This window comes from Struthio camelus, chromosome 15 (assembly GCF_040807025.1).
Source record: "Struthio camelus isolate bStrCam1 chromosome 15, bStrCam1.hap1, whole genome shotgun sequence".
In the NCBI taxonomy this organism is placed as follows: domain Eukaryota; kingdom Metazoa; phylum Chordata; class Aves; order Struthioniformes; family Struthionidae; genus Struthio; species Struthio camelus.
Genome location: NC_090956.1, coordinates 20167327 through 20308067, shown reverse-complemented (window position 1 = coordinate 20308067; position 140741 = coordinate 20167327). Strand labels below are relative to the sequence as shown.

General features: G+C 46.9%; 4 protein-coding genes and 2 long non-coding RNA genes across 22 annotated transcripts; 5 read left to right on the top strand and 1 right to left on the bottom strand.

Moving 5' to 3' along the window:
- The first annotated feature begins 26967 nt into the window (after positions 1–26967).
- TBC1D24 (TBC1 domain family member 24) lies at positions 26968–59028 on the top strand. Of its 7 annotated transcripts, none has more exons than XM_068909145.1 (9): positions 26978–27118; positions 31348–31416; positions 41322–42356; positions 44653–44670; positions 49163–49321; positions 50307–50370; positions 52200–52295; positions 52739–52973; positions 54297–59028. In XM_068909145.1, exons 3-9 carry the CDS (start codon positions 41398–41400, stop codon positions 54449–54451), a joined length of 1686 nt encoding a protein of 561 aa, XP_068765246.1. In that variant the 5' UTR covers positions 26978–27118; positions 31348–31416; positions 41322–41397; the 3' UTR covers positions 54452–59028. The 7 variants fall into 7 exon arrangements, with proteins under 7 accessions (XP_068765250.1, XP_068765248.1, XP_068765249.1 ...); XM_068909146.1 differs by lacking the exon at positions 26978–27118 and adding an exon at positions 27525–27853; XM_068909147.1 differs by lacking the exon at positions 31348–31416 and having other exon boundaries at positions 26969–27118.
- A 7302-nt stretch (positions 59029–66330) lies between these two features.
- LOC138061122 (uncharacterized) lies at positions 66331–85487 on the bottom strand. Of its 2 annotated transcripts, none has more exons than XR_011134767.1 (3): positions 84369–85487; positions 74339–83825; positions 66331–66991 (listed from the first exon to the last, which is right to left on the bottom strand). It is a non-coding gene; the product is annotated as an uncharacterized lncRNA (long non-coding RNA). The 2 variants fall into 2 exon arrangements; XR_011134768.1 differs by lacking the exon at positions 66331–66991 and adding an exon at positions 69244–69451 and having other exon boundaries at positions 74406–83825.
- Positions 85488–85607: 120 nt separating this feature from the next.
- ATP6V0C (ATPase H+ transporting V0 subunit c) lies at positions 85608–99384 on the top strand. The gene is made up of 3 exons (XM_068909151.1): positions 85608–86346; positions 97035–97218; positions 98551–99384. Exons 1-3 carry the CDS (start codon positions 86271–86273, stop codon positions 98753–98755), a joined length of 465 nt encoding a protein of 154 aa, XP_068765252.1. The 5' UTR covers positions 85608–86270; the 3' UTR covers positions 98756–99384.
- Positions 99385–99456: 72 nt separating this feature from the next.
- On the top strand, positions 99457–106533 carry LOC104142250 (uncharacterized). The gene is made up of 2 exons (XR_693678.2): positions 99457–102594; positions 106239–106533. It is a non-coding gene; the product is annotated as an uncharacterized lncRNA (long non-coding RNA).
- A 3031-nt stretch (positions 106534–109564) lies between these two features.
- On the top strand, positions 109565–120055 carry AMDHD2 (amidohydrolase domain containing 2). 10 transcript variants are annotated; one of them, XM_068909136.1, is made up of 14 exons: positions 109665–109706; positions 110105–110239; positions 110354–110513; positions 110610–110716; positions 111430–111566; positions 112382–112521; positions 113059–113113; positions 113937–114149; positions 115443–115531; positions 115878–116022; positions 116298–116405; positions 117134–117202; positions 117839–117940; positions 118365–120055. In XM_068909136.1, the coding sequence occupies exons 4-14, from the start codon at positions 110634–110636 to the stop codon at positions 118451–118453; spliced, it is 1230 nt and encodes a 409-aa protein (XP_068765237.1). In that variant the 5' UTR covers positions 109665–109706; positions 110105–110239; positions 110354–110513; positions 110610–110633; the 3' UTR covers positions 118454–120055. The 10 variants fall into 10 exon arrangements, with proteins under 10 accessions (XP_068765243.1, XP_068765235.1, XP_068765241.1 ...); XM_068909140.1 differs by lacking the exon at positions 110354–110513 and having other exon boundaries at positions 109636–109706; positions 110105–110195; XM_068909137.1 differs by lacking the exon at positions 110105–110239 and having other exon boundaries at positions 109654–109706.
- A 1557-nt stretch (positions 120056–121612) lies between these two features.
- C15H8orf33 (chromosome 15 C8orf33 homolog) lies at positions 121613–134862 on the top strand. The gene is made up of 7 exons (XM_068909133.1): positions 121613–121868; positions 122793–122938; positions 131061–131198; positions 131391–132118; positions 133012–133102; positions 133235–133381; positions 133526–134862. The coding sequence occupies exons 2-7, from the start codon at positions 122839–122841 to the stop codon at positions 133720–133722; spliced, it is 1401 nt and encodes a 466-aa protein (XP_068765234.1). The 5' UTR covers positions 121613–121868; positions 122793–122838; the 3' UTR covers positions 133723–134862.
- The last annotated feature ends 5879 nt before the right edge of the window (positions 134863–140741 follow it).

Below are 140741 nucleotides of genomic sequence, written 5' to 3'. Positions count from 1 at the left end.
TGAGAAATGGAGATGAGAGCCCACTGCCACCAACATGACAGCAGAGGCCAAACGACCGCATGAATTTTGAGATCCTCAGGTGGATAGCCCTAGAGACAGGACACAATCCTGCCAGCTCTTCCCTCCCTGGGATCCAAGCCTTCCCCTAATCTGACAGGTCCCAGCTCTTTTTCTCACTTCTCCCAGCACAAGAGTCCTCAGAAATGGTCAGGGCCATCTAGTTTGGAGGGAAACTATAGCCAAAAGCCTCAGGCGGGCCAAGAGGATGCTGAAGCATTTCAGATCATAGGGGCAGATCAGCAGGACCTGGCAGGCAATGAGACAAGAGGACAATACAACGGCTTGTCTGTGCTCCCAGCTCCCATTCCCTCCTGCCCTGCCCCATGCCACAGTAGGGTATTCAGGAATTAATTGATATAATTAAAATGTGACATGACTGCCATGGCCTCTGAACACAGTGGCAGTGGGCCAGGGTCTGAGGGTGGAGGAGGAACCCCTCACGTGCTATTCTCCATATAGAAAAAAGGCAGGTCTTGGGCAGATCCAAGGCATGACATTTTTATAAAGAAACTTTCAGAGAAGCATAACTGTGCTGGTATTACTGAGATCAGTAGCTGCAGGACAATATTTATTACAGGAAAACTGCTGCATCCCTGTCCTACCACAGCAGCACCTCTAGCAGGTGGGAAGGAGGGAGTATTCCTGGGCCAAACATATACACTGAAAGAGGTGTCAGAGCAAAGCAGCAACCCAGTCTGGGTCTCAACTTTGGGGGGTGGTTGCTACCTCTCTGCTTTGAGTTTGCACTGCATCTGCCTGAGCGCAGACAGGACAAGACTTTTGCATGGCACTAGTGGCAGCTGCCAGATCAGGATCCGCCTCATGTTATTCCAAAATGTGCACTACATGGGCAGAGCTAAGGGGATAGGAGGACATCCTTGGCATTCCTCCCCACTTCACCTGCCCCAGCTCTTAGGCGCAGCACAATTCAAGTAATGACAGAAATAACAATATCCTGACACAGAGAGCAAACGGGGAGCTGGCCTTGATTTCTGACCACTTGCCGGGTGGGAATAATTTTCCCGCTGGAGTTTCTGTGTAAGAGGGGTTCCCGAGACCTCAGCTAACCACAGCACGCCAGCTGGATCCTTCCCCAGCCTTGCAAAGTTAGAAGCAAACCACACGGTGCTTTCAGCAGTTGAGGGACAATGGAGTGCAGCAGCTGGGGCTGCGAAGGATCCCACGCTGGGCTTTGCGGCAAGCTGGTGACAGGGGACGCCTTCTTGTTAATGAGGTGCAGAACAGGATGCAGACATCCACCTCCTCCCCAAGAGAGCTGACTCTGGAGCTGCCCAAGCCGCTTTCTCTGGGTATATTAGTAGCAGCAGGCTAACCCATGGCAATCCTCTGCAATTCCTGAGCTGTTTCCAGAGGTCCGTCCCAGGAACTTAGCATCTGCAGGTGGTGAGGCTTTGATCAGGGCATCTAGGGGCTTCCAGAAGCTTCTTTCCCCAGTATAATTAGCTCAAAAGCCCTGGCTGGCCCAGCAGTGCTGATTCCGGTCTTCCTCTGACAAAGGAGGTCTTCAGTAAGGTGGGAGAGTGGCACCCAGGGGCCAGCAGGAGAGGAGGGGCGTCCTTGCAGACCGGGTGACACAAACAGAAGTGGACACTCATTGCAATGGAGCAATCAAGCCTCATCCCACCTGGCTGCCTCTGAGCACTGAGCGTATCAGTGCCTGCCAGAGGGGAAAACAACATGGAAGATGAGGTGCTGGGCCAAGGAGACCCTGGTTTGGAGAGGGCCTTACATGTTGTGAAGGATGTGCCAGTCAGAGGGGAGCTTGTTCTCCAGCTCACACCAGCATCTGCCTGGAAGGGATGGGGGGCAGGAGGAACTCTCTTGAGTCCTAGCCACAGCCTACTTCACTTGGGCAACTGGTCCTTCTTCTGCCCCTAGAAAGCTCCCAGGCAAATCTGGTCTCTGGCAGCTAATCTGCTGCTGTCTCCCATCCCCTGCTGCTGCCAGCAGTGCTGGCAGTGCCAGAGGACCAACTGGTTCAGAAGGCTCCAACTCCAGCCATGGAGAAGACTGAGCCCATCACCAGTCTTTTGTCCCAAACAGAGTGCTCGACTTCTCAGCTGTACAACCCCCTGCGACGCTGGCCCTGTCTCAACGTCTGTCTTGGCTGCACAAATCCCAGTGGTTGAAACTGAGAGGAAATGGCAGATAAATACTAGTTTTTCTGCCTACTGTAATCTGGGTCTGCTTACAATAGGACAGAGGAGCCCTATCTTTGTCCCTATAGCACACTGGCAGCATCGGACCTGGACCTCCATCCTCCCTCTCCTCGTGCTGCAGGGTCTCCTCCATTCACCCTCCTTGGCACTGAGCAGCCACAACAACCTGCCCTCCCAGCCAAGAGGGAAGACAAATCTGTGCTGTGGAGGGAGCATGAGATGAAACAGCCCTGGTGTACACATCTGATCAGGATGAGGAGCTCTCCATCCCAGCACTGCCACACAGCCTGTGGCCTCAGGCAATGAACTACACTTCGGTTTGCTCTGGAAAATGGAGATGACTACACATCCTCTCCTCCAAGAAGGACTGCAGGGCCAAGTGCTCACAATCTCCTGGGCAGAAACATGCCATTAGAAAGGTTATCATTATCCCCACTCCAGGGCTGCTTTGCCAGTCAGGTAGTAAATCCACCATGAGCACCTGGATGCTTCAAGAAGGATCTCAGACTACACAGGGCAGCCAAACAGCTGGAGCCATTTGGCCCACAGGGCTGCAGATGAGCCAGGAGAAGAGCACATCTGGGGACCCCTCCTGGCCCTTTGTCCTGAGCAGCAGGAGCTGCCAGGCCAGATTTCCATCGCCACTCCCTCAGCATGGCTCAGGGAGGGAAAGCAGACGTAATATCAACCTCTGGACCAGTTGCTGGAAACCCAAACAGAGCAAGCTGATTGCATTGCGGAGAGGGCTCTCCCCATTCCTCCTTTCCAAACCCAGGGGACGTTTCTCCTCCAAGCCACTGCCAAAGCCGTGCACCAGCTCCTCCGCCTGCAGAAACCACAGTTCCCATGGCTTGTATGCTCCATCCCCTTGCAGTTGCTCGCCAGACACTGCGGCTTGGCCCATGCTCCGTGGACTCTGCTGCGAGCACGCCTGTGGCCCAGAGTAAACAAACAGCCTTTCCATCGGGGCTGTTGCCTCTTGCCACCGCAGCTGCCTCGGCTGGCCCCAGCTGATCCTGCAGCAAGGCTGAGATGTTTAGCAAAGTCCACCCCTGTGGTCGCTGTGGCTCAGCTGGCGGAGTTGCCTGCCATCACGGCTGGCGGAGCACAGCATTGAAACAACAAACAAACAAAAAACATGCACAGCTTGGCTAGGTCTGAACATTGGAAACAGAGATAAGCTGCTCCCAAAGCCTAATCCCAGGGAAGTGCTGGAACAGGGAGGAGAAGGCTGCTGTGCACTGGCTAGGGAGAAGATGGCCCAGGAAATGCCAGGTCCTACCTTTCAGCACTCAGCTCCACTGAGAGGGAGAATCAGGGAGGCCCTGAGGAGACCCCAGCTGCCACAGTGAGGCTCAAGAAGGAGGGTCACGTCTCTGAGAGGTTTTCCTGGGCAGGGGACCATGGCAGGGCACCATGGCAGGATGCCTGCCACCTGGCCCCAAGATCCCAAGGAACTCCTCATGCTGCTGGCATGGGGCTTTGCCATGGCGTCAGATTCCCACCTCAGTGGCTTCATTTTCACTTAGGGTGAAGTTTGACCCTGAAGTTTACATGGCTTGAAGTCACCTGGGTTTAGGTATCTTGTTTTACTCCTCAGCAGGGTGGGCTGAGGGCACCGTCTCTGGCTTCAGTTTGCTGGACCTCATTGCCTGCACCTTGGCTGCGCTGCCCCAGTGCACCCAAAAGCCGCCTCTGTGGGTAGTACAGCTGCCAGCACCAGCCTGCAAGCAGGAGCACTCGTGGGCTGGACACACTTCATCCTGCCAGCTCTGCAGTGCAGCACCAGCTCGGGCTGTGGGATGGAGGCAAGGCTGGGCTGGGGAGAGCAGCACCATTTCCTAGCACTGCACCGAACTTTGCCAGAGGCCATGAGACCAAGCACACACAGTAACAATGTCTAAATGAAGGGCAGTAAATCATTAAGCTGTCGTGGCTGCATTGTGCTAGGTCCTGTGCTGGAAGCCTCCAGGTACCTTAGACTCACCTAAAATGCAAAATGGCTGGAGTAAGGGTCTCCACACACCCAGCTCATTGACCCCTTCACGCCTCAAACACATTCATGCGACATGTTGGCAGGAGCAGCAGCCTTGTTATTTGGGATTATTATTATATTTTTCTAAACAATCGTTCTTGCCAGTGCAGTTTGGAGCAGAGCTTCTTTTTTGTGAAACTGGTATAGGGCTATTTCTGCAGCCTTGCTTCTCTGGAAATTGCTGAAGCAGGCAAGAGAATAGTTCTTGGTCCTTTTGAAAGCATCCGACCTCCCTGGAGGAGCTGGCTGAGTTAGTGGTTTGAGCAGGAGAAGACTTGTGCTTTATTCCCAGCTCTGCCACTGACTCACTGGGTGGCTTTGAGTGAATCACTTCCCTCCATTTCTGTTTTTAACTGGGAAGTGCCAGCAGGGACAGTAACTGCTCCCCAGATGCTGGGCAGATGTACCTGGCTGTGTGCAGAGCCCTCTGCACTCCACAGGCAGCAAGGGCTTAACACCTTGGAGAAGGGCATTTTTCAGCTTCATCAGGACCAGCTTCTGCCAGGTCATCCATGTTAACAGGCAAAAGCTAGAGCTAGTTAAAACCCCAAGCTGTATGCCAGCTTGTATGAAGTACAGCCTGCTGTAGGCAGAGCGGGAACAACACTGCAGATATCACAAGGATGGTTTCTTTCCTCTCTCCCAAGTGTACCATGCTGAGCACCACTCCCTGCTGCCCTCTCCAAGGCCTTGGATCCCATCTTTGCCTCAGGCAGCCTCACATGCTCTATCAGTCCAAGGCGTATCTGGCTCCCAGGTCCCCTTCCCCAGCACCATCTGCTTGGCTTGAAAGATCTGGGTTAGACAGAGCAGTGGTGTCCCCAGGGTTTCAGACACTGGGAAAAAAGAGGCTTGGTGCTAGAAAGAAAACATTACATGTTCTGGACCATCACAATAAGTGCTGTCAATGCTGTGCAAGCGCTGCACCTTGTAGGCTTGCCTTAGTACAGATACATGCTGGTCAGGGGGGTCTGCACCTGCAGGCATGTGGGACAAGGGTATTGCTCCTGTGCCCATCATGGCACTGTGCTGGGCAATTGCAGCATCCAGCATTTGGGGTGGTGATCATCAGATTCCTAGAACAGCTTCTAAAAAGGTGGCTTCTAAGATGTTATGAGGGGATGAAGTGAAGGTAAGAAATGTAGAGACTGGTGGGGGTTGTTGTGAATGGGTGTCCCAGGCCAGATGTGCAAGGTAGGTCATGGGAAGTGGAATGGGCAGAATTAAGGTTGTTTGGAGGAACTGAAGCTCAAGAGCACAAAGGTCAGCCTATGAACAAGCATCTCCCCTGATTACATTGGCTAAGTTTCCATCCAGGGAACACTACCCAGGAAGATAATGTTCTCCACATTTTACCAAAAGGAAAATTAGGGTAGAAAGACGTTAAGGACCATGGCTGAGTAACCTAGGGATGGCAGCAACAGTGAGAGCCAAGAGAGTGAGCATAGAGCACTGTGCCCTGCCCAGCACCTCCATCACACACAGCCTCCCAGGGAGATCGTTTGCCAGGCACCAAGCAAGCAAATCAGTGCTGTTCCTCTCTAGAGGGGATGTGGGTGTCCAAGAATGGGGCCCAGGAACAAACCATGTGTGTGCCCCCTCCGTGGCTCAGGACGTACAGCCACAGAGAGAGAGAAGAAAGAGAAAAAATACAGGCATCAGCATACAGGCATCTACCATGGGCTGCATGTGTAATGTGGCTACCAGGGTCAGAGCAGAGGAACAGAGAGGTGCCGGAGCACAAGGAGGGCTTTGACAAAGGGGAACATGTGGAAGTCCGCAGTGGGCAGTCTTGTCCCCAGGGCTGGGGAGGCTTGAGATTAACTACTCTGCTTTTTGTCACGGATGGTGGTGTGGCCTTAGATACATCAGTCCCAGCCCCAGTGCCCATAGGGGCTTTCCTCAGGATGCCCCCAGGGATGCTCCAGCAGATTGTGTCAGCCGAGAGGACGAGGTCTCTGCTGGTGTGTCAGCAGGCACCTCCTGGCACTGCTGGATCACAGCAGAGCTAAGAGAAGGCACACAGAGAGGCAAGAAGAGCCTCACAGAGCCGTGCCAGCCAGGCCTGTCATGCTCCACAGCCCTCCCCCTGCTACCTCCACCAGATATGCTCAGAAAGCCCCTGACAGCTTGCTTCCCTCCATTTTCCAGCTTGCTCGAGGCAAGGCAGGGCTGCATGTAGTTTGGGCAGGCAGCTGCCCAGCTACCTGCAGCCGGCTCTGGGCAGGGAAAGAGCACCCTCTGCTGCTGCTCTGGCAGGTGCTGCTGCAAAGCCAGCACCCAGCTCCCAGCCTGGAAAATTAGAGAAACTCTAAGGCCCTGGCTTGTCACTGGTTTAATAGGCACGGTGAAAGGAAGTTTATAAATCCGGTTTGCTTCTCTAGATGGATTTGTGTTTGGCATCTCTTTCAACAACGGCAATGAAAACAGACTTTGATATCATATGCTATCACTTTTCTAATAAAAACAGACCACAGTTGCCAAATATATCTGAGCATCTTAAAGTGCTCTTTGAATTAAGGAGACATTGCCAAATTTAAAATATATGTTCTTTGTTTAGAAATTAAACTGCATAATTAGATGCAAGGATACCAGTAGAAAAGAAGGATGCAGACATAAGCACACCCCTGCATGTTCCTATATACAGCTCTGTGTGTACACAGCTGCTTTGTACATATGTGTCTGGCTTCTACTTCACTTCTTCAGAGGTTGCATCTCTGGGACACCCATCACATCAGGCTCAGCTGCAGAGATGGACCTCCTGGAGCCTGCTCCTTTGCATACACCTGCCTGGGAGAGCCAGACTCTCACAGAAACTGGGAAAGCAGCATTGCAGGAATTAGCAGGCAGCCCGGCAGACTCCCAGCCAGCCAGCACAATCTGCAGCTGGCTGTGCATGGAGCAGCACTTCTTGCAAGGAGCCAACTCCTCGCTGCTGCTCTCCCATGGCTGCGATGCCTTCCCGGCTGGTCCCACCTGCAATAACAGCTGGTGGGTGAGATCACCTCGGGGATCAACTGGTCACTGAGTTGGGTCACACCATTGAGCTGAGACCCCTCAGGTTTGAATCACAGGGGATCTGTGCTAGGGTGGGAGCCAGTGGCTTTCCAGCCCTGCAGTGTTGCCTTCAGAGGGGCTCTCAGCAAGGACACTGCAGGCAGCCTCGAGCCCCCTGCAGCACTTAGCGGGGCTGTGGCAAGATGCATGTAAATGACATGCATCATGCCTCAGGCTGGTCTAGCCTTCACCAGCAGCCTGGTCCAGCATCCCCAGGGGACATTTGTTCAGAGTATGGGAGCCCTGCTTTTGAGGGGGTACAGGGAACCAGCAGCTGGCATGGTTACAAAGCCTCTCCCTGCAGATCTCTGCCTCTGGATCACTGGCCAATGCCAGGTAACAATAAAAGGAGTTATTGAAAAAGCAGCTAGCGAAAGGGTAAGTCTGATTGTTCTCGTCCCTGTCTGCCTAAACCTCTCCGCATATCTTAATGCTGTATTGACACACTCCCCAAGGCTTTGAAAGGCTCCCGCTTCCCCAAAAGTCAGCAGCTCAGGCAGTTACTTCAAAGAGTCCCATCCTCTACTTAACATTCAGGAAGATGCAGAGGGCACAGCTGCCACCTTTGCTGGCCAGGTCCCCTGGGGAGATAGGACCCTGCGGAGATCCCAGCTGGCTCCTAACAATCCTAGGGCTCCTAACCTCAGGTCTTCAGAACAGGGCCTAAAACTGGGAGAGGTGAATCACCCCCTTCCTTCCCCCAAAAAAGCAAAACTGGTCAGGAATTTTCTGTCATTGCCATTTTCCTAAAGAAAAATTCATTTGTGTCCAGCTTCAGTTCTCAGCTCTGTGACCTTTAAGATTGACTTTCTGCTGGGAAAGCAGGAAACAAACAGATTTGTTTGGTTCAGTTTGATCTGACTTGAAATATTTTTAGTTGTGGTCCTGATCCAAAGTGTTTCATCTTAGATCAGTTCCACATTAATCTGTAACTCCATGGCAGGCTGCATTGCCAGCCGGGGTTGTGGCTGAGATACTGCTCTCTCCTGGGGCCCTGCTCCTAAGCCAGAGTGGATCTCTGTGGCTGCCCTGACTAACCCTGGCCAGGTATATTGTGACGGTTGTGAATAGCTAGCTCAGCAGAAGCATTTTTCAGCAGTTGTAAGTCCCTGACTCTGAATCCAAGTTTATGCTAGCCTTCTTCATTGGTGCTCCCTGAGTCGCTCAGAGCACGCATCTTTGCACTGGGTGAGGATTTGGCCTGCAAAGCATATGGATTAGCCAGGCCTTAGCAGCTCAGCAGGAGGCTCCTCTAGAGGCTCACCATCTTCCCTGCAAGCTGCAGCAAGAGCAGGACACAAAGTTGATCTGTATTTGCTTTGCCATGCCCTACAACCATCCCATTTCTTTCCAGCCTTTGTCACCATCACTGGTAAACCCTGTCTTCTCACCACTGTGCCCCTGCCGGGCTCATAGTGCTGTATGTGAGAATGGTGGGACCCCAAGCCCTGCACAGAGAGATAAAAAGCTTTTGCTGATTCTTGCTGCTGGGCTGGTCTCATTAATGTAAGTCAGTTAATGTATCAGGGCACGGATATGTGGGGGAGGAGGCTGGAGCTGGCTGTAGTAAACCGAGGGCATCCTGTCGGGGGTGGCAGTGAACAGGAGGCTGCAGACAATCAGAGGCTCTGCGTGCTTGTCCCACACTAGTTCCCCCGGGGAAGCCTGGCTCCAGGCAAATGCATTCCCAGTGCAAGAGGTGTCCATGGAGCTGTGGACCTGCATGGGGGCATGCATACAGAGACTTGTGTCTGAGAAGAGCAGAGCTGCTGTGACTGGGGGAACAAACACGGGCAGGCAGAGAGCTCTGCCAGGAAGGCAGAGGCAGGTCCTGACGTAGCATGAACCCAGGGCGCCACATGGGTTTGCACCACCTCCCTGCTTAGTTTTGCAAGAGCTGAGATACTGACAGAGATATACTGAGAGGTCAGGGGAACGCCGCCCACGCTGTTAGTACGGCGGGATGCAGTTCATATTTCTAATCATCCACACACTACTCCCGACAGAGTGCTGCCACCATCTGTGGCTCAGCAGCTCCCAGCCCAGGGGGCAGATGAGCCCCAGTGAACACAAAGTGGACTGTGTAAATAGTCCCTGCTACCTGGCAGTAGTGCTGGCAGGAGGTGGGCTGTGCCCAAGTGTCTGAATTCAGCAAGACCAGACAGCACAGAAGGAAGGATGCTCTCCACAGAGGGGCAGTTAGGTAAAACCCTGTTCTCAGAGAAAAGTTCACTTCTAATCCCTGCACTTAACAATCAGCTTGTGCAAGGTTAGGCCAGTGGGATCACAAATGCACTTCAGCCTCGCAGTGAGCACAGGCCCAGGGTGTCTTTGGTAAATCCTTTTAGGTGCTGATCAGCCGTGTTAGGTACCTAAATTTCCATGTAGCCCAGTGCTGCATAATTCATTGTGCCAGCTGGACTCTCTCCTTCTCAGGACATTGATCCCCTTCACACCAAGCAGCCCAAGAAAAGGATTAGCTCGAATTGCAGCTCCCAGTGGAGTTCCCAGCTTTCATCAGCCCCAGACCAGTCCTGGCTCCTTGTACATTGATCTATATTTCCATACAGCCCCCAAGTCCAACCCCCTTGCTTTTGAAATGGATGGCATCCTATTGCTGGCAGTGCTCTGACAGGCCGTGCCAGCACTATATGGTTTGTCTGTCACCCTGCTGGCCCAGTTTCTGACCTGCTCCCAAGGGACTAATGAACACTTCATCACAGGCTGGCACAGGGGAGTTCCAGCTAATCCAACAAAGGGAGCTTCCAGACAACTGAAAAGCTGTATGGGGACATTTCTGTGACTTCTGGCTCTCACCGGCCCAACCACACACCATGTTCTGATGTGTTTAATCACTACAGCATTTGGCAACAGTGACAAGAAAAAGGGTCACCCCACTGGCAGCCACACATGCTTCTAGCATCAGGACCACTGGCCCTGTGACTCTCCCCGGCATACAGCAGACAGGGCTTCTCTTTCAATAGGCCACTAAACTCACCCCAAAGGGCTTTGGAATAATGCATTACATCCTCCTGCACTGGGTCATGTCCCAGTGATCATGTCACAGCAGCAGGGTCTTGCTAGTTATCCATCAGCAGGGCCTGGACTGCTCCCCTCCAGACCTGGAAAATTTTTACTACTTGAATTAAAGGACCAGACCAGCAAGCATGGAAACAGTAGCAGACTTAAACATTTATGGACATGTCTCTCAGCTGCATGCAGACAGCCTCAGGCTCTCTAGGCATGCTTTGAGCTGACTAGATGGGAACGACCTCCAGCCTAGAAGACCTACAGCTATGTTAATGTGGCATTTTGCCTGAGCTAATACATCCAGCAGCTCAGCGATGACCCACAAACTCAGCTGGGTTGTAGCCACACTTCAACTGACTCATATCTGAGAAGGCATCTGAACTGTGCTGTCCCTTTCTTCTGGCTCGGTGTCTCCTCAGGCTCAAGCAGAAAGGGTGTGCAGAAGACAAGGACGTAGTCCTTGCCTTTGGCAGGATACGCATTGGGGTATGTGTATGCACAGAGAGCCGGTCTGCAGTGTGGGCAGCTCCACAGATGTCTCTGGCCTACATGCAAGCAGCTTGCCGTGGCTCTGCCCTGGAACTGTGAGGGAGGATCTGAGCATCATGCTACTCACACCTCCTTGCCACTTGCCACAGAATTTTGTCCAGACATCAAGACTTTCAAGCCAGCCTCAGTGGCTTTATTTAGAGAGTAGGAAGAGACGTCCCAGTGAACCTCTGCCCCATCAGTTACAGTCTTTTCCCCCTATCTCTTGCACAGCAACTGCAGGTGATCTAGGAGCCAGCTAAATGCTGCAACAGTGAGCAAACTGAGCCTTACACAGTCTTAAACTGAGTACAAGTCAAGAAGGTGACCTTGGGTGGAGCCATAGAGGAGCAAAGGTCCCAATGAGTACCATGAACCTCTTTGGACCAGCACAGCCTGGAGCCTTCACCTGGGGCAGTGGCTTTCAGAGGGAAGCTGTGTTTCCTCCAGCAATACCTGTGAGTTACCTCAGCATCTTCATTTCCCACCATCCAGCAAAATGGTTTTATAACCAGATAGTTCTTGGCCGTGGGAGGCAGGTGTAAATATAGCTCCCAGGAAGGACTTTCATGTTGGTGATACAGAAAAGTCTGAGAGAGTCTTGGCATTGGGCTGCCTGGCTGAGATAACGTGCACATGCTACCATCTCAAGCAAAGCGAGGCTCCCTGGAACAGCATTATGAAGGCAAACCTGGATACTTGAGATTTTGCTTCATGGCCCCTGTACACATATTTACTGCCCTGTTTGTTTCTGAATCGTCCCTGCTCTCTAGGACCAGCTTATCCACTGGAGCACAAGACACACTGGTACAAAACTCATTTTACTTCTCCTCTTTGACTTGCAATACTTAAAACTGCCAACCACACACTCCACACTGCTCCACACCTGTGGAGCACCACATCACAGCTGCAGAAACCACTCACCATCCCACCCCACTCTGTACATCCTTCCCTCTGGAGGGGCTGATCTTAATTAGGAGGAGATAGACCAACATGGAAAAAGCACATGGCTCTAGTGCAAGGCTGTTCTGGCATGTTCACAAGCAACTGCATTACTGCTGCTTCACAGGTTATTGCTGGCTGCACCTTATGGGTGCTGCTAGCAGTAGCAAATGCAAGGAGAGTTGCAGTTCTGAGCTGACGCCAGAAATAGCTACATGACTGCAGTTCATGGAGCCTTTGTGCAGGCATACTTGTGCAAGGAACCATACAAGGAACCAGCCAGAGACCCAAATGAAGATTCTCTTACCTTATGCCTCAGTTTCCTTCTCTGTGCATGCCTTAGGAGAGTCCTCTGAGATGCAGGTGCAGGGGTATCTGCAGTCCAGGCCAGCTGCTGTAAATGAGCATCTGTTGGCTTTTTCCAGTGGCTCAGAACTATTTATACCAACAAAAGATCCCATGTAAGAACCAGGATGCATTGTTCTCATTACTTCTACAAGCTATCTCATAGGGAATGATGGAGTTGGCCGTTTTAGCCTGGTTTCCAACGGAAATGAGACTTAAGCAACCACGCTGTTTGTGTCTGTTTGTCCATCCTCCCCCTTCCACCCTCCAACAGCCTGTGAACCCACTGGCTAGTTTCACCCAAGTCCAGCAGAGGGGTCGAGGATGTAAAGGTCTGACCAGATTTGTGAAATAGGGGTCTTCTCTCCTACCAACTGCATGGGATGATCCCACGCAGAAAGCTGCAGTGTAAGCTCAACTTCAATTAGACAACAGAAAATAGACCTAGTTCAGAGAACTTCCAAATACCCTCTTCACAATGAAGCTTCAGGTAGGACTTGCACCTTCCAGAACACCAGAGGATCCACCCCAGGAGAGCAGGTTGCCTCAGGTCTGCTGCTCAGAGACTTGCTGCCTCTGGTTTTGCAATGAGGCTGCCACCATCAAGAAGCACAGAGGTTAACACTGAGAAATAGAATGATCAAGAGCATCAATACCTGGTGGAGAGAAGCAGCCTCCTATCTGGGGAGACTAGCACCCAACAAAGCCAAGCAGAATCAGCCAAGCCTAGGTCCCAGAACAGCAAAAAGTACCATGATTTTCTCATCTTTTAGGGCAGTTTTCAAAGATAACACTGTCTTTTTTCCAAACTTCATTAAACACTCAGAACAAAATCCAGGGGAAACAACTGGTGTCAGTCACTGATGCATACACTACAGTGCTTAAGTTGTTCATAGGAAGAAGCACAAAAATAGTACAAGTTCACTGTTTATCTAGCTCTAGCCAAGGGCAAAGTCAGCAAACAGCTTTGGGATCTCTCAGAAGGCACAAAGCCGACAACCCCAGCCTGCCATAAATGGACACTGGATACATTGACTTTGGCAGCGCTGACTGCTACATGCTGTCATGTCAATAAACATCCCAATATATGTCAATAAACACCCAATATCAAAGGGTGGTGAATGGTCTTGTGATGTCGAGAACAGTGTTTGCTATGAAGAGACAAGGGAGAAAGAAAAATCAGTCTTATAACACTTCACCCTATGATATGCCCATGAATAAGGAGAAGTAGGAAGACTGATAGGGGAGGTTGTCCCAGATACTGCCCAGAAGATACCGTATTGCTATGCAGCAACGTACAGTTAATGAGAAGGTGATGGTGATGATGTGCTCCTACCACCCTTCCTGCTGCTTTGCTGTGTACTTCCAAAAACATTCCCACCTTGCCACATAGTGTGGACATTTCCACACTATCCCAAAACATCATGTTTCTATCCCAAAACATCATGTTTTCCAATCCCATGAACATTGTGGTGGCCTCTCTGTACTCATTTCAGTATGTCAATGTCTATTTTGTACTGGGAAGCCCAAAACTGGATGCAGTATTTCAGATGGACTCACAAGTGCAATAGAGTGGGAAGGATCCCTCCCTTGCCCTCCCTGCCCTGCTGGCTGCACTCTTGCCCATACAGCCTCAGATGGCATTGGTGTTTGCTGCCAGGATACACTGCTGACTTCTGTTCAAAGGACTCCCCAGGTCCTTTCCTGCAAAGCTGCTCTCCAGCTGGTTGATCCCCAGCCTGTTCTGCTGCAGGGGGTTAGTTCTTCCCAGGACAGGACTTTGTACATGCCATTGTTGAATTTCATGAGTTTCTGAGAGGGACCTCAACAGGCTGGAAAATGGGCTGATGGGAAATTCATTAATAAAGACATTAAACAGTATTGGTCCCATTGTCAAAAAAGCATTGACTATCTCAGCCTTTTCCATGTCCTTTGTCTCTAGGTCTCCTGCCCCATGAGCAGTGGGCCCACATTTTCCTTCACCTTCATTTTGCTGCTGATATACTTACAGAGGCCCTTGGTACCCTCCACATCAACTAACCCCACTCTGCTGAGCTTTGGCTTTCCTAACTCCATCCCTGCAAGCTCAGGCAATGCCTCTGTGTCCCCCACAGTAGCCTGTCCCTACTTCCACCTTCTGTTCAGGAGTTCCCTCTCAGATTCCTCCCCAAAACATTGCTCTTACAACAAGGAAGCTGATCTCTGTCCAAGATGCTGCTATTTCAGTGGATTCAGGATGAAAAGGAAGGCAAAACTGTAGTCCAGTCTAGGTGGGGGAATCATGGGCGAAATTCCACCCTTCGCAAAACAGCTAAGCTGTACAAATGGTACTTAACCATTTTAAGAGCAACAATGCCCCCTGCCTGTCTCCTTCCCAAGGCTGTCTTTGTATTCCTTTGAGTTTTCCTCCCTCAAAACCGTTGATTTAGGTCTGTCTCCACTCTCCTGCCACACCTAAGACACCAAGCTCCAGGTTTAGATGAGATGGGACTTTCAGGCCTGGATTCTGCTTCAACATGGTGTAGAGCAAAGGTGGCCTCACTGAAGTCATTGAAGTCCTTCTGCTGTGCAGCTAGAATCAGGGCTCAGAAATGGACAAACTAGGCCACTTTCACAGACTCACATCCTCAGGAGCATTCAGGAACACAGCTCCTTCTGTTTTTTGTTTTAATAAACCACCGTGATAACTTCATCTTGCATCTCTTTTAACTCCTTCACCTCTGCCAACCTCCCATCGTGCCAGAGAGAGGATACTACCCAGATCTTTCCACTGACCTGACCAGGGTGCTCAGTGTCTTTTGGTTCTGAGCTAAAGAATAGCACCTTGTCTTGACTCACTTCTTTCTTCAAGTGGAGAGAACAAGCAAAGACTGAGGAGAGGCATGTCATAGTGTCAAAGGAGGCCTGTTAGGCTGAAAAGGGGACAGAAGTTTATGGAGAGAGGTCATGTGCAGTGAGCTATAAGCTGGGTCCCCAGGGGAGCAGGTGCTGGTTGCCTGAGTACTCATGGCCATGAAAAGGGCTAGGAGAGCTTTTCCCCGGGGGAAGGCTCTCATGACTCCAGGGAGCAGGGCAGGAGAGCTGTCAAAATGACTTTGCAGAGAAACAAGAGGCTGGGGTAGGATCACAGGCATCCCTGAACCAGAGTAAACTAGGAACTGGGAACCTCAAACAAGGGGCCAAGAAGCACAGCATGGGAAGAATTTGGGGGCGATGAGTCACAGACTGAGTTCAAACACAAGAACAGGCTATCACGCGGTAACCCAGTTACTGCATGTCAGCACTATAGTCCATGTGCATTCGCTTAGTCCGTGCAAATAAAGTCATTTCAGCTAGCTTAGTGCAGTTCCCTTACGTTGGCTAACTCAAAATGACTCGCATGCACCATGGATTAAGGATGTGCACACAGATGCCTCCCACTGTCAGCTGATGCACAGCAGCATATTCCTCTGTGATAACTTGTCCAGTCCATCCAAGCCTTCAACTTCAATAAAGCTTGATTATTGGGAAGGGGAAACACCCTTTCATTGTAATGAAAAGCACTCAGAGCTGTGGCAAGGTAGCTGAGGAGGTCACAGAAAGCAGGCTGCCCGTGGGATTACGTTAAACCATGCTGAGGACCCATCGCAGACCACCGCTGCCTTCCATCTTGGGTGTGCTTTCTCCAGGACTACAGCCTCCCATGTTCCTCTCCTAGGCTTGAGCCTTTTGGGTTTGGAGATGGCTGCCTGACAGGACTGCCTTGTTAGGAGGTTTCGCAACATGCTCCCTGTGACTGTGTTAAGCAGCCTGCATCATCTGTTTTGACTTTGCTAGATTTGTCTGTGTTCAATATATTTCTCGCAAGGGTCCCAGTTCAGTCTTCATTGACGTCAATGGGAGTCAGTCCATTCCCTTCAGTGAGAGCGAGGGCTGTCCCTTGGTGCTTGTATCTATCTCAGCTGTTTCATTTCAATGCCCAGCCCCATACACCATCCTACTTCAAACACTACCTTTCCTGTCCTTTCAATGTGGTTTGTGGTTCTAATTTTTCTCTCCTTGCCTACTAACAGATCCCACCCTGGACTCAGTCCTTGTTCTCCCTGATATGGTACCACTCTCATTTGTTTGGCATTATTCGTCTTGATTTTCTGAGCACCTTCAGCATCTTATTTACTCAGATTGACCCTTACCAAAGTTTCTGTGACTTAAACATAGAGAAAAGAACAAAATTTTGTTGGTTGGCCTTTCCACCTGGGAGATATCCTTCTAAAGCAAGTCATCCTCCTTGACAGTAAAGAAAGCTTTTACTCTAGTTAATTTTATTTCTGCCTTAGCCCCTCAGTGAGCAATTCTCATCCTAACTTAGATCTCTGTGTGAGTAATTATCAAAGGGAAGGCTGGACAGTCACGAGGAGAATAAGCATCTGGTTTCAACACCCCACTTTTAGGGATTCCCACTGAGATTTCAGATAAGCCGTTGAAATTCTTTGATCCTTCCTGTAAAACTGGGAATCGTGCTCCCCTCTCTCCAGGAGTTTTTGAGCAGCTCATATATGATATCCACACAGTACTTCTGAGACCACTATTAACATCTCATGTGGTGAACTTTGCACCCCCAAGCCTTTGTGGGTTAGCACTATAGCTGCTTCTAAAACACTTCAAAACTGGACTAAGATGCAAGATATTAGCTGATCACCCACAAGATGAACCTTTCATCACTTCTGGGGGCTGCCAGAGAAGAGGCAGGAGAAGCACGCTATGCATGCATTCTTCTAAGCCCTTTCCTAGAACTCCAGCAATGCTGGAGAGAGGATCCTGCCCTAGACAGCTCTATAGTGTGACCCAATACAGCCTGGCTGACGTTCCCACATTAATCTTGGAGCCAAACTGTCTGTCTGATTTACATTATCCTAAAGAAGATCTTGAGTTAATGGCACTAAAATTCTACAGAGAAGACCCAGCTCATAGAAGAGGGAAAAAGACAAGGAATGAAGGAACGACTGGAACTCTTCTCCTTCCACATTCCATCTGGGATTGGCTGGAGCTGGCTCTAATTATGCTGATGGAGCCCGACCCTGCTTGTACTTCTGAGGCTGCCACAATATCTCCCAGTGCCAGAGATACACTCTCAGGCAAAGCAGGAAGCAGATGGGCTAAATGCAGCTTTTCCGCCTCCCTGTAGCAGGCACAATTTGAAAGAAGGGGATCAGTTTTATCAATAACAGCTATTCTGCTGTAAGGGGGGAAGACTTCCTGTGAGCTTCAGCCATGAGAAGGGAATGGGCAAAGCGTTCAAATAGCAGTCAGCCACAGTTCCAGGGGAACAGTTTCAAGATGTGGCTCTATCTCAGTGATATGCAATCATGGAGCATTCAGACCAAGGAACAACCCCATATCCTGTAGGATTTAGAAATGAGAAGAAGAAAGACAATGCTTCAAAGCTGATGGTGTACAGGGTACACCTGCAGATGATCTCCCCGAGGAATTGTAGAGCCCCATTAACTCTGCTGCAGGGAAGGCTGTTCTGATTAAAGCACTGACACACAACGTCCAGCTCACAGGCACGGTCACAGGGAATGAAATGTCAAAGCCAAGACCAGCAAGGATTATGCTCTCCTAGTGCTTCACCTGCACGGTACTGTCACCAGAGATAAGCAGAAAATGGAGACATGCAGTGACACTGCTGTTAGACTAGAGAGTAACTAAGGATGTGATGAAGTGGGAGGAGGAGGGATGGAAAAGGTGAACAAGGGCTGTCAGAGCCTAACTCAGGTGGGAGCTGGGCAGAAACAGCACTGTATCTACTATTTATGAGGAGCAAAGTGTTACAGAGCACAGCTGGGCCTGGACTACCTTCACCAACACCACAGCCTGCCAAGCTCCTAATAAAACCCAACACAGGTTGACTTGGGTTCTCCTTGTCCTCCAGAGCAGCAGCTCCCCCATCCCCACCTGGGGCCCACATGCACTGTGAAGCAAGCACTTCCCCTGCATCTCACAGTGCCCAAGGCCTTCAGTGTTTCCCTGTTCATTCCCATAGCTCAGCTGAGAGGTCCAGGAGCAGGTCCATGCCCTCACCACTTAACCTGCCCTCCCCAGCCCCACCTCCTCACACATGCCTCCCTACTCTGAGCAGGAGATGGAGTACGCCCACGGTCTGTTGTTGTTGGTTTTGGCTCGGCAGTAGCCGGCTGCTTCCAGCAAGAGTGGTATGAATAATTGCCCAATTAACTGGAGGAACTTCCAGATGTGTGTTTGCTTTCATACCCATCCAGGCCCCCTCCATCCCACGTGCCTAACGCCACAGAGAGCAGGGGGAAAGGGGGGAGCCAAGGCTCTGCTAGCTAGCACAGCAGCATGGGACAGGCTAGCCTGCTGCCAGGCTTAGCTTCCCCCCCATCCCCACCTCCCTCCTCCTCTTTAAATGGGGAAATGGTCTTTTTAATGACCCTAGGGAGAAGGAAATTTGCCCTGCCTACCAGAGCATGGTTATGCATGCCAAAAGCCGAGCAAGCAGAGAAGAAAGCTGATCCCATGTTATGATTTTTATCAGGTGCACACACAGTGAACCTTTTTAAGGTACGTATTTTGTAGTCTTTTTTCCCCCCTTTTCCCATTCATTTTGCACTAAGCAGAGGTTTAAGTATCACCCAAAGTACTTTCACCCTGCAGGATGCACTGAAGCATTTCAGGACTGTGGTTCTACTCTGTTGTCAGTGGGATCCAGTGCTAGGATTGCCACGTAAGCACTTCACCCTTTCTGAAAAAAGGGGTTCTCTCTCAGGGGTCTGGATGAAGATTTGACCTGGGCATGGGATGTCTGGAACTCAGCCAACAGAATAAGGCCCAACGTTGGCTCAGATCCTACAGATGATGTGAGCTTCCCATCATCCCTTGCTCACACAAAACATGTAAGAGGTGGATTTCATCTCCTCTATCTTTAGCTGCATGAAAGATCAGCACCACGTCTAACATGATTATCTAAGCTCTAGTAAGTAGAAACAGAAGTAGCTCCAAAGTGACCTGTTTCATCCTAGGTGTCTAAGACAAATGAGCTGATTCACCCTCGGGAGGCTTCAGTCTCTCTCCACTGCATAGCACAGATGGAGCTTAAAGGACAAAATTGCACCAGCTGGCAAACTTCTGGACAGCTACCACTTGCGGAAATGACTGCCACCCAAAATATGTGCTCTGCCCAGCCATGGCATGAGTCAGGCAACTGCAGCTCAAGGCATTCTCCCAGACCAAAATCTCAGCCTTGGGACCCTTCAGAGTGGATGGCCAGAAATTATGTCAGCTAGGGGTGATAACTCTATTTGGAGCGGACATCAGCTTTGCACTGTGGGCAGCATATGGACTCCTTACATCACAGGACTCCTGAGGCCTTATCTTGCAAAGCTGTGATGGCTATCAGCAGACAGTGCCTGAGACTTAAGCACCTACACTACCAAAACTAGAACATGCACTTTAACACCAGCACATGCATGCATGCATGGGCACTGTTGAAGAAGGTGGCTCATAAGACCTACTTTTCTGCCAGCAGCTGGTAAAGAATGGACTTGAAAAAAGAGGACAAACTCCCATGTGATCCTTCTGCATTGTGTACAGAGCACCTGGCTCACTCCAGACCAAGCAAATCCTCTCTCTAACTAACCACATTCAAAGAAAACGTGCCCCCAGAGCTGGCAAAATGATTTCCACAATGCTCTGCTTCCCGCATGCTTTGAATCAGGTCAGTTGGACAGGGTAGACAGCCAAACTCCAATACTTTTAAATGATGAATGATAACATATTCTTGAGAGATGCTCAACAGCCAGTATTAACTTTTCAGTAATCAGCAAACAGTCCAGTGGTTGCAAACACATTTCCATATTGAATTTCCATACCACACATCTCAAAATTGAGATGTAAAGTCTCATTTCTCACAGGTCTCTTTTCTACCACTGGAAAAATTTCTGCGGCTAGGAATGACTTTTCCCTTGCCCCCTAGATTGCTGTTCAAATCAAGGCCACCTACAGGAAAGAAGATTCACTTGTCCCTTTCTTTCCATACTATATTTCCAGATGCGATGAACTGAGTGATCTAGATGTTTGCTTCAGGGTATGAACCTGGTTGCTACAAAGCAGGTGACCTGCTGCAACGTGTTCCTTTCAGAGGAGGCATTCATGGTTCGTGGCCCTGTCTATTGCACATCTGGCAGCTTGAGCAGTACTGTATTTGTCTTTCCAGGAGAAGACAGGGCATTGGAGCCCAGGAAGTAGGAGGTGCCATACATATTAGGAAGATGAGGCAGGCCAGGGCTGAGATCCTGGTCAGAGGGGTGAGACTGTACAGGACCAAAGGAGGTAAAACCTGGGGAACGGAATAAACTCTCAAGGCAGGACAAACCTGTGTTTCTTTCTAAGGACAGTAAAGCCTTACATCTGTCCTGCACCTTTTATCTCAGCCTGCTCTGATAGATATGGGGCAGGGGCACTGAGCCTGACCGCCCACAGTGTTGCTGTCAGAGGGCAGAGAAAGCTTTTGGGCTGTGCAGTATTTTGCAAGGGGGGAACAACCAGTTTCCCCTCTGCAGTCATCTCCCTCCCCACCACCCCACAGGGCTCTAAGTGGGCCATAAATGTTTTCAGCATGGCTCTTTACCAAGCATGCACCATAAATTACAGTCCCGTGCCGATAATAAGTCAGGTAATAGCGCCACTTTTTTGTCCTGCCAACTGCACAAAAGGTGGCAGAGGGGAGGGAGGAAGGTGGGGGGAGATGCCTATTAGCACTAGGCTGGATTTTACATGGATGGAAATTGTTTGTTCAGCTGGAAGTGAGAACGGTCCTTAACCCAAGAATATGTGCTAATGAAAACAGAGTGTGCAGAAGGGGTGGGGGGAACCAGCACAGAGTGGCAATTCACGCTCAGGCACAGGTGCGAGGGCTACAAGGGACCAGGCCTGGGTTAGAGCACCCACCAAGCCTGCTTTTGCTCTGGCTTCCTTTCACACCTTTTGGAAACACTAATTGCAGATTCTGCTTTGCTGTAGGGGAGAATGCAGACAGGTATGAGAGCACATAGTGCCATTGGCTTTGGTGCAAAGTCCACTTGCCAGGCAGAGCTAGGAACCTGCTCTGACAAGTGGACTTTGCACCAAGATCGGTGGACTGGGTGCCATTTGACTGGGGAAGCAGGGAATCCACTCCAGCTGTAGGCTGCTGGGGCACTTCACCTTCTTCTAATTCTTCACTAGAGTGAGTTCAGCCTATTCTCAAGTCTCCAGAAAGCAAAACAATGAGATCACAGCCTGGTTTTGCACTTGCTTGCCCAACTGCCTCCACTGTGAACTCTGCAGGCCCCTCCCTCACTGCTCCCACTCCATCACGCAGTGTGGTAAAGGTACCCTAGACCTAGAGTGCAGGTTAGCCAGCCGCACAGGCAGAGGCACCCTACAGCTCTGCTGGGGATATAAATGCCAGAAGAACAAAGTCTCAGTTTGCCTGGTGAAAGTCAGCAAGTCCCCTGAGAAGCAGTGCTGCATTTGGGATGGTGCAGAGGAGTACAGGGTTAAGGAAGGGACCAAGACAACATCAAAGACAGTGCAGGGAATAAATCAAGTAATATTTATTTATTCATCCAGGTCTGTAGAATGTGCCTGCTTATACATCCCCAGCTTTTTCAATATACCAGCACATCAGAATAAACCAAACTCCCTCAAAATCACCCGGCCAGGAAAAGCTTGAGAAAGTAGACAAGCTATCTCTGAGACCCTGAAGGTCAGCAAGCAGGCATTCCACAGATGGAGCCAAATTCCCCAAAGATGAGATCCCTCCGCAATGAATTCTCTTCCTCCATATCCCTCAGGAGGTGCGAACTAGTCAGATGGATCTCTGTGGACCTGATCCTACAAACGTTATATGCAACAGCAATATTGCAATAGCAATACCTGCAGTCAAAGTGAGATGCTTAGAGGCAATCATTGCACATTTCGGAATGCCTGATGTAATATGCTGAGAGCATACTACACATACAGCTATGTCTTGGCCCTCTCATGAAGGGGAATTAGAGCTATCCAGAAGGGAAGCTGCTAAACTCCTAACAAATCTCCTGTGCATGCCAAGAGGATCACCCAGTATCAAAAGCTAACCCTTCCCATGGAGCTCCCACAGTATAAAAAGATAACCACCTACCCTTCAGGAGGGAAGGCAGGAAGCAGCATAGCTGAGGAGAAGGAAGGCACAAAGAAACAGGGAAAGTCAGCTACAATCTGTTCAACTGACCAGAAAACAGTGTCCACAGAGCACTTGCTGGGGCCCTCAGAGAAATGGGTGGCTGCTTTTCTGATAGTGCCCCTTGACTTCTCATTGAAACATCCACCAGCACTCTCCCAATTTGGGCACGTTAAAAGCATCACTCTCACTGCCAGGAAGAACATCAGCAGCTCACCCAGGGAGAGGGAGCCAGGTCTGGCTGTTGCAAACGGAAGAGAAGGTGATTCGCACAGTAAGTTTCCCATTAAGATAGCAGCGTGTGATAGGAAAAAATTTTAATTATTCCATGGCAATTCCCGGTTTTACCCACAGGAGGTCACCCTTTGCCAGGCTTATCAGCCTTCAACACAACCAGCTCCGGTGCAAGCAGCATTGCAGTGGGAAAAGCATAGCCATAGTTTTTCTAGCCCAGCTCAGGGTTTGGCTTAAGCACCTTCTGCACACCCTGGCCTTCCCTGTTGATGCTCTGTCCACTTTCCTACCCACCCGAAGAGCGCTAGCCTCCTCTTCAAAGCTGTTGTATACCCATACAGTTTTCCTCTGTGAAAGCCTGTTCAGCCACTCCTTGCTTTCTTTTCCTTTCTTGCTTTGATTTCCTTTCTCATTCCAGCTTTTCGGTCCCTGCATTGCCCCCACCAAATAGACTCTATTACCTCCACTGCCTAGACCATAACTCTACCTTGGTTTCATAAGAAAATGAGACATGTATATGCACTGGAGGAATTTCTGTTACAATATGTTTCAGGAAAATGAATGGCCAGGAATAGTGTCCCCATACAGAGAAAAGGTTCAGTGTAAGCTCACCCGTTACTAGTCTTTAAAAAATACACCATTACCAAGAGACAAGCCCATAGGAAATGAGGCTTTACTGGACATCATACTTGTGAAACTTATTTCATGTCACGTAAAAGTTCTCCAACACTGAGATAAGTTGTTGATTGCCAGCCCTATAGACAAAATCCTTTATTTATCCCTTAGAAATCCTTTGAATGCTCATTGCCCTCATTGCCTACAGGGTCACCAGGTCTTACTCTTGACTTTGAGTTCCTACAGAGTTCAGTAGTTAGAGCCTGAGCATTCCTTTCTGTAAAACCACCAGGAATGAACACCCTTCTCCCGGAACAAGAGTAGATGCCCTCAAACATGTGTCACTCACACCCCACTATCTGCCACTTCTTCAACTTCTACCAGCCCCCAGGCTGCTCTTTCCTTTCATCTTGTCTTTACATATTTCTCCTTACAAGAGTCTCTGTCTCAGTCTGAAAGATCTCCGTGGACTGACCTTACCTTTGTGCAGGACTCTCTCTCCTTGAATACTATCACCTATGGCACCTGGATTACTGGGATGGTAAAACCTATCAGGCAATGGAGAGACTGAACTGTCACCATTATTCTCCTAAATTATCTCCCGATAACATATCACTGAGCGTCAGTACAGGAAATTGGAGAGAGCCTTCAATTACTTCTACTTTCTGAGCACAATGATTTGATTAAAAGGTACATTCAGTTTGAATCATGTTTCACTCTTCACCAAAGAAATCCCTAAATTCCAGTCCATTTCCCTGTGCCTTGGCTTGCTTCTCTAAATTCTGTCAATCCCAAACTTTATTTACACCATGTGCACACCTTTTCTCTAACTCAGTTTCCCCTGTGAAACATGAGGATACCAGCACTGCCTTACCTCAGAGGGGTGCCATGAGCCTAAATACACACAGACTACAAAGGATCAAAATGCTACAGTGAAAGAATGCTAAAAACACTGAAAACGGCTGGAAGCTTTTCATCCCCTTACAAATCATATGGCATTTTATCTACATATCTCTGCTTTCACACCTCTCCATATACTTTCACCCTCTTCTAAACCTGCCTTCCTTGCTAACTCTTTAACTTCACTTGGTGTAGGACACACAATTATTTCCATATAAGTGCCCTCTAAGACCCCTCAGACCTGAATACAAGTGAAGGTCAAATTATATACTTGTTGTTGCATTTGCTTTGTCACAGAACTTCTGTTTGGATAAATGAATGATTTCTCAGTATAGCTTCTGGAAATGGCTCTATCATGTGCTTCAGAATGACGTGAGGTCATTACCCTCCACAGCAGCTTTCTGCCAGTCACAAGGAAGCCCGGAAGTGGTAATTAACAGGTCTACCTTCAGCCAACGATGAGCTTAGTCATTCTTTGAAAACACCAGGATTGTCACTATCTTCTAAAGCACTAGCCACTGTCAGCACCCTGTCACCACAATGCCTGGGACCCTATCAATCATTTCCTCCTGCTAGGAAGGATAGCATATCTTCTATCTTACTTCTGTTTAGCACCCAGTAGCTTTAAGATATATATGAGAAGGAACCCTCACTTCAGACACCCACCTTCCCCTTTAAAATCCAACTACAATAACAGTTTTTGTGTTTTATGTACTTTTGTGTGTTATGTTTCACTATCATGTCTTCTACTTTCTTTGTGGTCCTTTGTGGTTTCTTTTAGATTGTAAACGCTCTGGGAAAGGGATTTGTTATCTGTTTGGCAAGAGCCTGCATTACCAAGTTGTGTACATTTACAACGCCATATAAAAGATTACTACTTTATTGGTCACTTAAGCATTCCTAGTTAATAATCTTTAATGTGGCAGTTATTTATGTAGTCGTAAACAGAACACTGCTGCCAAGTCAAGTCAAATAAACACTATGGAAGTCCTTCATATTTAAAATGAACTTATTTCTGTTCCAGCCATTTCAGGCTTTGTAGAAAAACAATCACACTGTTATTGAGCACTAAACTACTCAGATCTAACCCTAAAGCAATGTTTATAACTAATATTTGCACTGAATTTTCCATCTGAAGACACCAAGGTTGGTAAATAGCGCTCTCTCCAGCGTGCAGATGAGGAAGAAAAGGTAAGGAACTCAGGTTGGTCTAAAGCACAGCTGCATGTAGAATCACAAGCTCAAGCCTAGTGCCTTGGCAACCTGACTTGATTTCGTTGGCTTTACCCAAAAGTCTGCAAACGCCTGCCGGCCCTACCTGCCTGCAGTACCAGCATCACCCCTCACAACCGCTCCTCACAGCTCCTCATCACTGTCACCCCCCACAACCACCTCTCCCTGCGATCCCTCTCAGCCACAGCTCCCTCACAGCAACCCCTCGCCACCACCCCAGCACCCCTCACAGCCTCCCCTCACTAACACTGCCTGTCCAACAACCCCCACAGCTTCCCCTCCTCACACCCCTCTCAGCCTCCTGACACCCCTTTCCCACACGCACCCCTCACAGCTCCCCTCACTCACGCCCCACACACACAACCCCCAGCTCCCCTCGCTCACGCCCCACACACGCCCCTCACAGCTCCCCTCGCTCACACCCCACACACACCCTCAGCTCACACCCCACACACACAACCCCCAGCTCCCCTCGCTCACGCCCCACACACACCCCTCATGGCTCCCCTCGCTCACGCCCCACACACACACCCCCTCACAGCTCCCCTTGCTCACGCCCCACACACACCCCCTCACGGCTCCCCTCACTCACGCCCCACACACACCCCTCACGGCTCCCCTCGCTCACGCCCCACACACACCCCTCATGGCTCCCCTCGCTCACGCCCCACACACACCCCCTCACGGCTCCCCTCACTCACGCCCCACACACACCCCTCACGGCTCCCCTCGCTCACACCCCACACACACCCCCTCACGGCTCCCCTCACTCACGCCCCACACACACCCCTCACGGCTCCCCTCGCTCACACCCCACACACACCCCCTCACGGCTCCCCTTGCTCACGCCCCACACACACCCCTCACGGCTCCCCTCGCTCACGCCCCACACACACCCCTCATGGCTCCCCTCACTCACGCCCCACACACACCCCTCACGGCTCCCCTCACTCACGCCCCACACACACCCCCTCACGGCTCCCCTCGCTCACGCCCCACACACACCCCCTCACGGCTCCCTTGCTCACGCCCCACACACACCCCTCACAGCTCCCCTCGCTCACGCCCCATACACCCCCTCACGGCTCCCCTCGCTCACGCCCCATACACCCCCTCACGGCTCCCCTCGCTCACGCCCCACACACACCCCCTGACAGCTCCCCTCGCTCACACCCCATACACCCCCTCACGGCTCCCCTCGCTCACATCCCACACACACCCTCAGCTCACACCCCACACACACACCCCCCAGCTCCCCTCACTCACGCCCCACACACACCCCCTCACGGCTCCCCTCGCTCACGCCCCACACACCCCTCACAGCCTCCCCGACGCCCCTCTCAGCTCTCCTCACTAACACCCTCTCTCACACCCCTCACGGCTCCCGTCACAGCTCCCCTCACTGCCTTGGCCGAACTGTCCCCGACACATCGCCCCCAGCCACGACGTCTACCAGGCCCCCGAGCTCTACAGCACACAGCCGTACCCCAGCCCACCCTACAGCCCCACGCAGACCCAAAGCAAGGCAGAAAGACCAGGAGCACGCCCACGCCCCAGTCTGCCACGGCAAGCGCGGCGCGTGCGCACGGCGCTCCCGCCGCCGCTGAGCCAGTTTGCGCAGGCGCACAGTCCAGTCGGTCTCTGGCGCTCTCTTTCTTCCCCTATCCTGCCCGCGGTTGGGGCGCGAGCCGGTGGGCGGCGCGCGTGCGCGGGAGCGCGCGGGCCTGACAGGAGCCGCGGTGCCTCGGCGAGAGGTGGCGGGTAAGGGCGGTGGTCCGGAGGCTTCGGGAGAGCGCGGTCCCGGCAGGGTGGGGGGGTGGGGCGGGCTCGCCTCCGCCGGCACCGAGAGCGGCCGAGGGTCGCGGCCGGGCGCCTCAACTGGGGGCGGCGGCCGCCCGGCCCCGCGGCGCTCCCCGGGCGGGCAGCCAGGCGCCGGCGGTGCGCGGCCGCGGCGGGCCGGAGGGGGCTCCGGGCGGGCGGCTCTGCTGGGGCCGCGGCCCCGAGCTGCTCTCGCCGTCGTCTGCTGCCGCTTGCCCGGCTCTTGTGAGGCCGCGGAGCACTCCGGACCGCTCCGCCTTTGCCGAAGCGAGCGGGTGCTGTTCCTGCTGTCAGCGTCCTTCCCCTAGGGTGATGCCGCTCTCGGTGCAGGCGAATGAGCGGTTTCGTTCTTAGCAGATACAGCTCTTGCAGCACGTAATCAGCTCGCGCGTTGCTATCAAAGTTGTGTTAGCGGAACAGCATGGTTCTGAGAATTTGCCTGTGCTCTAGTCATTAACAGAGCGCTTCAGCGAGTCATAATATACTGCTGTTACTTCTGTCCTACAAGTACTTATTTACCCAGTGGTATCTTAAAAGTATTGTGCATGTATCAGGCTGAAAGAGTTAGCTCCTGGTTAATACCTGAACTGCGCTAATATGATGGTGATGCTTACTATCCGTTTCCGACAAAATACCCATAGTTGCATCAGTGTGACACTGGCCTACGTTAGAGCTACGGTAAGACAGTTGGGATTAGATCCCTAGCTTGCTTTTCTGGGTGCTTTAATGCCCACCATAAATTACAGGTGGCAAACTGTGTGGTTCTTCTGTGTCTAAAAGGGAATTGTTCCATAATGATTATATTCCTCACTCGTATTAGCCATCAGGTTTGTTGAAAAGCTGACTTTAGGAGACTTTAAATTTAGCCTTTTAATTTGTTCTAATGTGTCTGGACTTCAGAAGGTATTTAAATGGCCTGTAGGGGCTTTTTAATGTTCATGTGCAGGTTAATACTCTCTTCTGCTATTTTATTGCTACAAAATATTTCAAGTCATGGACATGATGCAAAGGTGAATCCTATAATTACTGTTAATGCTGATCCAAGTATGTACAGTTTATACCTGTTCTGCCAGCTGTTACTGTTTAATGAGTCGGTGTGTATTCATATAAAGGCTGTTTAAACCCAAAAGTTTTGTTCTGCAGCTTCTCCCATGAATATTTTAAGATTTCTGTTGGGAAAGTAAAATTATCTTACCAGTTTATTTTAATGTTAGTCTTTATCTAGGAATTGTTCTCTGAAATATGTAGGTGTATACAACAGGCACTTAAATAAAAAATGTTATTGAAATACTGGGGCTGCCAGAATGTTATTTAATTTAATGTCAGATTTAGGGTGCCTACTAAAAGTTACCAAGTTGGTCCTCAGCCTTTCTTGGCCTTCCAACAAGTAAGCAAATAACTAAGTGCATACAGTAAACTTAGTTTACTCTAACCCCAGGCAGCGTCAGAAGGCATCAAGACGGCTGTTGATGTTGCAGGTACAGGCTTGGATGCTGATCAGGTGGTGTGTAGCTGTGATGAGGGGGGAAATAGGTGGTTCTATATAGAACTCTGTTATCTTCAAACCTTGTATTTTTGGGTCAAGTTCAGTTCCTAGAGGAAGCTAGAGTATCTGAAAGTGTTTTCTGAATTACAGGCAATCCCAATCAGATTGTCAAAGTATCCATGTCTATGTAGAGCACAGAAATACATGGTTCATGTCTAGGTCTCTGCATTGCCAATAAAAAAAAAAAGGAATTCCCTGTTGTGAGGGTTCACTTTGTGCTGTCTCTAACAGTTAGATAGAAATCTGTTACAACAATTTTCTTGGAGAGTTACTTTTCGGGGACAATGCTGATAACTTAAGTTCAGGTGTTCCAGTAGCATTTTTTTATTAGCTCCTTGTTGCTTCCAAGCAATACGTAATACTCCTGTCCTTTGTAATTTGCAAAATGGCAGTGGATAGTGTTGCACAATAATGGACTCTTTGGGATCTTTGTACTGACTGCCTTTTATATCATTAATATTTGAACATTTGAGGGTGTTCTTGCTGCTAGGATTTGAACACACGGGAAAGGAACTTTCTGCTTCTCTTTATGCTGTTAATAATTAAAATGCTGTGAAGTAAGTGTTTGTAAAAGATCTGTGGACCCCTCCTGGAGATAAGAGTCTCTGCTCTTCCTAATCCTCTCCTCTTATTGCAGCCTTCATTTTCTCCGCTTGGATGTCTTTGCTCCATCATTCTTTTAATTTGAAATCTTGAGCCGATCTCCTGCCCTCGTTCAACTTTATTTGATTTGTAAAGTAAACTGAAAAACGCTACTCCTACACTGAAATTAATGCATGCATAAATTCAAGGCAGACAAGCAAGTAAAGCAAACCAGTGCATACTGCTCATGTCTCTCACTATCTCCAAAGCCAAGGTTATTACAATCTGATAATACTACCATGGCATTTGGTTAAATCATAAATACCTTTACTTCAGTACTGAAGCTAGATAGCGTTAGGGACCAGCAAATTATTGGCAACAGACCATAAAATTAGTTTTTGCTGTTCTTCTAGCTCTTCAGAATACATTCTGCTCTACCTGCTAGGTTGGAGAGACCACTAAAACTGCTTGTGTAAGGATATCTGGATGCATACTCGGAAGCCGATGGGCATATTTTAACACTTGAAATAGATAAACTGTGTTAATGGTCTGAAAGAAAAATAGCTATTTATTCTCCATCTATACATAGCCTTGAATTGTGACTGGAATCTAAAGAACTAAAATTTCCTTTAAATGTGTGACATAATTATTTGAATATGCCTTTATTGTCAAGTTTAACTGGAATATTCTGGTACATTTTGCAGAGTGGTTTTGGGGGAGGGGGAGGAGTGTTTTGCGATATATAGAGTTTATGTACGGAATGCTAGTCTTTAGCCCTTCAGTCCTTTTTGTACTCATCCAGGCAGTCATGCGACCTTTCTGATATAAAAGTAGGCATAGCTAATTGCGCTATATTAATGATTGACTTGCTTGCTTTCCATGTGTATAGATGGGAGCAAATGCTGGTGATGTCTGACTGCGGAATCAACTATTTTAAATTGTCTATGTGACTAAGTATTTCTTTTTTTTTCTCCTCTTGTTTAAGCTACTGGAGTAAATGTTTCTCCTCGTTATTTTGCTCCAAGACAGCTACCTGGGCTTTAAAACATGCCACAGAAGGCCACCTGTTGTTAATACCTACTGAACAGACTAACAGGAAATTTCATAAACTGTGTTAGTGAGCATACTTATCTGTGTTTAGTGCACATGCAACTATGTTATATCAGCAAATAGGTATAATTTCTGTGCAGCTATACCAATACTGGATTATCTTATTAGGAGTTTTTTCAGGGGGAAAAATAACTTTAGGAAGAAAGAACTCATAAGTCACACAAACTTGCTGTAATGGCCTTATTTTGCGGTAAAAGAGAACTTGGTTATCTCCAAATCTGCTAGGCTGGATATCATTCATTTGAAAAGAAAACCAGCATTCATCAGATTAGTTATTAGTTCAAGCTTTTCTTCCTAATAGGGCAAGGGACTGCTTTATTGACCCACAACCAGTTAGCTGATTAAACCCATACTCCACTGCATATCTCAGAATGTAGTTGCTTTTGTTTCAGAAGCAGGACTCTAACACATAAAAAGACAAATATTGTAAGCTGCGGAAATGGTATTCTGAAGTCCCCCACCTATGCAGAAAATACCTCTCTTAGACAGTCCTAGGAAGAAAGATGCTCTCCAGAGATTGCTTGTTCAATGTAAAATTTTGTTGTTTCTATAATTACGTAGACAAAACACTTGGTAACATTAGGTGAGATCTATTGAAGGAGAAAAAAGTGATAGACTATAGTGAGAACACTGGCTAAAAGTATTTATGACAAAGGTGCCACAAGTTGTAATTCTGTGTTTGGATTTAGAGAGTGAAATGATTTGTTTATATTGTAAGCAATTTAATAACATTAGTGGTTAATTGACTGTTCTCCTCTGTTGCGAGGACATTTATCCCCTTGTTCTTTACGCTGCAAATGCAAACAGTTGGAAGCCACACAGTGCAGACAGGTACCTCTTAAAGATATGGATGTATGCAGCACAGCTGATGCTGCCCCCTGCATTGTTTTTAAGTCTGTCTTTTTTTTTCCCTTCCCTCTTTTCCCCCATCAAGAGATCCTGTAGTCTATAGTAATGCAAGTGAATAAGTCATAAGAAGATCTGTACAAGGACAAGTTCTAAGGTAAGGATTAAAAAAGCACTTCAATCTGATGTTTTTGTTGTTGGGGTTTTTTTGGTAATATTTCTTTACTATATACAGAAATTACTTGATTTTGCCTGAGGAAACAAGACTCCTGCAGTCCCGCTGCTATCTATCTCGATACACCTGTAAGCCTGCTTTCACTTTGAATCCATTGGCCAGTACAACAATACTTGACAGAGGAGCAGGCATGTCAGATATATTAAGTTCCCTTATATTTAGTCACAATCAGCATATGGATAAAGAACACCATCTACCGTGAAGCCTCTCCTTGCATATCGTGTATTCTGGCCTTTTAACCGTCTTAATGGCTCTCTAATGGGACTAATCTTTCTAATGCTTTGCCCCGAATTTTGATGTTAAAAAAAAAAATCGGCAATTGATCTATTATAAATGCCATTTAATTTAAAATCGTAACTGAGATAAAGCATGACTAGTTTAGAATTCTACATTGTTAGCCTGCTCTGTGTAAAATGCTTTTTTCTGTACTTCTTTAGCTCTAGAGGAGGCTGCCAACAGAAATAGGTATTTTTGATTATGGATTTCTCAGTGAAACACTCCTTGTAGAATGTTCATGTTCGTTTTATTTACCTTATTGTTCATTGTCGCTCCTTGCCTTTTAGGAGGGCATAACTTTAGAAAGGCTACAGAAATAGGTATCAAAATGAAGCAATATAATTTTCACTATCTCTGAAATGCAGTTGCTAGCATTTTTCCTGAGATTAGATCCGCGTTTAATTGTAAGGTGTGCATGGATGTGCTTGAAGTTAATATCTGAGCCTTCTCCCACGTGCAGGATAATTCACCTTTTCTTTTTTTCCGGAGAAGGGTTCCCTCTTGTTAGGAATAGCAGATTATTGAAACTTTTCTGAGCAATCTTGGGAAAAGGGTGAAAATCTACAGGGTTTTACTGAGATGGAAGAAAATAAATTTGTTTATAAAATGACAGCTTTAATTTCTCACTTTCATATGTTCATGTAACTGTAAATCGGTTTTTGTTTTCCAAAGAAAAACCTCTAGACCTTTAGCACTCGATGCAGGGAATAATGAAATAGTCTGAGATGATAAAATTTTCCTGCTTCTCCTTTTTCAGCTCCCACTGAAATTGTGGGGACACAAAAGTTTACCCTGGAATAAACAGGATCGTTAGTGATAACTGCTGGTATGAATGCAAGGAACCTTTCCATTTGTTTACTACAAAGGCAAGGAACGCACACAGGGAATTTCCATAGACTTGCTGACAGAGTAAGAATGTGTGTGCTAGATTATCCCAGGGTTACTGCTTCATCTGCCCGTTATCTAATTTAACCATCCCTTAAGCACTGTGGGACTGCCAGATTAAGGCTTTCTATATCCATATATTGCACTGGTAGGTTTTAAATTAAACATGCCCTATCAGTTAAATTAACAGAAGAATTAAATTGACTCAAGTCGCTACACTGTTTGTACCATTTTGATTACTTTTTGTAAAAAGACAAAACCACATAAGTTTTGATGACATCAGGAATTGGGGCTTTGGCCTGTTTCCTTAACAGACTTTGAATGGCACAGTCCATATTTTGAAACTATTAGAGGAGAGAATGTGCAAAGTTCATCAGTGTGGACACTCTTTTGAGGCATATGAACATTGTGAAGAATCTGAATTTAACCACTAGTTTTAAAAAATGATATATGTTCACATATATTTGTATTGACAGTGGAAGTTGAGACTATGATGAGCTAATTTTGCTTGCACATCATTTGAGCAACAAAGACTTCCCTGTAGCCCGCAGACAAGACTCCTAATCCTACATGGCCAGCTTGGTGAACGTATGGCTAAATTCTACAGGGGAAAAAGATATGCTTTTATGGAATAGGAGGATGATAAAGGAAAGAACCCAGTTACAGTATGGTATGGATCATGACTGGCAGATTTTTCAAGTAGTCTGAAAGAAAGTACATGGAACTTTGCAAAAAGATGCGTTCATCTCCATAGAGCAGATTGAATATTCCTCTGTCAGTGTGATACTAACCAATGTGGAGTCCAATGACAGGGGAGGGACTCCCGTTAGCTGTGGACCTGGTTATGGTGTTGCAGTCAGGCTGGCATAACATTCATTTTGGGATCTGCACCCACTGTAGTTTGGGTCATTAACTTGTGGTTGCACGACTGGCCCAGAATAGAAACTGAATGTTTTGTAGGGGAAATTCCTGGTCATGCTGTTGTGATACTCACTCACAAAGACTATTAAAGTGGGCTAATCACACACTTGAAACTGGTCAGACAGTGGGAGAAACAGGTCTAGAAGGTACATGTACTTTAAAAAAAAAACCAAACAGGGTGATGGTTTTCTCATACTAAAAGAGCTATAAACGTTGTCATTGTCTGTGAAATACTTCTTGTCAAGTGTCCCTTTTAATAGCTTAGGCATGACCTTTTCTAGGATCTGAGACTGTATCTTCTAGTTGTAAAATCCATATGTGTTTCCAGTAATGCTGTCAGCTGCTGTTTTGGACCTAGTGAAACTCTAAACAAGCAAGAAATAAAGCATGATTACATGAACTTCTGCAGTGAAAGTTTGGATAGGAGGAAGAGAAATAAATCTCTATTCAATATAGACGAATGTAGTCTAATGTATAGACAAATGTAATGTCTCCCATTATGTCTAATGTGAGAACATTTCAAAGCATAGATTTTTAAAGGCGTTTTTCTGTCATTAAATCTTTATTATTGGTAAAGACCTAGAGCTTATGGACATCAAATTGACAGTTAACTTTTAATGCAACAGAAAAGAAAAAAGACTTATTTTGTTGCTTATGGATTTGCTGTCATATTGTAGAGCTTTCCATAAGCAGTTATATATGTGCCTTTGGCTGTATATAAGACTACACTAACAAATTTGGACAAATATAAACTGAGATTTTTTTTGAGGGAGGGGGGGAAGGAGGAAGGAAAAGAAAGCTGAAGATTACGTATTCAGTGTTAAATTTTTACCCGAGCCAGAGTTTGCCATTGGAAACTTCTGTGTCTGGTTACTACAGTTTTCAAAAGGAAGGGAAGAGCACAGTGTGAGAGAATTTTTCATTCTTATAGCTTGCAAGAAATCAGGGAAAATACAATCAATATAGTAGGAAGAATGTATTGATTCAACTGTTCTATTTTTAGAAATTTCCCAAAAGAAAATTATGAATTATCATTCTAGAGCCTTAAAACTAGGTGGAAAATACTGCAGCAGTTGTTCTGAATGGAATGAGATGTTTGGAGAAGGGATGGACCAGACCACTTAAGTATTTTCCATCTTTCAGTCTATGTTTAAATATTGTAAATATTATAAAAGAAACTTTATAAAATATGGGCTTGGCATCTCTTATATTTCAACTTAACAGGAAATCTGAACAAAGATTGTTACAACTCCTGAGCCCAACTTATTTGGCTCATTTATAAAATTGGCCGAGCGTAGAATATGAACATCTGCTACTCTTGCATTCCATTTTTGAAGCAGGAAGACTTAACTTTCCCACTTTCACTGTTGTTCTCTTCAACCAATTCAGATAAAATATTTCTAAACGGTCAAGAAGAAAATGAATTGGCATCCTCGGTGCTGTGTTTTTCTCTGCGTTCGAGCATAAACTTCCACCTGTTCAGCGGTTGAACTTTGTCATTAGACGTGCGTTTTGGAATGGCACAGCTTTGGTTCTGAAATTCATTGCTCATCACCATGTATGCCTGCCATTAGTAGATACTGAAATTATGGCAGTGTCCGCCTAGCTCATTGGCATTTATTGGGCAGGATTGCAGGTGTTAATTCTTGCATCTTGGCCAAGAAATTGAATATGGGAAAATTATGCTGTTGTAGTCTTTAATTCTAGTTATAGCAGCTATTGTTTTTTTTTAATGCAACATGTAAAATAAATTTGTTACTGAAGCACAATTTCCTTTAAAAAGAAAAATGAAATTCTCACTGTTTAATTTTATTCATTATTCCTTCTTTTTCTTATGACACAGGCAGGACAGAAGCTCCTGATCTATACCTTTGATAATATTTATTGTTCTGTATTTTCTTGCAGTGTTTCTCTCTTCAGTCTTCTTTCTCCCCTTTTATAATAACAATTTTTTTCATTTTTTTCCCCACAAGAGATTTTTTTTTTCAGGCCGTTATCCTGATTTTTTTTTTTTTTTTTAATTATTTCTGCGGTATCATTCCGTGGTCATCATATCAACACTTATCAGCTATAGAAGTGCTTGTGTCAGCTCAGAACAGGTAATGGGAATGAGGGAATGCTGCTTTCTATTGAAGTGTTTGCAGATATGAGGCATACATGTTCTCCTAAGTATAAGTTCCTGTCAGTTATCACACCCCTGAAGAGTAGCTCATTATTTTTCTGAACTGTTGACTATAATTAATTACATGATAGATTTATCACAGTTAATTAAAAGACCAGATCTAAGAAGACAACGGTACATTTCTGAGAATATAAACACAGGATTCTAAGGCAATTTTTCTGTCACTATCCTTCATATGGAACTATGACATCCCAAGAGAAATCATCTAAACACTTGAAATGGTTTGCCCTGTGTCAGTCTTTATCTGTTGCTCACAGAAATGAGAGGTGAATACTTATTTTGGTTCAATAGCTTTCTAGATTTTGTCCTAAAGGAATGTCGAAAAACAGTGTGGGAAACAAATAGTTAGTCCCCTAAACAAGTATTAGAACATTATCCAGAGTTGTATTCCTGAAGCTGGCTTGGAGTCCGGCTTTTGCTATATACAGTGCCTGGGGCAATTTATAAAGCAATTGAACTGCATTTAACCTCATTAAGGCAATCCATCGAACTCTTGTGTACTCTACTGAGAAGGATCATTGCTCTAAAATATGTCAACATCATCGAGGTTGCTCCCCTGCACAAGATGTGCTAGTTGCATTCAGCTGGTTTTACTGCTAAATAGTGTGCTTAATTTTAACTCTGGTGCAATCTTCCTAAAGCAATTGCATCACAGGTAGTAACTGAAGCTGTAAATACAATAAAGTATGTTCCTGGTTTGTAGTGGGGGGAGGGGAACACTGCTGTAAAATGTTATTTCCAGATCTATATAGCAGACATCTCGGACATGACTTAGTATTCTCCAAGGATGTGAAATAGTCTACTCAGTGTTTTGGGTTTAATTTTCTTTTGTTGGGGTGAGGACTAATAGCCAGTAATCTTTGAGGACACAATTTTGATGATATGTGCACATGTGTGTACATGTGCCTTCAGCAGAAATGAGTTTAACCAGGTTATAAAAGAAAGTGGACTTGAACCTTTTTTCTTGCTACATCTTGCTCACTGATGTAAACAGCAGAAGGTATGTTGCAGCTCTAGGAGGTTAGTAATAGTCTTTATTTGTAGGGCAGCAAAAGAAAACATTTGCTTTTTGTTAGCACACTATAAAAATGCATACCAAAAGTTCAGTAGTCAGTGTCTACCTGTATTTCTACGGTATATAGCAAATAGGTGAATGGAAGATGTTTGAAGAGCAGTCCTTCTAAAAAGCTACTTTTCTTGGTTAGGATGAAAAATGTTAATTTCAACATTTAGGTTTCTTGTTATATAGCAGGTATATTGGATGCAAGTAAAATATCTTAATAAGCTATTAACCTGTTGTCAGACTTTCAAAAGGTAGTTGCAAGGATACTTGAAAGGGGAACAAGTTTATCATGACTATCCATATTTTGGGTTTTTAGGGCACTGTTCTATGTTTATTAAAACAATATCAAATCACATAATCTTCTCAGGCTTTAGTCAAAATTTGAATCTATTTTTGAAAAGTTTATAATGTAATTATTTCACTACTGTGGATGTGTGTTCTCTGGATTTAAAAGAAATAATTATACTCTGAAATAGTTTATAACCCAGATGTTTCAATTTGATAATCCCTGGATTTTTGGAAAGCAAAAACAGATTGTCTTAATGAATTGTAAGAAAATTTGATTATTTTTTGATTGAAATGTTGAAAGGCAAATTTCAAAACTTACTAGTTTTTTTTACTGAAAATTACTGAGGTTATCCCAAACTTTGTTAATTTTAGTAAAATTGTAAACTTATTTTCTTTAATGAAGCCAAGTTATGATTGAAATATCTCTCTCTCTGTCTCTCTCTGATGTATTTTTGGACACTTCCAAGTTTTTTTTCTTCATAGGCAATATCTGACTTCTGACTGTCATACTTTACTTCACTGCTGTATGTTTTGCGCAGATTCAGCACAGTTCTCGGACATCTTCTGAAAGTAGCCCAAATTACAGTGGAAAGAACTACAGAGACTGGAATGGAAAATATGGCCAGACTAGCAAGCTATTTCCTGAGCAATTTTAGTCACTGACTTGAAAACATGCCAGTGTCAGTTGCCATGGTCATTGTCCATTTTAATGATTATTTGCTTGCTTCATAGTTTAAACTTAACCTTGAAAAATCTGATGCCATTCTTCAGCTAGTTTTGGCGTATTCAATATATTTTGTAGTTCTAATTCTCACTTTTTTTTAATGTTGCGCTTCATGGAGCTTCCAGCTTTTAGGTTGTAGGCTAATAGATCTAACAATCTCAAATTTCTTAGGCAGTTGTTAACTGGGAGAATAAGTTTTTTTGTTGTTGTTGTTCTTTTGTTCTATGTTTATTCTTAATGTTTTGTAGAAGTCAGTTTCTGATTAGAAAGGAAAATAACCACAAGAAGGTGTGTATATATAGCTTCCAGTCCTTGTCACTGTTGTGAGGGTGTGGGTTTATTTTGTTTTAACTTTTACAGTCCCTTTATAGTTCTGTCCTCACAGGTACTTGAAAGCATTCCAATTCTATATAATTCAGACACTGATCCATCCTGTTATCCCCAGATCTGGTAAGAGGTTACTTGCCACTTAGTACTTATGGTACTAAATTCTCCAAAGTTACTTCAGCAGGAGGGAAGGAGACTTGTTGCAATGAGGAGGTAGAAATGCGTCTCCGTGCCTCTCCTTAACCATATCTTTGTGCAAACAGTTTGTTCTGAAATGTTTTTTTTTCTCTTCTGGCTGTGTTTTGTCCCCTTTTTTCATATGGGAAAGCCAGGTAGTCTAGATGAGGGTGGGAGTTTCTGACAAACGTGAACCCTCATGCAGCCATCCGTCTCTATCTTTACTCCTTAACTGGCATGCCAACCTCCAGTCCCTCCAGACATAACAATAAGTACTGCCTGCTTACTCCCCTACGATAGGAGAGATGGGTGGGAGACAGTCCCTGACCAGTTAGCCATTTGCTACTGAATCTGAGAAAGTCTTTGTTGCCCTTCTTCTCCTGTCCCCATCAGCTCAAAGTAAATGTTACTCTTTACATGATTGCCAGAAGAGAACTTTCATGGAAGGAGGAGTGGAGAACGATAAGGAAGTGGCAGCAGGAGACAATGGCTAGCTGGGATTTTCCTGAAGTTTCTTAGGGTCTTCTCCTCTGGCAAGTAAATACTTCCAGTTTGAGAACTGCTGGCTTAGAGTAGCTGTTTGGCCCAGAATCAGTGGTTATGCATCATTACGCTGAAGCACGCTAATTCTGTTGGTTTTGCAGGTACATTTGAGAACTGGTCATGCTCGGGCAACCTTGGCAATTCCTCTTGGTTTGCTGTCATCTATTCTTGTAGCACCTAGAGCACTGAATAGCATAAGCGACCAGACCCACCTGTGCACCCAGCAGATTTTCCAAGCCAAAGTGTATATAAGACTGTACACTCTAATCCAAAATTCTTGCAGTCTGATTTCCTTCCCCTAGTCATTGACTTTCGTAAGCTGGCTGAGGAACATAAACTCACCTTATTCATTAGTTTTTAGAATGTTTAGTAACTTTCAGAGGGAAAGATAACTCAAACCTCTCAATATGCCTCTGATTCTGAATGAGAATTAAAATTACAAAATTAGAAAGCAAAGAGTATGGAGGAGAGAGAAGAAAGGTTACAGAAAAAAATACAGCCAAAATGCAACTCTGAACATCCTATAAGTTGTTTCATATGATGGGGATTTTACTTAACCTTCTCTAACATAAACAGCTTCCAATGGATAATGGCAGAAGGAGGAAGCTGTTGCAGAGTGGAGACTCCAGCAAATATGGAATAGTAATAGCTTCTTTGCTAAAGTGACCGTGGACAGAATGCATCATCCTTCTGTGCTTTGGTCACTGCCAAATAGGATTAAATTTCTTTTCTCTGCAATGATATTCCATGATTTCAGCTAAAGATGATGATTTTCCCTGTGATTCCCAGGTGGAAAATGACAGAAAAATGTTAACTTCCAAGTTCCAAGATTCTACAATTGACTGGTATCCTACCATGATTGTCTCTGCATATCCTGAGGGCATGCTCTTAGTCCAAACTGAGAGGCATCCTTTCCAAATGTCATAAGAAATCCTGCTTTCACAATTGAAGTGAGGAAAGCATGTTGCCTTCTTCAATTACAGGCTGAGAATTAGTTTCAGACATTGAAGGATGTAACAAAAACAAATGTTGACCGTTTCTCTTTTGCTCTTACATTTTACAAAGACAACCCAAAAAGCATCTTGTCAATACAAAAATGTGAAATGTTTAGAAGGGAAGACCTGTCTTAAAGCCTGAAAGGCACCTCTGTGTTGCTGCCAGGCTTTTAAAAGAAGAGTTAAATTTTAAAATTTCAAGTTATGGTTCCAAAATACCCAGATTAATATCTAGCCAGCATCTAAAACTATCTAGATTAAATGTATTGCTGTCCAAGCTAATACTAACTATATGTTTATGGACTTCTGCCTACCTGAGGAAAATGTTTGTTTTATTATACCAGTAGCAAAGTAGGGAGAAAGAGTCGTCCACTTTGACGATGTATCTACCTTATGAGTTGCAAATCATGTTGATGCACCTGTTGTAAAAAGTAGCGTTCCTATAAGGTGATGCATGGAACCTTGACACTTACCTGTTGACACAGTGACAACTGAAGTTTTTTGGAAACATTTCAGTAATTGTTTCTGTTACTTTACCCGTCCTATATAACATCTTAATTGTACAAAACAGCTTGATAGGGCTGTTGCATTTCATAGGGATTGTTACCTTTGCAGAGTCTGCAGAATCAGTAGGCGTGCGCTCCTACCTTTAACCTAGCACTGAGAATACATTGATAGAGGTTGCAGCACTGGGCAAACCTGTTGTTTGTCCCCTTCTAGTTTTGCACTGACTTGAGTAAAACTAATCGAAGTATGGGCACCAGTGTTGCAGTCATGCTGTGTCAGCTAGGACACAGATGGACTTTTAAACTGGATCAGCTGATAAGTTGTGTAAACATGTCATTTAAGGAATTAAGAGGCTAGGACCTGGTCCTTCATCTTCCAATGTTGATGATAGTAGGCCCTCTAGAGGATGATTTGGTCATAGACCTGCATGCAAGCTCAGAACCAGAAGTCTAGTGCAGTATGTGAGAGAATTAGGAGGCAGTTTCATAAGGTTATTTTAAGCTAATCTAACCCTGCACTGCCTTCAGAAAGGGTGGTTCTGCCTTGTAGTCTTTGTGCTGGCACTAGCATTGATCTGTACATCTCGCTGATCCAGCAGAAAAGAAAAATTGTACCGGATCAGCGAACTAATCTCTGTGACCGTTTGGCCGCATGAGGGAAATTCACTTCATGTTGAGGTGTCCACAGGATCTGCATCTGGGTTGGCCATTGGTAAACTACTTCAGTAGGAGTTATTGACAAGTATATAATGAAAATGGAAATAAAGTTTGGGTGTGTGTTGTGTTTTTTTTTTTTTTTAAGGCATGCCTCTAACTTTTTTTGCATTCGAAAACAGTCTTGACAGTGCAGGAACAAGCTGAATGTGTGTGTCTAAAGTAAATAGGAGATGATCTGTTATTCAAGTCTCTGATTATTTTTTCCTTTCTTTCCTTCTTGCAGGAGAAGCTGTGAGTCATTTAATGACCAGATAAGGTCTCCATTCTCATGATTTTTCTCATATGCTTTTCCTGGCACCATGGATGAATACAACCGCTTTGTGGATTGGGAGAAAATGGATGTTACTGTCCAAAACCAAGATCCAAAGGAGCTAACCTGTACCGAATTCCAGGAGCTCAAACAGCTGGCCCGGCAGGGCTACTGGGCCAAGAACCACTCTTTGAGAGCCAAAGTGTACCACAAATTAATTAACAATATTCCATGCCGCACAGTGACTCCAGATGCAAACGTGTACCGGGACATTGTTGTGAAGATCATTGGAAAACGTAACAGTGGCTCCCTTCCACTGCCAGAATTTGTGGATAACAGCCTGGTTCCCACGTACTGCTTGAATGCAGAAGGCATTGGGGCAGTCAGGAAGATAATACTGTGCATTGCAAATCAGTTCCCAGACATATCATTTTGTCCAGCGCTGCCTTCTGTCACAGCTTTGCTCCTCCACTACAGCAAAGATGAGGCAGAGTGCTTTGAAAAGGTTTGTCGCATCCTTGCTTGCAATGATCCATCTAAGCGGCTCATTGATCAGACATTCTTAGCTTTTGAGTCCTCCTGCATGACCTTTGGTGACCTAGTTAACAAGTACTGTCAGGCAGCACATAAGCTGATGGTGGCAGTGTCTGAGGATGTGTTGGAGGTATACTCTGACTGGCAACGCTGGCTTTTTGGAGAGCTGCCCATGGTATACATTGCTCGGGTCTTTGACGTGTTTCTGGTGGAGGGCTACAAGGTTCTCTATCGTGTTGCACTGGCTCTTCTGAAATTCTTTCACAAAGTCAGAGCTGGGCAGCCCATGGAGTCTGACAGCATACAGCAGGATATTCGATCTTTTGTGAGGGACATTGCCAAATCAGTGTCCCCGGAGAGGCTTTTGGAAAAAGCTTTTGCTATCCGACTTTTCTCGCGGAAAGAGATCCAGCTCCTGCAGATGGCCAATGAGAAGGCTTTACAGCAGAAGGGCATCACAGTCAAGCAGAAAAGGTAGGGCTTTCCCAAATGCTACAGGTAGTCTTTTTGAGTGATCCCCAACAAAATGAGATCATGAGTTTTCTCGTTGTGATTGAGTGAGCGCTCACTCAATTCTGAGTGATTGGTGGGGAAGGGGAAGAGTTCTACTGGTGCACGCTGGTATCTCCTCTGATTCTTTTGCTCTGTGGACTTGATTAGAAAAAGTCAGCAGCCCCAAAATTAAGTGTTGCTGAGATTGTAGCTAGAAGTATAACCTAAGTGTTATGACACAAGATAAATGAAGCAGTATCTCATAGCTTACTTGATGATGAATTTGTAACTACCTTTTACAGGTACCTGTTCATTGCAAGAATTGTGTCACAAAAGTGTCTTTCACAAGCTGTTCTTAAGCTAGAAGGCATTTTAGCAAAACTGGAAGAACACTGATAACTTGGAAGAAAAATACCTAAACAAATATGAAAAATAATTCTTAAATAAGAGACTACTTGTATAAATTTCATGCTGTCCAATATTGTAAATTTAGCAATTTCTTTACTGTAAGTAGGCAGCCAATGTCTTGGAGTGAAAACTTAATTCAGGAGTAATTTTAGTAGAGTAAGGAAGAAATAAGCAAATCTTATTTACAGGTTACTTTTAAAAGTAGTTTGAATGAAAGCCTCCCAAAAATCAGTAATAATTGTAGATAGGAGTTAGTCTATTTTGTGACAGACAGGTACATATACTATTACAAATAATGATTTTGGAAAAACCATGAAAAAGAGGAGTGGGGATTCTGAGGGATGCTGACCCAAAAGATGATTGCATAATCATGATTTCTTTTTAGGTGGGGGGAGGAAAAGCCCATGAAACTAGTTACGTGACAATTCTGCTCCAGTGTGGTAGTAAAATTCATAATAATAAAGCTTGGCTAAGAGCTTTCCCCATTTATACAGAAAAGGCAGCAATATATTAATCTAAAGATAAGTATCGTGCAAAGTCCAAATGTACATGCGGTTAAATACTGGAATTGTTGTCACAACATTTTATTTCTCTTGAAGCCTTCTGTAACAACAGAAAACTTCTCCTAATCATTTTTGAAATCATTTTGGAACGTTCAGATGTTTTACTGGTTGTCCTGGCCTCTGAAAGGAGGATAACTTCTAGAAGTCAGCTGGGGTCAGTAAGTGTGATATCTGGTACTTGGTAATATCGAGGGACAGGTTTTTTTCTCTACGTTTGTAAAAAATCAAAAGGTACCAGCCAATGATGCATTAGGACCTCACAGCCAATTATGTTGCTGGGTTAGTCACAGTAGTTTCATTGTACCATGGTTTTGACATATAAACTTGTCATAATTTGACCTATAAAGTAACATAAATGTTAGCTGAAACTTACACAGGTACAATATTCTCCACGAAGTTCTTGATCATTTCTAGCTGTTTTTGGAATCACAGTTTAGTTTGATTTTCTTCTATTTTACCCTGCTTGTTCTTTTGGACCTCTTGGAAGACACAGCTTTGTCAGCCTTAAATAGTTCAAGGCCTTGAGCCACTGGAATATCATGTTAGATAGACTCCAGACCATTGCATTCGAGACACAAAACAAGAAGTTTCAACTCTCACAATCTAGGTACGTCTTTCCTTCCTGTCTTGAGGTTTAGAAGAGTCGTAAAGTCCCTTTCACAGTACGTTCTTCAGCAACAGAATTAAGATTTTAAAAAGCAGAAGTTGCTGCTGCATTGAAATGTTATAGAGGTTTTTTTGCTCAGAACAACAGGGGTGCCTTGAAAGCAAAACGTAGTAAGTTTATACCCCAGTAATGCCGATAGATACTGCCACAACAGGCAGAATTGCTAATGAATAGCTTTTATTGTCTCTTGGCTACTTATGTAAGCATACTAAAACTTGTAATAATCCCCTGGCAAGATGCAGCTGCAAAATAGGCTGGATTTGGATCCTGCTGTAGGCAACAGTGACTACCTCAGAAGTGAGCTTTCTCTAATGCTGAACAGAAAGTGAATTCCATTGTCCGTATGTGTTTGGCCTGGGGAACAAGATGAATAATTTCCCAGATACTTCTGACAGGTAGCAAGAAGGAGAAGAATAGATGTTTAAAGGAGGGAATATTTTAACCTATCTTTTTTTTTTCCCCCTTCCCCTCTTTCTTGGTGATTCAAATCAAACCTTACTCTGTTTCTCTCTAGGCTCCTCTCATTCACTTTGTTGCGGATGTAGGAAATCACTGATCTTTTCCTGTCTTTTTTTTGTCTTTCTCTTTATACGTTCTCCTTCTGTCAATTCCAAACCCACTGCACCCCTCCTGTTTGCAGTGTTACATCTCCTAAAAGGTAGGTTAAAACACTTAAATCTTTGCACTTTTGCTTTTTTTTTTCTTGCCTTTTTTTTTTTTTTAACTGCTGTCTTTGCTTGGCTAGTTATTTTTTCCAAGGCTGTCATTATTTCTAATGCTGGGGCAACAGAAGCAGGACAGCAATTGCAGCATCCAGTTGCTGTGTAACTCCTGAATGCATTCTCGCAATGGTAATTCAAAGCACCTGCAAAGTTGTAAGATAAGGATTCATGGATGGGCCCAGCTAGTCAGCATGGCACTTTCATACAACAATACAGGCCTATTTTTTCCAGAATAGAAAAGTTTAATGTTAGTGATGGGATTTAAGTCATCTGTACACTGGAAGAAAAAGCTTTTTTTTTTTTTTTTTTTGGCAATATCTCAAGTAACATGTGAAGTCCTCAGAACTATGGGGTGTTAGCTCACATCCAGACCTGATATAGGCTGTTGCAAAGGATGTAACAAACATGCTCAGTTTTTTCTTGTGCACACTTTTTGCATTTATTTGAAAAGATGTTGGACTGAAAACTATTTGGAACACTTCTAAAAATGACTTGCCTCTATACGAGATTACATTTATATTTACCCATATAGGGTTTTTAAGAGGAAAGAGGACAGACTTTTTTCTGCTATATAGCAAAGATCAGAGTTACTCAGCTATATAGCATTAATGGTTAATTGAGTCGTTCATCAAGTCTTAGTCTGAAAAGCAAATTTTAAAGAACAAAAATCAGTTGGACTGTGATACTTGATAAGCAGAGAACCTAGAAAGAAGAAACAACACTGGCCTGTGAGTGTTTGTTAGCACAGCTGTGTGAATTTAAATTCCAATGCCTTTGAGACAATCTTCTGGTTTTGTTGCAGGTGCCCTGAGTTAACTTCAGTGAGAGATGCACACTAACAATTGTACTAACTTATACAAATCAAATTTTGAATTAATTTTTTCATGTTTTAATGTGCAAAAGAACTCCTTAAGAAGCAACTTACCAAAATATATTTTGTATCATATTCAGCATGTTGAGGATTTTACCTCCAATAAATTATCTGGCTATTAATTCCAGCCAGTCAAACCTTCAAAGTCCATGTATTACTATACCCTTGTTACAAGATTCTGAAAGCAGCAGAAAGCCTTGAATTATATTAAGTAGCACAGAGTTTGCGTTTGAGGGGACTGATGTAGATGCAGGGTGTCTCTTTACACTGGTCTTAGCACTAAATCAGGTTTCAGGCTTAAACACCTACAGCTGTAATTTATAACTGACAAAATGTGACTTCTACCATATCTTTTTGTCCTAACTCAAATTATATTGGATTGTAAAGCTTATGCAGAGCCTGTAAGAATTGATCCAAAACAAAGGTAAGCAAAAAGAAGTAATTTAGAGTTTAGTGTTTAAGTGTAGTATTTGTTAACTGTCTTGTAACACGTATAAAGCCATCCACTGTGACAGCTGCTACCATATGTCAAAGTTACCTGATTTTATCGTCAGGATCTTTGGGGTCTCCAAAGCACTTTGTATTAATGATATATCTGTAAAACAATATTCCTACTAAAATAACCCATAAGCTGTTGTTAAACATTTAAATTGTGCTACTTTCTAATACAGTAATAAAGATTTCCCTTCAGGGTAAAAACAATTGGACATGTGTTTTCAACATCAGCAATCAATAGAAAACTGTAATGCAGATCCCAGTAAGCTAACATGAAGGATTAAGAAAATCCTAATGGAGGATAAAATCTTAATTAAATTTACTCAATTCTAGTGACAGTTTTGCTCAGTGGATGTTGTAACGCAGTGTTAATCCGAATTCAGTAGTCTTTCAAACTGCTGCTTTTTATGAGATTACCCTGAAAGACTTCTGGTAGTGATGAAGGCTAACCTTCATTTCTAGCAACCAAAAGCTCTTTTACTTACTCAGTTTGTGTGCTGTTCACTACCACTCATTTACTACTTTGAAAATCAGTCGTCCCACTGAAGTAGATGGCTTTCAGTATCCTAAAAGAAATAAAGCCAAAAATGAGAGGATGAGTATAAGTTAGTTACTTGTAACTCTACTTACAAATTCCTGAAAACAGCAAAAACTTTGATTTTTGTTAAGAAGCTTGGAGTTTGGATTTGAGGGGACTGATGTAGGTGCTGGCTGGCTGTTGACACTGATTTCAACACAAGATCACATTTCAGTCTTAAACACCTACAGCTGTAATTTATGACTGGAAATAGCAGATCGTTTTATTTCAAATCGCCCAGTCAAGCTAGAGTCTAGGTTTTACTGACAGAATTGTGACATTAAATATAACATGCTTCACAATGATTTTTCAAGAGACAATGTCATGCCTTGAGTAGTTTTCCTTTTAAATGGCCGGTATGCGGCTAAGTGCTTTTTAGTAAACCAGAAAGATCTATTTGTAAAGATGACAATCTACCGACATGTAAAAGTTGTAGGAAGGCCCAGGGTGCTAGAAGTGAAGTTTAATAGGAATGCTGATGAAACACAAGGTTAGAGTAAGGTTTTGTTAGGAAAGAGTCCTTACTACAGCAGTTTATGGGAGCCAAGAGGAGGAACAGAGACAAAAGAAAGGTACGCTGAAGTTGAGAGCCTTTTGGGAGCAAGTACTAAAATTTAGTACTTGAATCTGTGTAAGTGAGGAAAAAAGTACTGACATAACATGCAAATGATGAGCCTGAGACTTTTTTGTTTGAGGTTTAGCAAGTATGTTTAAAGCTATTTTAATAATATTTGTTAAAAAATTTTAGCTTATCTACCCCTTTTTTTCCTTCAGAAATCCACTGTAATAAACTAGTTGAAAGTCTTGGATGTTTTTAATTCCTCGAATGTGAGACAAATCTAATTTCTAATGAACTTAAAACAATGACTTGTTTCTCAGGTCTCTTCCATAGTGCTACCAGTCTTTAGCTGCGGACCAGGTAAGATAGGAAGGGCTGAGCCCTAGAGTAAGATTCCAGAGATGTGGGTTCAAGTCAAGATTTTTTCAGACCAGTTGATCTCCCCTGTACCTCAGTTTCCTGTTTAAAATAGCATCAATAATGATGATATTGTAACAGTGATATTGTAAGTTTTAAGACACTTTAATACTTGTAGCCTGCTAAAATGTTACATGTCCATATAGGTTCCTTGCTAAGTAAAGAATTCAGGGCAGCAATGCAATTAGTGAGTTTGTACATATTACTGGAGGAAGCAGAGTCATTTTATTTTTTGAGTGACTTAAGGAGTCACCCCATTAGAGATGCTGATACTAAGGCACCTATGATAAATTTCAGAAGTGTTTCCCAATTTCTCCTAGCAAGCACTACTTTAAAGAACAGTGCAAATGCTGATGATTTCTTGATAATATAAGCAAGAACATTTTAAAAATATTTAGTATTGAGTGTTTTAGGGAGCAAGCTAAGCTATTCTGATGTATACAGATACACAGTATTGAGGTGGTCTTTATGTTCCATGAAGCTGAGAGGAAAGAAATGCAGATCTGTCAGAAAAATAGTAACTCAGCAAATAGTTGCATCTCTTCCATAAACTGAGCCCTTGTATGGCATGCAAAGCAGACTATCCAAAGGCTGGCTCAACTAACTGCTACTCAGTAACTTCATATCTTGTATAAGTTCATACTGCATTTCCACCACGTACTTGGCTATAACACTTGCATTTTAAAAGGCTTTAACATCAGTCATGGGTGCAATAACACTTGTTTAATCTCCAGGCGCTGAGTTTATGTGTTTATTTAATCTGAGAAATGAACACTGGTTAAGATGTTTTCATCGTAACATTATCGCCTTCAAGAGTTTAAGAGTTATGAATCACTTCTCCTCGCTGTATCAAACCCGGGGTGGCGGGGGTTGCTTTCCAGTATGGACTCTCTAGCGTTCTCTTAGTTCATGTTTTCAAGTTTTGTCTGTAACCGTGAGGCTAGAAATTTCTTTGGTTCTTAATGAAAGTAGGGATCATCGGTAATGACATGATTCCAAGAGCTGGAACTTTCCAAAAGCTTCAGGTATGTGGCTTGGAATAAAATTGCATAACGTGGTAATATTCTGATTCCTGTAAGATTGCTGAGGCAGGACCTTGGCAGGGAGCGGTTCAGATCCTTTCTGTTGTCTGTGCTTGAATACAGTCACCAGTGAGACTTGTCTCAAATGGCAAAGATAAATTTGATCTATTCAAGGCCATGGTCATCCTAGCTGGTTTACCATTATGTCCTCTATGTATGCAAGCACAGGCTACTGTTGCCATACTGAGGTATCGCTCCAGCTTTTTCAGTAAAGCCACTAACTCTCAAGGATTCTGTTTGACTCCAATAGTTTATTTTCTTCACTAAGTAATGGCCTTCTAATGCCATTTTAGGAATGGCACACGTACTGAGGTTTTTTTGGTGTTCAGGACTCTCTTTGCATGTTACTACCCAGTAACCAGAAACCGTTCTTTTTGTAGTTTCTGTTAAGCTATTGTTTCTCAATGTTTTGTGTTGTATTTCTCAGGCAGAACGTGCACTTAGCAGTTCATGCTGAGAACTTCAAGTCTGAAATTGTCAGTGTGAAAGAGATGCGAGATATCTGGTCCTGGATCCCAGAACGCTTTGCACTTTGCCAGCCACTCTTGCTTTTCACAACCCTAGAACATGGGTGTAGCCTAAGCAGGTAATTACAACTTTCCCTGCACCTCTTTATTGTAGGATAAAAAAGAGCAACTGATGAACTGCTTACTGGATTAACGTAGAAGCCGTGCATGAAGTAATCTGAAAGATAGTGATGGAATGCAAATGTGACATTCTTAACAGCTTCAGCATTTAACTAGGATACTTCATATGCCACAATGGGAAAAGCCATTTTAAACTATCCAAAACCTACTGGAAAAATCGAACTTGCATCAATACACAGAATATACCACTGGTGTGAGACTCATTTGTTCCTTGTTTATTATGAATGGCTTAACTCAATGGCTGCACTGTAGACTCTCTTGATGGATGAGTTTGAATGTGGCTATCTGAAGCATAAGGGAACTGGAAGTTGGAGATTCCTCTGCAGTTTCCCTCTCACTATGAATCTGATCATGGTGATTATTAAAATGGGATAAAGTAGACATGGATTTTCCTTGCACTTGACAAACAATTGGAATCATATAGCTCCTAATAATGATTTTGGTATCTGAAATTCTGTTTCTGAGGTGGGGGGTTGTCTGCTGTCCCAGCCCCATGCCTCTGTGAGAAAGAGCAAAAGCAAGCAAAGGGAAGGAATCGTATTTCTTTTCTATGAAAAAAGAAGGCTCTTCAGAGGCAGCCTTCACTCCATGGGCCACAATTTCCTATATTCTGTCTAAGGCAAAATGCTGTAAAAGGCAAATGTTGTGATCGATGGTCTTGTGTTCGTTATGCAGAGGCACGTACAGAGAACTGAGTAGGAAAGAACTGTTTAACAATCTTTCTTTGCAGTCACTCCTGTTGTTTGCAATGGACTGCTGAAGGCACTTGCAGAAATATGCTCAGTCTTGAGGGGGTGGTTTTTTTTTTTTTTTTCATGCCATCAACTGAAGGAGTAGGTGGTGCCTGGTATTAAGGAGGGAAACGCAGGAAAAGCAGGTGATGATAGTAGTGGGGCGCTCACTTAATTGTACTGTACATTACAGGTTCTATTCTCACAGTGAGGGACATGAACCCACTCTTCTCCTCATCAAGACTACAGCAAAAGAGGTGAGTGAGGTGAAAGGTAACTGATAACATTAGGTTTTAGGCAATTATGTAATGCTGTATTGCAATACACAATGGTTTATAGTAAAGTGGAGAAGTAAGGGACCTGGAAATTGCTGCTTTTTTTTTTTTTTTTTAGATAATGTATGCTTTAAATTATTCTGTTTGATTATGGAACTGTACTTTCTTAGGTAAATCTTGCAGACTAGGTCTTGGTCAGTTTTTCTTCCTCTTTTAAGCAATGTGAGATGATGAACTGAAGTAACACTCACAGAGCTCTTGAACAGACTGTCTTACTCACAGGAACAGAGGAGAGAGGCTGTGGAATTGTGGAAAGCAGCTCACGATCCATAGAAAATATTTTCATTTTCCTCCAGGACACGAGGAGAGAAAGTAGCAGACATTAAATGATGTGAATAATATTGTACACCATAATGTGAACACTAAAGCATTAGTTTCACCTTATGGTTATTTAAAAAAACGTTTAATGCAGATAGGCTTCCTAAAACCTGAAATGGACTGCACACAAGTGCCTCATCTAATGAGAGCTGTTTTTCCACTCTACTGTGCATGACTTCTAAATATTTTGTGTATAACATTAAGCTATTAATGCAGTCTATAAGCTTATATTTCTGCGTATGTTCCTGCAGGATGACTCCCCATGAAGCAAGCACCTTTCTTCTCTCTACCCAATGCTCTCACCCTTAGGGCACAGTTTCATAGAGTTCTGTGTACTGTTATTGGCAGTCCCAAGCCTTCATTGACATGCCAGTGGCTGATGTAATGCCTATGATTATCTAAAGGAAATATAAGGCATTATTTTTTTCTTATCCTGGAGCATGTCACAAAGTCTAGCTTTGTAAGTGCTACTAGATTTTTACAGTGCAGTTACCCTTCAAAAAAAAAAAAGCTGGAAAAAAGTTATGTTTGTTTTTAAGGGGAAAAAAAAGAAAAGTTACCTTCTGGATTTTTTTGGAAACATCAGATCAAATGTCATTTCACTTATTTTCTCCGTAACAAAACCAGTCCTTAGGAATTTTTGTCCTAGGAGCTCTGCTTGCAATGCTGATAGAGACTTCACAGCAAATGTATCTTAGAAGAATTCTGCAAAACCTGTTTTAATCATATTTTTTGAAAATAATGCAGGATTGCTTTGATCTTATTCTTAGAGCTATATTGTTTACTCTGTCTCCACTTGACAGTGATACTTATTGCTGGCAGTGAGATATAATTCTCTTGCAAACAAAGGAGCCCACAGAAAAGCTCAACGCTTTAATGTTGTTTTTCTTTATTGGAAACCAGTTCACATTAAACCACATGTTGCTGTTCTGAATATGCTGCTTTCGATACCTGTAATAGCTGGGCATTGGTTTAGCTAAGTTAGTTTTAATCTGCAGTTTGAATTGGAGAGAGAGCCCAAGGCCAACATTTGCTAGCAGAAAATTCTCAGCCAAGAGTGCTGATATTGTAGCTTGTGACAGACAATAGTGTTGTTTTGAATGCAAAAATGAGAAAGTGGAAGTCAGGCTTTACAAATTTGGAGTGATTTTTATTTTGGTAGCTGAGGTTATGTTGGGCTGATTCTCCTTTGGGCCTGAGAGATGTAAAATAATTTTTGAAACTCTTAGGATTTGAAGGGTATTCCCCAGTGGATTAAAGCCGTTTAAATCTATCTTTAGATATAAGTACTTGTGCTGCTTTAATCCACCAATCTAGAGATTTTGAAAATCATACTAAATGAAATTGTTCTGGACTCTGAAATGTTGGTACCAATTGGTTTAACACACTTTCTTCTTCAACGGAAAACCTCCTGACCTTGCTGTTTGTGCTAGGTTTGCGGTGCTTATCTGTCAACTGATTGGAGTGAGCGCAGACGAGGAGGGAACAAGCTGAGTTTCTTTGGGACAGGGGAGTGCTTTGTGTTTAGAGTAAGTAAAATTTGACTGTCACTACCCCAGTACTGAGACACAACCACTGTTATCGATACGAGTAACTCACACTTGCCTTCCACTTAGCTGGATTACATGCCCTTCTAGTTTTAAAGTCTGCTGAACTCTTAATTTGGAGGGAAATTTTTCCTTTTCAATTCTAGGTGAGTCTTTTTTCATCCAGAGAGGTGGGGCATTCTCTTACAAGAAAGGTAGCTCGGAAACCACTACATCATTTCTTCAACCGCCTAGAAGGCAAAGGGATAAGGGAAGGAAGTAAAATCTACCCTGAAAGACAGTTTGGTCCAATCTTTATTTGTTAACAGTGCACTGCTAATAGTGTGGGTGGAGTCTGAGGGGCTTTAATGCCACTTCCTATGCAGAGCTCTCAGCATAGTGAATATTCACTAACTAAATTTTTACTCTTCTCTTCACTTATGTAGCTACAGCCAGAAGTAGAACGCTACGAGTGGGTAATAATAAAACACCCAGAACTAGCCATGACTGTTTCTGAGCCAGAAAATCGTGCCACGCAGGCTTCTAGTACCCTTTCCTCCAATAGCGTCCCATCAGATCCCTCAGATCGCCTTTCTCCCTTCTTATCTGCTCGGCACTTCAACTTGCCTTCCAAAACAGCCTCCATGTTCATGGCTGGCAGCAGCGAATGCATCATTATAGGTAAGTCAGTGTTAGAATCCGGACATATATCCCACCAGCTGTTCCTGTCAGCTACAGTAGGTGAAAGGTTCACCTATATTTAGCATATATATGTTCAATATTGCTACAGTCAGAATGAGAAAACTGGCTAAGACCTGATATTACCCAGCAAAAACTTTCTATCAAAAACTTGCAAAGCTACTTTAGAATAAAAGCTTTAGTGTAACTCATAGGCAGGATGAAAATATAGCTATGCTCAAAGCTAATTTATGATGAGAAGTAGTTCTGGAAGAGGAACTTTACTTTGCAGGGAGGTTTTTGCATCGCAGGGTAAACTATAACAGATATTCATTGTTCTTGAACTGTATTGGATCTGTGGTGCTGCTGACTAGGGCAAAAGTCTGCTCAGTAAAGTAGTCATCTAAATGAGATTTAGAAGCAACAAGTATGAATCTGTAGTTGCCCTTGCCACTTGTTAGGAGAGCAACTAGGCCAGTGATTTCAGCTGTAACAACAGGTACCTGCTGGATTGCTCCAGTATCAGCTAGGATGGTGAAAGTTAGAGCACGTATGTCACTGAATTGGAAGTCACTGATAATGATGTATCACAGATTGTTTCAGAGATCTTTATTGTCCATTAAAAGTAGTAATAAGACAAATACAGGCTTGGGTAGTAAATATGTAGGAATTAGTGTTTTATACAATTTCACCCGTAGACCAGAATTTCTCCTCTTTTGATTTTTCAGGTGTTTTTTTCTACAGCCATTTTTACGCAGTAGACTTATAAGCAGCAGGAGAATCTTTTTTTCTGTTTTCCTAAAACATTTCTATCTGTCTAAATGTATTTTACTTCACTGCATTCTCTGAGTCTAAGCTCTGTAAAGCCTGGCATAGATCTACAGATAATCAAAATGCTGTTAACTCTGGTATACTTTATAATGATTTAGAAGACCAAGCCGGTGCTGTTACTGATGTGTCTCGTTCCTCTCCCAGCTTTGATTTGTTTGCTAAATGCCATGAATTTTTCTTTACTGGAGTGAAAATATGTAGTTGGTAGCTGGATCCTCCTGCACTGAAAAACAAATCTTAAAGGCAAGCATTTGAATCAAGCTTTTTGGTCTTATTGCCTTGCAGTAATTTATAAAGTTATTTCCTGTTCTGATAGTTTCATTTAAAAGCTATGCATGTGAGCGTATTCTGTCTTTAGGTGTAAACAGTAAGTAAGCATCATAAGGCTTCCAGTTTCTCCCATGGAAAAGCACTTAAGTTCTTTTCTTGTGTAGCAGAGTTTCACATCCTAAGAAATGCAGCGACAGCCTAACACTTGTCTTTGCCTCTTTGCAGGAGGTGGAGACGGCCAGGCTCTCTACCTTGATGCAGATCTGAACCATGGAAGAACAAGTCACTGCAATACTTTCAATAATCAGCCGTTGTGCTCTGAAAGTTTCCAGATCTCTGTCTTGGAGGTGTGGGGCTTCAGGGACACCATGAATGGTTGACATGACTATCATCCAACAACTAGTTTTGCAGGTGTCTTAGGATTCCCAAGACAAATTCTAAACCCAGGAGCCAAGTTAGAATATAATTTCCACTGGGCCCAGTATTGTCTAGTATTTACTAAGCAGCACACTTGAATGCAGGGCTTAGTTGTTTACTCCTTTATTTAAGACAGGTCAAGGAGGAAGTAGTGTGAAGTATCTGATTAACTCCTTAACCCTTTACCTCTAGAGATCTGAATTCAGGTCTTGATATTAGGTAAAAATGGAACAGTAATGATTTCAAACCATCCTAAATGGGTACAAATCCATATCATAGGATAGTTTTGCAGTTCAATGCAATGCAAGTTGTCAGAGGCAAAGAGCTTGCTGAGGTGTACTGTAGAGCTGTGTGCCCCTGGCACCAGTATCTGGCTTGAGCCAGTAATACCAAGTTTCCACTCACAGGAACATTGAAGACCCCAGATTTGGCAATAAGGCACTGGTTAATAAAATCATTGCCCTACTGTAAGTGGACTTTAAACAAACGAATCATAAGTTATTATCAGTACCTTGTGATGAGTAAGCTATGAAAGCATTCAGTTCAGAAAAGAAACCATGACTGCTAATTACCCTTCTCCTTGCACCTGAACCCATGGCACATTCCAGTTGCATCTGTTTGAGGAGTTCGCCTCTCAGAAGAAGGCATCCAGACTGGACAAGGATATCTCAGAGGGTTAATTTTGTTTACCTTCCTATTCCATATCAGTATAATGACTTCAAACTGACTCACATTTCGGGCAGCTGCAACCCAGTAGCTCGGACACTTCCGTTTCTTCATCTTTCCTGGAAGCTGAAATGAAGCTTTAAATCTGAGAATAACAACTGAGCTAATATCAGTAAATCAGCCATTGGGGGAATTAGCCATTGGGATACAGAAAATTATGCACTATCCAGAAGTAAATGGAGGGAGGCAGAAGGGGAACCTTCTGAGTAATATTGTTCTGGGAGAGGACCAGTTTTCCCAGGAGAACTCTAGGTGACACCACTTCTCCACATTGTGAGTCTTGCCAGTGATAGAGAGTCCTGATAAAGGTAACGCTGCTGCCTACAGTATTCTTCTGGTAGAGCTTGGATGAGGCGAAGTTGTTGTTTCTCGTTCCTGAGAATTGGTGCAGTTCTCTTCTGCAAGAATGCTTTGTAGTCTGTGATAACTGGATGCAATTTCCCAGTGTCTATGTCTAAAACTTTTTGTGTCTGGCTGTGGAACTTCTCCCACATGAAGCACATGTACAAAAACATCCAGTGGATGGTCCAGAGCATACCACTGAATGTTTCCAGTACTTCAGTAAATGGCTCATTAGTAAGATTTGCCACTATAGATGAAATGAGGGGAAAGAGGAAATGCTGGTTTCTTCAGCAGTTCAATTCAAGCATTTGCACTAGAGTGGGGGAATACTATTTCTACTTAAACTTGAAGTTTATAAAAGGGGAAACTTAAAAATTGTGGTAATAAAATCTCAGCTAGGCTGGACAGGGTCATGTCAATATTCAGTGGTCACAGATGAGTTTGATGATGCTGACTTGTTCAACTGGCCAGCAAAGATGATGTGTGATAGTAGAATGTAGAATAAAGCGTATGAACAAATTTGGAATTTCTTCTTAAGGTGCCATTCTGAAAAAATTTTCCAGATTAACTTAATGAAATATTAGACTGTATATACAACATTTTAAGATGTCTTTTGCAGTGTTTATATTTGCAATTAGATTATTTCACATTGTCTGAAAGACAGCATTGGCCTTTCTTTTTTTCCTGTTTGCCACTCAGAAAGTTCTGTCTAGCTATTGAATCACTTACTGCTTGCTTTTTTCATAGGTTTACTGTCGGTTTTTGACTGAACTGGAAAGGTTGATATAATTCAGTTATACTAATGGGTATCGACAGGAGGGCACTTCAACAGTCATATCTTGTTTCTACAAACATGCTGCCTGATGCTGCCTTCTATTACTTTTTTCAAAGCTAGCTGTATCACTTTTGATATTTGCTACTGTCCTATGAGCTCCCTCAGACAAAAGAAGTCACTCCAAATGTATCCCGTTTAGTCGAATCTCTTAAATATAGTGGGCTCTCTTACATAGTGTTTTCCATATCTCCTCTCTTTGGAGTTTGCCTATAAGTTGCCTTACCAAAAAACAAACAGCATTAACTTTCACCTTGTTAAGTTGTCAGATTTCCTAGAGCTGTGTGTTGGCAGCATTTGTAGGACTTAAATATTACATTCAAATAAAATTAATTGTTTTTATCTGCAAAATCTTTCCTGCAGCTGGCAAAGATGTGGTTTTCTCTGTCCCTATCCCTGCAGTATGTAATTATGTCATTGAAACTTGAATACTATACCATTTCTTAAGCCATATCTGAAAAATACTGTTCCTTTCCCTTCTCTGTTTCTAGTGCACAGAAATTTGGGTGTTTGATTTCAGAAATCACTCGTAGTTGGTCACAAAGTCATCTTAGTCTGAGAAATCAAGGAGCAATACTGAAAATCAGTGAGATTTAGACATCTGAGTGTCTTGGGCCTCTTTCAAAGTCAGTCACAGGCCTTTGCCCAGATTCTGTTGTCAGATGAATACAGCTTCTGATCACTCTGGCGGTGAAGATCCACAGAGGACCCCTTTTAGGCAGCTTATCTGAGTGGCCAACTACAGTCTTTTTGCACAGGACTAAGGCTAAATCTTTTTTTGACTCTTGAAGGAACACGTTTGGTGGCAGCACTTGGTTGGTAGTGTCTAACAGTTGGTCTCTTATCTCGGCACTTGCAGTTGTGAGGGAGGGTATATATACTTGGAGCAAACACTGCCCCACTAGAACAATTTGAGCTATGATGTATATGTATTTTTAAATCACTGCAGGGGCTGGACACTGTTTCAAACAGGTAAATGGGTAATCCTCCTTCTATTGTCTATTCTATTCATATCAGTCTTAAGAGGTGTATGTTGTAGCAATGGTTTTAGTTTGCTGTAGCACTATCCTCCTGCAGATATCCTGGAACGCTAGTGTAGTTCATATGTTCTAAGTCTGAATAGCCTAAATAACCAAGAAGCTGCAGTAAACTAGCAAGAGGAATTATACAAAGCTGTGTCATTCTCATATGTTCCTTTGCTCAGTAAAAATGAATGTTCCTTTTCATGTGCAAAACTTCATGAATAATTCTCTTTATAGTATTGAGACAGCTAGAGAAAGACTGCCTCACTTGTGTTTAACCCTCTGATGCTTTTGGAGCTGCCTCTAGCTCAGGAGCCTAGAACTTCTCTCTAAGATGCCAGCCTGCATCTCCCGTTATATATCAAGGTTCATGTATCAAGCCAACAGTTTGTGTGTTACATACAGGACTCGAAATGGAGACAACAGTACCGTTTGTAAGAAGACAGCTGCAATGTGCATTTTACCAGAAAGTTAACATTATGTGAAGTAGCCACCTGTGAAGTGCTTTGAATGCATTATAACTTTGAACAATCACGGATGTGCCCTCCCTCTTCTTTGTAGTCCCGCTGGTAGTAATGACAGTGAGTCCCAGCGTCATTTCAGTAGCTGTGCAGCGTGAAGCCAGGGAGCTGAAGGCTGAGCATCACCTACTGTCGTTGTGGAAGAGCATATTTGCTTTCCTGGGAAGCTGTTTTTGCTTTGTAATAGTCTCTTGGACAGTCAGGGAAGGCAGAAAAGATTATAATCTCTTGGTGTCAGAAATCTGAATTTATTTTAAATGGTAATTAAGTTATTTTCAGGCCACAGGAACTAGTTCTAGCTGTTAGCCAAAGTGACCAGGCTTTATCACTGGACCTAAAAGCTGTCATTCCTACAAATCATGCACTTTGAAGCATTGTCTTTTCTGATGAAATAAGTTAAATGGAAAGGGGAGAGAGAACCTCCATTTCTTCTGTGTTGAGAAAACAGAAGGCAAATTGGGAGCGTGCGGGGGTGGTTACCATTCTTTAAAGAGTTAAACTTAATGCCAATGGAAATCTGTGTTTAGCTATGAGGGGGTGGTGCTCGCATATCTGTGAACTGCTATTCTGTGTGTGTGTGTGTGTGTATTGAAAATTGTGTACTTTGTTCTTCAAACTCTGTCCTTATTTTTGATGGGGAATGAGTTTCCCGTGCCTGCTGACTATACAGTGGCCATGGCAATGCTGATGCCACAGCAAGCAGAGACCAAGAACAGCTATTGCATTGGAAGAGCTCAGCTGCTGCAACCAACACCTGGAATCAGTTCATCAGGCAGATCAGAGGCTCAGACCCAGCTGCTCATATGTGAGATATCTTTTTACCAGCCCTGTCTTGAATGTACAGATTATTTGGTGTGTTGTTTTTCTTCAGATGAGTGGTGGCATGGTGCTGAATTGATTTTCTGCTGTTCAGTTGGAATCGCTGCCCTACATTGATGCTATTTTTGACACTATATCGCGTCCTGGATTGTATTAAAAGATGTTTGACTGTGAAGGCTCCTGACTTCATCCTTCAGCAAAGCCATAGAGTTTTTCTGTCTTGCGGACCTTTTATCAGTTTAAGCATGTCATTAGTTAAATAAACCTTCATGCATGTATTCTCTCTCATATGATCTTTTCTCTAGAATGAAACCTAGAGCAGTGATTAAGCAGTTTCTGAACACTTTATCACATCTCATAAGGTTTCCACTGAGATCCGGCACCAAACTGACTGTGAATAAGTTTAGATCAGCAGATTCAGAAATGAGGTTCTAAGGAGTCTTCCCGTTGGTAGGGCTGGACAGTGTTTTCTGCCCTGGCCCAACCTGTATCTGAAGTAGAGTTCTAGAGGTGCTTTCTGATTATCAACAGTTGTGTTTCTTAGATGGGGCTTAATAGTGCCATTGCATCCTTTACGTTACATGTAAATGTCATCCCTGATTCCACTACAGTTCTGCAGTCACTTTTTTGCACAGCTGTCACTAGAGGCAGTTCCTTACTTGTGCTGACACAAGCACGGTGCTTGGCAGCAGGCAGTCCAGAGCACTGAATCAGGGAATTACTGTTTAAAAACACTTTCGTCCCCCCTCCCCACCTCTCTTGATGGCTTGATTTTTAACCTGAATTTCTTCTCTGGCCAGGTCCCTTGATAACAGCATGGTTCCTTTTTGCTGTAGTTCAGAGGCATGTTTCTAGTAGTAGTACTGGTTTAAACAAATTTTCCTGTTACTTGTGCCTGGTCTTCAGCAGTGCCTGAAACTCTTAAGTTCCTGTAAGTTTCTATAAGTCTTATTGGTACAGTTGAAAGATATCAAGATTTTCTGCATGCAAAATATCTTTGGAAACTCCCCACAGGCAATGACCAGTGAAGTAGAAAAGGCTCAGTTCGAGTCTCCAGTGAAATTCCACTAAAAGGCTCAGTTTTCCAGTGAAATTCCTGGCAGGCAAGAAAAAAATTTTTTTTACACTTCTCATACACAACATGGGGGCCTCCTGTGTTCCTTTACAGGTCATTTCTGAGAGCAAAGCTGTGGTCTAGCATGATGCAATGTGGAAAAGAGGATGTGCTGAGTTTGCAGAAGCAATTCAGTCTAATTAAATGGCAACTGTCCGTACTGCAATGTCAAGAGACAGTTGGTTTGCTGTAAAGAAAGTCTGCAGCCACTAGAGGTTACCCTTTGACTGGTTATCAAATAAAAAAAACTGATTGTCTCCCTCCATTGCAAATAGAACCATTTTTACAAGCCCAAAGTCTTAAAATTTGGTAAACAGAGATTGTTAGGAATGGTACTTTCTTCCCCCCCCCTCCTCAAAGACACAGTAGGAGTAGGGGAAAGGGTATGAAAGTAGGCGTCCTCCAGATACCCTTGATTTTTGAAAAGTGACCCTAGCATTAAATACTATAAGCCACAATTTTAAAGCTCCTTTAGGAGAGAAACATTGTGAAAGCGAGTAACGTGCTCAGTAGCTGGAAAATGTAGTTGAGAGACCATAAGAAACTCAGCAAAGCCGGCCACTGGTTTTGAACTTCACAGCTACTTTTAACTACATGACTGAAGACCTGAAAGGAAAATTCTATGCTTGATTGCATCAAGTCATGGGAGCTCTTTGTCATGCCCAGAGGGGCTTGATATGAGAAGTTATGGGTGATGTCTCACAGGAATGAATGGTAGGTGGTTCATAATGAAGTTGGAGGAGTCTTAACTCCTGGGAAAGAAAAGCTGTCCTTTGCCTTGCAGTGGTGCTACAATTTGGGAAGAAAGCATGACACTTGCTTACTTGTGCTTCCCTGCCCCCTCTGCCCTGCATTTTCTATGCACTGCTGTTCAGTAGACATAATGCTGGTATCTGCTGCATTGGGAGAAATTTTGCTATGAGCTGATGGGACAAGACTACTTTTGGTAGAGAATAAATATAAAGGCTCTCCTGCTTTTTTAAAGCACTGAATTGAGTGTTTTCAGCCCTGCCTTGGATCATTCTTCCCAGGCACCACTTTGTAAGTTGTACCTCCTCTGAATAAGCAGCTGGGAGGGTTGTAGTGTGACTGCTTTATTAGGTGTTTCCTCCTAGTGTCTTAGGCTGGTTCTGACTCTTGGTTTTCAGATCACACAATGGGCTGTTCAGTGGAACTGGATACACAAAGCAGTAATCCAGTGAGCAATGTTCTAAAGCATTCAGCCCTGTCTTACTAGCTTGGTGCTTGATTCTGTTGTGCAAATATAGATAAGGCACTGGGACTGTCTACACTGTCCCTCAACTTAGGTACACATCTCCCTGTTGCTGACACAGGCTCAGTTCATTGACAGTTCATTGCTTGCTTGGTGATTCACCTTCCTTTTCAGTGGCTAAATCATTTTCTAAACTTAATGGCAGTATTCTCCATCTGCCACTGAATAGCAGGTTTTCTAACTGGTCTTGTAGCCCTTCGCATGGTCACAAAGGGAAGGAACCAGTTTTGCAAACATGTAGGGCAGACAGCAAGACCACTGTTCCAGTGATTGGCCGGCCTTGTCCTTCCGGCCTGCGTGAAGTCTGATCCTCCATACCATAAACAACTGAGAGTCCAAATCTCTGACCTGCAACTGTTCCAGACCAACCAGTGCCAGTGTTGGTTTGACCAGCTCAGCAGAGCAAGCTGGCTGGTACTGGTGCTCCCCTCCTTGCTGTGGCTAGGGAACAGTGTATTTCTGTTCCTCAGATGTTTCTCCTCATGCTGTGAAATCCTGCTTCCTTAAAGGTCCCTGGGTTAATGTGAAGACCCGCTTTTGCCCCCTCACACTGTGAGGCGCTTTGCTGGGCTGTATAAACTGCCTCAAGCAGTCATTCCCTTTCAGGAACTGCTGAATACAGCCTTCGGTGTCAGTGTTACCTTCTACAAGGGTCTAAATGTGTCATGTTTTGGGGGCTCTGAATTCAAGCCCAACAAAGACCACAAGTAGAATCAGTTTGTGCTCTCAGTATGTATCCTTTGGAGTATCAACTTGTCCAGTTTTTTTCAAGGAATATTCAGGACTGAAACCTCTAGAATTTGTCCCTTTAAGAGCTGTTTGCTGGACTGGATATAAGCATGTATCCAGGGTAATATTTGTCCCTTCACCTCTTGCACGCTGAAGCATATGAGCTGGACAGAGATGGAGTCCTCTGCTGTGAGAGGGGCCTCCTGTCTGCTTGAGCGACACAAGGTTAGCAGCTAGAGAGGGGGAAGGGTGTCTCTCTGAGGCAGGGTGTCTCACAGCTCAAGTCGTTTCGGCCGATTGTGAGGCAGTTGAGGTGACGGGATATGTATTCGTCAGTCCTTTCTCTTATCACAGCACGCACAGGAGCTCTTCCATATGCCTGCTCTATCTCCACAGGTGATTCAGCAAGCAGCAGGCACCCTCCCTTCCCAGACAGGATCTAAAGATTCCTCTAGAGAACAAGGGAACAGGAGTCCAGGCTTCCTCACCCCCTCCACAGTCAAACTGCTGTACAAGTCTCTTGTACAGACAGTTTCACCCAAATTTGACAGGGGAGCATCCACAGAGTCTCCAAAACGTTGAGTTCCTCAACAAGAACTCAAGAACTATTTATTCTGGAGGGAGTAGCTTAGTTTCAAGGACTGCAAGACTGTTCAGTCATAACTCAGTATTTCTGAGGGTGCAGGTTTTCTTGAGACAGCTTCCTTCCCTAAAGGGCAATATCATAACTGTGTACAGATTTTTGAAATTGCAGAAGTGGAAACTGCAGGGGGAATAACTGACTGGCAGAGGAAATGAATTTAATGTGTGTTTGACACTGCCTTAGGAGAGGGGGAAGTATGGGCACCTATAGAGGTTTCCAAAGAAAAGTCAGAGCAGTTCTCATTCCAGAAAGACTGCCTCACTTGTGTTTAACCCTCTGATGCTTTTGGAGCTGCCTCTAGCTCAGGAGCCTAGAACTTCTCTCTAAGATGCCAGCCTGCATCTCCCTGGGAAGGGAGATATGCGGCTCCTTTGGCCAGTGGGAACGGGTGTTCATGTGAGCCCTTTCCCTGGCCACAAGCCAGAACAACTGCCAGCCAGAGTCTGCCCTGACTCCTGGGCTGTCCTAAAGAGCTGCATGGGAAGAAGACAGTCTGGGACAACCCAAAAGAAAAAGGAAGTGCAGGATCTTGGCACATAAGTCAGTGTAAACAAGTTCCAAGCAAGAACCTTTGGCCTGAATTGTGTCTTATGACCTCTCTGTGGTGATCCATCTCTTGCACAGCCAGAACTTACTTGCAGGGGCTGGATCTGTGTTTCTTTGTACACAGGACAAGGGTACACTCCCAGGGCCATCAACACTAGCCAATTCCTGTCCTGCTTTTAGACTGATTTTGAGGCAAAGGATGTGTTTAAGGGCTTAATGTTTAATCAGCATCCTACTAGCTAGAGGAACTTACAGAGGTTAAGCAAGACTGGAAGATTACTGCACACGGTCCTGTCACTTTCCAACATCTATGTGCCTACAGCCTACAAACATAGGCCTGGCCAATTCGCTGAGTTTTTCAAAAGCATGCGGATGTGAAATCTTAAAAGCTGCTTGCTGGAGCTGGCAAAAGGCATGTAATGAAGAACAACCACCTTCAGGGCAAAGAATGAAATTATGCTGTGAGCACAGGAAAGAGGGAGAATTTGGAAATTCTGATTTTCTGAGCAGCGTATCTGGAGTAGCACACCACTTTTGGCAAAGCAGGACTAACCCTGTCCAGCAGGAAGCCCTGAGAAGAGCAAAGTTCTCCTACTGCTTTAGAGCACAGCCTGGATCTTGATAAACACTGCCACAGCAATGCCTCTTTCCCAGCATGATCATGCAGACTGCTGTGGGAAAAAGCAAATGGCACCTCTGTTCCTCCTGTGATTGCGGGTAGGCTTCTTAGTTCTTTATCTAATGTAAAGTAGGACTGCGCAGTTTCCTCTTCCAGGCCAAGCCCAGGGTTATAGTCTCTTAGGCATCATCTGGGATTGTCCGGGAGGTCCTGCTTTAAAACTGGAGCCAGCCAAAGGTCACATCAGTGTCCTCAGAGCAACAGCTCTGCCCCTGGCCTGAAACTGCTTCCAGTGTTTTCTCTGAAGGGCCTTATTTTGAACTAAGATTCTACACTGCTGCTGGTTTTCTCCTACAGTCTGCTGTTGAGCTACAATATATTAAGACACAAAACATTCAAATAACCAAATAAATATAGAGGACTCATAAACTGCTCCATTGTGCTCTGCATCTGCCATCTCTGCATCTGCCATGCAGTATTTCAGGAAGGACTCAGTGGAGCTGTGAGTCCATGTGTGCCCCAAAAATCATGACCACCAAGCTTGCACTGCACAGCACCGACCTGCTACTCTGCTCAGGCAAATTTCTCTCTGCATGCATCACTGAGATCTCTGGCTTTGCTCAGAGATCAGTCCTTATCTCCCTACACCTCAGGGAATGGCTGGTGAGGGAAGCATGGGGGAAGCAGGAGGCACCAGATTGCAGCACTGCAACCTTTTTCACTTCTAAGGTGTCGTTGAGCCTGGTGTCATGGCAAACATCTCTCAGCATGTGCGTCTCTCTGGTTGTTTTGTTCTGCCTGCCTCTTTCCTCCAAACCACGGCAGGAGCTGCCTACACATTTCAGGCTGGCCACCTCTGCTAACAGACCAGAAAACTGAGATGGTTCCATCCACATGGCAACACTCTGTATTTCCTCTCTCTTTTATAGGTTTCCTCTCTTTTTTACTTTCTCAACCTCTGTGCTCCAGAGAAGATAAAAAATTTCTCTACCAATTTCTATCTCACACTAATTCCTTGCTGAAACAAACTCAAAATGGTTCTGTCCATAAATCTCACCAGAGCCAAAAATCTCTTGCCCCTAATTACAGATGTGTCCTGCTACCTTGCAGAGGGGATGACACACATCTGGGTTTAGACAGTATATTCTTGATAAGCTTACTTACCATCTGCAAAGGAGCTTGTCTCAGAGGGTGCCCCAACTTCCAGCAGCAGTGCTATCTCTCAGAAAAGGCTCAGCAGGCACTGAGGACTGCCCTGAGCTCTGCTTCATGCAAAGCATCAATCTGCCTTCCTGCCTTCACCATCCACTCCAGCCAAGCCCTAGCAAAGAGCTTCTCACCAGCATCTTCTACCGAGCATTGCCGAGTGGATGGCAAAGAGACCCGCTACTTCTCTGCTGCATGCTCTACAAGGTAAAAGGACCTCTCTAACGTGTTACAGGTTTTCAGTAAACTTGAAAATTGGGAGGGCTGTTTGGCCACAAGGATGGCTACAGCCCTAGGACAGAGAAATAGCTCGGGGAGGTGGGGGGGGGGGAGGGGGTGTCTGTGTATCAGCAAATATTACTAATACGTATGTATAGGCATTCTTAAATAATAAGCTATTCCTGAATCCAAGCCAGCCCATGTGATCCTGACTGTGTCAGCTGATGGGAAAAAATCTCTTTATGGAAGAAACAGTGTACTCTTAATATAGGCCCAGGACTGTGCACATTTTCCCCCTGCTCCTCTGTATTTAGTCAGCCCAGAGCCATCTGCGTTCTAGGGATGTGGCAGGAGAACATATTTAGAGTCCCGGAGATGGAGATGGAGGAGAGAGGGAGGAGGGATCAAACTCAAAGTTGGCTTGAGATGTTCAGAACATTGCTCTCTGGAGATTTACCATGCTGACCTTAGTTAGTGGGCTTGGATTTATTCACAGATCCCTGTGTTGGTTGGAGGTGCTCCTCCAAGGTGCATGCCAGGGAATATCAGTGCACATTTCCCACCCAGGGGACAGGAGGGCTGCCATGATGGTGAGCTCAACATGGGAACAGGTTCCTGGCAAAGCTGTCTAAAATGCCAGTCCCTCAGCCATTGCCGCCTGTCCCCAGCCAAGCAGCGGTCCCCACCAGGGTGCATGCTCAAACTCAAAAGCTGAGCTTCTCACTGTGGCTGAGGAGGAAAGCTCAGGCAGTTGCTGTGTTGCAGCTCCTGGGTGGTAACTAACAGCCTCCTTATCCATGACAACAATATTACCACTGTTTGATGGTGCCTTTCTTCATGTGATGGAGAAACCTGCTGAAGGGCACCTGCAGGTCTCTAACCTGCCCTGAGCATGACCAGGGGTAGAGCACATTGCTCAGACTGTGGAAACTGCACGCACCGCCAAGGGGGCCTGGGCCTGTCCCTGGTGGTCCCTGGTTTACCCCGGAGAATTAGAAGTGATGATGTTTCCTTCTCTCTCAAAAGAAGAGGCAAAGCTGATTTTATTCCCACTCTAAAACTCCTCAGTTTTATAAAACCTCTTATAAAACCCACAAAGTGTGGTTAGAAAGCATGATGTTTCATTACCTGGGTTGTCCTCTGGGCTTCCATGCTGTGGCTGTTGTGACCAGCCACAGCATTCCCTTTGGCTTTCTGAAACCGGGCCAGTATATTTCAAAAGCTGACAGTATTACTGCATACAACCATCTTCTTATTATCTGTTCCACATACGTTGCCATTTAATACCTGCCATGTACTGACAAGACATGGTAAAAAGAGGAACTGATTGTTTTCGTGCATGCCCCAAATATTTGCGCCAAGTCCCTTCTAACTCTTCTCCTTTTCTGGCTAAATATCCATATGTGATCCTTTGTCATCAGTGAATGCTCTTATCATTTTCATCCACATCCACTGAAGTTGTCTATAGCAGCTGGATCTCTTTCAAAACCAGATGGTTAATGTAGTTATGTCCTTCTTCCCTGAGCAAAGAGCCCAAATTCCAGATTTCTGCATAGCCCTACAGTGAGTTATGCCTGCTGAGCCAGAAGTATTGAAGTCCAGATTCTGCTAGATGGCCAGTCTGAAACGTACTGGGCTGTAGCAAAGGACTGGGCTTTGGAAACACTGGGGTCAGCCCTGGCCCAGAGCAGTTAGTTGCTTCAGTGGCATTAGTGAAATGAGCACATCCCCTGTGCTGCAGGACCCCTTGAACAGACACATCATGATTTCTCCTACCAAACATTGTATTTTGGGGTATTTCACCAGCAAGCCCTTGAGGGCAGTGCTGTCTCCTCTTGTGGATGGTGGCTGGTGCAGCTGGCCCCTGACCTTGGCTGAGGCTTGAGTTGCTCCTGTAATACAAATATATAATGAAAATAAGAACAAAACATTACTCCAGGGGTAACCAAACCATTCCCTTATCTGCAGAATACTCTTCACGCTGAACCCTTCTACATTTTTTCCAAGTTTCTTTGCAGTCTTTTCTCTAACTGTGAAGCAGCAGAGCAAACTGATGAACATTGTTGAAGGGACATGATATGAATCAAGTTTCCTCCAGAGAAGGTATTTGATGCCTGATGGTTCATGGTCAGTGGGGCTGAAGATGAGTATAGGAGGAGGAAACCCTAACACAGGAGGAGGTGGGGGGTTTTGGAAGCACAAACATTTGAAAAATGTCGTCCTCCAATGTCTGTATCCTCCAAGAGCAAACTGTTCAGCTCTTCCAGTTAGTGTTTTCACCAGGCTGCCCGGCTTCCTCTGGTGCCTGCTCTTCTCTGCTCAAACTGCACTTAGACAAAAAGTGGTCCACAACAAGGGCAATGTGATCTCCAGCCTGGCTAACCATCCCCAGAGCTGGATGATGAGAATATGCCCTGGACCCAAAGCTGGCCAAGGCCTCCCTTCTGCACTCAAAGCCCACAGAGCCTTGAGGTAACAGTAGCCAACCTGTCCAGAGTCCCCATCTCCAGCGTGCCTCTGGCAGCTGGGAGGAAAGCTGCCAAGGACCACAGTCCCAACCTGGACCTCTCCCTTCTCTCTTTTTCCCGCCAGCTTCAACAGGCAGAGATAGTGTTTGCTAATTCCTCTTTGCACGTGTGTAGCGAGCTGGCCTGGCTTCCCAAGCGACAGAGATCTGCACAGTGGCATCCCACCAGTGCCTGCACAGAGGGGCAGAGCAAAGCCTTTGCCAGGGATGAGTGGGCCGGCAAACCTCTGCATTAGGGTGGAGGGGCTGGAACTGACAGGGAAAATCTTTTTTCTGCTTTTAAGTCAATTTTTAAAATGTAGTCTTCAGGGGCTGGGTACAACCATGGCTGAAAAAGCAGGTGCTTTCTCTCTGGAAATTTAGGGAAGGCATTATGATGAGCTGGGGCTTGTGAAGTCATGAACAGGAGACTCCATTCAGCATGTCAGGAAGTGCATTTTGCACAATAACTCTTTTCACAGCACAAGGGGAACAGAAACTCTTCACTCCCACTGGTGCGGCCAGGAATTTACTGCATCTCCCCATATTGTTTTCTTTCGCATTTCTATTTGTATCAGTGTGTTTGGAAAACACACATTAAAACACTCGTTTGCCTTCCAGCAACCCAACACAGTCACTGAAGTACTGCATGGCTGCCTGTCCCTGTGCAGGTGTCATGCCAAAAATACTTCAGCAAGAAAAACTGTCAGCAAGCAGCTTCTCTCAGATCGAAGCTGCAGATGCTAATGCTGGGAGCCAGCCTGTCCATGGGTGCAGGGCTCCCACCGCACAGGGAAAACAGCTCAGGCAAAGGCCAAGGCTGTTTGGGGAGGGCAGCCAGGCAGCTCAGATAAGCAGATGTGTGCTTCTTCCCTTTGATTAACTAACCGTCCTCTCAGTATCAGTATAATGTTTTGCATCTGGCTTTGTAGGTGAAGAACTGCCTGCAAATGAGATCTGAGACCCAGGAAATAGAAATCTGACTCTTAAAATGGAAAAGACGGTTCTTCTTTCAGCTTTCAAAATCTCCTTCCTGTGCATTTCAACATGATCCTGTGTCCCCCCACCAGACCCAGGAAGTGTTGTCAAAAAAGCCATAAGGTCTGGAATTAGCTGGAGTGAACCCTCCCTTGCGTGGCTCATCAGCACGGCTGGTCCTCAGTGCCTTCCCTCCACGGATGTGGCTCTGAGAACCAGCCTGGGCTGAGCAAATAGCTGTTCACCAGCAAACTGGAAAAAGGAAATAATGGTGTGAAAGGGAAAATACGTTCGTCTCTGTTTCAGTTTTTCTTCGCTAAACAAAGTGACCACCAGATGTTGTTTCCTTTGGCTGACCCAAAGCATTTTGTTTCGGGTACGAGGACGCTGCTGGGAGAGCTGCTGGAGAGGCTGGTGGCCTGGTCTTTTATACAACAGCCCAGCAGTTAGGGCACTCCCTGGGAAGCAGGCAGTCTGGGCGTGCTGCCAGCTATCGCCAGAGGGGAATCAGGCCCTCCCATGAGATATGCAGGACAGTCATGCCCCCTTGCTAGTTCAATGGAGGCTCATGCGTCTCAGACGGCAGGAGGCAGGAGCGTGGTGCCCTAAAAGCCTCTAGCCCAACACATTGTGCACTCACAGCTGGTAAATGTACATTCGCATCCACCTTCTGTCTGGTCCAGGGTAAAGACTTCATTCCTAAAAGAGTAGCCAAACCCCAGTGCTGTTGATCATGCAGTGATGTAGCAGCCTCCAAGTTTCCCACTGCAGCTCTCCCGCTCTGTACAACAGCCTCAAGCCTTGGCGGAAGTGCAAAAGGCACCAAGGCGACAGCCTGGGCATCTCCAGAGGGGCGCTTGGCTGCTGCCTGTGAGGGAAAAAAACGAGTCTTGGTCGCCTCTGCCGTGAGTGAACACTTTTGGCAGAGAGTCACCAGGCAAGAGGGAGATCAGTGGCACTACCGGCACGGATAAATCAGCTCCTGAAAAACGTTTACCAGGTAAACCTGGCCAAATTGTCTCATGCATCCAAAAAGGCTGGGAACAGTCTAAGCATGTTTTTGGCAAATTTCTTCACATTGACAGAAATATATTTATGTGTATATATATATATATATATATATGTATGTATGTGTGTGTGTATGTATGTATGTATGTATGTATGTATGTATTAAACCCTGCCAGGATGTATGTGCAAGAGGAAGACTGGACACATGAGTCACATCTTAAAAGCCCCCAGAGGAAAGCTTTGTAAGGTCCCCCCAGTATCTCCTAGGTGGCTGCCACCAAGCTGCTGCAGGCACTGACACCAGCATCAACCTCAGACAGGAGTGGAGCTCATCCTTATGTGTAAAGAGCTTGGAGGAGAGGCCCGGCACAGCCTGAGAGCTGGACAGGGGCAGCAGGCAGAAGAGCTGATGCCTCATCTGACATCTCGGAGGAGAGCCTGGGAGCGCTGTTGGGACCAGAGCACCGGCACCTTGCTGCTCTCTGAGGCTGGTAGAGCCAGCAAACAAAACTGCCAAATGGGAATGCCTGTGCCTCGTGGAAGGCATAGGAGGGGAAATGCCGGAAAGATTGGATTTAATTTGCTAATTGGTACCTCAGTAATTTGAGCTGAAGAACTGAGAGAGGAGGAGAGAAGACTACTGCCCTGAATAAAACTCGAAGCAGGATGACGGCAATTTTTTCTGGCAGCATTGCTGCACAGTAACGGCTGCCGGTACCTCTGCAGAAACACGATGTGTTCTGCCAGCAAGCCAAGATTTTATTTTCCTCCCATCTATGCCTGCCAATTCTGCAGACTGAGGGAGAGCTGGCAGCACAGAGTGAAGGACTCGTGCGTGCAGGGGGGGGCTGAAGCCGTGGCACCATCCCCAGCCAAGTGCCAATGGACAGATTCGGGGCAGGCCAGCAGCTTCCTGACAGACATGCAAAAAGGGCTCCAGGAGCATCGAACCAGTGCACAGCTCCTTTCCCAGGCCAGCCAGCTCTCACTCAGCCCCGGAGATGACCAGGGGAGAGTCAGCACATGGATCTAAAGAAATTCCCTGTCCACACAGCAGAAAGCCTCTGGCCTCACCTTTCCCCATAAAAATCATTCCACATTTTCTCCCCAGAACAGATGGTGGCACTGAGCAACAACCCAAAGATGAGAAACCTTTTCACTGGCACCATGTGACCATAGTGTGTCCCCGTTCTCAGCAGTCAGCATCCACCAACAGAATCTCCACCCCCAAAAAGAAGGTACCCGGGAGCTGCAGAAATAGCAGAGTGTCTTGGGCTTTGCATCACCTGTCATGGCATCTTCCACTTGTCCTGTCCTTGAGGCACTCCTCACCTGCCCATAGCATTTACTGCCCCCTGGGCTGTGTCCTGAGGGAGATCCAGGGGCACCGCCTCCCAGATGGGAAGGCAAATATCTGCAGGCACATAAATCCCAGGCACTTCCCACCTCTGCTTACCTGGGCTTGCTCCTGGGCTCTCCCGTGTGAGGACGCAGCCTGCAGTGACTGCGGGGGAAAGTTAACAAATACCACCTGCTCCTTGCAAGCTTTTGGCATGAAAATTCTGCAGTTACTGCCATGTAAGCTCTGTTGTCAGACCAAACCTACATTTGGAGCTTATGCTGCTCTGGGTTTCTCTGCAGGGGAGCACAGTCCTACACACAGTTTAAAACCACTGAGCATCCCTCCCGCTAGATTTGCCAGGAGCTTGCTTCTACCAGATGAGGGGATCAAGGACAAGATCTACTGCAAGGAGATAACTATTCCTTGCGCTGATATATGGGTACAAGGCTTTACACATTGAATTGTTGGTTATCGTTAATTAAAGAGCTGTATCTGTGGGCTTCCAGCCCACGGGAGGCAAGCAATTTGGATTCTCTTCTTACCAAGATTAGTTTCTTCAAAAGTATCTCTCCTCGGCCTGTCAGCACGGATATGCTTAAGGGAGCCAACAGCTCTGGCCTCCCCATTTGCCCACCTCTCTCCTGGGAATGCTAGGGGTCTGACCCACTCTACTGGGAGCTGTTGAACTTACCATATTTCCTGACCCTAACGATGATGATGCGCTAACCAAGCAGTCAGTAAGGTCAAGCTACCAGGTCTCTGGTAGCTTTGTGTTCAGATAGCTTTGTCTTCATCTAAAAGGACATCCTGAAGGCAGGTGCTGGCAGCATGGGAACAATCTGACACCACTCCTTTGGCATACAAAGCCTCCTGGCAGCAGTGATCTCCCATCCAGACCCTTCTGTAACGGAGTTTGTTGGCCCAGCAGCCTGGATGGTAGGAAAATGCTCCAGACCTGAGGCTTGACTTGGTGGTGAAGGAGAAGAAGCATGGACTGGTGCAGAGGCACGGCAGGGGTGGGCGCTGAGAGCAGCGCCAGACAGAGCTGCACAGAGGAGGGTGCAGGACTAACGCCATAGACACTGCAAGTGTCAAATAAGCATGACGCACAAACACAAGGGCTTGCAGCAGCAGACATCTGAGGAGAGCAAATGAAGGTATGGCTTTGGTAAAATCATACCACAGGTTTCTCTAGCAATTCAAAGCTGTGTAACAAGGCCCCAAAATCTGCTGTCGCTCAACGGCTGTACCCACCACTTTAAAGGAGAGATTGCTGGAAATTCAAAAAGGACTGCTGGGAGACCACCAAAACAATGGTGAAATTCCTGTAATCCCATGGGAAAATTACCCAAACCCCAAGAAATTCATGCCATTTTGATGTGTCCATTTGATGGTAAAGATTAGTTGTTTGTGCTGCATTGGATCGAAACAAAGATTGCCCAACCAAGCAACATAAGCAGTGCCACACACTTTCCACAAGTAACTATGGTAACCCAGAGCAAATATGTGCTATTTTCAAACCATGTGCAGAAATTCCTCGTGGAATGTCCTAGCTGATCTCCAATGCTGGCTGAGAGTGCTGCAGTTCAGACACAGGTAATTCACTGAGGAAAAGCAGGTAAAAAAGAGCTAGTGGCACAGCACTCAGCCATGCCTGGACATCATCTCACTCCCAGTGACCCACCCGCAAGGGCACAGACGATGCTGCTCCACACTGTTACTCCACAAACATCCCCAGAGCATCTCCTGCTCACCAACAGCCAAGGTACACATCCGACAGCTAGTAAATCACCTACACCCCCCCCCCAATGTACCCCAGGAGAAAAGTGGAAAGACCACAAACATCTCCAAAAGGTCCCTGCAATAGCATAGCATTTATGTAGAGAAATTCCTGAATGAGCCTCTGACCCCTTCCACAGACAAGACAAGCAGGAGCAGCCCCTGCTAGTCAAAGTGGGGTGGGGGCAACACCCCCGAGCACAGCCTGGCAGCAGTGTGCATGGCTGCAGAGCACCCATCCTGCTTGCCTGAGGCTGGGCGCGTGGGGAAAGCAGCAGGAGGAACCGTGCACACTGGGTTAGTCTCCCGGACCAGCCAGCTTCTCTGTGGCAGCTAATAGTTAAACTGCACTGGGAAGAGACTACATTTCATTACAGTCCCTGTAGGAGGGAAGCTCAAGGATAAGCGCTGCCGGCCGTGACGCAGCACGAGTTATTGCCAGGCATAGGGAGCCCGTGAGCCTCCCAGACCGGAGGTAATGTGCCTGGGGCTGTTGTCACTGTAAACTGCAGAATTGCCCCCGCTCACAGGCTCATGTCATGCCCGTGGCCTGTCTGAACCCACCTCGTGTCTCTAGCGTGCCAAGATGCTGCTGAATCCCCGCCATGTCCCTCCTGTTGCATTTGATCAAGGCAATAAATACCACAGAGGGCCCTTGCAGGGCCACAAACCCAAGCAGGTACAGGGGCTGGTGGGCCGGCAAGGATGGGGAGCTGGCGTGGAGGCCGGACAAAACACAACTCCGACAGAGAGAAATGGCTAAAATGACTCAAGTGAAACCACCATTCCTTAGAAGTGGAAATTAAGGAGCTTCCTTTTTGTCCGTGCCGTTGTGTTCATGAAAACCCTCGCCATCGAAGCTGCTAGCCGGCCGGTGCTTAGGACAAGCAAATGCCTGGCTGGTGGGAGGAGAGATGGGGAAGGTGCAGGCGTTTGCCAGTGACTCAGAGGCATTTGGGTTATATCTCACCTCTGCCACCAACCTGCTGCATGAGCTCAGTCAGGTCCCTTTGCTTCATGTAAATTGTGAATGTCAACCCTGCTCCACAAATACCCCTACGCAGCCAGCCAGACGTCTCCCAGAGACAGCGACTCTTTCTGGCGACCATCAGCCAGCCTCCTCGTCCAGGGAGCCCAGCTAACGCTGCCTCTGGAGCCTCTGTGCAGCTGAGGGGTTCAGCTCCCTGAGAAGGTTCACACATAGCAGAGGCTGCATGTGCTCCACCGCAGCCCTGTCTCGCTGGGCACGTGGCGGAGGGGCAGGCAGTGAGCGCAGCCCGCAGCAGATGGGGCATATCAGAAGGATTGTGAAAAGTAGGTTTTCTCCACCCCATCCCCAGGAACTAAAGAAACTGCAGAAACAATGATAATTTCCTGGTTGCGTTCATCCCTGGGCAGCAAAGCAAAAGCATGAAATGGAATAGGTAAGAGAGCAGAGGTTTCTTCATAGGGCAGAAAAGTACCGGACAGAGAAGCAAAAGGGGTAGGATTATATCAGGTTAGGTTAGGTTAGGTTACATTAGATTAGGTTAAGGCCACCAATTTTTCTGCATCAAGAAGCTTAGCACAGAGTACTGTCCCAGATGAAAAGGAGTTAACTATTTACAAATAGCCCAAGATCCTGACCTCCCCATTTTCAGAAGAGGATATCATTCCAGAGACACGAGGAATACGGAAAAGTCAGACGATTAACCTTCAAAAGCAGGTCCTTATGAAGAGGCCAGAGGAACCACCGTCTCCTCTGAGCCCCGTGACTCCAGCCATGTGATTTTGGTGAGATGCCACAGGAGGCACCAAATGAGGAAACGCTCTGGCCGGGTTTGCACTATTTTTGGCGACCGTTCACTGCGCAGCGCAGGGTGATGCGCCCTGACATCACTGGGGCTTTCCTTGGTCGCCTCCCATCCCAGCTACCCCCGTGCTGCTGGTGCTGGCTTGGTTCTGCTGGCCCCTGCGGACCCTCTTCCCCAGCCCTGCCGAGAGCCTGCCTGGGGCTGTTGTGACCTGAGCTGTGAGTCCCGCTCAGAGGAGAGTCACTAGGGAGTCTTGGGAGGTACAGAGCATTTTTTTAACATATTAACACCAAAATTACCTGTTGCCTAAGAAGCACTGGGTAACTGCCAGAGTATCCGGTTTCAGAGCGTCACCCAGACCTGCAGCCAGCGCCAGTGCCTCCTTACCGGGCCACGCTAACCGCACAGGAGGTGACGGATGAACTCAGTTGGCTTCCCAGACCCCTTCCAGCCTGCCTTTTGTGTCAGTGGGACATGGAGGAGACAGAAGCTGCCTGCGCTGTTTATAAGCAAGTTTGCTACAGGTACAGACGCCAGTGACATCACAGCTGATTTGGCCTAAGCGCTGCCCTAAGGTTGCGGTTTAGCATCCGAGCTATGAAGTCTTAGCAACAAGCAGCCAAGCATCGCCACCCCTGCCTGGGGAAGGGTGCGGAAGTGGGGGCCCGGCCCCAGCCTGCGGCCATCTACCTGTGCTAGCCCAGCAGCGCTGCACGGGGCTGTCCCGAATCCCACCCCGCGCTGCCAACCCTTTGTGCCGGGGTTTATCACCTTGGCATTTTGCCCCTGCGTTTCACACTGTGCATTTCCCCAAAAGGACCTGCCTAAAGCCAGGAGGGGTCAGGGCAGAGATGCAGCCCCGTGCCAAATCACTCGCCCGCACGTTTTGTCCGCAGAAGGGTTGACACGCAGACACACAGAAGGGTCCGGGGTAGGGGAGAAAGGCATCTCTCAGTGGCTGCTGCAGGACCACTCAAAACCAGCCCCCTGAAAGAACTGGTAACCTAAAATCGCCCTTTTGCATGATTGCATTTTGAGGGCAGCAGTGAGCCAAGGAGCATGTGCAAAATTCTGTACTTCCACGCAAGCAGCGGGGAAAGGAAGGGAAGGAAAGGGGTGTCCCAGCAGGGCCGAGTGACTATCCACCCTCCTGGTGCTGGGTGGAAGCGCCTGAGCTTTGCTCAGCCCTCCCTTTGAAGGGTGCCAGTAATCTGAGCTGGAAAGGACTCTGCACGCTTCTTTCTCTTTGGGATATTGTAAGCCAGTTCCTAAAGCGGTCTGATTTGCTAGCTAAGGACACCATTCACAAAATCTGCACGGCATTAATCCCCCCATCGTCCGTGTCATGCCTGTGCTTCACCGGCAGGCATGCTTCTTCCTGCGCTGGGTGTGCAGCCAGCGAAACGAGCAGCGATTTCTGCTCTGGCCTCAGCTGCACGGATCCAGGCATCCGCAAATCCACTGCAGTGGTGAAGAGCTTTTCATGTTCCTCAAAAGAGCCGTTCAGCACGGTGACGTGATGCTCATGGCTGCACGCTGAGGAGGCTGTGCTTGCCATCCCGCTTACCCTCCCCAGTCCTTTTAGTACAACAATACGCAAACACGCACACACATAAAGCAGGGCTAATACAGCCCAAAATTATAAAACAGAACTGGAGATCAAAAATTACAATCTCCAGGACAAAGATAGCGCTGTTTATCTTGCGCATGTTTGGTGACAGTCTGGCAAGCCTCAAGGTGCAGAGAGGGCAAATGCGAGTTGCTGTGGGAACAGTAATTTGGGTTGCTCTACCTCTAGGTGTTTAGCTCTGTCTCACGTTTTTGCATTGAATTTTGTTCCCTCTTTTCTTCTTGTCTTCTCCGAGCAAAAAAGCATTCTCGCCATCGCCCTTGCCTGTAAAGCAGAGACAACTCACACCTCGACTCTCGCGCAACTGCCTCGCGTGATGCCCACTCGGCAGCACACAGGACAGCCACCAGCCACGGCCTGGAGACCTCCGAGCCACAGCAGCCAGCAGGGTCCCACAGCGGATGTGGGACAGGGCTCAGAGCCCACAGGCAAAGCTGACCTTGGATAAAAGGTGCAGGACAAGAGAGACCCAGGCAGAGCGGTGCTGGGGCAGCCCGTCACTCATGTGGCTGCACAGCTTAAGAAAAGAGTCCACAGTCCGCACCAGCAGAGCACTGGTGATGATGGAAATCCCATGTTTTTAAACAGCAGTAGCACAGAAGGACTTACTAATGTTAGATCAGTCTTCAGCGCCTCTCCAGCTCTCCTGGCACCCAGGCACTACCCACCTGCCGGTACCCACCCAGCTGCTGCAGACATGACCAGGAGCCAGATGAGGCTATGAGCAGTATTAACACCATTGAAGAGCTCATCCACTCCTCTGTCCCATGTAGGTTTTGTGCCTTTTCATGTCCTCTCCAGCTCTAACCCATCATGACTGCAGCTGGGGGAACCGGTGTGGCTCAATGGGCAGGAGCATTCCCGGCAGAATGCCCTGCACTTGGCCCTCCATCAGCCATGGGTGTCCACACATTAGTCCCAGTAAGTCCCTCCGTGTGGGGTGAGCAGAGGAGAACGGGGCTGCTGTAACGCGGGGACAGCCAGGCAGGAGGGAAGGTGGCAGGCACTCCCATTCCAGCACCCAGGCCCACGTGTATACACAAAACAGAGGACCGTGTTTGCACTAGGATGTATAAAGGCAACCACACCAGCCCTAAACTTAACCACTTCTTCTCCACCTGACAAGCTCCGGCAGCCATGGGGACAAGGGCTGCAGGGCAGGACGAGCGCTTGCCCCCGTGATCCATGCTGGGTGAGGGGACAAGGGTAGGCTCAGCCCCTGCAGCCCTGCTGCTGCAGAGATTTTGGTGGAGCACTGTCCTGAAGGTTTGCCATGCCTGGTAGCTGGAGCTGAGCTTAGCCACACGCCTGCGGAAGCTCATCGCTGTGTTCCCACATCTGCAAAGGCTGAGGAGAAACTGCAGGAGGCCAGAAGTATTGGCGTGTCCAAAATGCATCACCCCAAAGTGGAGGGCAAACGCAGCCCAAATGGTGCGGCTCCACGTCAAGGATGGTGACAGCCATGGCGCCCACGCAGGCAGGTTGCCGCAGGCACCCAGCGGCTCCCCGCACTCTGCCTGTGCCTGGGCTAGCCACAGCAGCAGCGTTGGGCTCCCCTCCCTTGGCAGGAGCTGCGCTGCCTTTGAGCACCTCCAGGCTGAGAGCAGCCCCAGAGCAGCTGCAGCTGAGCAGCCCACGCATATCACCTCTGCCCTGTGCCCTCCGCTCAGCCAGCTGCCCTGGCCCGAGCACGGGCACTTCCACAGCCCCACAGCAGGCCTAACCCCAGTCATGAAAACACAGAGAGAGCAGCGTCCACCCTGCCCTCGGCCCGCTTGCCAGTCGGGACGTGCAGTGCTCTCCTGGAGCCAAGCTTCAAAGGGTGCATGTTGTTGTGGCAAACATCAGGCAGGCGTTTGCAGCTGGAGCCACTTCATACAACCATCACGTAGGCCTGGTCTTCTCCAAAAGACCTCGTGCAGGGGTGCTCCTGCAGTGATTGAGCCTGGACTTCCCCCAGGGATGGTCTGGCTTCACTGGCTGCCGAACTCGTCTCTCTGCTGTCTGAAAGACTCAAGGTGGATGCTGCTCACGATTCCCCCTGCTCAGGCAGGGTTTGAGGTATTTTATTCTTAATTGTCTGCCTGTTTCTGAATACCCTGGAGAGTCCCTGAAAAGGAGCAATCTCAGTAGCTGCTTCCTTTTGCTGCCAGGCCAGCCAGCTGCTGCAGGAGACATCCCCCCTCCCTGAGAAAGGGACAAAGAGGAACCGGCATTTGGGGGATTGCGAAAGCTGTTGTGCAGGGTTCAGGGAGGCGGTGCTGGTGTGTCACCCTGCACGGGACTCTTGCCTCAGCCTGCTCCCTGCTCCTCTTCCAGGATCCTGCTCACAGTTGGCCTGGGAGACAGCCAGCCTCAGGCCTGCTCCTCGCAGAGATGCCCACAGCACAGGAGGCACCGGCAAAGGGGAGAGCATGGCCTTTCCCTTACCCGCTCTGGCCCAGCACAGTCCCGCAGTGGGCACTCTGGGATCTTGTACCACCGCAGGACAGAAGAAGGCCTTCAGGCCCAGACCCAGCAGCAAGACCCTGAACTTCTTTCCCAGCTGGCAGGAACCAAAGCCCAGGGGGTTGTGGTTGCCTCGGGGCTGTCAGTCCCCCGCAGAGCTTCAGAACCCAACTGCTGTCTTCAGCCATGTCTGGCAGAGAAGTAGTAGCCACAAAACATTCAAGTTGTGCAAGTTTTACAGAAAGGCTCCTGTGCGCAACCAAGAGCTGCAGCAGTGAGCTCCAGCCTTCTCAGACATGGGAGAATCCTCACGGCTCCTCCCCACATCCCCGGAGGGAACCCAGAGCCAGCATTTCTGCTGCTCAGATGATGACAGGTTTTGTGTGCTGTCTCCTTGCCCTCTCACATTACCGAAGGAGCAGGCCTTTGGTCTATGGGTATCTCCAGCTCAAAGCCAGCCAACACCTTTCCTAGTGTTGGAGCGGTTCAGAGCCGAGCTGCAGAGAGGGGCAGTAGCTTTGCTCCTGCTTGTGCACCCACAAGCCCAGCTCCCTGCACAATGGGGCTCTTCGGTGCATTGCCTCCCACCCGGGCATGTTTGCAGGGAGCGTGAAGCAGATGCAGAGGAACCAGTCTGACCTGTGGCCACCACAGCAGGCTTTGGGAGAAAACTCGATTAGCCAGGGTAGAAGTGGCGCATCCTGCCCTGGGGCAGCCCTGCTCCTTCTGGCATGGCCTTGGGGCCCGTCACCCCACATGGCTCTTCTCCCCACCAAACCTGCACCTTTGCAGTTGAAAGGACAGCAAGGCTTCCTTGGTGAAGAAAGGTGCCAGAAGAATGGAGGGGAAAGATGTCCAAAAAGTGGGTTTGTCTTTCTAGGTGAGACCTGCCCTACACAAGGGCTATTGTGAGAGGGGCTGTCTTGGTCCTGTGGCACAAGACCCTGGCCCACCTCCTGCAACTCATTCACCCACGTTCCTGTAGCCCAGGAAGGCCCCAGAAAGAGCAGGTCTTCCTTGCAGCCTGGCCTCAAACCCATCGTTGCCTGAAGGGACCAGATGGGCAAAGGGTGAGAGAGGATAAGAGGGCACAAGAGCCACACCTTGGTTCACATGGGCCAGCAGCAGCAGAGCGGTGGGACTGCATCTCCCCACTCCTGACCAGTCATACTGTCCCTTAGCTGCTGTCTCCCGCTGTTCTCCAAGCCCTGCATCCCAACATCAGGCTCTCCAGATGCAGAGACCTAATCAAAGTGCAGAAAGCCAAACCGGTAAGCCCTAAAAGAGGAAAACCACTGTGCTTCCCATCTCCCAGGTCTCTCAGCACATCCTTCCTCACTCTTTCCTACCCCACGCTCTCACGCCTTTGGACTGTTTAATGAACCTCCCCAAAATGTCATTATCTGTGCAGGGACAGGTCTCCAGCAACCTGGGCTCTTTGTCTAAACTGGACTTAGGAATTTGAACAGGAGCTACTGTAGCTAGAGAACAGGTCGGACCTTCCCCCCGCCAGCCTCAGCATTGCATCCCTGGGACAGCACCAGCGACTGCCCTGGGTAAGGATGCCCTTTGTAGTTCTCGCTTTGTGTAAGGTGCTGCCACTCAGGCAGAAATTATCCAGGTCTGCCACTGCCTGCGATTGAAGCTTTGAGGAAAGTGGAAGCAAAAATAGTTCACCCCTTGCTTAGATTTATTACTGAGGTCAAAGCCCCTTTGCCACCTAGCACAGTACCAAGCAAAACGATGTGTGCCAAGGGACTTACAATCCACAGATCTCACTCCAACAAAGAGGAGAGGAATGTAACGAGAGAAGCTATTTGTATTATTGCATTAACTGGCAAATCATTTCCAGATCTTGTTAAGGCTTTCAGGTTTTCTTTTCCTGATCTGAACAGTCAGAATCACAAAAAGTTTCATAAACAAAAAATTCCAAGGAAAAAGGCAGCTTGTATCTATAAAAATGTTGTGAATTCATGTGATCATCACAAAAACCTTGCATTTGCATTTCAGCTACATTTCAGTGATTTAGTATCATTAGTTTAATTGCTTTACAGAAAAAGATTAAATTTAAATATCAAAGTTTAAATTTCTACAGGGCACTAAAGAAAACGTGGGTTGAAATATTTTGTAAAAAAAGTATTGTCAAAAGCATTAAAAAGGTCCTTTTGATGAATCAACACATTCTGGCAACAACAGCAACAAATGATTAGACCTTTAGCGCTAGAGAAATGAAATCCAGAGAGATAAACTGAGCCCCCATATGAAGAGAGCAAGAAGAGGGGAAGAAAAGGCAACAGAGTACTGGATTGTTACTTTTAAGAGTAGCTCACACAGGAGATGTGCTGAGGAGCTGAAATTCGGCCGGAAAGTGTGACGTAGCCAGGAATGTGACCGTGGACTGGGATTTCACTGAATTTCACTGAATCTGGGGCCTCAGAGTTGCCGCTCTGGTGCAGTCAGTGCTTCCTAGTGACGCGGAGGGGGACTGAGATCACACCAGCCTGGCTGCTGAGCACCTGCTTAACTTCAGGCCCGTGCTTATGCCCCTTTGGATTTAAGCCATGACTGAGGAATAACGCAGGGGACAGGGAGGTTGCTGGGCATCCTCACCTCTCTGAACAGACTTCTCAAAAAAGGAACAAGATGGGGAGTGAAGCAAAGGCTCCTGGAGAAGCAGTTCACCCCTCACTGCAACATGTGGAGGTCACACCTGGAGGCTCCCGAGCCAGCTGGAGGCTGCTTGTGTGTCACCATTTGAGAACTGAAGCAGAGAAACTCCAGCCTAGAGAAACATCCCACTTCCAGAGGACCCTCTCGTTCCTTCCTTGCAACCCTGGGAGATGAGCAAAAGTATTTTGGACATCTCCTGGTTGTAATTTGATATACCAACTTTATTTAATGCCAGCCCAAGCACTGGTTTGAACTGGTATGGAAGGAGCTTTCTGACCCCATTTCTCTCTGCATCCCATTTCTGCCCCTGATCTCCAGCTGTTTTGGGCATGGCTGCAGCTCTAGGCCCAGTACACACCGCAGTAGCCAAGCTGGGACAGGCAAGCCATCCACCACAGGCTGCTCCTGACCAGGAGGGGATCGTGCCCATCCAAAACCACACGTCCCCTTGCTCTGGGAACACACTCACGCCCTTATTGTGTGCCGGGACCTCCACACACACCCTGCAGGAGATGGCAGCTCCATCTGTGGCCGGATGAGACTCCTGCCAAGGGGAGAAGGTGACCAAAGCCCAGGCTCGCATGCGTGCATAGGCTTGCCCATAAGACAGGAACAGGCACCAGGATACAGACAAAGTCCCACAGGAGCCTCTGGGAGCATGGCCTTTGAGAGTCCCTGCGGAGCCATAGCAGAGACCTGCACCCAGCCTGCGCTGCTGTTTTGAAGACAAACGTCCCTGAAACACTGTTGTTGCAACTCATGAGTTCGCTGCTGTAAGGAGGGTCTGTCTTTGCCGATTATCACCATTTGCCGGGCGCGATAGGAGTGACCGTGCTGAGACGGTGCCAGTTGCTTTACAGGCAGCCGCCAGCCAGCCCACAGCCCAGCGCAGGACAGCAGCGAGGGAGCGAGCAGGAGTGGTGCCAGCCCCTGGCCTGCGAGCGCTCAGGGGAGCTTGACCCAAGGACAAAGCTCACCGGGAATGGCTTAGGGCTGACGGCAAAGGCAGTGCAATTTGACTGCTGAGTGGGAAAAAGAAAAGGCAACATTACGGCATACGGGATAACCAGGTTTGTTGTGTCAGGCAGCTGCCGGACACCCTATCGATCAGACGTGGTGAGAGCTGCTCCCACGGCTCGTTCCTCAGGAGCTGGCATAGTCCTCCGCTCTTCACCTTCTTCTTGCATCTCCTTTTCAGTCCAGCTTTTTTTTGGCAACATTTTTACATTATTGATGCCCAACTTCAGAGGGCAGCAACGCTGAGTAGGCAGTCTTCGTCAGGGCCCCCCCCACTACTTGCTCTCCCGTTCGGCTCTTGACAGCAGCAGGGGCTGCCGATGACCTGAAAGCAGCATGGAGAGATCTCAGTGGCAACAGATGCCCCTGAGTCACAGGTAAAAGAGCATCCTAAAATACACCCTGTCACCAATGCCACCCCAGTCCACAGCTACCTTCAGACCTTTGAACCCCTCTGCTGGCTCCCTATTGACATTGAAGAGGTCTTCACCAATCTGCTTTCCCTTCTTCACAACTGCTGTCCTTCTTGACATGGTAGACACCCTGTCTTTTGCTCCGCTGAGGGTATGCCCCATGGTGTACCCTCGGCTGCCTCATTCTTCATCTAGCCTGCCCTTGGGCTGGAAAACCTATGTTGGGTGATACCATAAGTCACTACTTTCCTTTCTTTCCAGTGTGCCCTCTGCAACCAGCCCCTGCAAGTCCTGTGGGAGATCAATAAGCAATGACAGCCAGCTCCTGCCACTGGGGAGAGCTCATTTTATTGATAAATCCCTGTCCGTCAGACAGCTGGGAAATGGAGTTTGGCACAAAGCCAGCCACAGAAACTACATCACTGTATCACTGTCCTCCTGTCTCTGCCTTGGTATGGAGGCTTGTTCTGCTCCCCTGCCCTGACCACCTATCTGCTGTGGGTGTCCCACAGAGATCCCCTCGCTTCAGCTTTCAGAGGGACACCCCACTTTGTATTAGAGACTGTCAGCAGTGGACCCAGCCAAACCCCAAGGAGTGGTTGAGCTTGGCTGGCCACAGACCTTGATGCAAAGAGGAGGATGAGGCCCCAGTGCAGCAGCTACCACTGCTTCCCCTGCCTCCCGTCTCCCTCTCCCAGCTGATGCTTGGCTACGGTGCACAAACTCTGCCGACACACTCAAGGCTGATGCCGCTGGCTTCCGAATAATTCCAACAACCGATTACTCAAGACCTTCAGGGCAGGGATTGTCTCCACCTATAGCACTAGCGCTAGTGAAAGGCTTCCTGCTGTTAATTGGAGCTGCTGGAAAATCTCATTAATAACAATAATCACCACCACAGCAATCATTACAATACCATGCTAAGGAACTACACATCCCAGGGTGCAGCACTCCAGGAAAAGTGGCAGAGGAGATGGTGGCGGGTATGGCCAGACCTGCGGCCCCCTGCGCGGGCTGCCATTGAGGGTGCGAGATGGAGTCACCTGGGCAGCGTGGCTCTGCTGCAGCCCTGCACTCCTCTCCCTCCTGCTGCTGACTGTAGGCACCTCAAGCGGTTCCTGTTCCAGGTCACACGCAAAATCCTAAAACGAAGATATTATGATAGAGCCTGTTGCAAAAGCCCATTTTCTCCACTGAGCTAATTTGTCCTTAAACTAATCCCAAACAAACTCCCATGTGTAAACTCCCAGTAACTCCACTGCCACTGGAGTTACTGAATTGTCTATTATAGGCCCCAGGGAGCTAAGGGCAAAGGGGGATTTTCTGTTCAACCAGAAGTCAGGGAATTTGCAAAGTATTTCATTTCTATTCTCACCTTCCCTATAAGGTTTGACAAGGTGGAGGCACCCATGGAAGTGGCAACAATGAAAAAAGTGGATGGCCCTGAATTAATTAAGAGGTGTGATACATATAAGGACATCACAAGATCAGCAGGACTTGCAGCAGCAGAAAAAAAGGTACCTCAAACTATTAATAAATACCCAAAATCCAGAAATAATGTTCTTTTTGCTTGAGTATAGTGAGTGAAAGAAGTAGAATCAGTCACGCTTTCAGGATAGGGAGTAGTAATACAGTTTTGAAATGTTTCAGCATCATAGTTAATTCACAGATAGGTTATTCTGTACCTTGTCTGCAAAGGTGAGGGGGAGGTAATTACACCGCTCGCAACCTACGACAGCTTTGCGAGGTGATTAATACGGTATTTAAAACCCAGCCAACTCATTCTTTGTCCAAACCTGCATGGAAAACATGAGACAGAGATGAAGGATGTGGCCGTGCAAAGAAGCACAGGAAAGGTGTTGGGGGAGAAGTGGGGACGGCTAACGCTGCCCGGACCGAGCCGCTGCAGAGAGGGGGATGAGCGGTTGGGGGCCCACAGCTGCCGCGGGGTGACCCGCTCCCCAGGCGCCACCCAAGCAGGGGCGGCCACCCTCCGTCCCCCCGCACTGGGGCCGGGGCTGCGGTGCCCACCCTCCTCCGGCACGGAGCCCCCGCCAGGTCAGCAGGGCACACGCACACGGGGCACGGCGCATGGCACGAGGCACACTGGACGTGCGCAGGGGTCATGGCACAGCGGACACAGGATATGGCACGGGGGACATGCAACAGGGGACACGGCGCGGAGCACACAGGACATGGCACAGGGGACATGGGATGTGGAACAGGGGACATGGCGCAGAGCACACAGGACATGGCACAGGGGACATGGGACACGCAGCAGGGGACACGGCGCGGAGCACACAGGACATGGCACAGGGGACATGGGACACGCAGCAGGGGACACGGCGCGGAGCACACAGGACATGGCACAGGGGACATGGGACACGCAGCAGGGGACACGGCGCGGAGCACACAGGACATGGCACAGGGGACATGGGACACGCAGCAGGGGACACGGCGCGGAGCACACAGGACATGGCACAGGGGACATGGGACACGCAGCAGGGGACACGGCGCGGAGCACACAGGACATGGCACAGGGGACATGGGACGTGCAGCAGGGGACACGGCGCGGAGCACACAGGACATGGCACAGGGGACATGGGACGTGCAGCAGGGGACACGGCGCGGAGCACACAGGACATGGCACAGGGGACATGGGACGTGCAGCAGGGGACACGGCGCGGAGCACACAGGACATGGCACAGGGGACATGGCACAGAGCACGCGGGACATGGCTCGAGGGGCCTGCCGCCCTGCTCTCCTCTGCACCCAGCGCGGCCGCGCCGGAGCCCGCGGGTCCCCACGCTCTGCGGTGTCGCGGCCCGCGCTGGGGACACGGGCGCGCTCCCGAGAGGCGGGGCCACCTCCGCTGGGGGGCGTGGTCGCGCCCTGGCCACGCCCCTTATGCTAATGACCGCTGAATCACGCTCGGCGCGCCGACGCTACCGCCAGCCCCCGGAGGCAGGCGACTGAACCATCTCAGCGAAGGGGAGGGGACGCCAGCGTGGCTGAACGCTCCGCTCGCCGCACTGCGCGCTCAGTTCACCACCAGGAATAATAGTCTTTGTGGGAGTGGGTAATTGTGAGTGCGGGCGGGGGGCGTTTGGCCGCTCCCCCACCAGCTGCCCCTGTGTGGTAGCGCCCCAGAGGGAGGGACGGAAGGGCCGCCGGGCGGGGGCGGGGAGGGTCACGTGACCGCTCGGCCGCCGCCATTTTGTCTTGCGGTGGCTGGGTATTTAGAGCGCAGCGCCCGGGCTGGTAGCTCACTTCAGCCGGGAACAAGCTCCAGCAGTGCCGCCCCCTCCTGCTTGCGGCCGGCCCCCCTCCCCTCTGCCCAGTACCGGCCTCCACCCCGTCTCCCTCTCCTCCCTCCCCCTCTTCCCACCTCGGCTTCCGCCATTTTGTCGCCGAGCCCTGCCTGAGGAGGAGCCGGAGCCCCGAGGCAGGCGGCGGAGGGTCTTCCTTTTTCCCCCTCCCTTTTTTTTTTTTTAAAAACCCCTGTATTCTCCGCTTCATCCAGCTGCGCCTAGCACAGAGGTCTCGTCCCCTCTTTTCCCCCTCCCTCAGCCCAGCACCTCACAGCCATGTCGTCGGGCAGCACCCCCGAATACGCCTCCTTCTTCGCCGTGATGGGCGCTTCAGCTGCCATGGTCTTCAGCGGTGAGAAACCCTTCGTGCCTGAGCTGCATTGGGGGGGGGGAGGGTGCGGGGGGGGCGGAATGGCTGCCTTGGCCACGGGGAGGGGAGCCGTGCCCTGGCCTCATCCCCACTAATAGCAGGTGTCATCGTGTCCTCCCGCTCCCCCCGACAGTGGAGGAATTTTAAGCTTCCGAGCTCCCTGTCTGGGGAGGGAGGAGGCCGAGTGCAGGGAGGAGAGGGCACAGTCTGTGTTTCTACGTTGCGTTAGCACAGAGGAAGAGGCTCGTCCCTTGAGGGGCTTTTTGGGAGGGGGGGAGGGGTTCCCCTGCCCTTCCTCTTCCTTAGCTGAGGAAGCTGTTAGTGACAGCTGCTGGGTGCTCTGGATGTGGGGGTGTTGGTGAAGCCTTTACCTAGAAAGGCTTTCTCAATGGTGGATCTTGATGGCTGGGCTGGATGTGGGTGCCTTCCCTGTCAAAGCGTTGGGGGTGGAGGGGCTAGAAGTGGTCCCACCTCCTTGGCGGAAGGCGCCTGCAGGCGAGGTTGGGGCTTCCTCTGGGGTTGTCTATCTGGGTGCGAGGCACCGGGCCTCTCCTGCGTGGGGCAATGCAGGGCTCCTCCTGCAGCCACCTCCTGGGGCGTTGCTCTCCCCTGAGCTTCCCCCGAGCGTGTCAGAGACCGATGACCCGGTGCCCCCCGGCCTAGCGCTCTGCCTGCGGGGCGAGCCCCCGCTGGAGGCCGAGGCTGCCTGCCGTCCCCCGAGCCGGCTGCATCCTGCCCTCCCGCCCCCTGCGCCGGGCGGCCCGGCGCGCTCGGCCTGCTGCCCGTCGGCGCTCCCAGCCGCTGCATCCGGGCTACCGGGGGCGCTCCGAAGCCGCTGGAGGGAGCCGCCGCCGGTGCGCCGCGCGGGGGGTGACGTCACCGCGGAGCGTGTCAGCCGGCGGAGGAGCCCCCGCCGGTCACGTGACTGCGGCGGCCCGCGGCCCTCCTGGAGCGTGGCCGTCGCAGGGGTCCTTTCAGCGGATGTGAAAAAGATCCCCCAGTGACAACAGCGGGCTGCTTCATGTGGCTGGCTGGGTAGCTGCACCCTCCTAATGAAAGGATTACTGTCTTCACTGGAGACTGAAGGCTCCTTTCAAGGAAAAAGGGTTCAGTTGGTGCAACTTGGTCAGTGGTTTCCCTGCTGCCCCTCAGATAACTCTGGCTGTGTAATATGGCAACTGGTAGCTGTCTGACATGGGCTTATTAACACTGAATTAGTTGTACTTTTTGATTCAACTTGTCAGACTCTAGATGGCCATCCTCAATGTCAAAAGTTCAGTATAATTTAAAGCCCTTGTCCTTGCTCTTATGTACGTTTTATGTGTGTATTGTGATGAATTCTAATTGCTGCTGCTGTGTGTGACCTTCAGGGATTTCCTCAGTGCGTTCACTTAGTTATTTGGGTGGTAAGTCTGTGCCAGTCTTCCATAAGATCATGTCTTTCCAGTCTCTAAGAAGATGAAATTGATCTGGACTCTTTGGGCTGGGTGTAGCTCTTCCCCTACTGTAAATAGGGCAACAGCTTTTTTTAAATATGAATACCTTTATTCCTCAGGTATGCAAGACCACTTTTGAGTTGGTTGAAATTTGAATATGCAAATTCATTTTAGGAGTGAAGCTACCTCTAGAGAGGCTAATGTTGTTAAAAGAAACAGATAGGCTTCTGACCTTTTCTTTTTTTTTTTTTTTTTACATGAGAGCTGCACCGAATATCAAAAAAGGCAAAAACTTATCTGGGGGCGATTCATCTGCGTCTTAAGTGATTGTATAGTTAAAAGTGGAGTGAATTGAGTTGTTCTGCAGCATCACGCTCCCTGTAGAATGCTTACATAGATACTTATAAATGCTATTGCACGCTAGAAAGACTGCCATATGACCCCCTAGTCTAAGACCTTCTTTTAGCCTGAGTACATTTAGTAATTTACTAATGTTACTGTTGTTTCTTCTGAGCACTTAGTGTAGATGACAGTGCATGGACTTGTAAGTTCTGGTTCTGAACAGTGGCTTGGAAGGCTTCCCTTCTTTCTACTTACTGTAATACCTGTGTTTAAAAGAACTCAAGTCTCTTTAAAAAGAGGAAAAATTAGCCCATGTATTTACATGCATGCACACACACAGACCTGTTGTCTGTTCATCTGCTACCTACTTTAATTCCCAAGTAAGGAACCAAAACACTCAAGTTCTGAAGTGGCTATAGCTTGAGTTACACGTGGCTGTTAACGTACTTGAGGTGGTACCTAGGTGGTAGCTAGTCCTCTAATGGTAGAACTGTGGAAGCTGCTCTTGCTTGATTAGTAATTTATATAGTTCAATCTAAAATATACAGTGGATTAAAAACAACATCTGAGAGGAAACTGTCTAGCCTTGCTGGTGCTGGCAAAGTTGACTGTCTAGCTGTTTCACGCTAGGTATGTTCATGGCTTCTACCTTAGCATGGAAAAGCCTGGCTTGCTATATTTACTCTTGCTCTGTTTGTGCTGAGTAGTGGGATGCAGGTATCTTATGCTGAGGGTGATTAGTGGCCTACTGTCTTGGAGTTCAAGCGATGGACTCATGCTGGGCAAGTAAGGAGTTTCTTGAAAACAATATGTTGGCAACACTGTAGAAGCCATCCTAGTCTACGAGACTGACTTCTCAACCACTTGGCCAGTGAAGATGAAGGAGGAATAGGGGAAGATCTAGTTATGTTTTTGGGAAATGAAAAGGAATTGGATTGGCTGATGGTTGCCTTTTTGCAATAGCAGTGATTAAGGTCTTGAGCTTCCTTCTCAGGGAAGTTGTTCTTCAGTTACTTGTGCGAAATTGAACTCAACAGCAAAAGAATAGAGTTGTACAGCCTCTTAAACAGTTCTTTGTGATGTTTAGGTCAGCTTCTTTGAAAGCCTCACGGTGAGGGATACAAAGTTGAGTTAGCCTTTTAGTAAGGATTCAAAGCATTGCTTGGCATCTCCAAAGTCAAGCTGAAGTGTTTCTTAGACTACAGGTTTCATATTGTATTGTGGGACTGCAAATTAAAAGGGGAAGTTTTGAATTGGGTAGCTCAGTGATTGCTTATATGCTGTACTGATGAAGACTTGGTAACTATCATACCACTGGTATGTGACTGGTCCTTGATACAGAATCTTGGTGCCCCACCATCCTAATACTAGCAGATCTGATCCATCAAGTTAGACTCTTAGGGCCCTAACACATGTGAAGACTGGTCACCTGACCAAATCTAAATTAGGTATAGGTATCGCAGATTCAGAATTAATTTCTTGGTTCTGAATGCTTCAGAACCAATTGACTAATGAAGTAACTCGGGAGGTTTTTAAGTACTACAGAGGTGTCAATATAAGATTAAACTAACATTTGCAGTGTCATATAGCTTTCCTAATTGGGATGCAGCACTGCAGCATGTTCTCCTGTTAGTTGAACACTAATTGTTAAAGTAAACTGATCTAGAAGCAAGGAGCTTAGGAGTCAGCCTGGGTAAGCAGGGTAAAACTACCTAAAAGTGTCCTGGATCAGTGTTAATTAGTGCAGTAATCATGTCTGACTCATGTTGTATCTAAAGATCAGATTCTTGTGGAGCTTGTATTTCAGAAACCTGTTTCTAGTAAACATGTTCAAGTTCTGTACTGTCCAGGCTAGTTTGATGTGAAAACAAGCAACTGTATGCAGTTTTGTTTGGTGTTTGAATGTTAACTGCTGATATAAAAAGATAGCAAAACTTGTTCAGGTCAGCTAGTACTGATGGCAGCTAGAAAGACTACAGCAGGCTGCTGTGACCTTGGTTGGCTATCTTCAAACCTGCTTATTCATTTGGTGATTACAACCTGTTCTGATAGCTAAGGTTCCTTTATTTCCTATGTGTAAAACATGTGGTTGGCTCAGTGTCAGATGCTGTTGAGTGATCAAATTATACAAGCATTTCCATGTGACTTGTGTGCCAGAAATGGAAAAGCTTGATATTGGGCAAAGCTGTCTAATCTTATGCTTACTGCTTCTTCTCATAGAAATGTATGGTGTCTTAGGCCTATCCTGCTGTTGCCCTCGCGTTGTTGTATAGAGTTTCAGTTAGACCTGCATTGTGCAGGGACACGTGATATTCAGTGCCTTTGATACTGCTACAGTATCAAGAATCTGGAAGACTTTTAATGAAGACAACTCTAGCCAACAGTTTTAAGACTAGTTCTGTGTCCTATTTTCACTGTTGCTGCAGAGCCAATAAAATAATGCTTTTTAGTGTCAGCTAGGGCCACAGATGTAGCAGTTGGTTAGCTGTTAAGTGACTTCCATGATGAACTTGCTGGCTCAGGACATCTAGCTTGATGCAGCTGACTGAACCCTGCACGGTCTGATTCTGGAAGGTATCATTTCTATAAACAACTTGTACACTTGAAGGCAAATTGCGCCCATGTTTCCTGAAATGTAGCTGTTCCTTGGGTCTCCAACTGGGGGCTGCTGACTTCTCAGGAAAGACTTACAGACCTCCTTCTAAGAGAAGCCTGCAGTTTCCCTAGCTGTAACTTGGAGGGGGGAGAAAAATGAAGTGGCAGAGTAAAGTGCAATGTAAGATGCAGTCTTCTGTTCCAGAATCATGAAAAAATAATTTAAAGGCAGTGTAGTATGAGCAAGAATAGTTGCACAGGAAAAAATTGATGGATTGGAACTTAGAACTCTCTAGTAGAGAGACTAGCATAGAAGTTCATCTTTTTACTGCAAGCAGGTAAAATATCAGACTCAAAAGTATTGTAACAGAAGAAAGCCAGGTAAGCAGTATTTCTACAGCTTATATAAATTAAGGGAAGATATCTAGATAAGGACATCATTTTCACTGGTAAATACCCTACCGAACACCTGAAATCCAGATTCAACATCAAAATGAATAGAAACAATCTTAATCACTGGCTCTGCAAAACCTGGCTGAAACAGACAGTTTATGCTGCTGCTTGTACTGTGGCTTTACTTCCAGGTATGCCTAATAGGCCTGCTGTCTCTCACCCTGAAGTCATTGTAAACTACAAAGTTTGCAGATAGTAACTGTTACTCTAAATCAGAGCAGCAGCAAAATGAATACCAGCTGCCTCAGGATGTCTTAGACTTGTTTTTTTCTTCTTAGAACTAGTCTATTCCATCTGCCCATAGCCTGACTGGTTTCAAACAGTGGTTGCAAGCCTAAACTGTTCTCAGTCTGATCACACTGGTCAGTTATACTTGAGACATACAGCTTCACAGAAGTGCATGTTTCCACCTGCTCAGCTCTCATCACAACACAATGAGGCATAACCTGCTGAGCTTACTGTACCTCCTTCAAAAAGCAAAACTTGCGAGTGCAAGGCCTCGACCCAGGCTAGTCTGGCCGCAGAAGTGAGTCCATTGGATGCACTGTCAGATTTTTGGCTTTCCCGTGCTTCAGAAATGAGGCCTCTTTCCTGTGAATGCCTTCTGGCTAGTGGTGTAAGCTCTTTTTAGGCCAAGTGGATGAAAATGGCTCCTGCAGCAGGAAGTTGGCAGAGCAGCATGAGAAATGGGTCATCTTTAAGATTGCAGGTCAGTTTATATGATAAAGGAAGATGAATAGCAGGCTAATGGACTTGACTTGCATGTTCCTGGACCTATATGTCTTGCTGCTGGCTTAAGAGCAAACCTGTGCTCCATCATATAATGTATAGTCCCTACTACACTTCACAACATAGCGTCTAAAACCAACACTTTTGCAAACTAGACTACCATTAAGTCAGTGGTTTCCAGCTGCTTGAACAGCTAGCTGACTAGTAACTCCTATCTCTTTCAGACTGCTGCTTCTACGGGATAAACATGAGGAAATGGCAGACTCCCAGTTCTCAAATTCACTGAACAAGAGTAAATTGCCTGGGTTAGCCTGGCTTAGCTGACTATTTTTTAATGCTGTAACCTGAAAGTGCTAGGCTTGCCTGAAATCTCCACACCCTCTAAAGTCAGGGACAGTATTTTTCTATTCTTCCTTAATCCTGCAATAGATGGCTCATTATAGGAAGTTATATGCTTTTCAGTTCTTTAAAGTGGCTTATTGTTTACTCTCAACAGTTACCAATGGGGGCCTAGCTAAAGTCTACAGTTAGTATGATTTGAATTTGCATAGGCTCCAGATATTATTCCACTGATGTGGCAGTCTTTTATATGGTGATGCAGCTGTACACAGCAACAGGGTTTTCAGAGCTATCCATGTGTGTTCTTTTGGTAATCTGAAGTATAGTTGTGTTCATGTTAAATTTCTTGGCAAGAGGCTTTTTAGAAAATTGGTGAGAAGAAGCCTGTTTCTATTAAAATGCCCAAGTCTTTGGCACAGCAAAGCAAGAAGTGTACTTGACCTGGATACAACTTCTAGTAGAGTTCTCCAACGGTTTAAGAACAAAGGCTAGTAGATCTTCAAGTAAATTGGTGCCTGCTGTTTGGTTCAAGGGAAGCCTGCTTCTTGCTGTGTAGGGCAGCCCATTCAATACTGGATTAATCATGGCTCCAGATGTGAGTCTTCATCCAAGAAACAGTGTTTCAGGCTTCTGCTATGATAGTAACCCATGATATCTTGTATTACTAGCTCATTTGCTAATGCAAGACAACACTGTTATTAGTGCTCTGGAAGTCTCTCCTTTATTATAGCTGTGTGGGAAACCTGTTCAAGTGTGGTGAGAAACAAGAGCAATCACTGGCTCTGAATGGACTCAATGGCTGCTGAGGTGTGCATGACAGGCTCTAAACCTCTGGTATTCTTGGACTAAGTGTGTCTGAATGTACTGCAACAGCGGAGGCTGTAGGAAGCTGTATCTATGCAAATACTTCTTTTACTTGGAGACTATTAATAATGTAGTCACTATCCAGTGGTAAATAGCTGGCTGCAGAACTTTGCAGAACTAATTCAAGGTGTTTGGTAATGGCCTCTTACTACATATGAGGTAGCAGGCATGTTAGCTTAGCTTCAAGTAGATCAACACGTTCAGTGCATGACCTCATTGAGGACTGTAACTATAGCCACAAAAGAGTGCTCCTAGTACTTAGACTAGTACTTGCTCTAAAACAGATGCTAGTTGAGTAATAATAGACTATCAGATAAAGATTTACCATTGTCAAGACTTTACTGAAGCTGTAACTAGTCTTACTTCAGTCCTTGCTGAAGCTGTTGCTTGTATGCCAAGTCTCTTGCTAGTGCATGCTTCCTTGTGGAACTGCACTGCTATAATACTTCTATTACCCCTTTGGACTAACAGTAAGTAACAGCTATGGAGAGGTGCCGGGCAGCATATCCAGAGCCTCACGGACCTGCATCTTGCCCCCAACAGCAGTACTAAAGCAACTCTGGCTTCAGAGTTCAAGCCATTGCCCTTCAGAGGTCTTTCAAAATGAAGATAACCTTTTGAAACAGGCTTCCTGGGAGTAGGTGGCCTTGAATGATACGTAAAGCACAGCCTCACTGTACTACTACACCACTGAAGCTAGAAAAATACTGTTAATAGACCAGATAGCACAAATCCTGGTTATAAACCAGCATAGCTTCCTTCAATATTGAAGCTAGGTAGGCAAGATGCTGTTCTTCCGTTGCCAGGTAAAGTGTAAATACATGCTGTAATGTTACAGTGTAAATGGTCTTAAATACTAGAGATGGAGCTATATGATCTGAAGCAATGAGTCTGTGTGTAACAATGATAAATGCAACTCTTGTTCCATTTTCAGTCTTCTGTATACATCTCTTCAAACCTTATTCACTGAGCAGGCTTCAGAAGCCATATCCTTCTAACTCATCAAGGGTATTCTAAATGTAGGATATGTATGAAGTACTGTGCTTCAAACATTCACAGTTCTCAAGAGAGATGTGAGAGCTGACCTGAGTGTTAAGTGACCCACAGCTGAAGAGCCATGACATGGATGGTTGTGTCATGGTAGGAGGTGGATATAGCATCTGCCACCTGGAATGTAGTATTGCCAAAGGTGCAGGGATCTCTTTTTTTCAGTTTAGTGAAGCACAAGAAGACTAGTTCTCCTGTAGGATTTGCAGCTACAGGAGACTCCAGTGTAAGCCTACTGATCAGGATGCTGATATAAGACTTCACTGGGGGCAGATGTGCCAAGCCCTATTGAGGCTGTGATTTCCTACACACACACAAGCAGTATAATAGCTCTTCAGAACTATCTAAAGCTGGAAGCTGTGACAACTAGCTGCCACAGAGTCTCTGTAGGCTAAAAGTCTGTCTAGACAGCTTAACAAATTAAGGTATAAGTATTTGCTTCTGCCCTAGATCAAAGCAAGTTTGAATTCTCAGTTGATCTAATCTTCCCCTCCCCAAAAGCTTAAGCAGACTGGCTTTCTGTAGCCAGTATTACAACATCAGTTTCTGTAATTTATCACCGCGTTAACTTAACATGTTTAAGTAACTTCAGGCTTGGAGGAAGTAATGACGGATCTAGTCTTAAACAGTGAAATTCCTTTCCTTCTCAAGCCTCTACTTTTGTGCACAGAGTTGCGAAAGCTTCCAGCCACGAATGGCTTTTACTAGATGCTCTGGTCAGTCTAGAAGTAGGTAGCCTGAATCTTGATTCCACATACTTACTGTCCCTGGAGGATGCCTCTTCTAGAAGAGAAAGCTCCTGATCCAAGTTAGATATAGGGTAACTTCTATCTTCCTAGACCTCCTGAGGGATAGGCACTTCACTACTGCCACTGGTTTTGCTAGGTTAAGAATGTGCACTGGTTTCCAGGCTCATAGCTTAAATCTCCAGGTGAAATCTATTTCCTGCTCTTGGCTCTGACTTCCTAGTAAACTAGACTCTTAATAGATGTAAGGAGTTGTTTGGTGTGATTTAGAACTGAGGCTATTCTGTCTCAGTGGTAATCAGGATTTTGACTAGAAGAGAAACCAGGCTGCAGAAGGTACCAAAGCTGTGCTGGTACAGAACCAATCTGCAGTGGATTTGAGACTTTCCCTTCAGGCTGGGATAACTAAAAACCAAAGTGTCTTCTGACCATGAATCTTGTGTTAGTGCAGTGATGTTACCTTTATTAATCTTCTGAAGATCTAGCGCAGAGGCGGGAGGACTACTACTCAGTTCTTGACTGCTTGAGAGCAGAATTTATGTAGATGCTGAATGTGAAGCAGGAAACCATAACATCATAAACCTGGTGAATACCTTCTGGCAACTCTTCCAGGCGAGCTGTACCATTTCACACTGACACTAGTGTAAGAGGAGCAGAAAATCCTCACTGTGGAAAAAGCAATTCTGCCTTTTTAGAAAGGAGTGCAGAAACTTGGTGGTTTGAAGTGGGTTGAACAAAGTCAAATCCCTTCACTGTTCAGAGACTTGCAGTATTTGAAAGAGTCATAGCTTTGGCTACTTCCCATAGCCTTTTAGAGCAGGCAAGAGCACAGTTTCATGCAGATTAAACAGGACTGTCACATTTGAATATCCTCCTGATCATATCTGAAAAGGAGGTTCCCCTTCCAAATAGCTGGGTCATGCTGTTTCAAGTAATTAGTCCTGGATGGCTGCTAACCTGCATATCATCTCTTCAGTGGCAATGAGTGCAGTCCCAAGTTTCAGTCCATGCAGCTGGGGGATGTCCAGTTACAGGGCTCTAACTTACTCCAGGGTAAGCTTGAAAGGACAGTGGTTCTTTCCAAGTACTTTGGAGTCAAAGCATGAAGCATTCATTGAAGCTTTTGTGATACTAATTTAAGTTTTCAAGGCAGAAGATATTTGTGGGATAGGACTACGGGACTCTTAAATCCAGCAGCTCTTTTTTAGAGGTAATAAGCCTGTGATGTAGTTGGTTAAGCCAGGAACCCAAAGTCTGGTTTGTCTCTGCATGCTCAGGTAATGTATCTGGTAGGTGATCCTATACTTCCTTGAACTTTAGGATCAAGGCTGTTGTAGTCCTCTAATCCACAAGCTACACCCCTCTTAACTCTGATTCCATTAGTTGCCTTATTAAGTGTTTGGACTTGAATCCTTCACAAGTAGGGCTATTGGCTAAACAGTGTCCTTCTACCAAGGCATGAAGTGCAGCAATAGCATGCACATTCATTGCTATCTCAGTATGTCTGATGCAGCTGAAACTGCATATTTAAGCTCAGTCCAAACCATGGGCCAAGCCGGCTTTGTGATGAAAGACTTATGAAGGATGCTGACAGGATACAACTTGTTTAAACATCAGTGCATTCAAGAACTCTGCTCAAGTAGCTTAAAGTTCAGTGACTATAAGAAACTTAGCTTCATTACATCCTGCTGCAGTAACAGGCATGTCCTGCTGCATTTCCTCTGTAATTTAGCTGAACAGAGCCTCTGCAATATGGGCTTCCTGAGGACACAAACTCTGGAGTAACAAGGTCAAATTTAGACACTAAGCCTTGGTCCCTATATGGGGAATGGATCTCTGTACTTGAGCACATTCCCTGACATGAAGCTAACTAGGTTGGAGAAAGTGTTTTTTATCAGATACCAGAACAGCACCCTCTTATCTAGTTTCCATCTAGAACTATGGACAAGTCACTTCCCATCCTTCAGAGGATTATTCCCGGCAGACAAACCAAGCAGTCAAGTGACTGTTAGACTTGCACAATTCTTCCCTGTGCTGACTCAACAGTTCTAATACTGCAGTCTAATGCAAGAGATGGTGTTTGGGGGTATGTTTAACATGATGATTTTTTCTCTTCCAGCCTTGGGAGCTGCTTATGGAACAGCAAAGAGTGGCACAGGTATTGCAGCCATGTCCGTCATGAGGCCTGAGCTGATCATGAAGTCAATCATCCCTGTTGTCATGGCGGGTATTATAGCCATCTATGGCCTGGTAGTGGCAGTCCTCATTGCCAATGCCCTCTCACCTTCTATCACACTATTCAAGTAAGTTTGTACTACATCTGTCAGTTCTAAGTTTGTCTTAATCACTATTTTGCCATTTCCAAACAGGTGAGTGTCACCTAAACGATGTCACAAGCAAGACTGGCAGTGCAGTTCAGTGTTAATGCTAAATGATCCAAACCAGGGTTCCGGAGTCTGGACTGGATTTCAACTGTCCTGCTTAATGCCTTACCTTCAGTGGTAGGGATGCTGACTAGTTTGCCATATTAGCTAACAAATCAGACATCCCATTGCTAGAGATAGTGCAGTGGCTTTTGGCTTGGAAGAAACAGTGTTCAGGTGGTCCTAGGATAGGATGTAAGGTTGTTTCATGGAGCCAGATTCTAGACCTGGAATAGACAGGTCTTTCAAGGAGTTAATCAGACTGTCTAAACAGTTTAGCTGTTGCCTTGGAGATGCATATGAATAATTAATATTGCTCGCTCTTTCTACATGTGGTAAGCCAATCCTCAAGCTATACGTGGTGCCTCTACACCTGCTACAGTCTTAAAACTTAATCTACTTCTGGCTTTTGAGAATAGCTGGAGCAAGCTTGAACCTTGTCAGAACAGCACAAGGCCTCTGAGATGTCGAACAGAACAGACAGCTGTGTCATGGTGCAAGCTATAGCTCATGAGCCTTATGGTTGGCCTAATCACATTCAGCCTTGATCTGAGGAAACAGCAGGTTCAGATGCTCCTTCTTGGGTACCAGATGGTCAGATACTGATAGGGACTGCTGCTCAGGTACCCCAGTCTGGGAAACCAGGCTATTCACTGACCGGCACATGTGTGTCGGGCTCATGTGCAACTTCCCTGTATTGCAGTGCAAGAGACTTGATTATCCAGATGTGCTATGGTAATAAGGTTGCTGAAGGTAGGAAACAAACAGCTGTTAATAGGCTGCCTAGCCTAGTGGGATAGGCATTACTGCAAATGCCAGCCCACATGGTTGGAATAAGTAAAGTTCTAGCAGCATGCTAAGCCTGGTGCTGACCCCAGTGACTACAGGCAGGCCAGGTGGCTGTGCAAACATGTAGGCCCAATAGCTGAGCTTAGTTCATGCGGCATACTTGAACGTCAGCTGATCAAGACCTTGCATAGCTCCTGATTCTTGGAGTATGTGCTTTTTGAGACATCTAGCTTCAGTACTTAATGAGACTGCTTGCTTAAGAGTATGAGCATGGAAGATCTTTGCTGCAAGAAAGAGGCTCCCTTTAATTGTTGTTAATCTTTAAATTCACTTTGGGGAGAGCAAAGAACTGACTAGCCTGAAGTTAAAGGGTTGGGTTTCCTGTTGCTTGCCACTGAAACTTTTCTCATCTCTGTCCTACAGGAGCTTTCTTCAGCTGGGTGCTGGCTTGAGTGTGGGCCTCAGTGGTCTGGCTGCTGGCTTTGCCATTGGCATTGTGGGTGATGCAGGTGTACGGGGAACAGCACAGCAGCCTCGGTTATTTGTGGGCATGATCCTGATTTTGATCTTCGCTGAAGTTTTGGGTCTCTATGGCCTCATTGTTGCCCTTATTCTCTCCACAAAGTAAATGTCACAGTATGATGTAAAGAGATATAACAAATCCACATTTAAAAAAAGCTCCAGAATGAAAATGGTCTCTCCAATGTGTACAGTTGTCCCAATTTGGTAGTTGATCTCTTGTAAATGCGCAATGTATGTTAGTGACTTGTCTGTCCTGTGTGTACTTCAATATTAAATTGGATGGGCTGCTCCAAGCCTGCTGTACGGCTTGGGGTGGCCTGTGTGCAATTTTCCACCCATTTGCTGTTAGTACTTTATGTATAAATATGAACTAGAAGTGTAATTTTTTCTCTTCACTGGATGTTTATTTATAAAAGACTTGACATGTTCATACATCTATGGAGCAAGGATTTTCAATTTCCCATGCTATATATACTAATCTTATATATAGGTAGATTATTACACTGTGGGGTCAATTGTAAGTGCAGAGAATTCCTTGGTTGTAATTTTGATTCTAAAGATTGCTGTAGTGTCCTGATATTGGAGTATGAGAATTGTTTGTGTTATATTACAGCAATTGTCAGAAACACTCCTGTGTTTCCAGTAGTAAAAGCATATGCTCCGGCATCAAAGTCGTGCACCCAGTGTTGGGTTACAAAGTTATACAATGTTTCCAAATAAAACTTCCTCACTACATTGCTGTAACAGACTCCTGTGGCTTAATTTAATGCATTTGACAGGTCTCTTGCTGCCCCTTTATGGGGGGGGGGGGGGGGGGGAAGGTTCACTGAAGGGGAGGCAGATTCTTGAAGTAACTGAGCACTGAATAGAAGAGTCCTATGTTGTAATCAAAGGCTAAAGTGACCTTTCTCCTGGGCAAAAACAATGGTGTTTGCAACTGCTGTTAATGAGGAACATTCATGGTGACTAGTAGCAATGCTACTGATGCTCAGCTACAACCTGACAAAGCACTCTCTTCACTACATGTCACATGCTAATTTCATGTAGTCAGCTGTGCAGAGTGCTCTGATCAGATGTGAGGTCAGGGAGAAAGGATGCAGGCTTTGGCCTATGACAAGGAATAGAAGCTGCCAGCGGCCCTTTGGGCAGCTTGTCCTGCTTGCTATGCAAAAAAACTTAGCTGGTTGGAGGCTACAGTGTTAGCAACAATGACCTCTGAAGCGCCTGAATAACAGTCATCTTCAATGAAGATAAGTTCATTCAAGAACTCTTCTTTTTAACTAGTCAACTTGTAAGTCAGGAGAGTTCCAACTGAGAAGTTGTGCTCTTACAGATAGGTAAAGCTGAAGCAACCTTCTCTTGGACTTAACAAGAGCCCTTATGCATGTAGAATTTGTTCCAAACTAGCTTCAGGAAGCTCTTAGGATGAGCATCAGCTTCCTCATGTGACTTGGAGAACAAGTGAAGCATTTATGGTTCAAGCTGAGCCTTGACTATTATACTTGGACAGCTGGTACTTGTAATGCCTTGGTGATCAAGTTAAGCTGAATCTGGAATAATCTGTCACCACCTCTCCATCATCAGCCTTTTTGAGAGCATAGATGAGGCAGTGGTGTTACAGATGAATTGTCTGAGTATATTTAATGTATATACCTGTGCAGAGAATAGGTCACTGGGAATGTAATTGAAGTAATAACAGCTGCAGCATCAACCTAGCAGAAGCAATTTCACCAGACTAGACATAGTAGAAGCTAGCACACCTTCCAGGTAGCTGGTCCCCAGACTAGGGATCGTTCAGTAGATTGTTATATGAGCAAACAGTCCTACTAGAATGAATTTTCATCACAACTTCCATGAAGGCATAGTTTTCTCATTTGGTTTATTCTGTTTTCTAAAAGCTGATCTGCCTGAATTCATTTAACAGACTATCAGCTGTTTGGCCTTGCAGTGGGGGCACCTTACTGATTTTATGTTTTGGAATGACTTCAGAGCATGTTCAGCAGTAATGATGGTAGTGCTCTGGGTGTATAGAGGCATAAGTTGATATATGGAAAATGCTGGATGTCTGCTGAAGCATCAGATAGGGTGAGGAAAGTTTCTTTAAAGCTTGCTGATTTGTATCATTTTGATCGTTCTTGAGCAAAAGTAGCAGAGTCTCAACCTCTAAACTATATTTAACCCAGTGGTCATAAACACTTACAGAAACCATAGCATAATTCTCTTAGCAATGTTTGCAATGACTGTCTTCCCACAACTGTTGCAAAGCTTGCAGCTGGGATGGGTGAACTAGAATTTCAAGCTCTTTCCTGAAGGCACACTACGTGTAATTCTGTTTTGCAGATCTGGTTGGAAGAATTGGATTTTGACCATGTAGCAGGATAGGAGGAGGCCTGGCTGGGGTTATGAATACGTTTGTAAGATCTGTTCTTACATTCTTTAGAGGGAGTCTACTGTCAGCCTTGGTTTCAGCCAATTTAGAGTAATGTGAGCAAATTGTGTTTAAGAGAACAACTAAATGCTAGTAGTAACTCTCGTCTCCAGAAGAAAAAGCGATTTGAAGGCACCTCTCTGTAGGTTCTCTAGGATCACATTGTAGCATCTGTAACATCTTTCAGAAAGATGGCAGTTACTAAGCTCAGGTTCATGATAGATACTTACATAACCAAATGCAGGCAAAATCCTATCACCAGGCGTTTTGTTTCGTGCCTTAGAATGTCAAGCCTTTCTCATTATTATATAAGCCCACACAAGGCAGGGGAACAGTATACAACAAAAGCTAGGGTAAGCACGCATAAGGAGACGATTACTTTGCAATGAGAACCACCAAAAGAGTTAAGAACGATATTAGCAGTCTGAGTGTGTTGCCTTGGCCGTACATTTGCTCTGGTGGTCATGCTCTAGACCCTCATTGATGACTCCCAGGTAAAAACTTGCATTTCAGGTCTTTTGTTGATGCTGTTGTGTCAGCAGATTTCTCACATGATTCAGTGCATTAGGAAAGTTATGGATCTTTCAGTCCCTTTCTTTCATTTACTGCTAGCAGAGTGCAGTCTTTGCCAGGGCATGAGAAGACACTCATTGCAAACATTGCTAGGAGAGAATTATGCTGTAGTTTCCTTAAATGTTTATGACCACTGGGCAAGCATAGTTGATTTTATAGCTGGTTTAGAAGAGGAGAACAGGCAGCCCCAGACCATGAAAGGACGGGCTCTAGAGTGCCTGATTCAAAAGAAGTGGTGTCTACTGGCACATAAATAGTTTTCTCTAGTGTGGCAGATTGTGTGCCTGTGATCGTGCACTGCAGAGTGAGTCAGCCCTGCAGAGAAAGGAGCAGGATGGCTCTGCAGCAGCAGCAGAGGATACATGTCCATTAGCAGTCGGTTCAGGCTAGGTAAGGTCAGGAGATGCCTGCTGCCAGATGCTCCTTGCATAGACAATGCCTTCATAGAGCTTGCTGACCTTTCTCTTATTTAAATCTTGTACTTGCTTTTTTTTTTCTTCAAAGGCTGCAGCATTTTGTTTTGGGGTAGGGGGTTACTGCTCTGTTGGAAGAAGCACATCTGTGAAGTCTGGTCAGTGACTGCTTTCTAGGACTGCTTTAGTAAATTCAGATACGTATTTAAATGAACTGCAATAAGATAACTCCTGTTCAGAGAAACGCCTATTCCTCTCCCATAGGTACCAAGGGAACCCTGTGTTTGATGCATTACTGGAGATGGGGAATGAACACCGCTGACCAGAAAAGTATAACTCTTGGTGAGAAAAGCCTAGCAGCTGGGGTGAAAGAAGGAGCAAGCCAAGCAATAAGAGCTGCAGAAAGCTGTATGAATGAGGAGAAAGCTGGACTTGTGGTTCAAGATCTGGGTCCAGTTTCCAGCATTATTCCAGTTCCCTTGTGTGATGTTGAACAGACTCTCTGTTGCAGTTCTGCACTGTGAAGTGGAGGTGATAATCTTTTGTCAGAGATGTGGTTTTAATTATTCATGCAGCACACAGCTTTGCTCTCAGTGGAAGCCTGTGGCTGTTTCCATGACACAAATAGTTTTTGGCCTAGAAGATAGCAGAAAGGAGTCAGAATGCTATAGCAGAAGTGTCCAGTAGCTGGTTAGGTCTGAACAAGAAATCTGTCCTCACTCCCCTCAGTATAGAAACCTGGGAAAACCTTGGCTTTTTGCTGCCTTTTTAAATTGTTAGATGACCCACTTTTTATGGTCTTGCTGTCTGTAGAAGTAACCAGGTGATAATTTGCATGTTGCTTTTCTACATCAATCAGCCTGCTCGATGACCCAGTCCAGAGCCAGCTTTTTATGGCACTGAGGCAAGTCCGTATAGGATGCTGAGCTGGTTCAGTGGCATTAAGGATTTTCCCCCTTCTGCCATGAGAATGAATCTTCCAATAGGAAGTGGATTTCGCATCCAGCTTGTGCACTGAGGGAATGGGTGTGTTTGCCAGAATTTTCTAATAGTTTAATTCACACGATTTTGGTCAGAATTTACTTAGGACTGTGCTGGTAAAGATGAGTTGCATCTTTTCCGAGTTTGTTATTTCAGAATCAGGATTTCATCAGCCCCAGCAAACCATCGAATGTTTGCTATCAGATGAAGGGATTTCACCATGATCATTGCAGATCTGCTAATCCCATCTGGAAGCCTAGCTAGGGGGACCAGTGATTATTGAGGTGGTAGGGTCAATCTTAAGGTTGTCTGAGAAATTTTAGCCTTGAATTTCTAGTATAAAATACTTTTTTTTTTAACTTTAACCTTCACCTGTCTTTCATATAATTGTTTTAAATCCTAAGATGAAAAATCAACTGAATTTACTTTAAAAATCTTCATGATTTATCATTTGAGAATTTCCAGTTCGGGATAAACTCAGCAAGGGAAAATTATGTGACCTCCACCCCCATGTGGAATTACTTCTGTTTTGATCAGAATTTAGTTTGGGCAGTAGTTGAGTCTTTTATGTCTGTGATCTGTTGGAATAGTGTGATTGGGTGAGAGCTCTACAATTCCTTAACATTTATGAATAATAGGATTTTATCTGTGATTGTTTAGGAGTTGTTCTTCCTTGGGAGACCTGGTTTACAGAGAAGCATAGTAACCTGGAAAAGTAAATATGCTTTAGGGGAATAAAAAGCTCATGAAGAGAAACTAATCCCAAAAACTAAGCAGTTGTTTTCAACTACAGTGCAACAGCAGATATAACAAAAACAGCTCTCTCAATAAACCTTGCTTCCCTCACAGTTTAACCATGTGGATGTTGATTTTATGGCCTTTTACAGTTTCCATCTTGCCTTGCCATAAAAAACTTCACTGTTCCACAGGTGACAATTACCTGTGTCTTTAACACACAGGGACTTACCACTTGTACTCTTAGTTACCCCTTTCAGCTCTACAGGTTAATACCTGTAATAATCTCTTAATAATAATCTCTTTCTCTTGATAAAGTAAACAGAGTAAGTCTTCCCAGCGCCATTTAACCCTGGAGCATGATTTTTTCTGTTTCAGAGTCAAAGGACTGTATTCCCAAAAGCATTTCCATTTTCGTTACTATCGCTCACTAATAAATGCTGTTATCTGTCTCTACAAGCCACGATACATTTATGCTCCTTGGACAGTCACAGCTTTGCTACTCATGTCTCTGAATTTCTGTCAGACTATTTTCTGTATCAAAGCTCCAAAACCAAAGCATCCAGGAACACCCATCCCCCCCGCCACAGCCTCCCCCCCACACACCTCGCAGTATGTTAGAACCAAAACTGTCTTAGGGACCAAACTGTAGAGTCCTCAATGCCTCCCACAAGACCTCAGGGTCTTGAGGGTCTCAGGATTGACAGTTCTCACTGACTCCTATGAGAGTGGGAGTTGGATAGCAGGAGGCCAGGATGAGACCCTGGAAAAATCAATGCCTCAGGTTAGCCATATTTCTTTTGCTAAGGGAATGAGATGCACTCACCACAGGCTCAAGTCCTATCTCCTCTCCGTTTACTGAAGGCAAACTGGTGGCTGTTTCACCGGCCCTGGTCCCTTATTAGCACTTTGAACCATCCTGTTTATGCTGTTAAATCTATTCTTTGCTCTTGCACCACTTGGAGAGAGAAAGGGGTGACCTCAAGTGGCAGAGAGTGATAATGACCACCAACATCTAAATTGCCTTTGTTTAGGTCAGGTAAGTTGAGGTGAAATCATAGGAAATCACTAATATTCCCAGGACTGGCAATGCGTTTCCAGCTCATTGATGTAAACAATATCCCTGGCTGCTGTGTGCATTAGGGCAGTTTCTTAGACCTCTTTGTGAATGCACATGAAAAGTCAGAAGCCAAGACTTTATCTTCACAATAATTTCTTTTGGCAGCAATGCTAGCTTAAGCCCTACCTCCTCTGGCCACCTATATCTTCTTTCACAGCTATCGCACACTCTCTTCTGTTTCGCTTAAGCGTGTTGGTACAACTATCATGCAGCCAGGCAGTGAATCTGATTTGGAAATTGAGCCAGGTTAAAAATAACTAGACCTGAATTAAAAATGTCTGCTAAAGAAAATGCATGTGAAACTTCAACTTGAGATTCCCTCAGCCTATTACCAGGGCAGTAGGGAGAAAGAGCGTGCAATTACTGGTGACACAAGACAGAGTTCATTTCAAACTGAGAAATAAAGGCAGAACATCCAAAGGGATAAGTACGTAAGCAGGGCAGACAGATGACATAAAGTTGGTCTGGATGACATACCTACAATTTCGATGAGGCAAATTGCAATATCATTCATCTCAGCACAGGCTGCTCTGTTCTTCCCAGCAGCATGGAGGCTGTTTTCAGTGTCCTGATTCAGTGACTCATTTTCTGGCTCACACCTTCTTAGAGATCTTGCATCCCTTTGTCACCAAAGGGTCAGCAAATCTATGTCAGCAGAGTGGACCTTGTGGCAAAATATTCTTAAGAAGCAGTGGATGTTACTATCTGTAAGCAACCAGTATTTGCATTTACCTGGATGTCTCTTCCACTGCCAAGAAAGGTTATTGTCACAAGTCTGTCAGCATGTACCTTTGGATGAAAGTGCCCTCCTTTGGCCACAGGCAGTTTGGGTGCTGCATGTACCCTTTGACATCTGAGTTCACTTTAGCAGGTTGGAAGGGCACTTTCAGTCCTGAGAGAATCATTTGATCAAATAAGCAAGCTTGAGATAAATTTTTAGGGTGCATTTTCTCATTCCACTTCTGGTGCTTTTGTTTCTTCAGCTTTGCCTGTACTAAAGCCACAAATCATTCCCACTGATCTGCAGCTGGATGCCTCTGGACATGGATAATTTCAGCTACAATGAGTAAAACCTGCCTGAAGCCATTCTTAGCCTCAAATGCCCAAAACAGTGCTGTGCATGGTTTTCCTGGGCTAAATTAAAATCATTCCCAGCTATCCATTTCAGTGGCCTTTACTGCTAATCCCACTGACAGTAAGATGTAGCTTTCATAGCGTGGGCAAGTATTGACATCATGGATTGATAAGTACTGCATAAAACCTCATCTAAATTCAATTGTTGGCCAGGCAGGGATGTTACGTTCATGCAGTTACGTTCCCCATCATTTATCTTTTCCAGTGTGATTCATCAGAGGAGCTCACATCAGCAACCTGCCTAGACACAGTCCGTGACTTTCTCTGCGTTACTGTGGGACACGGAATTAGATAAACGTGAGAATGAGAATCATCAGAACCGCTGGAGAGAAAAAGGCAGGAGGACTAGTTGACAGAACACAGAATTGCTTGTTCTGTGCTCTCTTCCACAAGAGAGCAATTCTGTGTTCTCTTCCACATGCTTCTGACTGGTCAAGTGACCTTAGGGAGCCTGGCTAAAGCAACACTGAAAAATAACATTAAAAAGAATTAATGACTTACCTGCTCAGGTTAGTTAATTCTTTTTTCCCGAGCCTGAGATTCAAAAAGGAACAGTGAAGTGAGGGGTTCCAGAATATTTACTTTGACTGAGCCAATAACCAATTTGAATTTTATTTTGTCAGTGTAATTGTTTTGAATTGTGCCTAGCCAGCTTTTCGAGCAGGTACACAATTTGCAGCACTTTGTCTACCAGTTCTCTGGGGCAAGAAGCGACTTGTACATCTAGCACACATAGGTCTAGTGATTCAAGAAGTAAATAATCATGAGCTTGACAAAGCAAGGCCTAACAGTGTTGCTTCCTTGCATACTGAATGTAATTCATTGGCACTGCTAGGTACACTGTGCATGCTGTGGGTAGACCTGGAGAATCCCATGCATGTGCAACATCAGTTCCTCCAAAGCAGAGTCCTTAATCCCCAAAAGGAGCTTCTGTCTACCATAGACATTCAAGCCAAAGTTACTTATTCATAAATTCACAGACTTAAAAGCCATTAGGAACCACTAATTTATCTCACCTGACCTCTCAGGCCTTTGAACTTGGCCTGATAAAAAGTTATACTTGAGTACAGCATTTCCTCCACGAAGGCATTCAGCTCTGATTCAAGATGTCAAACCTTGGAGGTATATGCCAACCACTAGCTCAGCAGCACTGAGGGATATAGCACTGAAACCCATCAGCTTATGACATGACTTTTCAGCTAGTGGTTACATTGCCAGTACAATAGCTGCATCATGGCTCACTAAGTGCTGCATGATCCTCGGCTGGAAGGTGCCAGGAGCTGGTAAGGTAGTGAATTTGTAAGGGTAAAGGTAGTTTGGGCTTATTCTAGTCTATCCTAGAGCTGAGAAATTCTTTACTGATGATGTTTAGACAATCTCCTGTACTGAGAAGCTCCTATCTGCAATTAGTGTAAACAAAATAGAAAAAGAATCTGCCCAAAACGTTTCTAATCTGAGCATAAGGTAAGAGACAGCAGGAGGTGTGTGTTGAATGGCAAGAACAAGGTAACAAGATGATTGTGACAAAAATTGGCACCTGCAGTGGTGAGTGCACTGAGATGTGTGCCTCCTACAACTCCTCCTCCACTCTTTTCTCCAGATCATTTGAGCTCATTGAATTTGGGATTTCCCTGGGTGAGACAAGCTCTCTCAGGAAATGAGTCCCTTCCCAATGGCGCTTAGCAGACCTTTCCAAGAGCATTTCACAAACTGTTTGTCATATACTGCAGTGAAACACCAGCATTTGCTGCTGCCAACCCCCTTAGAAACTTCAGTATGAAACATTACTCATTTGTACCCACGCAATGCTTAGTGTGATTAAAACAGACCCCATGAGTAAATCTACTGAGACATTCAGCTGCAACTGTGAGAACTGTTCAAGAAAAACAGCCTGAAGGTTAGGCTTACTATAATTTGGGCCGCAGCAGAGTGAGGGTAAGGAGGCAGAGGAGCCATAGCTCTGCAAACTCGTGACACCCTGGTGAGGTTGTTTTTCGTCCAGTGTGCGAGCATTCTGGTGTGTTCAGAGGAAGCTGGTTCCTCTGGAAGTGCTGCTACCTCCCCAGATGAGAACGGAAGTCTTCCTGTTTATGTTCACCACAGACAATTACCTTCAGTCCTGCGCAGGTGACAAAAATAGACTGTATGCTCATCATGCTTTGTAATTCAGTAAGTAACCTTGGGGCCCTGGAGAGGCAGTTCACTAGCGACTGCCAGAGGCTGTGGTGTATTATTAGAACCCACCCTGAGCTATAAAGCAGCTGTTCTGACATAGTATGTCAGGTTTCTCTCACCTCTCTCCTAGCTTGATCTTTCTCTGTCTTTGACCGGTCTCTCACTGAGCTCTGGGGGTATCAGGGTCTATTTTTCCTCTCAGCTGCCTTCAATGGATTTATTTCAGGTTTATAGCCTCACTGGCAAGAGTGATATGAGACTTCAAACTACTGTCAAGTTTTACAGCAAGCTTATCATCTCCCAGCATGGCCCTCTGGTGCAGCTGGGTTTACAGGAGCTGCTACTTTAGATGCCTGCAGAGAGAAGTCAAGGCTGGAGGTGCATGCAGCAGCTAGATCCTCAGGGATGCTAAGCTAGAGGCGGCAGCTCTCGCACACGCCGACGGGCAGCGCAGCCGCGGCCCAGAGCACACGCGACCTGGCAGCGTTGTGCTCCGGACGTTCCCGTGGGGCGTAGGGCCTGGCTCTGCTGCGGCGCCTTCCAGCACCGCCCGGAGGAAGAGGCTCACTGGGCGCAGCCCCTCTGCGAGGCGAAGTCGCGCTCTCCCCGCCACGCAGCCGCCGATCCCCCCGCCAGGCAGCAGCCGCGAAGGCCTTGCCAAGCCCTGCGGGGCGCGTCACCCTGCCCACGCCGGCAGCAAGAGCGGCAGACGCCGCTGGGCAGCGACAGGGGCAGAGTTGCTGCGGGGAGAGGAGGCCGGCCGGCCGGAGACCCCTCTCCGAGGAGCAGCGGCAGCGCCCAGGGAAAAGGCAGGACAAGCCCCCGGTCCTGCCCGCTCCCAGCAACCCGCAGCTCTGGGGCTCCAGAGCGAGCAGCGGGGGTCCTGCTGTTTAATAGCCCTTAGCAGACTTGTCTTCCAAGCAGAAACACCCTCTCCTCCCCCACCAGATCCCCAGCCTGACTGGCCTCCCCTTCCCCTTTCCTAAATCGCCTTCCGAGCCCCCCGGCCTGCGCAAAGGCAGCAGCCTCCTCAACATGGTGGCCGCGGCCGACCTTCCCCGCCCTTCCCATGATGGCGGCTCCGGGGGGGGGGGGGTGAGAGAGGGCTGGTCACGTGCGCCGGCCCGGGGGGGCGGGGAGGAGAGAGGGCTGGTCACGTGCGCCGGCCCGGGGCGGGGAGTTCCCGCGTCGCCGGCTGCGCGGGTCACGCGACCGCGGCCGGCGGCGCCAGGGTGAGGCCGGCAGCGCTGCGGCGGCGGCTCCGCGGCGGCTCCTGTCCCTTCGCCGGCGTTGCGGGCCGTGCGCTCCCCCTCCCGGTCCTGCCGCGGCGGGAGGGCCGGCTCCCTCCCGCAGTCGCTGCCGGGGGGGCCGGGCCGGGCCCCCTCGCCCGGCCCCTCCCTCCGCCCCTCCCGCAGGTGCGGCGGGGCCCCGCGGGCGGCCATGCGGGGGCAGCGGAGCCGCGGGGCCGAGGCGGGCTGAGGCGGCGGCGCGGCCCCAGGTGAGTTAGCGGCGGGCGGGGGAAGCCAGCCGGCCGGGCGCGGCCCGGGCCCCTCTGCGGGCGGGGGTCGAGCCCGGGCCGGGGGAGCGCGGCGCCTCCTCGGCGGCGCCCCCGCGACAGGCCTCGGCCGGGCCGAGTGTCGACCCCAAAGGGTCCTGCGGGACAGAGGCGCCGGCCCCGCGCGCCGCCGCCCCTGGGCGCAGAGCGGAGCCCGGCGCTGGGGCGCTGCCCCGGCACAGCGGCGGCGCCCGTCCCGCGGAGGCGCTTCCGAGGGGCCGCGGCGCGATGCCCCTGTCCGGGCTGTTCCCGGAGCGATGCGCGCTGCGGTCCGGGCTTGGCCCGCTCGAGGGGGAGGAGGGAGGGCTCCGGGCATCGACGTTGTCCCTCTGCTCCCCCAGGGTATCGGATCGGAGGCCTGCTGGCTCCGTGGTGGCTCTCGATGTCGAGCCAGCGCACAGAGGAAAGGCCCCGGCAATGTGGTGACGCAAGGTGGATGAAGGAAGGATGCTCTCTAATTAAAGTTCTCTCTTCAGGTTCTTCCCATCGTTCTCTCCCTACCTATGCTAGCTCCATCGTATCCTGTCGTTTCTCCTGCCACTGCTACCAATTTGCGTTGCACCCGCATGCATGGGCACTGTTCGTTTCAGATCCTGCCCTGCCGCATGAGCACGGAGGTGAACGTGCGCCTGATCCACTGCTCTGATTTCTGCCTGTACTCTCATCCTCTGCTGTTCTGTGTTGGAAGAGCCGCGTCACCTTTTTCTCATCGCCTCTCTGCCCCAGGAACCCAGCCCTGATCTCCAGCCTGTGTGTTCCTTTTCTTATTGAGTGCCTTGCCTCTGATCCCAGAGGAGGAGGTTGGAGAAGTTCAGCCCTCATTGTGGTTTCCCTGACCTGTTTCAGGTTGGTTCTCTCTCAGGCCTGATAATGCCATCTAATAAATCCGTCTCAGATGCTCCGATCTTCCAGTTCACGAACTGCCGTATCCTGAGAAATCACGAGCTGCAAAGGTGAGCAGGCTCAGCTTGGTGCTGAAAAGTTTTGTTATGGGGCCTACAAAGTTGACCTTGAACCCAGAAATATTCTAGGAAGTGGATCCAAATTTCTTAGGGCATCAGCTGTGGTTTCTCATAACCTGCTTTTCCACCATCGCTTGTCCCTCTGAGCCCCATTCTTGGCCTGGTCTTTGGAGGAAGGAAGATGTGTATATCATACTTCTAACATGCTCCCCTCAACTTTCATTTGTCTCTCTTCCCACCCCCTCAGTCAACTTCTGGGCCCATTGGCCATTTCAACCACGTTTGACAGAAGGCTCAGGATTATCAAGTGAGTCTCATAAAGCTAGAGGCCAGGTAGAAAGACCACTAGTTGTTGTGTCACCTCTGGAAGAATAGTTTCTCAGCAGAGCCCTTAGCAGACATCAGAGAACCCACAAAGAGAAGGGTTCTGATCAGGAAAACAAAAACACTTTGTTTCCCTGCTTGTGGAGCTGAGCTGTGGTCACCTCCATCACTTGCAACCTGGCAGCGTTGTGCTCCGGACGTTCCCGTGGGCCTTGGCCTCCTTTTCCTGTTTAGTTCCAGGTCCTTACATAGTATTAGAGATTGCGGCTGGATAGTCTAGCGGGTATGGGGAGAGGAGGAGGGTTTGTGGCATGCAGAGCTGATGGGGCCCCTCTTTTGCTGCCAGAAGGAGCAGTGTGTGACTGTGACTGTCTGTTCAGGGAGGACCTGTGGGTGCGAGAAGGGAAGATCCTCAACCCGGAGAAACTGTTCTTTGATGAGAAAGGATCTGCTGACATCCAGCTGGACTGCAAGGACAGCATCATTGCCCCTGGTTTCATTGATGTGCAGATCAATGGTAAGGAGAAGCTACATGCACTCTCAGAGAGACAGGGGGTTCCCAGGCATGTCCACCCCGGCTCTTCATTGCCTGTGTACTGGCTGTGATCAAATTTATTTCAAGAGGGCATCAGCTACTTGAGAGAGACATGAATCACCAAATTCATGATAAGGAGCCATTTTGCTCATGGTTGCTGCTGTTACCTAATGGATCCATTTTGGTGATTTGGCCCTGTGGGGTTTTGAGCTCAGCTTTCCTCTTAACTTCTTTTTAATCAATGGTCTCTCTTCTTCTGCACCTGGCTGGTAGGATGCCCGCTGTGCGCTTTCCAGGATATGGGGAGAACAGAGTGGGATTTCTCAAAGGAGCAGACTTTACCAGCAGTAGCTCTTTCCAGGAGCCAAGAAGGGCTTGTTCTGTGCTAGATCATGTTAAAAGTCGGATCTGCTCTTTAGTGGGGAGTCCTCAGACTTCAAAATTTCATTTTGATTCAGGTGAAAAATGTAAAGTTGGTGTTTCTTGCAAAACGGTGGGACGTTGTGGCAAAAAGCACTTCAAAAGGACAGCGTTAGTTGGATTTGTACTTGCAGGGCTTTGAGAAAGTAAAACAGAACAAGTGCTCATAGAGCCCTTCGAGCCCAGTCAGTGCAGATATGAATGGAGTGGCTCACCCTGGTCAGGCAAAATGTTTCTTAAGTGTTTTTAGGTGGGGAAAGATAACACATTCTCAGAGTACCCAGTTTGTCCTTGACTGGAGGGAACGTTCTGGGCAGTGAGGAGACCTGTCCTGTGAGGAGGCTGTCGCCTTCATCTCTGTTTTGTTCATGGTGCAGGAGGCTTTGGCGTAGATTTCTCCCTGGCTACAGATGACTTCAAATCAGGGATTGACCTGGTCAGTCAGAAAATCCTCTCCCATGGAGTGACCTCCTTCTGTCCCACTCTGGTGACTTCTCCTCCATCTGTGTACCACCAGGTAAGGGAAATTCCTCTCCACCCATCCCCAGAGTGATAAAGGGCTGAAGGCTGAGGCTGCAGCCTCATTCTTCAGAAACTGCGATAGCTGCCTTGGAAGAAGGGCCGTGGGCATGAGCAACTGGACTCTGACCCCTTGATTTCTTGACCTTAACCTTTAGACTATTGAGACAATGATGTCTCCTAGGCAGCTGCCTTGCACAAATGGGGCTTGCAGCTTGCTTTTGCTTGGTAAGCTGTGCTTGGCTAATGGTCCCCAGTGCTCCATCTACAAAGCTCTGTAGGGACCCAACGATTTGGAGGTGATGCTCCCCACCTGGAACAGAGGTGTGGCTATTTCTGCTGAGGTGAAACACTTCAGAGTGCTCCACTGAATAGAACAATCTGGGCTTTACATGATAAACATCAGCCCTTGCTATTGGTACCTGTGGCTGCTGCTCTGCTGGGGCAGCTCCATGGTTATCTCAACAGGGATACTCTGCCGGGCAGGCTGGGGTACCATGTCAGCAAGGCTTCTGACAAAATCTCCCTTCTCTAGATTCTCCCTCAGATCAGTATAAGAAATGGTGGAGTCCATGGAGCAGGTATCCTGGGTAAGTGGTTTTGCCCCTTACTATTCTCTCTGGTGCTAGTGTGGGAGGGCAATTATCTTTTTTCTCATTAAGGGGAAAGAAGCTACGGCAAGGGCAGAACAAATTGGGGCTGGACCTCTCTAGTTGGTGGGAGGGATACACAAGCAGGCACAGACCTGCTTTCTCCATCAGCCTTTCCCTGGCCTTTGCCATCTTCTCTGCCATTGAATATGCATAACTCCGGCCCTTCTGGGCCAGATAGGCCCAGAATGGCATATAATGGCAGTGTGCTGCTTGGCTTGGCCAATTGCCAGTGCTGTATCTCTTACCGTGCTGAGCGTTGTAATCCAGAGGCTTTTGTTATTCACTGCATATTTGGGGGATTGATTCCCCCCCCCCCCCACCCTGAAAAACGGGTTGAGGTACCTCTTTGGGAAGGTTGCATTCCTGAAAACTTGCTTGGAGCGCTTCATATCCAGATCCAGGAATGGAGTGCCAGCAGAGCACAGCCTGGAAATGGATGGTGGAAGTGATCTTGGAAGGCCTGAGCTGGGAGAAGCTGGAGATTTAGGACTGCCAGCAGTTATTACACGTTGGGGCAGGGGGGAGCTGGTTGGCAGTGAAGAAAGCTGGGGCAGCCAGACTGGAGCAAAATAAAAGTGAATGGAGGAAAAAGCTTGCTCCCATTCAGGCCTCTACTATTACTGATGCTCAGAGTTACCTGAACAGAGGGTGGTTTGCTGAGGGAGGCACAAGGGGCTTGACTGGAGCAGGATAGAAGCAGCAGGTTTTCCGGTCTGGTACGGAGAGAAAGAGTCACGGCTATGTGTTCCTGTTTGGGCAGGGGCCCATCTGGAAGGACCATTTATCAGCAAGGAGAAGAAGGGGGCGCACCCGGAGCACTGCCTCCGCACCTTCGAGGCAGGTGCCTTCCAAGACCTGCTTGCCACCTACGGGGCCCTGGACTGTGTCCGGATAGTCACCCTGGCCCCAGAGATGAAGAGGAGCAGTGAGGTGATCCATGAACTCACCAAGCGGGGCATCTGTGTCTCGCTCGGTAAGAGCTGGGGAGGAGAAGGCTTAGGGGAAGCTCAGGCTGACAGCTCAGTCCCTCTCTGTGTCGCACAGAGCATGGACCAGGCAGCCACCTCCCCCAGGGCCATAGCATCTCTGACGGTGTCTTGGTGCAACTGATGTGGATGGGATTTCCTTTTGTTGCCCCTCTCCAAGACCAGAGAACTGCCTCTCCGTTTCCCAGAACTACTAGTAGCTTTTGCCGGATAGTGGCTTTCCTGGGTCACTGACAGCAGTCCTGGCCTACATGGAGGTAATGGACTTGTCACAAGTAGGGATGTATAGGTTGATGTTGAAGATCTATCTCCCTTTGTATGGTAAGGGTCAAATTTCATATTAATTAAAGAGCCCCTGCAGTTAAACACAAGGTAGTGCTGGTACTGTCCAAATGGAGGAAAGAATAGCAACTTTTTTTTTTTTTTTTTAAATTAACCTTCAATTTAATAATGACTGCTTGGAAAGGTTCAAACTCTGAAGTTCAGCTGCTTTAGGCCTTATTTGACAGGTGAAATGAGTTTTCCAGAGGTTGCTGTTGAGTTCTGATAACTCAGTTCTTCAACTGGAAATCTTCCTTCACTGCTTTGCAGGCTACTGACTTAAAACTGGCTGCGTTTTTCTGGTCCTCTCTTCCACATATTCTTCTTTGCCTCAGATCCATTGGAAAAAAAATTTTTTTTTTTTTTAGGGTTTTTCTTTAGGGTGAAATTGAGCCTTAAGTGAGAAGGGTATTTGTACAGCAGAGCCCACAGCTCTTACCTTACAGCCCAGAAAAGGAGAAGAACCTCAGAAAGGCAGAGTTTACCCATAGAACCTTAGAGCTGCTGTCTGTGCTGGGGAAAAAAGCCAAATTATTTCTTTTGGGGTTGTATATTATCCACACGTTCTTTCTCGGCAAAGTCCCCACTGTCTGTCTGCTCTCTTGACAGGCGTCCTCTCTGTATCAAGCCCTCAAATATCTGAGGGTAGCGGAATGGCCCTAGGACCTCTAGTCTAGTCAAATGGCTAACTCTCCCCTGATGCTCTTAGCAGCAAGGCAGCATTTGTGTTTATTATAATATGGACGGTGACTGTGTTCAGGTGAACCATCCACTACCAGAGTCCCTCGAAGTAATTGCCAGATACCTCTGTGACAAGGCTGGCATCTCATACCTAGACCGATGGTGGGGGGCATCAGAATAGAGTCCTAGTGTCAGAACATCTTTATTCCTGGATGTCCCTGTGGGGAAAATAAGTGCAGAGACAGGAAGAAAAATCATGTGGTGGCCTTTGTTTCCAGGTCACTCAGTGGCTAACCTCTCCCAGGCAGAGGAGGCTGTGCAGCATGGTGCTACCTTCATCACTCATCTCTTCAATGCCATGTTGCCGGTGAGTAGGCCAGGGCACTTGCCCTGTGCTTGTATTGCTCTCGGTGCTTTCTTTCTCGCTCCCCATGGGTGCTTGTTCTCCTCAGCTTGTTTCATACCAGGCTTTTCAACAGGGTTTCAGCTCTGAGCCTCTAGCTTCACGTTTCTACTGTCTGATCTAAAAGAGAGTCAAGGCTGTGGTTGACTTGTGAAATTGATGAGTTGCCCAGCCATGTCTGGTAAAGGAGGAAGCGCCCAGCTGCCAGGCACTGTGTGATAGAGATGGCAGCTGTGTCCCATGGCAGGAGCAATCTTGGCCTCCAAGTCCTAGTGATGCTCCACAGCTTGTTCTCTCTCCCCTTGGGCAGTTCCATCATCGTGACCCTGGGATCGTGGGGCTGCTGACAAGTGACAGGATTCCTGCTGGGCGGAGGGTCTTCTATGGCATGATCTCTGATGGCATACACACCAACCCTGCTGCCCTGCGAATTGCACACCGAGCACACCCCAAAGGTGAGCCATGCCAGGTCCATCTGGTGTTGTCAGCCCGGCCCCCTGCCATCTCAAACACTGTGCCATCTCCCACAAGACAATGACACAAGTGCTGTGGCTCACTGCCTGAAAGATGCTCCTGCCACGTGTTCTGGGCCACCAGAACCTCTCGCTTCAATAAGACACTGCTGAAGATGTCTTTGCTGCTCTCTGGGAGGGTCAGCAGAGCACAGTGCTTGGACCTACAGTAAGAACAGGTATGAAGCTAACACAACCCATTTCCTTGCATTCCTCAGGCCTGGTGCTGGTGACGGATGCCATCGCTGGTATGGGGCTGGCACCAGGTCGGCACACACTGGGTCAGCAGGTAGTGGAGATCGATGGGCTGAACACCTACATTGCAGGTAAGTGCCTTTTGCAAAAGAGGCAGGGTTGGCACTGCCTTTCGTGCTTGTTCCTGGAGCGCTCAGTACACATTGCAGTGCCTGGCAGCATAAAGCAGCGCTTGTGCCATCCTTTTGGATTTTGTTTCCTAATCAATTAATGACTGCATAGTAACTTGCTCCTGGGTTGAATGAGGCACCTCATGAGGAGGGGAAGGGCCCTGTTTTGCTGGAATGAGGAGGAATCTGTTGTTTCTTAGCTATCCACAGCACCTTTAGACACCTTGTTGCACAGTGTTACAGCTGTTAGAAGTTCTGATGGGGTCAGAAAGGAGAGGAAACCTCACAGATATCTATTGTCCCTTGTTTTTACTGTAACACACCACTTCTGGTTAAAGAAGCCCCCAAACTGCAAACAGTTGGAGACTGGGAAGATATTTTGAAGGAGGATCATTTCTCACTCAGTACCTGTCCCCTGTCTCTGACAGCAGGTGAGCTGCGAGATGGGGTTTCATTCAGTCGAGCTGGTCTTATGGTGGAACTGTGGAGTGATTTCCCAGTACCGTTCCCTGCATTGCCAGAATGGGTTGCGTCTCACTTAATTGTCACTCAGCAGCGATGGCTGAGAGCCCTCCAACTTGCTCCTGATATGTCCCAGGATTTGTGCCTCCTTGTGTTTTGCTTCCCCCCACCTTCTCCTTGATACTAGTTATGGGGACGTGCTCAGTGCTGTCCTGCTCCTCTCCCAGGAACGAAGACCCTGAGTGGTAGCGTAGCAACCATGGATGCGTGTGTGCGACACTTCCTGGAAGCCACAGGTAAGAAATACTTGTCCGCAGGCCAGTGCTGCCTGTGTGGACTCGGGAAGAAGTCTTGCTTTTACTTGGCCAAGGAATGTTTCTCTTCCTCCAAGACATGAGGAGAAGGGGTGGGATCAGTGGCACAGGCCTCACAGATGAGCACCTTTTTGAGCAGAGACTTCATTTTAACCTGTAGCACCGATGACAGGTGAACTCCCTTGCCACTTTCTCACAAAGGGACTAAAGGCAATTGACTTCCTCTCCTCATGCCCTAGGTATTTTTTCTCCTCTCCCTGCTGTCTTGATAGGGATGTTTCCCTTCCTCAGCTCCATCCCACTGTGATGACAGTGTTATAGCCTCTCCTGCACTTCTTGTATGTAAGGTCCTGGTAGTGCAGGGAAGAGGTGGCATCTCCCAGTGAGATCAGGAGTTAATGCCCCACCATGACAGGAGGGGAGGAAGATTGGTGTTGGCAAGTACAGTGGTGCCTCTGTGGGTTTGGTTATGCAGACCAGTCCCTGCCGGGTTACTGGTTGGCAGAGCTTCGTTGCTGCGTTTGCCCCTGAGACAGTGCCTTAGCCAAGGGGTGTTTAGGCTGCTCTAGCAATGGGGCTGTGTTTGCTGCCCTAATGCCTCCCCTTTCTCTGTCCAAGGGTGCTCAGTAGAGACCGCCTTGGAGGCAGCATCTCTCCATCCTGCCCAGCTCCTGGGGATTGAACATAAAAAGGGAACCCTGAATTATGACTCTGATGCAGGTACTAGTATGGGGACAGCGATGTGACTTCTTGCAGTGAGGGCTCCTGTGTACTGGAGTGGTTGTGGGGCAAAGCAGAAGCTGCTGCTAATGCAGCCCTCTCCATCTGCCCCTTTGGGAATTTCTGGGAACCTGCTTTGCTGCTTGCCTGGGATTTGCTATGGGCTTTTTATGGCTCTTCCCTTGGCTCCTGGTGGTGGTTGCTGAGCCCTTTGGAGAGACCCCCACATCTCAGCTGGCATGGAGCATAGCTACCATAGCAGGGATGGCACAGTGCACTACTGTCTTTTCTGCAGTGGGGAGAAGCTCTTTCCTGCTAACACAGAGTCCTAGAGTCCAGCTCCTTCCGGCCAGCTTCAGCAGCTCCAGTTGCCTCTCCTCCATTTCTCTCTGACGGCTCTTCCTTTCTTTCCTGTCTGGTGCAGATTTCCTGATGCTGAATGACGGTCTGTATGTGCAAGCCACGTACATCGCAGGAGAGCAAGTCTGGAGACGGAATACATTAGGCATGTGACACTGGGCTTTCCTGGTGCCCCCCTGCCCCATGGCTCCCTGGCACTGTGGTTAGCAGCTTTGGTAACCACCTGACTCTTCTTTCTTCCTGCAACTCCCTTAAAGGAGCCTCATACCAAAGAGCTATGTTTTCCAGCCCAACCACTGCTTCCAGTCACAGCCATGCCTGCAACAAATCTGTTGGTGCTCATTTGGTGGAGTGGGGAAACTAGGCAGATCTGTGTTGCAGGGTGGGAGGCCAATTGTTAGTCCCTGGAGTGACCTGAAGATCTGCACAGCTGTCTTGTATGGAGTCCCCAGGCAGAGGTGCTCCTATCACTGTCTGAGAGCAGTGTGAGGCTGTCCCAGTCTCTGCGCTGTCTTATACAGCACACACTAACCTGCCCTGTGTCCAAGGCAGGCTCAAGCCATCGTTCCTCTCCTTGCTGTTTGCCTTACTCTGGGGCAGCCATGGCTGATTAGACATCAGCTTCCTCCAGCTCAGCTTGCAGTCCTTCATGTCAAAAGGCTCCTGTTGTGTTGGCAGAAGTTCAGGATCCTGTTCTGATCCCCTGGAACTTCCTCCATCGTGTGTCCTCTGGAGGAAGGCTGCCACCGCTCACGGATTCAGTGCCATTGTGGGGGTGTATTTCTATGTGGCCGAATCCTCAGGGCAGAGATCAAGCCCAGGAAAACAAGACGTTGCTGGCCCTTTGTGCCTTCTCCCTGCATCAGCATCAAGTCCACAGCCTGTGGCTTCTGCTGGAGACATGGTCAACATCCTGCCACAGGAAGCAGTGTTCCTTTTAACCCTTTGCTCTGGCTGGATGGATTCTGCAGGCTCTAGTCTCTACACCCAGCCTTTGCATCATCTGATGGGTTGGATTTCTCAAGCCGCAGATGGGATGACTTGCTTTAGGGGATGTGTCCAGCCTGGTAGTAACTGTCTCACAAGTCCTTGGCCCAGCTCATGGACTAAAGGAAAGAATCCTGTGGTTTATAGGGGAGGAGAATTAAAGTGGGATTTTGGCCTTTTAAGACAGTTGCTGATAGCTCATTATTCCCTTGCTCATTATTATCTTCTCCAGTACTTGACTGTCAGCTAATTTTCTGACACTTGAAAACTTCTTTTTGAAGACTAATTGTGACTTTGAACCTACCATGATCAGAAAAGCCTTGTGATAAGTCACAGAATAATAAGTCTGAGAATCCTCAGAACAATGAGATGACTTTTGTAGTGAGAGGAAGACTTAGACAAGGGTTAAGTCTTAGCAAGTGCAGAGGTTACAAAGCAAGACAAAAGTCTGGTGAGGTTTGGTAGAAGTGTGCAGATTTTTCCAGTACCTTTTTATAGCCTTTAACAGCAACATTTGGAAGTGCTTTCCTAGCAATTTAAAGCCCTGCTGGAATGACTGGCAGCCTTGGAGGATTTCTAACATCTACTGCCTGTGTCAGCAGAAACTATAACCACCAGGAGAGAAGTATTTGAAAGAGACATCAAATACCATGCTATGAAATACAACATGCTTCAGCATTACAAATTTTGTCAGAGGGAATATCTGACTGCTTGTTTTTTAAAAAAAATAAAATAAATCCAAGAGGGGAAAAAATATGAAACAAGGTGTCCAACTTTCTGGTTTTCTCTTTTTCTTTTTTTTTTTTCTTCTTACAAAATTAAATAATCAAAAAAATCTAAAATAGAAGTGGAATTAGGCAGTACCTGCATGTATTTGTTAGAGGCCTAAGCCTACCCATTTAAGCTATACTGTAACGTACCCACTGTGTTGTATACTGGTGTGGCATGTAACAGGTTGGAATTTGAGCTGTTGGTGACTCTGTGGTTTTCAAGCTTCTGTGTCTTTTGGGGGTTTCACTAAATTGGACAAAGGTGGTGTGGTATTTGCCCCACAGTGAGAGAGGGCTCATCTGTACAGCCACTGTGCAGGAAGTGGTAACGTTACCCTGCATCTCTATGGGACTTGGAGGAGAGGGAGGCCAGCTTGTGAGAGAACAAATGCACTTTTAAAGTGTGAATTCAGCTTCTCTGATTTCTTTCTCAGCAAGGCAGGTGGGATGTGGAAGGAGGTCCCTGCGAGAGTGTTGAGCGGTCTTGGAGCCACTGTGCCACTAACTGCCTCATGGAGCAAGGGCTTGCTGGCCTCCTTTCAAAGAAGGCTGTAATGCTTCATCACCCCCTGCCCCGAACCTTCTCCGAGCAGGTTTCCCTGAGGAGCTGTATGTGCTGCCGGTTCAGATGCCTACAAAACTTGTTCATGGAGGCCTGCTGGCGAAGTAGGGCCTTAGAGAAGGACTGGAGAAACTGCTGCTCTGGTCAAGCCAGGCTGCCCAGCAGAGGGCAACTCTAGGTAATAAATAGTTTCTGGGTTTCCCCCAGGTTGCTGTTGCTTGGTAGGAAACAAAGTGGTTGGTGGGGAAGCTGGATGCTGATGGCTTCCTTGAGGCCTGGGCACTCGCGGGGGATCAGCTGTGCTTGCAGCCGTGCAGCTCTGACGTTTTACAGCTGCGGCAGGGCCTCTCCGTGCTTTTCCTACACGTCGCCTCAAACTGAGCAGAAGAAAAAGTTTCTTTGGGGGTAGGACGCAGGGGAAGGATCTGAATGAAAAGCTTGCCTTCCCCGCGCCTCCTCCTGGGGTTGCGCGCGAGTTCCCCCCCCGTGTCCTGCGCCCGCTCCCCCTTGCTGAGCGCCGAGCAAAGCCCGGCCGTCCCGCCAGGTGCCACCCGGAGCCGAGGCGGGGGAAGGGGGTAAGTCAGTGAACGTTTCCGTGATTAAGTTCTCCCTTCCCCGTGACCTGCCATCAGGGGCTTTTTTATGGTGGCTTGCATTGCTTTTTTCTTTCTTTTTTCCCCCCCTCTGTGAGCGCGCGTAATCGGGTTTTGAAGCTGAAAGCTAGCAGCGGCTCTGCCCTCGTGCCCTGGCGGAGCGCAGTCGGACCCAGCCGGCCCCAGGGGCCTGTGTGCCCCCGTCCGGGCCGCGGGGCCCCGGCAGGCGGCGCGGGGGCCGACCGGGGCGCCGAGGGAGGCCGCGGGGCCCTGGCAGGCGGCGCGGGGGCCGACCGGGGCGCCGAGGGAGGCCGCGGGGGCCCAGGCCCGGCGGAACTGCGGCGCTGGGGCCGGGGAGTCGGGCGGAGGGCGGGCCGAGGCGCCGGGGAGGCCGTTGGGCGGCGGACGGCGGCGCGTGGTGAGCCGCAGCGCCGGGCCGCAGCGCCGTTTGCGGGGTGCCCCAGGCCCCTGCCCCGCCGAGGCACCTGCCGGAGCCGGGGGGCTGCCGCGGGCTTGCTGCAGGATAGGGCCCGCGCGGCGGGTGCGGTGGAGCCGGCGCCGGAGGGCTCCCGTGCCGGGGTGTGACGGGCGGCAGAAGGCGCTCTGGGAGGCGGCCAGGCCTGAGTGCCGGCACGTCAGCTTCCCTCATGGAGGAGGTAAGAAGTGCGCACAGCTTGGCTGGTCCCTTCCCCGGTTCTTGCTGCTGCTTTAAGCCGCCCTTTTTGCTCCACGAAGTTGTTGTTCTGCATCCTCTTCTGCCGTGCTTTGCAGGACGCCTTTCTCCAGCCCAAGGCTCTCTTCCAACCCGCAGGCGGTTTGTTTGGCTAACGCAGCCGGTGCGCCCCGGCTCCTCGGCCGCGGGGAAGGTGCCCTGCTGTGTTTCTCAGGGCATCCCTTCTCCTTTCGTAGCCTCTGCAGAACAGCACTGTGGGTGTCTCTAAAAAAAGGACTTTCCCAGTGCTTGTGTCTGCCTGGGAGTTTTTTCCGTTCGTGGTCATCTCATTATTCTGATTTTTTTTTCTTTCATTTCAAAATTTTTTCAATTTTTTTTTTGCTAGTGCTTTTTAACAGCTCTTATTCAAAGGCAGACTTCTGAGCCTTACTTTCCAGCTGCTTACCACAAAGTACGTAGGGTGAAAACACAACAGACATGATTACTGCATAAAGAAACATTCTTTGTATTGTCACAGCTGTGCTGGAGGGAGAATTTCCTGCTGTAGAGATGTATTAGGCCAGCAGCTTCAGCAAAAACGAAGAATCTACTGTTTGGGGCCTTTAAACAAGGAAGGAGGAAAAAAGAAGGAAAATCACGTAGGGATAGTCTTGACTTGCTAGGGGTGGTTGGTGGCCTACTAAAAATTTACTGTCTCTAATTTCTATAATAAAGAGGCCTCATTTGGTGTGCTCTAACTTGTGAATGTTTTAGGGCCTGCGTCACTCTGTTCTGCACTGATTTGTGATATAAGCTGTTATGCAGCATGCCTCTAATGTCAGTCCAGAGAAGGGTTTTATGACCTGCTACTCTGATCTCCCGCATAACACAGAGCAGAGAGCTTCAGTAAACTTGGGTTTGGAATCAGTTTTGCAGGTGTGCTGTTCGTAGTGCTAAGCATTGTGCCTTTCCCCATGTCTAAGGATCCCCAGGGCACATTCCAAGATGAGGTGGAGCGGTGTATTTTGCAGCTAGAGACAAATCTCCTTTGCCTCAACTCAACCCCAAAACAAGGTATGTTGCTTTCTTTACAGTCTGCAGCTAAATTCCAACCTCGGTGTTGATTTAGTGTACCTAGAAGCTTTTTGTATTTCTCCTCACCAATCTGTTTTCTCTTCTTGTAGTAGATTCAAAATTACATAAAACATTGAACTTTAAGAACTGTCTGAACTTTATCGGCCTTTCCTTTATCTTACTTTCCTGTGGCTTTTCTTCTTGACCTTCTGTATTGTTTTTCACATTCTCATATTCCTGTCTAATTGCTTGTTGTTTGGTTCTGCTACAGTTCTGTTTTTGTTTTCCAATTTTAAGGAAGTACTATTTAAGTATGTTTGGCTCTAAGACATGTGTAGGTTTATTTTTGTGAAGCTTGTTCTTCATTGTTCTTGTTTGAAGGAGAAATGACTTGAAAGATAAAGTCCTTTAAAACACTTTTGAGGAGACTGCAGTTTGATCTACTCAGTTCAATTTGTCAATATAGGAAGACTTGTATCCTGCTTCTACCAGTGGCCAGTACTTAATATTTAGGAGAAGGGTGCAGTTACCCTTTGTAACATGCCTTACTGTGTGTGTGCTGGTGCACCTGAGGATAGATGGTAATTAATAAATGCCCGCTACAATGCTTGATCATTAGACCATTTTTTTTACACCAGTATCTTGTACTCAGTACATAGGATTGGGGAGCAGCAAGGGCAGCCTGCTCCCAGAGGGAAAGTGCGACGGGAGCTGAGCATAAGAACAAGGCTGGCAGGGGCAATGACTTCACCGAAAGGAGCCTAGGTCCCCAGTACCCAATTGCAGGGCTATGATCTCATTGGGATCACAAAGACAGAATCACAGAATCGTTTAGGTTGGAAGGGACCTCTGGAGATCATCTAGTCCAACCTCCCTGCTCCAGCAGGGTCACCTAGAGCATATTGCCCAGGATCACATCCGGACAGGTTTTGAATATCTCCAGCGAAGGAGACTCCACTACCTCTCTGGGCAACCTGTTCCAATGCTCTGTCACCCTCACAGTCAAGAAGTTTTTTCTCTGGGCAACCTGTTCCAATGCTCTGTCACCCTCACAGTCAAGAAGTTTTTTCTCAGGTTCAGATGGAACTTCCTGTGGTTCAGTTTCTGCCCGTTGCCTCTTGTCCTGTTGCTGGGCACCACGGAGAAGAGGCTGGCCTCATCCTCTTGACACTCCCCCTTCAGATACTTGTACACATTGATGAGATCCCTTCTCAATCTTCTCTTCTCCAGGCTGAACAGGCCCGGCTCTTGCAGTCTTTCTTCCTAGGAGAGGTGCTCCAGCCCTCTAATCATCTTTGTAGCCCTCCGCTGGACTCTCTCCAGGAGTGCCATGTCTCTCTTGTACTGGGGAGCCCAGAACTGGACACAGTACTCCAGGTGAGGCCTCCCCAGGGCTGAGGAGAGGGGCAGGATCACCTCCCTCAACCTGCTGGCAACACTCTGCCTCATGCACCCCAGGAGACCCTTGGCCTTCTTGGCCACAAGGGCAAACTGCTGGCTCATGTTTAACTTGTCCACCAGGACTCCCAGGTCCTTCTCTGCAGAGCTGCCCTACAGCAGGTCAGCCCCCGCCTGTATTGCTGCCTGGGGTTCTTCCTCCCCAGGTGCAGGACCCTGCCCTTGCCTTTGTTGAACTCCAGGAGGTTCCTCTCCGCCCACCTCTCCAGCCTGTTGAGGTCCCTCTGAATGGCAGCACAGCCTTCTGGTGTCAGCCACTCCCCCCAGTTTAGTATTTATCAGCAGACTTGCTGAGGGTGCACTCTGTGCCTTTCTCCAGGTCACTGATGAATGCATTGAACAAGACTGGACCCAGGACTGACCCCTGGGGGACACCCACTGCTAGCTACAGGCCTGCAGCTTGACTCTGCGCCATTCACCACAACCCTCTGAACTCGGCCATCCAGCCACTTCTCAAGCCACCTCACCGTCCACTTATCTAGCCCACACTTCCTGAGCTTACCTAGGAGGATGTGATGGGAGACAGTGTCCAAAGCCTGGCTGAAGTCCAGGGAGACAACATCCACTGCTCTCCCCTCAGCTACCCAGACAGTCATTCCGTCATAGAAGGCTATCAGATTGGTCAAGCATGATTTCCCTTTGGTGAAGCCATGCTGACTACTCCTGATCACCTTCTTGTCCTCCACATGTTTAGTGAGGACCTCCAGGAGGAGCTGTTCCATCCCCTTTCCAGGGATGGAGGTGAGGCTGACAGGCCTGAAGTTTCCTGGCTCCTCCTTCTTGCCCTTTTTGAAGGCTGGGGTGACACTGGCTTTCTTCCAGTCCTCAGGCACCTCTCCTGATCTCCAGGACCTTTCCAAGAGGATGGAGGGTGGCCTAGCAATGACATCCGCCAGCTCCCTCAGCACTCGTGGGTGCATCCCATCGGGGCCCATGGCTTTAGGGATGTCCAGTTTGGACAAAAGATCTCTAACCTGATCCTCCTCCATCAAGGGAGAGTCTTCCTTTCTCCAGCCTTCCTCTCTTGTCTCCAAGGTCTGGAATTCCTCAGGACTGGCCTTAGCAGTGAAGACTGAAGCAAAGAAGGCATTCAGCAACTCTGCCTTCTCTGTATCCTTTGTCACCAGGGCACCCACCCCATTCAGCAATGGGCCCGCATTTTCCCTAGTCTTCCTTTTGCTATTATGTGTTGGAAGAAGCCCTTCTTGTTGGCCTTGACATCCCTTGCCAGATTTAATTCCAACTGGGCCTTAGCCTTCCTCGTCGCATCCCTGCACACTCTGACAACGTCCCTGTATTCCTCCCAAGTGGCCTGTCCCCTTTTCCACCCTCTGTGTACTTCCTTCTTCTGTTGGAGTTTGGCCAGGAGTTCCTTGCTCCTCCATGCAGGTCTCCTGCTGAATCCGCTTTGCTGGACTTCTTACTCAGAGGGATGCACTGCTCTTGAGCCTGGAGGAAGTGATGCTGGAATATTAACCAGCTTTCTTGGACCCCTCTTCCCCCCAGGGCCCTACCCCAGGAGATTCCCCTAAGTAGGTCCCTGAAGAGGCCAAAGTTAGCTCTCCTCAAGTCCAGCGTTGCAGTCCCACTCATTGCCCTGCTCCCTCCTCGTAGGAGCCTGAACTCCACCATCTCATGGTCACTGCAGCCAAGGCTGCCCCCAACCTTCACATCTCCCACTAGACCTTCTTTGTTGGTTAGTACAAGGTCTAGCATTGCACCTCTCCTCGTTGGCGTCTCCACCACCTGGGTCAAGAAATTACCATCAATCCTCTGCAGGAACCTCTTTGACCGTTTGTGCCTAGCTGTGCTGTCTTCCCAGCAGATGTCAGGGTGGTTGAAGTCTCCCATGGGAACCAGGGCCTGTGATCGTGAGGCTACTTCCAGCTGCCGGTAGAAGGCCTCATCGATGACTTCCTCCCGGTCAGGTGGCCTGTAGTAAACCCCCACAACAGTGTCACCCACGTTAGCCTGCCCTTTGATCCTTACCCATAGGCTCTCAACTTGCTCTTCATCCACCCCTAGGCAGAGCGCCATACGTTCTAGTTGCTCCCTCACCTAAAGAGCAACTCCACCACCTCGCCTTCCTGGCCTATCTTTCCTCAAAAGCACATAGCCGTCCATGACAGCATCCCAGTCCTGTGAACTATCCCACCATGTCTCTGTAACCGCAATGAGATCATGGCCCTGCGACCGCACACAGATCTCTAACTCTTCCTGTTTATTCCCCATGCTGCACGCATTGGTGTACAGGCATTTCAGAGAGCCAGTCAAGCATGCAAGCTTCCCAGGAGAGGTGCAAGAGGATCCTCCATAGCCATGTTCCATGCCATCTCCCCTGGCTGCATGCACCCGCTGGAGGCCTCCTGACTTGAGCGGTGTTTTACTGACTCCCCTGCCACTATACCACTCCCCTTCCTCCATCTTGCCTAGTTTAAAGCCCTCCTTACCAGGCTGGCCAATCTGTTGGCAAAGACGCGCGTGCCCCGCTTGGTAAGGGGGATCCCATCGCTCCCCATCGGCTGTTGATCTTCAAACAGGGTCCCATGGTCATAGAAACCAAAGCCCTGTTGCCAACACCAGCGGCGCAGCCAGCTGTTAACTTGGAAAACCCGTCTACTCCTCCTCCCGTCCTTTCCCCTCACAGGCAAGATTGAGGAGAAAACAACCTGGCCTCCCAGACCCTTGACCACCATTCCCAGAGCTCTGAAGTCCTGTTTGATGGTTTCCAATTTGCCTTTTGTGTCGTTAGCACCCACATGGAAGATCAGCAGAGGGTAGTAGTCCGATGCATGGACAAGCCTTGGCAGTCTTTTCACGACAAATGGTCGTGGTAGAATAAAAAGACGTGGTAGAATAGCTCACATGACTGGAATGCTGCAGTGGATGGATACAAGCTCTTTAGGAAGGACAGGCCAGGAAGGTGAGGAGGGGGATTTGCCGTTTATGCGAGAGAGCAGCTGGAGTGTGGAGCTCTGCCATGGGGTGGGCAATGGGCTGACTAAGAGCTTATGGGTAAGGATTAAAGGGCAGACTAATATGAGTGACGTTGCGAGTGTTTGCTATAGGCCACTTGATCAGGAAGAAGTAGTAAATGAGGCCTTCTACAGACAGCTAGAAGCAGCCTCACGTTTGCAGGCTCTGGTCCTCATAGGGCCCTTTAGTCACCTCGATATCTGCTGGAGGAACAACACAGCAGGGCATAAGCAATCCAAGAGGTTCCTGAAGAGCATCAGTGACAGCTTCCTAATACAGATGATAGAGGATCCAACAAGGAGAGGTGCTCTGCTGGACTTTGTACTTGCGAACAGGGAAGGACTGGCTAGGGATGTGAAGGTCGGGGGAAACCTTGGCTGCAGTGACCATGAGATGGTGGAGTTCAGAATCCTGAGAGGAGAGAGCAAGGCAAAGAGCAGTATCAGAACCCTGAACTTCAGGAGAACAGACTTTGGCCTCTTAAGACCTGCCTGGAAGAATCCCATGGGATAGGGTGCTAGAAGGAAGAGGGGTCCAAGAAAGCTAGTTGGTATTCAAGGATCACCTCCTTTAAGCTCAAGTCCATCTCAATGAGCAAGAGGTCGAGCAAAGGTGGCTGAAGACCGGCCTGGATGAACAAGGAGCTCCTGGCAAAACTCAAGCATAAAAAGGAAGTATACAGAGGGGGGAAGCAGGGACAGGTAGCCTGGGAGGAATATAGGGGCATTTTTCAAGTATGCAGGGATGGGTCTAGGAAGGCTAAAGCCCATCTGGAGTTTAAGCTGGTGAGGGATGTCAAGGAAAGGGCTGAAGTACTGAATACCGCCTTTGCTTCGCCTGACTGGAAAGGCTGGCCTTCAGAAAAGCGCAGGCCCCAGAGACTGGGGGGAAAGTCTGGAGAAAGGAAGACTTTCCCTTGGTGGAGCAGGATCAGATTAGGAAAAAGTTAAGCAAACTGGACATATGCAAGTCCATTGGCCCTGATGGGATGCACCTGCAAGTGCTGAAGGAGCTGGCTAATGTCATTGTAAGGCCACTCTCTGTCATCTTTGAAAGGTCATGGCAATCAGGAGAGGTGCCTGAGGACTTGGAGAAAGCGAAAGTCACTCCAGTCTTCAAAAACAGCAAGGAGGAGGACCCAGGGAACTAAAGGTCAGGCAGCCTCACCTGGGAAGTTGATGGAGTCACTAATCCTGGATACAGTTTCCAGGCACATGAAGGACAAGAAAGGTGATCAGGAGTAGTCATGGGTTTGTGGTTCACAAAGGGGAAATCTTGCTTAACCCACCTGATAGCCTTCAGTGATGGAATGACTGGCTGGGTAGGTCAGGGGAGAGCAGAGGAGGTTGTCTACCTTGATTTCAGTAAGGTTTTTGACACTGTCTCCCAAAATGTTCTCATAGGGAAGCTGATGAAGTACGTGTGAGATGAGCAGGCAGTGAGGTGGATTGAAAACTGGCTGAACGGCAGAGCTCAGAGGGTTGTGATCAGTGGCGCAAAGTCTAGTTGGAAGCCAGTAACTTGCAGTGCACCCCAGGAGTCAATACTGGGTCCAGTCCTGTTCAATTCAGTCATCAATGACCTGGATGATGGGGCAGAGTGTACTCTCAGGAAGTTTGATGGTGATACAAAACTGGGAAGACTAGCTGATACAGCAAAGGATTGTGATGCCATTGAGGGGGACCTTGACGGGCTGGAAAGATGCACAGAGAGGAACCTCATGAAATTCAACAAAGGCAAGTGCAGAGTTGTGCACCTGTGGAGGAATGACCCTATGCGTCAGTATGTGCTGGGCATCGACCTGCTGGAAAGCAGCTTTGCAGAGAGGGACCTGGGGGTCCTGGTGGACAGCAAGTTAGACATAAGCCAGCAATGGGCCCTTGGGGCTGAGAAGGCCAGCAGTATCCTGGGTTGCATTAGGCAGAGCGTTGCCAGGAGGTTGAAGGAGGTGATCCTTCCCCTCTGTTGAGCCTGCTGAGGCCACACCTGGAGTGCTGTGTTCAGGTCTGGACTCTCCAGTATAAGAGAGATACGGAGCTACTGTAGCAAGCCCAGTAAAGGACTACTGAGATGATTAAGGGCCTAGAACATCCCTCATATGAGGAAAGGCTGAGAGAGCTGGGACTCTTTAGCCTTGAAAAGAGTAAAGCTCAGGGGGAATCTTATCAGTGTGTATAAATATCTGAAGGGAGGGTGTAAAGAAGATGGAGCCAGACCCTTTTCAGGGGTGCCCAGTGATAGGACGAGAGGCAACAGGCACAGACTGAAACACAGGAACGTCCATCTGAATAAAAGAAAAAACTTCTTTTCTGTGAGGGTGACTGAGCGCTGGCACAGGTTGCCCAGAGAGGTTGTCTCTCCGTCCTTGGAGCTATGCAAAAGCTGCCTGGACAGGCTCCTGAGCAACCTGTTAGAAGTGACCCTAGCTTGAGCTAGTTGGACTAGATGGTCTCTAAAGGTCCCTTCCAATTTAAACCATTTTGTGAGGTGAGCAAAGCAAGCCTACTGATGGTAATCAAGTTCTTCCAAGAGTCCAGATTACCAGCAAGTCTGTGGTGATGAGGCAGGTCTAAGGTCTAACCTAGGAATTCAAGTCTGCAGATCAGGGTCAAGGTTTGGATCACTGGGGTACATGGCTAGGCATGGGCATGGCTCCAGTGTTGCTGCAACATAGCTCACGCAGGGCCAAGCTTCAGAGCCTTAGCTTAAAACAACCCCAAGTGAAGAAGGGGAGAGTCTCCCCTGAAGCTTTTCCCAGCTCTTTCTTTGTATAAGCTCTTACCAGTGAGCTGGATTTGAATGCAGCTGTCTAAACTCCTAGAAGCAGGGAGGGAAATGTGCTCAAGACTGTGACACCTGGGTGCTATGAAGACATGCCCTACTCTTCCGGGTAGGGTGCAGCTCCACTGGGACATTTCTGCCTCACGCTTGCAGTGCTGTTGCTTCTTTCCTGCCTCAGGACTCCCAGCATTGGATCTGCAATCTGTCAACAAGCTGTGCCTTGTTTCGAGAGTCCCAGAGAGATTCAGTGCAGTCAAGAGAATGTGTGTGTGTGCGTGCCCATTCCATAATACGAGTCTTGTACATCAAGCTTTTTGTCAACTGAAATATGTGAGAAGACTAGAAGACTGTGCATATAAGGAGTTCCCAAACTGGGGTCCTTGGGGACCACTCTCATGGAAAAAGAACTGCATTTTTCAGAGAATTCTCTTTGACGCAAAGGAGTGGAATTACTGTGGTGATATGGCTGGTTTGTTTGAGAGTCAAGAGAGAGTCCAGCTTTTCAGGGTATGCTCACTACTCCATCAGATCATTCCCAGTTTTTCAGAGAAGAGACAATGAGATAGGCTCTTGGATTTCTTGTTTATTTGGGGCAAGGGGTGCTAAGCACTCTGTAGCTTCTGCTCCATTAGGAGTACATTTACTGCAGCTGAAGATTCTTCATATTTATTCTAAACAGTTAAGATCTACTTTTTTCCTTTAAGAATATTTCATGTTATTGTTTCAGCTTCTAAAAGCACTTGGAGCTTCCTTTCAACTGAATGTCAGTCATGGACTAGTCAGTGTGGTATTAACACAGTTGGAACATGTTCAGGGGAAACCCTGTGATCAGCATACTGCAATATAGTCTGTAAGGCCCGTCATGACCTAGTACTTGTCTCTCTTGTGGTCTTTTTCATGAATGCAGTAGAAGAAACACAGCACATTCTCAAGGTCCTGCGCTCCCATGAGACCCCCTTGGTGAAGAAGCGACAAGCGATGAACCATGTATTTCGGGATTATCGACTCAAAATGGCTGAGGAGCAAAAGAGCATGGAGAAAGCAGGTGAGCTTGAACTGTCCCTTCAGGGGATAGTGATATGTGGCTCCTTTCTGAAGGCCTTGCAGCTTTTTACCTTGCAGCTTTTGACTGGATTGCCTCCCTGCAGCTGTGCCTTATAGAGGGAGTTGCAGTAGCAGTGGCATCCCCATAGTAGGAAATTAGCATATTAATAGAAACATTCGTTATCTCTCCTAGCACTGAAACCTGATGAAGCAGAAGTGCAGCCAGGCAGTGGGCTAGCTTCAGGTAGTGTGATGTACAGAAAACGGTCTGACCAAATCTCTGAGGCAAAACCAAAGTGGTTCATGTTGTCCGACAACAGCTTCCGATTTGACTTCACACCTTCTGAGATGGAGCCAGCAGCAACTGGTACAACTTTGGGAGCAGCTCCTAGTGCCGGTGGTGTTGAGCAGAAACAAACTAATGTAAGAGCCCCAGAGCAAGAGAATTTGAGTGAAGCCTTGAGTTTTGCTACCTCTGGACAAGAACCCAAGTTTGCTTTCAATTTTACCATCCCAGGTGAAGATCATCCTCTGGTCCCATTAGTTCTAGCAAACCAACACTCAGAGAGTACAGCAGACCATGAAGTGCTGGATAATTCACTGCCTACTGAATCACCAGGTATGCTAGAGAGTTCAGCCTTGCAGAAGCCTGATCTGACTCAAACTGCAGATAGTGTGCCTGGAGAAGACATAGGCCATTTCATGTTAAAGATCCCCATATCAGAGAGTGCTCCTGGAGATGAGACAGTGACAGAGAAAGCGGCAGCAGATGGAGCAGCCCAGAAGAAGAAGAAGAAGAAGAAACAAAAAGCATCTAGCAGTAAAAAGGAGATAGAAGAAACTGAGATCTGCAGGAAGGCAAAGGCAGAAGCCAGTGGATGTCAGAATAAAAACGTATCCCACCAGGATGAGACCTCGCAGGTATTTGAATACTGGTAGGATCCCATAAATTATAAACCCTTCAGTAGAAGAGAAACTTGATGTCTATGCATAGTTTAACAGTTAGTACACTGGCACAGAATGCAAGCTGAAAAACAATGGTTGCTGCTGTTTCCGTTCTTACAGCAGCTGTTTGCTTTCCTCTGCTAGTCAGTTGAAGAACCAAACCAGTAGAAAGGAAGTTAATGCTTGTTTGTTGTATGCTTGAAACTTGTGCTGAACCATTATGAGTTTTTGGCATTGAGACCTGTGATAGCTAACCTTTGGGAAGCCAGATGCCACATTTACCTTAAAAAAATTTTTTTTTCTAAGGCAAGTAACTGTCCTCAGGGCCAAGCTGGGTATCTGTGGGTGCTGGATCAGGCACTGTACCCATGACTCGCTATCAGGTAGGATAAATTACTCACATTATGCAAATAGCAAAGTTGAGGTAGACCTCCCTCCACATATGATCTGAGACACCAAGATTCTGCCTCTGGTTTTGTCCATTGCTTGCTCTATGATTGTGGGCAGGTTGTTGGTTTTTTATTATTATTTTTATTATTAATGCTTATTCCTCCCATCTGTAAGTTGACTTGACAGCTTCTTTAATATCCTGAAGCGCTGAACAGCTTTCCAGAGAACTGCATCATCTGAATGGCAGCCAGATATTAAGCACGTCAAATAGAGACAGTGAGTCAGAACTGAATACTTGTTCAGTACTTTAAATTTATCCAATGAAAAACACTATAGGCAAGATCTCATGAAGTCTATAAAGTGACCAGGAGAACCTGAAATTCTGAGTAGTCCTGATTTTCTGTGAATTTTTGTGTGGCAACTGCTGTCGTGTTAGGATGATTTATTTCCTTGTGCTCACTCTGTTCCATGTTGCATAGCAGTCAGATGGCCAGCTGTGGAAAGAAGTGGACTGGTGCGTGGAACAGCTGGAACTTGGCCTGAAGACGCAAAAGTCCACTCCTAAACAAGGTAACATTGAGAGAGCAGGAAAAGGTTGTGAGAGAGCGAGGGGAAAGGGTTGGCAGACAGGAGCAATGATGTAGGGAAAGATCCAGTGCGGAGTCTTAAACTGTGGGTTGTTTCTACTTCCCACTGCTTCAGTGGAGGAGGCTCTCCGTGCAATCAAGACACTGCGCAGTGACAAGGCTCCGCTAGTGAAGAAGCGTCAAATCATGAGAACTATGTTCGGAGACTACAGGAAGAAGATGGAGGAGGAGCAGTGTAAACAGCTGAAGCTCATGCAAGCAGGTAGGAGAACACTGTGTGCAGGGGTAATTGAGGAGGAGAGCAGAACTTCCTTCACTCCCACCCTCCATTATAGCTCTGCAGAATGGGAGTTCAACACGTAAGGTGACTAAACATCTCTTCTTGCTCTTTTCTCCCCTCTGTAAGCTGCAAAATCTGCCAGGGTTGTGGAAGTGAAGGAAAACATCCGCAAGAAGAACTGCCAGGTCTTGTGGAAGCGCTCTGGAGCTTGCAGGAAAAGCCAGGGTTCAGCAGGATCCCCTTCAGCGTCACCCAGGACATCTAACACAGACTCATTCAGATTCACAACTTCCCAAGAAAAGTTTTGCTTTAATTTTTTTTAGGAAAGTTTTAGACTAAAACTGTGGCTAAAAACTATCCCAAATCTTCTGCCTACCTAAGAAGGGTAGAAGGATGCTGTGCAGGGAAAATGTTACTTAGGAATCTCTGCATATTTCCCAAAGAAAGGATTCTCTGTCAGAGTGCTTTATGTGGAGGTGCGTAACAGATCTGCCTACTATACGCATAACCCCAATACTCAGTCTATGTAGTAGGCCTCCCTTCCTCACACTGTAGAAAGGCACTTTTTCAAATGATCAGCACAGATTCTGGTATCCAGAAAGCACTGGGCAGTGTATTTAATCAAATACAATGTGCAAGAGTTCAGGAACTGAAAGGAGAATGAGTGGGAGTCACCTTTGTTCATTCATTTGCCTAACTGACAGGTATAGGCTTAGAAGAGAACTGCAAATGCTGATTTACTAGCTTAGGGATGTCAGGGCAGGTGTTTCCAGACAGGGGAAGATTTTAGTTTCTGGAGCCAGGTTCTTGCCATGCGGGAAGATGCACAGTCAGTTCTTAAAAAAAGCAGCTTACCTTATAAGTAGCCCAGTGACAACCAGCAGTGACTCAGAGGAGAAATCGATTCCATCCCAAACCTTGCGTGACAGTGAAATGAACTCTGAGAGCCCAAAGAATCTGTTGCATTTGATCTGTATTAAATTTTTACTTTCTGGACAATTGAATGTACATCGCCGGTGCATTGATATTGCTTCAGCCACTGAACCGGTCTCTCCTATCTTCACACAGAAGATCTTCCCCACTTAAAAAGCTGAAGGAACAGAAGGCCTTTAAAAAGAAACATGGTATCAGATGTCCCTAGGGAGCAGTGCTTTCCTCCCTTTTATAGACCAGTCAGTCATCCTGTAAGGGAAGCAAGAGATGGAAGTGCAATTGGATTCCAGGGTGTACTGAGAGAGTGGAAAAATAGTTTTTTGAAGTCTTTTCCTGCAAATGTTGGTTGCAAAAAAGGAATGTATTTTATTGCTAAGCTCAGATAGAGTAAAATCACATCTGGGAGGATTTATTTTGTTTTAAATATTTAAAATAATGGCTGTTCAGATGCACAAGGGGAAAGTGAAACTGGATAACATATCTGATAAGGAGAAATATATAGAGAAGACGTGAATAAAACTAGAAATCAATAGCTCAGTCCGTTCTTTTTCTTCCTGGGGAGCACTGTTGTTATTTTGACTATATAGAACAACACAGTACAGTATTTTTCAGACTTGTTTTGGATTTCCAGGATTTTATATTAAATGTGAAAAGGCTGTATCATTTGCAAAATTTTAGTATTTTCATGTCGCTTTCTGAGATTTAGTAGCATACTCTATGTGGCCTTGGAATTGTAGCCATTTTCTTATCTAGCTGGTTATGCAGTGCACACCTGAGAGATAGTGATTTTGTTTCCCCCATCTCGTTTCAAGTAAAGCTAGAGTTGATAAAACTTTACAAAAAAAATCCTGTGCTTTGAGAGGCTGGGAGAGTATTCTGGGAAGCATTTGTACATGATTGCCTTGTTCTTTAGGCATTCACAGTTAGAATAAAGATACTGCTCTGGTGGACCTTTGATGTAACCTAATCCTGCCAGTTTTATGCTCTTATCTCTAAAGAGAGCAGGGAAAAATGCCTTCATAATACATGAGAGGCTCCTGTGGTTTTCACAGGTCTTCACATAAGGCTGACTTGCAAAGCCAAGCCATTCCTTTATTCCTTTAATGGTGCTTCAGTACTGGAGGACTCAGAAGGCAAATGTTCGTCAAAGTGATCTTTTATAGTCCTGCGTATCATGCTTGACCTGGGGACCTGAATGCAAGACCCAGAGTAAGCTGGATCAGTTCCACAGGTAGGATGTGTGATGTTGGACAAAACGTTTTGCCTTTCTGTGTCAGCTCCCTAGTTGTATAGGCAAGGTGATGCTGCCTGCATTTTTGACAGACATATCAAAGTTAATTCCTAAATGATTGTGCCTTGAAGAGGCAACCTTACATTATTTTGCATCTGAGATTACGTCAGTCTTTACCTCACTCTTAAGCTCTGTAATGTTTGAAACTTCTTTACTGCAATATCACTCATTTAGACCAAAAGGAAACAAGCAGTGTGTATTAGAAGTTAGGAAATGCTGTCCCTGCTCATCAGTCCATTCCCCTTCATAGGAACCATGACACAGTCTTAGTTACATTTTTAAAAAAATGTTTCCTCTTTTTAGCATTGTTTTCTTCTGGATTTCAGTGACATCTCTTGTTAGAGCAGTATCAGGTCTGGATCAGGGCTTTGCTATACTAGCTACTGTAATCCATGCAGACGGAGGTATGATCCAGACCCGAAGGCAGTCATGGTGTATGACAATGAGGAAGAAAGGAGATGATACCTGCTTGGAGGTCTTTGTTCCAGTGTTCTTAATATGGTAGAAAATAAGTGCGCTTCTGACCTGCCTGTCTTTTCCTCCTCAGCTTTGTGCCATGCACTTGGGGTCAGTGTAAAAGGGGGGTGACTATGATTTTTACCGTATCTCTTTGGTGACTGTCCACCTAAATGTAGTGCAGCAGCTCCAGGCTTAGGCTTGTAGGCAGCAAGCTGTTCACAAGTTCTTCCAGCATGGCTGTGACCTCAGGCATGAGTTAAAGGCAAGGCAAGGCAAGAATGGAGTGCAAAGTACAACAATGCCTCTGGAGCATAATGTGCTTGATAGCATTGGTCTTGAAAAAGTAAAACTTGAGGATCAGTTTTATAAAGCGAGTAATGGGATCACAGAATGCTATAATCTTTTTTTTTTCCAGACCATACATCCTAGCAAAGCAGAGGAAAAGTGTCACTTCTGGGAACAAAGTGAGGAATTTTTGAAAGGCTGTTTCTCTGGCATGTCGAACCCAAGAATGTTTTCACGCAGATGCAATAGAAATCTGGGTGTGCTCTCTGCCCCTTTTAGGCTTGGCACCCTCATCTGTAAAAAGATCCTCTAGCAAAGGTTAGGAAACGCAATCCCATTCCAGACAGGCCCTGCCTCCAACGGGGAGAGAGCAGTGCCCATGGCCAGCCTTCCCCTCGTGGATTGGCCCTGTCCTGGTGGCTTCTGATCCCTGCTTCCATTTTGGCTGTTAACCTCAGTGCTGGGAGCTAATTGGTAAGTTTTCCCAATCCCTTCCCTTGGGGTTCGTCAGTAGAAAGGGATTTATTGGTCCCCGGGCTGCCCAACTTCTGCTTGAAGTAATCAGGGGAAAGGGGGGCGGAGTCACTGAGGAACAGCCTACAAAGGATCTCCAAGGGATCCCTGCAAAGTTCAGCTGAAATTACCTCCCGAGTCCCAGCAGCTGCTTCTGCTAGGACTGCCTCTCCCGAGGCCAGCAAAGAGAGAAGGAAGCCAGCAAAATTGGTCTTACTGAATCTGTATCTCGAGTGACCAGATTCCCTTCTGTAACTTATTTTTTTTGGAAAGTGCTGAAGGTGGACTGTGGAATCGGCATCTAATGACCCCTAAAGGATAAAATATTTTATCTTTCTTAGGGGGAGGAAAAACCCAATCCTCATTTTGAATTAGAAAGAAGAAAAGCTTACCACTTCAAGCAAGACAACAATTCAAATATTAGAAGAGTTACTATTTGAAGAGTAATAAGCATTGGACCTGCAGTTCCTTAGTTTGTAGCTGCAAAGTGCCTTACACCAGGATTTTCCAGGAGTCCTTATCTCTGAAGATACAAAGGGGTTACAACTGGTAACAAAAAAGGAGAAATAGTGGTATTTTAAGATCATAAGGAGCTGGAATAGATGAGCTTGTATCTTTCTGCTGAAGCCATTTTACTCCAAGGAAGAAGTAATTTTATTTTCTTTGCTTAAAAATTGTTGCTGTTCACTGTTTGTGCTGCTTGCATATTCAGACCCGAAGGAAGCTTTGTAAGTCACACTGCTTTAAAAAAAAAAAAAAAAATTGAGCTTTGACATAAACTACCAAAGTGCTTTCATTACTAGCAACAATCTTTTCCTGTGGGTGCTGAAAACTGGGAAGCACTGAACATCTATTGTATTTGGCGTATTTGTCTTTTTTACCTGTAAGTACATCAACAGGCACTAGCCCTTTGGTATCTCACCACCACAATGGAAGAAGTCTGGGTTGTGTATCTGTGCCTGATCTTGCTTATCGTGGTGCTTTTTCTAATGAAGCATAACCCACATTTGGAAGAGGCCAAGAAGGACAGGGAAAGCAAAAGCCCCCCACCATCCTCTTCCTTTTCTCCCAGTACTGTTGGCAAACAGCTGGAGCACACCCAGGAAGAGCTGGAGCACTATCTGGAGAGGCTAACCCATGTCTTGTTTGACTCGGAAGCTAGGAAAAGGGATGGCCACCATGATCAGAAGTCCCACCACCAACAGCACAGAACCACTGATGTTACGTCTGAAACTAAAGAGCCTTCAGGGAAGGAGGCGACATATTCTCAGTATCTGTCAAGCCACACCAGGGTTCAGGTATGAGGCCTCTAAAGAATTTCAGACTCAACCAGACTTCAGAGCTCCTGGCTGAAGCTGTGAGTTCTGTTGAAATATGTGGTCCATGAATTTGGATGGAAAGAGGCGGGGGGGGGGGAGCATCTCACTGTGTTGAAGTATGACACTAATTCATACTTTTGCACTGTATAATTTCAACCTTAAGTAGTCATTCAGACATAGCTCCATGTGGCATGAGTTGTATGTTGCTATTACCATCTCTGCACGGGTACGTGTCTATATGGTAAATTACGTTCCTCCTTCTATTATTAGAAACAGGTATCATTTTTTACTTAAGGAAATAATGGGGCAGCTCTTTAGCTGTTATAAATCTACCCACTTTCACCACATAAAATAGCATTTTTCTAGTTTACTTAGCTAAGGATCTAGCCCAGTAGGGTACAGGAGCTCTGCAGACGCCTATCCTAACCAGTAGCGTATATGCGACATTAAGCCATCGGAAATATTACGTTATTTTTCTCTTGGGCATGATGATCATGCCGATTGCACTCAGAAAACACGAAAGGCACTATTGTCAGCCTGCAAATTCTCCTTGCCTTAGCCAAGGCACTTTTTTAGGGAATGAAACAAGATGCATGCCTTTATATTTTTATCGTTATCCTCATCGCAATACATCAGATTTTGCCCTTGAGATGACAAGAGTTTCATGGCAGCTGTGCAAGGCCGTATTACATACGGTAGCAGCTGTTTGTAGTCCTCATTCCTGAGACATGTATCTTGCAGTGCCAATACCCTGCTTCGGCAGTGACCAAGATCTAGGCTCAAGGTGGGAACTGCAATGCAAAGCCTTCACCTTAGGGAGAGTAGGAGGCCTGGATGTCGATAAGTGCTCCCTGCCAAAGAATGAAGAGACAGATCTTCCTTAATATAAAAGGCACTGCTTTACAGCCTTTCCAGTGAGCTATGCAGCTGGCTGAGAGAGCCCGTTTTACACTCTGAGTTTTCAAGAGCTGCCTGAGCTATTTAGGGGAATCAATACATCCAGTAGGAGGGAGAGGGGAGAATATACAAAATGTGAGACTATGTTGTGCAGACTATGTGGCAGAGGGAGTAATTCACGTGATTATTTACCTCCTGGCATATTTTTGTTTACTGAAGAAGGTGCTATTAGTTTTACTAGATCTGTTGCAGATCAAAGAATAGCAACGGCTTCAAAAATGGATCATGTTGCAAAATAACAGCATTAGTTTATTTTCTTTTTCCACTACGATTGCAGGTGACTATATTTGTACAATATAAATTGAAAGAAAGTGTGCTGCGGTCGCTATTTTTGTACGGTTTAAAGTACAGCTGTTTAGCTTCAGTGATCATTCGCTTCTCAGAAAAAAGGATTATATTTTTTTTTTCCACAGACTTGATGCAGCAGATCACCCTTGTCTGGACAATTAAAAGCATTAATATAAGCTCCTCTTTTGTGTGAAATCAGTGGAAATCATGCAGAAGCATAGTAGCAGCAACCAGCTTTTGTTGTTGCTCACTTGTTTTTTGGGAGTGGGGAGAAAGAAGTCACAACCTAAACAAACATTTGTCAATAACTTGTCAAGAATGAAAGGCCTAATTCTGCTCCTATTGAAGCAAAAAGCATAACTTTTCAACTTTGCTTGGAAGAGGGTTAGTGCCAAACTGTCAGGGTTTTTGTTTATTGGTCAGGCAAAATATAAGCGTTAGCATGGTTTCAGAAACTGTGTAATGGTTAACAGGCTGCCCTGCATGGTGGAGATTCAGTCAGCTCGGAAGCTGATTTGTGTGTCATCTGAGAGCACAAGAATGTGTGGGTACGTACGAAGGTATTTGGGTCTCTGTCCCAGGTGAAGGAAGGGCATTGCTGCTTTTGTTCAGGGAAGGGGTAGCCTTTTTTTTTGTTTTCTTTATTTTGAGCATTTTATAATTCTTTGAAAGCAGATGGGTTATTTGAAGGTGTCAGATTAGGTTCTCTGGAAAATGAAATCCTCTGCGTTGTCTAGCAGAGATAGGATGGCTTGCTAAAAGCCATCCATAAAGCTCCTATGTGTCAGTCTTATTCTGAACCAGCCACATGCAGGATCTCGGTTGCCTTTGCCTGCCCAATTCTGAGAAAGCCAGCAGCTTTGCTGGTGCTACTGTGCAAGAGAGGAGTGATTTAAAACCTGTTATGGATGGAGAGAGAGAGAGAGGGAATTCCACCCAGCTGGAAGAGAAGGCCCTGGACAAAGATGTTCAAGAGCAAAATCTATGGAAATTCAAAATAATATTACTAGTACTGGCAAGAAGCCTTTCAGATTTTTCAGCGGGCGTGGATCTTAAATGGACAGCAGATCAAAGCACTGTTGGCCGTAGTTGGTCAGCTGTCAATGTAGACACCTTCAATTATCCCATCTTCCACCAGAGAAAGCTGTTTTGCCTTGCAAACATGCTCAAAAGGAGCTAGTTTGGTGGAGGGGTTGAGGTTTGGGGTTTTTTTAAGGGGGGGGGGTTTGCAATTCATTGCATGCTTCTAAGCCCTTGCCTAGTAAGATAAAAAGTAAGATAAAATCTCTATTTTGCT

Coding starts and splice junctions, on each gene's coding strand:
- ATP6V0C (XM_068909151.1), top strand. CDS start 86,271: ATGTCGTCGGGCAGCACCCCCGAATACGCCTCCTTCTTCGCCGTGATG. Junction 86,347..97,034: donor AGCTGCCATGGTCTTCAGCG/GTGAGAAACCCT, acceptor TTTCTCTTCCAG/CCTTGGGAGCTGCTTATGGA. Junction 97,219..98,550: donor CCTTCTATCACACTATTCAA/GTAAGTTTGTAC, acceptor TCTGTCCTACAG/GAGCTTTCTTCAGCTGGGTG.
- AMDHD2 (XM_068909134.1), top strand. CDS start 110,634: ATGCCATCTAATAAATCCGTCTCAGATGCTCCGATCTTCCAGTTCACG. Junction 116,023..116,297: donor ACACCGAGCACACCCCAAAG/GTGAGCCATGCC, acceptor TGCATTCCTCAG/GCCTGGTGCTGGTGACGGAT. Junction 117,203..117,838: donor ACACTTCCTGGAAGCCACAG/GTAAGAAATACT, acceptor TCTCTGTCCAAG/GGTGCTCAGTAGAGACCGCC.
- C15H8orf33 (XM_068909133.1), top strand. CDS start 122,839: ATGTCTAAGGATCCCCAGGGCACATTCCAAGATGAGGTGGAGCGGTGT. Junction 122,939..131,060: donor CAACTCAACCCCAAAACAAG/GTATGTTGCTTT, acceptor TCATGAATGCAG/TAGAAGAAACACAGCACATT. Junction 133,103..133,234: donor AAAGTCCACTCCTAAACAAG/GTAACATTGAGA, acceptor CCACTGCTTCAG/TGGAGGAGGCTCTCCGTGCA.
- TBC1D24 (XM_068909147.1), top strand. CDS start 41,398: ATGGATGAATACAACCGCTTTGTGGATTGGGAGAAAATGGATGTTACT. Junction 49,322..50,306: donor CATGGGTGTAGCCTAAGCAG/GTAATTACAACT, acceptor TGTACATTACAG/GTTCTATTCTCACAGTGAGG. Junction 50,371..52,199: donor TCAAGACTACAGCAAAAGAG/GTGAGTGAGGTG, acceptor TGTTTGTGCTAG/GTTTGCGGTGCTTATCTGTC.